Here is a 144179-nt window from a genome sequence, read left to right on the forward strand (position 1 = left end):
TCTGTCTTGACTTCTGCTACCCACTGAGTGTGGTGTCCTAGGCAAGTTTCTTAGGCCCTAAAATCTGTTTGGAATGATGAATGTTACCCAAATGTCTAGATTCATGTCCTGTTCTGCTGCCCTCAAAAACTTCAGGGTCTCATATGGGCTTTGCCCAGGTAGGGCTTGATGGTTGTAAGCAACAGAAACTGATACTGGCCACTGGAAGCAAAGAGCACATTTGCTGGGAGGGCATAGGGAGGACTCAGGATAAGCAAGGGAGGCTGGAGAACCTGCTTGGAATAAACCAGCTCTGGGGCAGAACAAAGTAATCATGGTAGCTGGGAGTAATGACAGACTCGCTGGAACTGCTTCTCTTAGCATCTAATAATTTCATCATTCAATTGAAGAGTCAAAGTCCTAGAAGAAAGAGCACTGTGCCCACCTGGGCTAAGTATTCTCCAGCCTCACCCCAACCCTCACCCATTCTCTGTCTGTCTCCACCCTATCCTGAGCCCTGGGAAGATGGCCTTTAAAAACTGCATCCATGATGTCCCTTGTCCTCTGACTTCTGATTAGGCTTGACCAAAATGAGCACTTGCAGCCAGGAGGATGAGAGGAGAGACAGGAGGTTATGTGTCCTTCTCCCCAGGTTGTCATGGCCTGCCCTCCAATGGCCACAGTTCCTATGGTGGTCGGGGACAAGGGGACCCAATCCTGGATCCAGCTCCTGCTGGGCTTCAGTGAGGCAGTTTCTGGCCTTTGCTGGCTATTGCTGGTCTTAGCTGCATTCCCTGCTGGATGGTCCTCTGTCCCTGCTTGCATCTCTGTACATGTTATGTCAAGCACTTCAGTTTTCTCTTGAGGCAAAGCTCACCTGTTCCTTCCCAGGGCCATGACTGGAACACCTCTTGGCTGGCCAGGGTGATGACTGGACCAGTCCACAGAGTCTGGGTAGAAACACATCAGTTACCCTGCAGGAGGGGCGAGAGAGCTGGGATACTGACATGCTAACTCCTGGCATTCATTGGTTGGGCATTGCTTTTCCTGGGCACCTTCAGCTTGCCTCATGTGTGGGTACAACAGGCATGAGCAGCCACTGAGGGCTCTCAGGCAAAGACACTCAGGGGCCGCCACTGGCACTAAAATGGTAATGGCCGAGCGGTTAATGGAGCACTGAGGAGCTGAATTTTTAATTGTATTTAATTCTAATTAATTTAAATTTAAAATGCCACATGTGACTAGGAATTCCTGTATTGGAGAGTGCAGGTCTCAAAGGGACTATAGGTTCAAAATAAATAAGCACACAAGCGATTATGTAATGACAGTCTCGCACCCCGTAACAACATTTTGGTTAACGATGAACCACGTGCACAATGGTGGTCACATAACATGATGACGGAGTTGCAAGATTCCTGTCACCTGGTGACATCACAGCCATCATAACTTCGGAGCACAACGCATTCCTCATGTGTTTGTTGTGATGCTGGTGCAAACAAACCTACCGTGCTGATAGTCATATAAAAGTCTAGCAAGTAAAATTATGTGTGGTACATAATACCTGATAATAAATGCCTCTGTTACTGGTTTATGTATTTACTATATTATACCTTTTGTCATTATTTGAGCATGGACTCCATATGTGTGTGTGTGTGTGTGTGTGTATACACATATATATGTATGTATACACATAAATATATGCATGTATACACATACATATATATATAAAGTTACCTGTAATACAGCCTTAGGCAGTCTTTCAGGAGGAATCTGGAAGAAGGCATTGCTATTATAGAAGATGGCAGCTCCATGCGCATTATTGCCCCTGAAGACCTTCCAGTGGAACAAGATGTGGAGGTGGAAGACAGTGATCCTAAGAATCCTGGCCCTGTCTAGGCCTAGGCTCATGTGTGTGCTTATGTCTTAGTTTTTAACAAAAAAGCTTAAAGAGTAAAAGTAAAACTTAAAAAAAATTAAAGTAGGAAAAAGATTATAGAATAAAGATATAAAGAAAGAAAACATAACTGCAAGCTTGTTTAGAAGAAAGAAAATATTTTTGTACATCTGTATAATGTGCTTGTTTTAAGCTAAGTGTTACTAGAAAAGCATCAAAAAGTTAAAAAATTAAAAAGTTAATAAAGTAAAAATTGACAGTAAGCTAAGGTTGATTTATTACTGAAGAAAGAAAAATATGTTTTTATACCTGTGGTGTTGCCAAAGTGTAGTGTTTATAAAGCGTGAAGCAGTGAGCAGTAATGTCCCAGGTCATCACATCACTCCGCACTCACTCACTGATTCGCCCACAGCAATGTCCAGTCCTACGAGCTTCATTCATGCAGGTATCCTACACAGGTGGAGCAGTTTAAAATTTTTTATACCATACTTTTACTGTACCTCATCTGTGTTGACATAGGTTTAGATACACAGACACTCACCATTGTGTTGCGACTGCCGGCAGTATTCAGTACAGCCATGGCTGCACAGGCTACACACATAGCTCGGTTTGTAGAAGGCTACACCATCTGGGTTTGTGCAGCAGGCTCTATGAGGTTTGCACAATGATGAGGTCACCTAACAACTCAATTCGCAGAACGCATCCTGTCATTAAGTGACGTATGATGGCATCGCTAAGATCACCATTTTTTTTTTTTTTTTTTGAGATGGAGTCTCGCTCTGTCGCCCAGGCTGGAGTGCAGTGGCCGGATCTCAGCTCACTGCAAGCTCCACCTCCCGGGTCTACGCCATTCTCCTGCCTCAGCCTCCCAAGTAGCTGGGACTACAGGCGCCCGCCACCTCGCCCGGCTAGTTTTTTGTATTTTTTAGTAGAGACGGGGTTTCACCGTGTTAGCCAGGATGGTCTTGATCTTCTGACCTCGTGATCCACCCGTCTCGGCCTCCCAAAGTGCTGGGATTACAGGCTTGAGCCACCGCACCTGGCCAAGATCACCATTTTGTGCTGTCACTGTGGCCTCTACAGTTTCCTTCTGAACAAGGTTACCAAGGAATGCCTAATTCAGCTGAGACCTGAAAGGCGGCTCTGAGGACGGAAAGGAGAGAGGTGGGGGAGGACCTTCCAGGCAGCGGAACGGCCTGTGCAAAGTCATGAGGCACATGGAAGAAATGGAGGGAAGATCAATTAGACTGCAGAGTAATGAGTGCAGAGAAAGGGGACCAGAGACGGATAGGTAAGTGAGACCTAGGGGCCTTTATACCATTAGTCCCATTTTACAGAGAGGGAAAAGCAGCCCATATATCAACAGCCTTTCAAGAAAATGGGAGGTTTCCCATGGTCCCGCAACTCCCATGGCTCGTGGGGCAAATGCTTAAACCAATCCCTCCCCCAAAAGGTGCCTGGGTGTTTAACGGAAGACTGATCCTGTCTGCATTTTAAAATTCACGATGAATCTCCCTGTTCCCACTGTCCGGAAGCCCTCGCTATAAACAAGCCTCAGCTCCCACTCCCCTTATCACCCCCGAATCATGCCAGTTTTTGCAGAAGGCCATGTGCACACTGCCTCCCCCGCAGCGGGAAATATTTCACTGGGTTTATTGGAGAAATTGCCTGTCAGATATGATTATTTGTTTGGAGTTCTGTATATCAAATTCTGCCAGAACCAGCGTACTGTCACGCAGAGTTTATAGGTATATGGCAGGCGCATTCCCATTAAACACTCCTTAAAAATATACTTGGTTAAAAACAACAACAGCAACAACTGCCACGTTGTTTACAGTTAATGTAAAGGATCACAAAATCTTCCTTCCCCGGGCACTGCCTGTGTTTGACTGTGTTTACTGTCTGTGCAGTGGAGCCGACGACTCTGCCCTCACCCGCTATGGCCGCCCCCGCCAGGACACCTCTCCATGAGTGAGGCCAGACGACAGACAGCCACGCTCTGTAATTCATTCCCACTTTGCTGTGATTGCTTAATCACAGCAGGTGAGATGGATCCAGACTGACTAACCCTGAAAAAGGAATCCATCTGGCTCAGCTCAAATGATGTTTTGGACAGGGATTTGATGGGCAGCATTAAAAGGTTGAAGAAATCCATCTATCCACAAGCCCTTGTGAGTCCAATTCTGTCGGTTGATGAGGATGCACAGGGGAAGGGCATTTCACTGGGGTTTTGCTACCTAGAAGACCCTTGGGTTGGGGCTGAGTCCTCCTGGCATGTCCTGCCTCTTCCCAGCCCTCCCCCATCCTGCCTGGCCTGGATCCCTCTCCTGCTGGCCACGCATCCCACCACGGCTGCAAGGATCCGATGCCCGTGTCTGGTTATAAGCAGCTGATAATACGCCAGTGCTCCCCTCCCTTGGTCCACATTTGCTTTGGGCATGAGCCCGTACAGGATGTTAGCACCTATTGGTCAGGGCAATGTTGGCTCACGTCTGCTCAAATAAGTTAATGTCCTTCTTTTGATGACTCATTTAGCCGGGACAAGGAGCCTACCTGATGATGGCAGGCTGCTTATCGGGCCCCTACTCCAGATACATAAAGCACCCTTTGTGCTTTCACTGTGCCAGGATTTGAGAAAGGGGCCGCTTTGCCTTTCCCTGTCGTTCCTGGTGATGGCAGCAGGTCTACGCTTGACATAACTGCAGCCCGTGTGTGGGCGTTTGCCCCTTCAGCAGAGGAGGAGTGTGGGTTCAGGCAGACAGCAATGCTGAGAGGGACCTTCCACAGTTTCTCAGGGCAGGAAACAGCTACTACACTCTTCAGAGGACAGAAACAGAAACTCTATTCATGAATCCGTGCATTTCTATTGAGGGCTCCCAAAGATACAAGACGCCAAGATACAAATCTGTGATGAAAAAGGGAAGATATTTAGGGAGCGGCCAGGGAGATCCTAAGAGCCCCAAACCACAGCACCCAGAACTGCCTACTTCGTTGACGTGCTTGAACACCACCAACTCTCATTCTCCAGTCTGCGCCTTTAGCCCCAAAATCCCAGGAAAGGGAGGGTGTGGTTCTCGCTCTCATTGCCATTGGCAAAAATCTCCCCTAATCCAGCCCACCAAATGCTGTTGAGAGATCGCTGGGCACCAGCCCTGCCCTGGGCTTTGGTGATGTGCAGATGGACACACGACGACCCTGGCCTTCAGGGAGCTCTTGGACAACTGGGGAGTCCAGGTACCCTCCCAGAGCAGCCCATAAGAGAGGCCCTTCCGAGAGTGGTGGGCTCTGGCTAATGGAGGCACTGAGCATGGGGAAGAGGTACCCAGTATTGTCCCCACCCCCTCACTCCTGTTTGCCAGTATCCTGGCTCCTTCTTCAGGGAACTACCCTTCCCCATTTCGTGAAGATGGTTAGGGGCCGAATGAATGTGTGTGCAAAGTGCTATCAATTAGAACCTCCAACTCCAAACCCCAAGCCAGACCCAATTCATGTCCTTTCCTGAGACTTCCATACCTAGACACTGAGAGACAGATGTTCTCTCTAGTGTTTAGAGCCCAAGGATAAGGGACGCACAACGTCTGTGCCCATGTGCCCCTGTACAGTGGGCTGGGACAACTCGCAGGGAATCAGAGCAGAGAGACAGAAAGAGCGTACCCTAATAGCATCCACTGAGCTCCTAGATCAAATCACGCCTGAAGGTCTCCCTCTGGATTCTTCAATTATGTGTGCCAATAAATTGTCCTGATTTTTATTTTTTAAAAAACCATGGTGAGTTGATTTTCTGTCTTTTGCAATGGAGAGACTCCTGATTGACATAGGGGACCTAAGTGAGCTTCACGGTGGACGTGTCATTTGGATGGGCCTTTAAAACAGTGGAGATTTGGGTAGGGATGAGAGCATCCAGACAGAGAGTGACTGAAGCCAAGATGTGGACATGGAAAGTGGAGAGAGAGTACAGGGGAGTCCCTGCCTTTGCTCGCTGTGGTATCCCTTGTGGCTCAATATAGCTGATGCACAAAATCAACGAATGACAAGGCTTTAGTTGAACATGGAATGTGATTTGATGACTACGTATAGACGAATCTGGAAAGGCAGGTTTAGAAACCTCAGGCATCTCAATCACTTCCAGTGAATTAGCTCAGAGAGCAAAATAGTTAATGGGTTCCAGGGCCAAAGGCATAAACACCAAGCTTTGGTTTCTCTCAGAAACTGCCTAGGATTTGGGATCTGCACAACAACACACCTGACCCCCTCCCACGCTCATGCATCTTCTTTTCAGGACAAAAATCTCACTTTCAATCAATAATTACATCATCACCTGATATGAATGCAAATGCAACTCTAAGTCAACTTTTTCGTGCCAGGAGCCACAGTGGGAAATTGTTTCTCTGCTCTGTTCATGGCTTTTGGAAGTGGCCCTGAGACAGAGACCGTTCCATCCATAAGGATATCAGGAAGGAGTTATTGTCTATGCACCGAAAGGCTGAAATTTCAGCAACTGCTCGATGATCTAATCTGTAGTGAAGCTCCTCTTTCCCCACCAGGATGGTGCTTGAGCACTTTTGAAATGCTAATGTTTTCAGATCCAGATTCTTCGTTTTCAATATCTCAGATGCCAGAGTGAATTCAGGTATCAGTGCCTACTGATTTTACAGTTTCCTTGTTTCCTTCCCTGAATCCCTGCAATGTGTATTTGATTTTATTTATGAAAGACTCAACCTCGGTAGACAGTGGATTCAAGGGCTGCCCGTTACTTACATCAGCCTGGAGCTGCAGGCCCAAACTTGCTGGTCTCCAGGGGCCTGGCCTCCCTCTCTGGACCGCGGGTGGGCATCGCTCCTCTCAGCCTGCATTCTCTCTGCAATCTCCAGGGGCCTGAAGGGATGCCAATCACAGGGACCCAAAATGAACAAGACTAGGTTCCCCTTGCAGGAACTCACTGTCCACTTGGAGAGAAACGTGCACGAACAGAAAGCAGTGGGGTCAGTTTCACAAAAGGGATGGTGAGATGTAGGGAGAAGGGACAACTGCCGGGGTGCTCAGAGAGGACCCTGGAAAGGCGGTGAGAACACATTCCCTCGATGAGCTCGTGTCCTCTGCCAGCTTCTGTGCAGGAGGCTGCACACGTATTCCCTCATTTGACCCCTGACACAACCCCACAGGGTAGATTCACCATACCCATTTTACAGATAAAGAAACTGAGGCTCAGAGAGGCAATGCAACAACAGAATTTGCACCCAGATCTCTTAGACTCCAAGGTCAATGTTCCAAGTAAGTACTTTATTCTTAAGCTTTACATTATTTTAAAAATCACCACTCAATCACCAATGTCACTCAGGCCTTCAGAGCCGCCTGGCAGGTCAGCCTCACCCTGGTTGGTTTCCTCTCCCACGCTCTTAGACCACTATTTCCTGCCGTCTTCTCTAAGTTGCCTCTCTGCTTCCCACTGTGGGCCTTGTTTCCCTTTTCACTGGGAAAACAGAGCCATGTGACAGAATTTCTGTGTCCTTCTGTTTCCAAAAGCCCCAACCCTGTTTCCACCTGGGTCCTACCTTCCCTTTGGCATCAGTTATTGTCCCTCTGCCTCTGGACCAATAGACTCAACCCCCACCCCACCCAGGCTGCTGGCTCATCTGAATTAACAACATAGATGATGTAAAGTTTTCTCTACTTTTCAAGAAAAACCCTCTTTCTTGACTCTTGTGGATGCCTGATTGTTGGCTCAATCCGCAGCCTAGACTGAGTCTCCTGATGCCCCCACAGAACCTCCCACGCCCCAGCCCCCCCCGAACCTCCCGTGCTCTAGCCCCACAGAACCTCCCATGCCCCAGCCCCACAGAACCTCCCGTGCCCCCACAATGCACATCCCATTCTTCCTGTTTCTCTTGCCTTGGGGTCCTCCTTGACCTCTCACACTTTCTCTTCCTCCCCCACGTCTGATCCATACACAAATCTGATCAGTTCCATCAACCACCTCTCACCCCCTCCACCTCTGCTAAATTGGTTCATGTCATCAAACTTCCCTGGGGTGACTGTCACTGTGCTCCGCTGGCCCCTCTGCCCACCCCGCTCACCAGGCTGTAGCCCATAGCAGCAAGAGGTCTGGAAAGTATAAGCCTCACCTTGTCACTGCTTTGTTCAAGATCTTCCCATTGTTTTTTTCTCACCAGAAATAAAAGCCTAAGTTTCTCCAAGGTCCACAAGCCTCTTTAGATCTTATCGAGTTATCTCACTTCCTCCACTCAAGTTCACTGGCTGAACTGTCCTTTGCCCTCAAAAGAATACACTTCTCTACAGCACTTTGAGAAAACTATGTCTGCATCAGCTTCAGCTTGTTCATTCAATTGTTGCTCATCTCCTGACACTACAATGTAACTAACTGCCTGGCATGAGGAACTGGGTTTTGTTTGCCTCTGTCTCCTTGGTGCCTAGGGCTGTGCCTGGCACAGAGTGGGCACCAGATAAATATTTGTGGAACGAGTGAATGAATATTTCTTGAAAGAGTCAAAGTTGCATGTGAACTATATAAATAAGCCATAAGCATATTTTTTTAAGTGGGAAAAAGAGGAAAGTCTGTGTTTGCAGGCTGGGACTTTGGCCCCTAGGGAGAGGCAGGGTTGGTCTCACTGTCTCTTAGGGTATTGGGCCCCACTCCAGGAGTCTGCTTTTGCAAACAAGTATAGCTAATGGTATATGCTCTTCCAAATGTGAACTGTTGCATTCTTGGGCATTTACCCCAGAGACATGAAAATGTATCTTCTCCCCAGAGCCTGTACATAAATGTTTATAGCAACTTTATTCATAATAGTCTCCAACTGGAAGCAATATAGATGCCCTTCAATGGCTGAATGGTTGAACAAAACTGAGGTATGCCCATGTCGTGGAATACTATGCAGCCTTTTAAAGGGCAAGTATTAGATGCAACAACTTGGATGGATATTCAGAGAATCGTGCAGAGTGGAAAAAAGGTAATCTCAAGATGTTATGTACTAAATTATTCCATTCATATAATATTTTTAAAAGACAACATAATAGAGGTGGAGAGCACATCGGCGGTTGCCAGTGATTGAGATGAAGTGGGAAGCGGAGGAGGTGGCTGTGGCTTTAAAAGGCCATCATGAGGGGTCCTTTCAGAGAACCATCTGTACCTTGACTGTGGTGGGATCACACTAATCAACAGAGGTGATAGCATCCCACAGAGCTAAATACACACACTCAAATAAACACAGGTCACTTTCCTAGAATCCACATAAGGTTCCTGGCTTGTATGAATGTCAATATTCTGGTTGCGGTATTGTACTGTAGTTGTGTAGGATGTGACCATTGGGGAAATGAGGGAAGGGTCCTTGAGATCTCTCTATATTCTTTCTTACAAGTGCATGTGGATCTATAATTACCTCAAAATACGAAGTTAAGTAAAGATAGTACTATGGTTTGAATATTTGCCCCCTTAAACAGAGTTTTATTGTTTCTCAAATCAACCTCCCTGAAAATTCAGAGGCGAGGGTTTTTCAAAGATAGTTTGTCAGGCAATGAAATGGGCACTGCTGATTAGCTGGGGGTGCAGTCATAGGGATGTGGAAAACGCTTCTCATAGGCACTGAGTCCGGTTCCAGGTGGGGCCATAGGACCACTCGGGTGGGTTGGCTAGTTGGGGTGGAGCCATTGGTCATCAGAAATAAAAATACCTGAAAAGACATCTCAAAAGGCTAATCTTAGGTTCTACAATGGTGATGTTATTTGCAGGAGTAATTGGGAAAGTTGCAAGCCTTGTGGCCTCTGGAATAATGGCTGGTAATCCTTCCCATCTACACCTTAGCAGAATTCAGGCTCCTCTCATCCTCCTAACCTGGTGGTTTCACTAACTTCACAAAGGCGGTTTAGTTTGGGGGAGGAGCCATTATGCCCAGGAATGACCAAGGTCTGTTTGGAGTTAAAGGCAAAATGGAGATTGGTTAGATCAGATCTCTTTCACTGTCATAATCTTTTCACCTCGCAATTTTTGCAAAGGCGGTTCCAATTCGATCATGAAAGCTCTGCCCTCACGAGTGGACTGATCCATTCATGGATTAATAGATTAATGGGTTAATGGATTATCATGCGAGGGAGACTGGTGGCTTTACAGGAAGAGGAAGAGAGGCCTGAGTGAGCTGTGCACAGCCTCCTCACTGTGTGATGATGTCCTGTCCTGCCTTGGGACTCTGCAAAGTGTCCCCACCAGCAACAAAGCCCTCATCAGACATAACCCATTGACTTCTCAGACTTCATAACTGTAAGAAATAAATTCCTTTTCTTTATAAATTACCCAGTTCAAGTGTTCTGTTATAAGCAATAGAAAACAAACTAAGACAGAAAGTAAACAGAGAAAGTCAACCATTCGATTTGATGGGGCCATTACTAGAGGAAGCGTTGGTGCTGTGAGAACACAGAAGGTGCAACCCACAACCCATGGAGAGCTGATGAATCGGGGAAGAGTGACTACCAAACAGAGACCTGCAATCACATAGAACAAGCCACTGAAAGAGGGGACAAGGTGTTGCTGGGCAGAAAGAACTTAGGAGCAAATACCTAGAGGCAAGCAGAATATTGATCCCTAAGGACAGGGTGAGAAGTTCACACTGGATTAGGTAAAGCCCGGAGAAGGGGTCATGTGAGAGAAGGGACTAGAGAGGTGTGCGGGGGCGAGATGCCGTCGACCTCACCTACCATGCTGAGCACTGAAGCCTTCTCTGGAGGGCATTGTGCCATTGATGGGATTCATAGAGGATGGAGATGTAAAGGTATGTGTTTGAGACCCTGCTGCAGACTTGCATGGGGGAAGGGACTGACCTTCTCCCTCCTGTCCCTGCTCTCCTAGGATGGCTCCATTCAGAGGCTGGCTCTTTGCCTCTCGGGGGCAGAGATGTTGGCAGAAACTCCCCATCCTTACAGCTCCAAAGCCAAGTGTACAGAGAAAGCCTCCTCTCCAGGGTCCAGGCATGTCTGAAGTTTGCTCTGACTGCACCAGCCTAAGCTGGCCACACACCCACCTCGTGCCCAGGAAGATGAAGACTGACAGATGTGTGCTGGCCAGGAATGGAGCTCCATCCAGATCTCATTGTCTGAGAAAAGAGCAGGGGGAGGTCCCCAAACAAAGCTTGAAGACTGTCATTCAAAGAAGTGGGGAGGGATGCTGGGCAGGGTTGCATCAACTCCTGTTCAAGTAAGGCTGGAGCAGGGACGGTGCTTCCCACGTAGCATCCACACTGGCCACGAGCTGGGGCTGTGGTGCCCTCAGGCTGTACTGGCCGGACTTGGCCCCTGGGATGCCCTACAGTGCCCCAGCTTTCCCCTAGGGGTCTGCTGAGTCACATCCAGGGGATGGAATATCCTCGCTTCTGAAGCCACTGATGCACAAAAGATGCCAAGAAAAAAATAATCCTTGTTGAAATAAATGAATAGCTACTGTGTCCCCTTCTAACAATGCCCCCCGTGACTGCCGTGTTTTCTCTGCAGTGTGGAGGGCTGGTAGACCCTGTTTCGCTCCCTCATTGCTCTGGATGAGGGCCATTCCCTCCACCTCTCCCGCTTCCAAGAAGGACAGGAAAAGCCAGCACCATTCCTGGGCAACTTCCTGGTAAACTTCAGGGAGTTACTTTACCTCCCTGAGCCTTAGTTTCCTTATCTATGAAATGGAGATGTTAATCATAGCACATAGAGTATAATTTCAAAAATGTCAGTTAGTACAATTACTACGATCAGTCTAATTACACTACTTGAAACAGGGCATTTAGCTTGATGTGCCCCAGGCTTGCTTCTGTGGACTCCACACCCCTGTTCCCACTAACCAGAGCTGAACTTGAAAGCTGTTTTCCCGGGAGTGAAATGGCCTCACTGAGTGGGATATTGGGACTGAGTGCTGCAAGCGGGTTTTAGATCAAGGGGCACAACAGGACAGCGACAGAGCCCCCACATTGGATTTTTAGAGGAACTTTCTCCTGAGATCTCAAGAAACCACCCAGGATCACCCAGAACTAACTCAGAAGAAGGGCCTGTAAGGGAGAGAGGTGAAGGCATGTGGCTACCTTAGCTGGGCATCTCTACTCCAAGTGCCCACATGCTGGCCAAAGCACAGGCCCACGGCCCTCTCCCAGTCAGTGAGGCTTTTGGAGACCAAGGGGCTCAGGTGCCCAGCACCCAAGGGGCCAGTAAGGCATCAGGCCCTGGAACTCCAGCACATTCTCTGTTAGTCGGATGATGAAAGAAGGAAAGAATATTCTTATGAAATTGTGAAATATATACGTCAACTCCATTTCCTGGAATATAACTCCTGACATCCTTAGGAACTCCAAAACGTTATCTTTTCATCTGCTAATGAGTTGACTGGTGACTGGCAGCCCCTAAGTAGCATCAGGATGGGGTTGGTCACCAGAAAGATAGCAGAGCAGGATGAGAGGAGTGGGACTTTCAGCTCACTCCCAGGCAGGGGAGAGGGGCTGAGGGCTAAGTGGCTCACCAGTGGCCAATGATTTCATCAATCATGCATATGTAATGAAGCATCCCTAAAAACCCAAAGGGACAGGGCTTGGGGAGCTTCTGGATAGCTGAGCATGTAGAGGTTTGCAGAAAGGTGGACAAGGGCGGTGGCGCCTCCCAACTCCCTGGAGACAGAAGGCCCTGCACTCAGGACCCTTTCAGCCCTTGCCCTGCGTGTCTTTTCGTCTGACTGTTCATTTGTATTCTTTAAATTATCCTTTGTCATCAACTGGTAAACATGCATTTCCCTGAGTTCTGTGAACCTGTCTAGGAAATAAATTAAACTTGAGGGGAAGGTTTTGAGAACCCCAATTTATAGGTCAAAAGTGCAGGGGCTTGCATTTCGTGCCGAAATGACGGAGGGCAGGCTCAGGGACAGAATCCTCCACCTGTGGGATCTGACACTATCTCTGCAGAATGGAATTAGGGGACACCCAGCTGGCACCGCTGCAGAATAGATTGCTTGCTTGCTGGTGGGAAGAAACCCTCACACATTTGCTCACGGAAGTTTTCTGTATTGCTTGTTGTGTGAGAGGAGAGGAAGATCAGTTTGTGGTTTTAATTTGTTTTTACTTACATCTGAATGGAAGGCTTGCATGGGACCACCGGCGCTACTATAGGACATGGTTTCATCATCATTCCTGTTTCACAGATGAGGAGACACAGCCTGTGCAGGCATTGCAGGTACTCTGCTCAAACCTGCTTCAAGCCCCTTGACCCCTCTGCTCATCCTACCTGGCATTCACGTGCCTTTGCCTCTAACTGCCTGCCCCTGTACCTCTTGAGAGATGCCCCGTTCCCCTGGAGCCTGAACAGAGTGGAGGATCTTACCCTGCCCCTGCTTCCCACAGAGGTTATGCCCAGTGACTGCCTGAGCTCCCTGGATTGGAGTGAGGACAAACTCGCAGGTGCAACTGATCCTAAAATTGAGAGAGAGCCTGGCAGCTTGAGAGGCTGTGGGCACTCCCTGGAGGGGTTGCCCTTGTTCCTGAGGGATGGTTTTGAGGACACTCAGCTTCTGTGCAGGCACATGCAGGAATGAGCACGTGGTGCAGGCTGCTCTTGTGGCAGGAGCACAGGGCAGGGGTCAGTAGGTGGGATTCCAGTCCTACCTTCACCTCTCAGCTTGTATGACCCTACAGAAGTCTCTTAACCAATCTCAACTTCACTTGGCAGTGGGGTGCTCTGCCATCGGGAAAGAAGGCACAAAACACCTGCTTCAGCTGGGCGTGGCGGCGAGCGCTTGCAGTCCCAGATACTGACGAAGCTGAGGCAGGAACATTGCTGGTACCTGGGAGGCGGAGGTTGCGGTGAGCAGAGATTGCGCCGCTGAACTCCAGCCTCGGTGACAGAACAAGACTCCATCTCAAACAAAACAAAAGAAACAAACAAAACAAAACAAAGCAAATGAACAAAAACCACCTGCTTCCTGTTAAGGTGAAAGCTCTGTCACCTCGTGGTGTGTACAGTCTAAGGAGTGAGGACAACCACATTGATTACAGGGTGGAGGTGCGGGCTGAGGTCTGCCCAGCTCATTCTGTGCTTGCTGTGGGTTGCGGGGAATGAGAAATTAAGCATTGAATGAAGACTTTCCATATTGTCCCAGGGTCATTTTTTTTCCACGGGACCCCAAAGTACCTGGGCCACTCTATATCCCCCAAGTTTGAATCCACTGAATTCGAACCCAAGTCACAACGTGCCCATTCCCAAGCAGGACACAGAGGACATGACCCATGTCTGGCATGACTTTGCTAACGCAGAAGCTGAGGACTCACGCACCAGGAGCCAGGGTCACATTTTACATTCATCTAATCGTTACAGAAACCGGAGAGGGCGGTACTTTTTTCTCCCTTTTCCAAATGAGAAAACCAAGATTCACAAACCATTATATAGCTATAGATAGATTCCACAGATATGGAGGGTAAAACCAAGGCTCACCAAGCACTATAGATACAGATATAGTCAGCTAGATTAGATAGACAGGAAAAAAAGAAGAAGGGATGAGGGAAGAAAGGAAGAAGGAAGGAAGGAAACAAGAAAGGAAGGAAGATAGGGATTTGTGTGGAATGCAGAAACTATTATATTTAGAACACAAATTCACGAATGAATTGGAGTTTGTTCTTGTTTTTATTTTTGTGTGTGTTTCATTTTGTCAGTTATTATGTTTCTTCTTCTAGGAGAAGCAGCACAGTATAATAATGTGTGGCCCAGGTACTGTGGCGGTCTCCATGGAAGTGAAAGGACAATATGGAAAGTCTTCATTCAATACTTAATTTCTCGATGCCCACATCCCAAAGCAGGCACAGAATGAGCTGGACAGACCTCAGCCTGCACCTCCACCCTATTTCTTCCAGAAAAATCACAGAAATAAATATTTCTTGGTAATAAAATAAAGGCAGACTCTGCCACCTTTCCTTCCTGCCTGTGCAGGCAGATGCGTTGTGTGGCGGATCTCAGTGTCAGAAGGACGGCTGGAGGGGAGAAGTGTGGCCGCCCTCAGTCAATTAATGATGGTAATTACACACTGCAAACAGTCTGGGGTATAATTAAGGCTGAAGGCCCAGGGCTGGGAGTGCACCCCATTGAGATGAGCACCATCAAACAATGGGGGTTGGAGACTCAGCTCTCTCCAGGAGACATCAACATGTCTGGTCCAGCCCTTGGGGCAAGATGCAGCCTCCTTCCTCCTGCACAATTATGAGTTCTCCCAGGACAAAGCTCGCCTTCCGGTGGGACCCACATTCTGGCCAAGTGCCTGGCTTAGCAGAGGAGGCTGGCCCTTAGCAGAGGCAGGCCCCAGAGAGAGCCACATCCTGGGAGGCAGGGAGGGAGGGATGGGTGTTCCATGGCAACTAGAAGCTCATGGGGTCTGGGACTGACTTTCATCCACCCCCTCTGCTTCCTGACAAGCTGCTGCACCTACAGTCTCCAAAATCCACTTTGGGACTCAAACCCCAACACCTGGAGCCACCTTGAAGTACCCCCTTCTTTCTCATCTCTGATGCTGCATCAATTCATTTGTTTGTTCACTTATTGCATAAATATTAATTGGGAGCCTCCCATAAACCATGTTTTTGTCATCACCAGGGACAGCCAATTCCACTTCCCGAATGTTCTCCATGTCCATAGCACCCGCTTGGAGCGAGCTCCTGTCACCTCATCAATTACAGCCAACTCCTCGTGGTCTCCTGATGTCCTCTCCAACCCCTCCAGGATAAGATTAGAAAACACAAGTCTGGCCAGGTCTTTTCTCTACTGAACACCTTCCAAGAGCTTACCATTGTCCCTATCATGAGACAAGGCCCTGATGAGCCCCTGCACAACCAGGCCCCACCTTGTTGCCCAGCCCTAGCTCCAGCCACCCTGGCCATCTCTCTTTCTGCTTACAATCCCAAACTGTTTCCTTGGTCAGGGACGCTCTCTCTTTCACTTCTCTCCTTGCTCATAAAACTTCAACTTATTTTATTTGTCCAGTTTAAACAGCCTTTCTTCAGAGGAACCTCTTCTGACCCTCCTTGTTGAGTCATGCGCCCCAATACCTGGTCTCATGGTTCCATGTTGTTGCCTTTTGAAAGTGAAATATGTTGTAATTATTTGTTTAGTGTCTTCTTCCTCTGACAGTTTTTTGCAAGTTACATGATAGCACTGTCTCATGTGGCTTGTTTATTGCTGTGTCTCCAGTGGCAGGAACTGTGCCTTGCACATAGTAGGTCTTCCCTTCATTGAATGAGTGAGTGAATAAGCAAACAAATCCATGAATGAATGCATGGCTTTTATCTTTCCCCTGGGACATATAGAGGCAGCATATTACCTTTTCTGCTTTTTGTTTTCTTGTGACCCACCTTGAGTGTTCTATTTATTTTGGTTTGATTCTTGTCATTTATCATTTCTGTCCTTCAGGTTCCCAAGTAATATGGGGTCCAGAGTTGTGGGAATTAAAGATGGCTACAAATTATTTGAGGTTCCTCCCATTGAGAGGTAAAGTTCATGTTGTCTCTGCTTGAATCATGGCTGGTGCCTGATCAATGGGTATGGTAGAAGAGATGCTCTGTCCATTCTAGGCTTTGTCTTCAAGGGGACTGCTAGCTTCCACTTTTTGCCTCTTGATACCCTGAGCCTTCATGAATGGATTCTGACTGCTTTGAGGCTGCCATGCTGTGAGGAAGCCCAAGCTAGCCACATTTGGCCATGTAGATAGAGGATAAGCAGGAGGAGAGAGAGAGGAAGAGGAGAAGGAGGAGAAGGAGAGGAGGGAGGAGGAGAAGAAGCAGGAGGAGGAGGGAGAGGAGAAGCAGGAGGAGGATGAGGAGAAGGGGCAGGAAGAACAAGGAAGCAGAAGGAGGATGTGGAAAAGGGAGAGAAAGGAGGAGGAAGATGGGGAGGAGGTGTACTGGGAGGAGGAGGAAAAATGGAGGAGGAGGAGGAAGAGGAGGAGAGTGAAGAAGAGGAGGGTGAGGAAGAGGAGGAGGAGGAGCAAGAGAAGGAGGAGGAGAAGGGTGAGGATGGGGGAAGGAAAATAAGCTGGAGGAGGAGGAGAAAAGGGAGGAGGAAGAGGGGGAGGAAGAGGAGAAAAGGGAGGAGGAAGCAGGGGAGGAGGAAAGATGCCTAGTCATCCCCCAATTGTTCAAGTTTTCTCAGCTGAGGGCCCAGACTTGTGCTGCCCCTGCTGTGTGTCATCGCCTGGCACATGGAGTTGTGATACAGCATAGTGATAAATAGCTGCATGAAGTTCTGATTTTTGGGGTGGTTTGTTAGGTAACAGTAGATAACAAGAGCAGGGACTCCTCAGTTTTGACAGAGAAGAAAAAATTTTGAGACAATTAAGTAATGCCATATCTGCCCCCACCCATCACACTTGCAAATCCTCCCATGAGAGAGCTTGCTCTCCTAGAATGCTTCTGTAATAAAAATAAACAGATAAATAGCATATCCATGGGTTTCTGACTTATGAGGCAGAAAGATTCCTTTGGTTTTGTGTTTCAGAGAGTCTTTCCTTGTGGTCTTTTATTTTTGCAAAACAGACTCTCTGTTGGTTTTCATTACTCTGTGACCACTGGAAAATTCTAATCCTTAATGCAAGACCTCTATTTTAAGACATTTTAAGAATCAAGAAAATTGGGAAGAAAACTATGTCCAGAAGAAATGGAGCATCCCAGAATGCTTTGAAGGTGGGAGTGGGGAGGGATCTGAGACCAAAAAACTCCTCATGTCTTCTTACTACATGGTCCCAGCCTGGAGCTCACCTGCAGCCTAAGTGCTGACTCCTAAGTCCTCAGCCTCCTTTTCTATGGGAGTATGGTGGAGGGCAGGTCAGCTGGGGGGTGTGGAATTATTTGAATATCTGTTATTTACCTCCTCTGCCAAAGCTGAGGTCCTCTGTTCTGGTCATCTGTTGCTATGATGTGTTTGTTGGATGAACAGAAGTGATCTTTCCTTTGAAGCTGGGCTGAGTGGATCTTGTTTATAGGTGGAAATGCACTTGGTACCCTTGGCGCGTGCCTCTTTCTGTGGAGATAGCTCCACGTTGCTGGTTAAGGGGCAGCTGCACATAGTCATGGCATCTAGTAACTTGCCAGCAGCTTCCAGGGGGACTGCCACTGACAACCTTCCTTGGATTGAGTGCCTGGGAGGATATATTTGGGCAACTTCATGAATGAGTAGAACAGGAGCACATCAGGGATTTGAACAGATGTCATCTAGAGGAGCAGGAACTCCATCTCCCTCCCAACACCCAAGAAATGGGTGTTTCTTTCAGTGAGGGGAGCCAGCTCCTAGGTCGGTAAAAACAATGAAGAGTGGAGGAAGGACTTTGTAGAGGGGGTGGTCTGGGTGAACCATAAACTACTGGCCTGAAAGGAAGAACTGGGACAGAACAGGCTGAGCCTACCTGGGATGGTGAAAGAGTAGAACCCATGGTCAGGGTGGCCTAGGAAGGCCCCAGGGTAAAGTGGAAAACCCGTGGCCAAACAAGACACTCAGGGCTGGCATGGTCATGAGTGCCAGGAGACTAGCCTGGAATGTGTGCAAATGTCCCAGACCCTACAGTTTTCAAGTTGCTCTCCACCCAGCAGCCCAGGCCGTCTTCTCTAAACCTTCTCTAAAATTAAGTCATGTCTTGCCTACTCTTCTTCAAATCCTGCAGTCCTCCTAACATTCTATCCTGCATGTCTTGGTTTCAGCCAACTTCCTTGGACTCCATGTACCCACAAGGCCTCCGGCGCACCAGGCTTCTTGTAGCCCCTGGTGCTCATTCTGCTCTCTCCAATCTCGGGACCTTTGCACATCCTGGTCCCTCCACTTGGAAAGCTTTTCTCTCCTCTCTTTACCTAATTAACAACTAGTCATCCTTTACGTCTTGATCAGTTATCTTTTGTTTGGGTAAACATCCCCAGAGCCCCCTAAGTAGGTTTGCTTCCTATTCTAAATTCTTCTAGCCTCATGTACTTTTCTCTTTGATCCCAAGTCAGAGCTTTTGTCATAAGAGCTGTCTCCCTCACAAAAGGGCTGGCTCTGTGAAGGCAAAGACCTTATCTCTTTTGGCCTATTGTTGTATCTTCAATTCTCAGCACACAGTAGGTGGTTAAGAAACCTCATTGAATGAATGGATAATGAGAATCATTCACTCAAGATGCATGAGTGAATCACTAGGGAGTCATTTGTCCTGGCTTGCTTCAGATTCACCTAGAAAAACCCCAGATATTTTCTCAAAAAAGGGTAAATCATGGTAGATGTGTCTTTCATGAGGGAAGAGAATAATTTATTTACTTTTATTTTATGGTGCTAACAGGGGAACAGGTTTCCAGGCCCTAGAACAAGCCTCTCCCCTGTCCTCTCACTCATTGTAAACCACACTGATTTGCTGCAAGCCCAGGTGGGCCACGGCTTATGTGACTCAGAGGAGCTTTCCCTGACCCCTACCTCACACCATGCACAGAAAGCAATTCTAAGAATGCTTATAAATTAAAATGTAGAAGATAAAACAATAAGGCTTCAATATGATGACACAGGAAATTATCTTTATTACTTTGGAGTAGGCAAAGAATTCTGAAGCAAGACACAAATAACATTGTCCAAAATGTGAAAGATTGCTAAATTGAACCACATTGCAGTTAAGAACTTTTATCCATCAAAGGAGACCATTATGAGAGTAAAAAAGGCCACAGAGCAAGAAAATATGTGCAATATATGTATTAGTCCATTCTCATGCTGTTATAAAGAAATACCTGAGACTGGGTAATTTATAAAGAAAAGCAGCTTAATTGACTCACAGTTCTACAGGGCTGGGGAGGCCTCAGGAAAGTTACAATCATGGTGGAAGGGGAAGCAAACGTGCCCTTCTTCACATGGTGGAAGGAAGGAGAAGTGCCAAGCAAAAGGGGGAAAAGCTCCTTATAAAACCATCAGATCTTGTGAGAACTCACTATCACAAGAACAGCATAGGGGGAACCACTGCCACGATTCAATTACTTCCCACTGGGTCCTTCCCATGACGTGTGGGGATTATGGGATTGCAATTCAAGATGAGATTTGGGTGGGGACACAAAGCCAAACCATATTATATAGACATCCAACAAAGGATTTGTCCATGCAGAATATATAAAGAGCTCCTGCAAATGATTAAGAGAAAGATAGATAAACCACAAGAAAGATGGGCAAACGACTTAAAAGGGCACTCCACATAAAGGACGTTCTGATGTCCACAAACACATCAAAGGACAGTCACCTCTGCAGTCATTAGAGCAATGCAAAGGAAAGCCACAGTAAGATGCCATGCATGCCCAACAGAATCTCTAAAATTTAAAACTCAGATAAGCCAGGTGCTGTAATCCCAGCACTTTGGGAGCCTGAGGTGGGTGGATCACGAGGTCAGGAGTTCAAGACCAGCCTGGCCAAGATGGTGAAACCCTGTCTCTGCTAAAAATACAAAAAAAAAAAATGGCTGGGCTTGGTAGCAGGTGCCTGTAATCCCAGCTACTCAGAAGGCTGAGGCAGAGAATTGCTTGAATCTGGGAGACGGAGGTTGCAGTGAGCCAAGATCATGCCACTGCACTCCAGCCTGGGTGACAGAGTGAGACTTGGTCTAAAAAAACAAAAACAAAAACAAAAAAACCTCAGGTAATACCAAGGGTAGGCTAAAATGTGGAACAACTACCTGCTGGTGTGAGGGTAAAATGGTTTGACTTGGGGAAACTCTGGCAGTAGCTAATAAAGCTGAACATGTTTATGGTTGAGGATCCATCAATTCCATCCCTGGGCAGAGACTCAACAGATATACAGATATGTGTCCACAAAAGACTTGTATGAGGACCTACATAGCAGCTGTGCATATTAGCCCCAAACTGGAAACAGCCTAAATGTTCACCAACTGTAAAAGGACACATATGGTGTATTTCATGCAGTGGAATAGTGCTCAGTACAAAAAGGAATAAACTAGCTCTACATTGCTTCACCCACACCCAACAACATGGACTTAAAGTTGTGCAAAAGAAGCCAGACACAGAAGAGCGCATACAACAGGTATGAGTTCAGTCATAGACAGCTGGAGAAGAGACACAACTCACCTGTCGGGACCTATGGGTCAGAGACTGGGATGGGGAGCTGCTTGGGACTGAAATTCTTCTTCTTCTGCGTGGAGGGTGAGGACACAGTGCAATCACTTTGTGGAGATTCCTAGAGCTGTATGCTAATGCTTTGTGCACTTATCTGAACATCACTTACACTTCTATTAATGTTTACCTAAAAAATAAATAGAAATAAATTAAACTCATGCTCCAGCCACTCACTCATTTTATTTATGGCACAGCACCTCTGAGGTAGAGTCATCTGGGGCCCAATTTTCTGAGTCCAAAGCAAGTTATGTAAATCGTCTGAGACTTAGTTTTCTCATCTATGAAAAGAAGGTAATGATGACAATGTTGCCCTCCCAGGGTTGTTGATTAGGTACCTGAAATCATACCTATGGAGAGAGAGGAAGCTGAGACAGGGCTTATGCTCATACACAGCTTTCTAGAGTCAGCAGGGCACCTCCCACTCTCTAATATCACCTTGTTAGCAGAAGTTGTCTCTCTGGCTAAAATGTACACTCCGAGTGAGCAGGGGGCTCGGCAGTCTTGCTCCCGTTGTGCCCAGTTCGGTGCTTACCACTGCAGGTGTTTAATAATTATTCATTAAATGGCTGAGCAGGGAGTCTGGGGACCTTTGAGACAGAATCCCCCCAATCCCCCGCCAGCCCAGGAACAGGCGAGAAAAGGAAGCATCTCTGGTACAAGAACAGAAGGGGAGGGAAGGTCAGCATGGCCACAGGGAGCCATCTGGGCACGCACTTGCTTGTCCATGCCTAGAATGGGCTGCTACTCAAACATCTAGCCCTCACAACTTACCTAAGCCTTGGGGAGGAAGGGGAAAGAAAGGAAGAACACAAATGGAAAAGGCAACTCTTCCTCCTGTTCACCAGGCAGAGAGGGATATGTTCCCAGCTGGCCTGGGACTCTTGGCTCCAGGACCAAAATGAACCTTCAGAGTTGCTTCCTGCCTGGGTAAACTTGGCACATTTTTAAAGTTATGCCAGGACCACCAAAGACCAGGAAGAACGTTCCCTGAAGGCACCAAAAGGATGATGAAGCCTCCTCACCAAGTTATGAGGCAGCCCTCAACCTCCTTTCCTGCTGGGGTCCCCAACTCGCAGTGAGCAGGGCTGGAAGGCAACACTTCCTAAGGGACTCCAGCCCAGCCCGGGGCAGGTGGTGGCAGCAGCACCAAGGCCCGGCCACTAAATTCTGCCCAAGAAGGCAGTTGGGGGATGATGAAAATGTGTCCCCACATTTTCCAGGAGCTCTGTCTGACAGGACGTCATAAAAAATCTTTTAATCTTTGTCACTGTGTGTAGGCGGGGAGGGCAAAAGTCTCAATGTTTTAAAGGGAAATTTTAATTAGTATGTAAATTCGACTTGCGGCATTAAAATGTCATTTGCTAAGTAAATGTTGCTGCACTCCAAGTTCAGGTATTTATTTGATCCTGTCCTGCCAAGGTGCCTTTGTGGGTTTCCTGAGTGTGTAATAACAGCATTTCAAAAACAAGATGAAATTCTCCCTCTGTTACAATGCACCCGGGTTACGGCTTCGCCGCCAGTGATGTGACTGGAATATTTTAAGGCAGCAGCCGCCGGCTCTGGCAGCCAAGCTCTAGCCCCTCCTTTCTGCCTGTCTGAGATGGCCTCTCTGGAATCCCTGAATCCCGAGCCCCGAGCAGCCCCACAGAGGAGCCAGTTACCTGCAAAGGGGGTTGGACATTTGAGTGACGGAGCATGGCACAGCCTCCAGAACACCCTCGTGGAAGCACCTGCAGGAGACAGGACAGATCACCAGGGGCTGTGTATTCCTTAATTCCAAGATACATGGTGATTTGATGACAGGGATCCAAAGCATGGGAGGTCACTGTCCCGCCCTTCCATGCGCTGGGATTTCCCCTCAGGTGTGATCGAGCACATTCTGCATGTTAATTAAACTTTACTAAACCATCCCAGTGTGCAAGTGTGCATGTGTGTGTACGTATGTGCACATGTGAGCGTGTGTTCATGTGTGAGTGCAGCCCCAGCTGCAGCTCAAAGCTGCCCACTCCCCCACAGTGGCACACCAGCTCTTAGCCATGTCTAGACAGCAAGTGTATCAGCTGCTGCCAGGTCTGAACCAACTGTGTATGTGTGGATGTGTTTGTGTGCGTATGCCCTGTGGGCACATGTGTGTATGTGTGTGTGCATTTGCATGTGGGCACATGTGTGTTCATGTGTGCATGTGTGTGGCTATGCATGTGTGCACATGTATGTATGTGTGTGGGTGTGCACATGAGTGTGCCTGTGCGTGTTGAGAGTAATTCTGCTAATTACCACACTCCCCAGATGTCCACATGCACAGATGGAGATGAGGAGACGACCCAATTGGTCTCCCTTCCCCTAAGCTTCCCCTGCTCCTGATCCCAGCTTCCCAACACAGTTCTTGGAGGAAGATGACTGGGAGGGCCTTCAGGATGTGGAGTGTCTTGACCGGAAGTACCCACAAGGGAGTTGGCTCTCACGCTGGTCCTGCCACTCCCCAGCTGAGACCTCTATCCTGAATCTCCATCCTCCAGTGCCAATCCCTGAGCCCCTCTTCTCCAACTCAGAAAATGGCACTATAGGCATCGAGGTGGCCAAGGCCCAAAGACAGGGCATCCTCCGGGGCTTGCCTGAGGGCACCATCTGCTGTGGAGGAGAGAAGAGGCCAGGAAAAGAGCAGAATGGGCCAGGCAGAAATGGGCTGTTTCTGCGCCATTTATAGGTGTTAAGTCAACACTCCAAGACCTCCAGCCCCGTCTGACAAGTTATATTTGCCCAGCCTGCCAGAGTGCTAATCGTCGCTGTAAAAACATCCCACCTTTGGCTACTGAATATTTATATTGTAAAATCCAAGTCGAATCACAACAAAGGGGCATCCTTTCCCCCACACTTTTGTTACACTGGAAGAAGAAAGATACTTGAATCAGAGGCCCAGGGGTTTAAACAGCAGTTTTCATTTCAACATTGCTGCATTCATTGAAAAACACTGGCTGAGGACCTACTAGGTGCAGGCCCATGCTCAGCACTGGGATTGAGCAGCAAAAGACAGACAGTTCTGCCAATTGAGAGCCCACGGTTTGGGAGGAAAGACAGAAGTCATATGGGAATTAGAAAAGGAGGCATGCCACCTCCATAGGCCTGAGCTCATGGGGCAGAGGCTGGGTGGATGGGGACATATAAGGAGATCATTTGACCTCTCTGGGCCTCTGTATATTGGTGAGCCCTGGTGAGGATGAGCAACCCTCGCACCAAGGTCTGGCTCTGGTGTCCACGTGCTTTGCCCTCTCCATGCACCTCTGACGTCAGCAGCAGTGGCTGGCTGTCACCAGTTCAGACTCCACGTGCCCCACCCTGAGTGCATGGGCATCCTCTCTGCTTCGGAGCCTTCTCAGAAGCCAGGAGAGCCTTGTCTGCCACACCCAGGTGTGGTCCAGAAACATTAGCCAGTCAATCAACGGGGGAAGCCAGCCAACAGATTGATGCTGTAAAAACATCCCACCTTTGGCTACTGAATATGTATATTGTAAAATCCAAGTAGAGTCACAATAAAGAGGCATCCTTTCCCCCACACTCCTCCTATCCTGGAAGAAGAAAGATACTTGAATCAGAGGCCCAGGAGCACACAGCCTCTGCATTCAGGTGGGTAACTTCCGTTTGCTTCTCTGGGGTCCCAGGGAACTGAGCCCTCAGTGCCTTGGTAACACAGCCTTGCATTGCTGTCTCCTCCTTCCTTGTCTCAATGGGGATTCCCTGCTCCCCGGGGTCACTTCAGGCTCTGCTTTTTGTAGAACCCAGACAGCTCCTGACCCACCACTGGTGTCTCCTGGCAGTTGGTGCCATAGTCTACATGTCTGTGCCCCCAACACACACTTTCCTATGTTGAAGCCCTAACCCTTAACATAAGGATACTTAGAGGTTGGGCCTTTGATTGGTATTTAGGTCATGAGCATGCAGTCTTCATGAACAGGATTACAAAAAGAGACGCGAGAATTTGCTTTCTCTCTCTCTGCCATGTAAGGACAGTGAGAAGGTGTATCTGCCAATTAGGAACCCTCCAGTCCTCACCAGACACTAGATCTGATGGCATCTTGATCGTGGACTTCTCAGCCCCCAGACCTGTGAGTAATTAATATTTGTCATTTAAGCCACCCAGTCTAGGGCGTGTTTGTTATAGAAACTGAACTAAGACATTTGGTAAAGAAAGAACCAAAATGGCAATGAGGAAGAACATTGTGTATCAAGGAAAAAGAAACGGACGGGAGCAGTGACAGGGGCTTATCTGACTGCAGTAGGATCAGCGCTGGGTCCAATTTTATTTGATATTTTCTTAAATCTCACTCCTCTCCTGTCATCATACAACTTAGGAAACCTTAATAGTCCTCATTAGCCAGGCCACCCTCTAATTAAAGAGCCAGGGCAAGCTCTCTAATTCTGTTTCATTGCAGGTAAAATTGGGAATTCCAGTTTTGAAATCCTTTGATGTCTCTTTTCAGCTCAAGATAGTGACCCGAACACATGCATTTAGGTCCCAATATCCCCCCCATAACCCCAGTAATGTAACAATATAGCAATATAGCAAAGATATCAATCAGCCATCAGCCAGCTCGGCTCCTGGGGCCACTAATGTGAGCATCCCAGCTGGAAAGGGAGTCTAGAGTCTCAAGATACATACTTTCCAACCATGAGTCTGTCAATACAAACCCATGCTGCATTTGGTGCTCAGCAGAAGACACTGTAAGTGGCAGGCAGGTTCAGTGTCTTCAAGGATCGTGGTGACTCTACTTGATTTTGCCTTTGGTGTCCATCTATAGAACTTAACAACTGGGCCATGTGCCCATCCACACTTGGGCAAGGAACCCCGCGGAGCCCAGCTCAGACCAGAGAGCATGAAGGGTATGAGGACAGCAGAATTTGGGGCAGTCACCTGTGGTGGAAGGTATGGGGCACCATTGTCCTCACTGAACAGGGACCTCAGTGGGTGTCATATAGCCGGGCTGGAAGGGAGCATCTACCCTGATTCCAGCTCAGTTATTGGGGGATGGTAGGCAGGAAGTGAGTCCAAGAAGGACATCTTCAGAAATGTGGACGAGGGATGGAGGAAGTTTCTGTTGACCCACATCAGCACTGGGGAATTCCTGTCTCCAGTGGTGTTTCTTCCCAGAGAACAGGGAAGGGCTGGCTCATTGGCTGACCCCGTGGACTTTCTCCCCACCAGCTGGCTCCTCCCTCCCACCTCTTCCCTGCTGGGAGAACCCACTTTCCCAGACTGAGACTGAAGCAGTCACTCTTTACAGCTGGGAGAAGCCCCATGACGCAGTACCATGCAAAGGGATGTGAGGGGGGTATGGCAGACTCCACCAGGTCCCTCCTACATTTATATGTCTCTATTGGTTTCCGAGTTAGTGTGGCCAGATAAAATACAGGATGCACAGTTTAATTTGAATTTCAGAGAAACAGTGAATACTTTTTTAGTATAAGTATGTCACAAATATTGTATGGGACATATTTATGCTAAAAATGACTTGTTAATGATTTTAAATTCAAATTTAACTGAGAATACTATATTATAAACTTGCTACATTTGACAACTCTTTTTGAATGCTTTTGACCTTTACCTGCAATTACCTTCCCTTGAGCTAGAAGTGTCTGGGAGTTTATAATCCCTGGGATGGCCCTTGGTCAATGACTAAATAGTGCAGGAGTTTGGGCCCCAAGAAGTGGCACAGGTTCCAAAGCATGATTCACGCTGCAGAGGTCCCACAGGATCAGGCTGAGCTGACTCTGCCTGGAATCCTGTGCTTGATTCCCTTCTTCCCCTCCATCATAGGAATACCTTCTTAATAATCCTGCAAGGAGCCCTCATCTCTGGATTCTCCTGGAGGAACTGACCTAAGACAGGGAGCTTCTGTGAAAAAATATTTTCCCTGACTAAAGGTAGGAGTCTTTGTGAGCAATCCATGCCTGCAGTCCTGCTCACACACTTTGTCAGGAGGAGGGATGTGTGGGTCCTGGCAGCCTTCTCATGGTCATGACCAAGGGCATCGCTGTCCCCGAGGGAACAGCAGGGAAGGAATGGAAGGTTTTGCATCCTTAATCAAGCTGCTGATCCCTGGGCCCATCCTGGAAGCACCCAGTTTCAGGTGTCTTCTGAAGGGAGAATAATAATCTTCTGTTACTTAGTCCAATTTCATCATATGTTCTGTTACTTGCTGCCAAAAGCACCCCCATCTGACTCCACTGGAATGTGGTGGCATCAAGCTCCAAGTTCAGGAGGACACAGGGTATACCTGGGTGCACTGAGCTGCAGACTCATGACAAGGGTGATGGACCCAGCCAGTCCCATCAGCACAGAGGGTTCTACTTGGTATAAGAATGTGATGCCCTGCCTCAGGCGGATGTTGCTTTCATCACTCCCAGATGCAACCAGACCTTCAGTCTGACCAAGTAAAGGCAAAATACATCAAAACGCCAACCCCTTCCCCTCAAATTTGGTCTGGAAAGCTCTGAAAGTTTACCATGAATGCAGCTCTTTTCTGAAAACTGGACAACTATAGACAGCATCCCTACTCCCTTCCTCCCCATCTGTCAGGATGAGCAAACAGAGAAAAAAATAGCCAGTTATACAACAAAACCCAGAAGTTCACAAGACAGGAACTGATCTGAGAACAGGAGAGAATATAGCTTGATGAAACAGGCTTGCTGCAAGAAACAGGAGAAAATGTTAGGAAAAAACCTTTCATTGTAATTCCCGTAAGATTCTCAACGTTATCAGGCTTATGAAAGGAGAGTGATGCTATGGACTGAATTTTGCCCCCTCCCCAAAATTCATATGGTGAAGCTCAGCGCAATGGTGTTTGAAGGCGGGGCCTTTGGAAGGTGATTGGGGTTGGATTAGGTCATCAGAATGGAGCCCTCGTGATGGGATTAGTGACCTTACCAAAGGAGGAAGAGAGAGCTCTCCACTGCATGCTCCCGGGAAAGCATACAGTGAGAAGGCGGCCATCTGCAACCCAGGAAGAGGGCCCTCACCAGAACTCGACCAGGCTGGTACCTTGAACTTGGACTTCCAGCCTCCAGAACTGTAAGAAAATACATTTTTGCTCTTTAAGCCACCCAGTTCACAGTATTTTGTTATGGCATCCCAAGCAGACTAACAAGCAGGTAGTCTTGAAAACAAGATAGGCTGAAGTCCAGAAAGACTGCTTGGAGAAGGGAGACACAGTTGTCCAGTGAGGAGAAAAGAAAGCCTCAGAAAAGACAGTGGACATCAGATTGACAACACACAGATGCTAACATCCTCAGTCTAAAAAGTAACTTGATACTGTTTCTAGAACTCACAGGGAAAGGAGAAAGGAATTAAAGTCATCAGATAAAGGCCGGGCACAGTGGCTCGCACCTGTAATCCCAGCACTTTGGGAGGCCAAGATGGGTGAATCGCTTGAGCCCAGGAGTTCAAGACGAGTCTGGGCAACACGGCGAAACACCATCTCTACAAAAAATAAAAAAATTAGCTGGTGTGGTGGCATGCACCTGTAGTCCAAGCTACTTGGACAGCTGAGGTGGAAGGATCACTTGAGTCCAGAGGATTGAGGCTGCAGTGAGCTGTGATTGCACCACTGCACTCCAGCCTGAGCAACAGGGAAAAAACTCTGTGTCAAAAGAAAAAAATCCAGAAAAAAGTGGGTAAAAGACATGAACTGGCAATTTAAGGATGAAAGATATACACATGCCAATATGCCTAAGAAGAAAGTTCAACTTTACCTATAATTAAAAATGTAAAATAAAACAACAGGACTCGTTGGTTTCTGAATATCAAATTTCAAAGCTAAGAGAAGAATGATACCCAGTGTTGAACAGAATGTGGGAAGCAGTCTCTCTCCTACACTAGTGATGGGGATAAATTGGTGCATTTCCACAAAGCAAGATGCATAACAAAGACTTTAGAATTTTGTGTAATTTTTGTCCCAGCAATTTCACTTCTAAGAATATTTTCTTTGGGTGGGCATAAAGAGTTACCTGTACAAGTTTTTTTTTTTTTTTTTCTTATGGGAGTGTTAATAATAAAGAAAAAACAAAATAACCCAAATGTCCCATGCTCTGAGCTAGGTATCATTAACCCTATCTTATGCAAGAGGAAGCAGAGTGGGAAGAAAGTGAGCCACTTCCCTAGATCACATTGAACATAAGTGGGTGTCCAGGTTAAGCCCAGGTATCCCCTCTGCCTGTGTTTGACCTCCACACCATCCCATCTCCCAGGGACACCATCTTGAAGGATGATAGCCACCAAAGGGGCCAGCACATCTGACCTCTCCCTCTGCAGTCCCAGAGAACAGAGGGGCTGGACCAAAATCAAGTGCTGATTCTTGCTGGGCCAGGACGTGAATATAGGTCATTAGGCCCTGGGCCAGGCCTCCTTATGGCTTTAGAAACTTTTAGCTAAAAGTAACAAAAAACCCTAAATTTGTTGGTTTAAATTACAAGATGTTTATTATCTTACCTAATGAGAAATCTTGAGGACCTCTTCCAAGATTGGTTAAAAAGAAAGACTCAGCAGTGTCACCAGGGACCCAGGGTATTTCCCTCTTTCTTTGGGAGGTGTCTTTGTCCCAGGCCTTGGCTCCTCGTGGCACCAAGATGGCTGCTTCTTGCCCATGCAACAGTGTCCAACAGAAGATGCCACAGTCTCTTCCTACGTGTCTTCTTTTAAGAAAAGAAATGCTTCCTGGAAACCCCCAGGACACTTGCTTTCAAGTTCCATTGACCAGAATCACATCATGGGTCTACCCCTAAACCAACCACTGGCAGTGGTTCTGAGACCCCATCTGGGATGGTGTTGAGCTCCACTAAAGCTCACAGTCAACTGAGAGGAAGGTAGACATCTGAAAAGAGGAGTAGAAAGAAGGAATGGAAGGGGGATGGAGGCCAGTCTTGATTTATTTAACCCTTAATCTCTCTACCTTGGAGTGAGTGAGACAGGAGAAGTGAGGAGGGCCTGATGCTATGCCTTGCTTGCAACTGGAGCCACTGACCCTGCCCTTCCCATGGCCTTTGGTGCTAGAGCCAAGCATGACCCGGGAGTTGCTAGGAATTAGACATGTCTTCCCCGACCCCCTCCACCAAATCTGCCGGCTGTAGTTTGAGTATTTGTCCCCTCCAAAACTTATGTTGAAACTGAATCCCCTATGCATGTCTTCCCCAACCCCCTCCACCAAATCTGCCGGCTGTGGTTTGAATATTTGTCCCCTCCAAAACTTATGTTGAATGCAGCCATATTGAAATGTGGTGCCTTTAAGAGGTGATTGAGTCAGGCGGGTTCAACCCTCATAAATGAAGTAATCCACTCGCGGATTAATGGGTTAATGGGTTATTACGGGAATGGAACTGGTGGCTTCATAAGAAGAAGTAGAGGAACCCTAGCTAGGACACTCAACCCCCTCACCATGGGATGCTCTGGGCCACCTCGGGAATCTGCAGAGAGCCCCACCAGCAAAAAGACCCTCAACAGATGGGGACCCCTTGACCTAAAACTTCTCAGCCTCCATAAGTGTAAGAAATAAGTTCCTTTCCTTTATTAATTATCCAGTTTCAGGTACTCTGTTACAAGCAACAGAAAACGGACTAAGACACTGGCCCTGTTGCTTTGGCCTTAAGGAAAGTAATTTCAAGAACAAAAGCTGGGGCATAAACCAGGCAATTGGAGAAAATCTCCTCTGGGTCAAGACCTCACAATTTGCTGCAAAACTCAGTTGGCCATCTCTCATTGCTTCATGGTGATGAAGACGTGGGAGGTGGGGGAATGACGTGGCATTTGAACAGGCACATTTCACATGGAATCTAGGACAGGAGGCTCCATTGAATAAGCACAGATCTTCACACACAGATGGCCCAGTGCATGCCAATTGGCCTCCAGGCTCCTACAGAGCCATCCATGTCCTCCCATGCAGACCCATGAGGTGGTGCTGTGATGATCCCATTTTGCTGATGAGGAAATTGAGACACAACGAGACTGAAGTGAGTCTTTCCGAAGGTCATGTGGCTGGGATTGAGGGCAGAACTTCTTGAATGAATCCAGGGCTTTTTGGAAACATCTGTGTTAAATAGAAAGCTGCCAAGGAGCTGAGAGGAATGCAGAATCCAGCCCATCTCCAGGCTCAGTCCCCTGGCTATGCTGGAGAGCCAAGGGCTGAGACCAGAATACGGCTGGATAAAGGCTCACAGATGCAGTCAGTTCACTGTGGCATCCCCAGCACGGGGACCCCTGCCTGGGACATAGTTGGTGCTCAGTTCACCTCTGCAGAGGGATGATGGCACATTCTTGAACGGCTGTGCACAGTGAGGTGGCAGAGGGACAGCCGCATCCATCCCTACCTGGAAGGCCATGAGGGAGAGGCTGAGAAGTAGTCCTCCCTCAGCGAGTCTAGAGGGGCAGAGGAAGGGCAGGGGTGTGGATGCCGGTGTTTTAACCTGGAAGGGCTCTTTTAAAGATGAATGGAGATGAAAAGCGACCTGACTTTGTAAGCAATGTCGAAAGGGGCGATCACAGGACCTGGTTCATCCACCAGGTGGGAGCTGCTGGGCCGTAGGGAGCATCCATCCCTGACCTATTGCTCTGGGTGAAGCAAGGAGAGCCTCACTTATGTCCCTGTGCTTCCCTCCTAGACAGAGAGGCTGGCTCATGGGCCCACCCTGGAACCACCCCTCCTATTCTGACCAGCTCTGCAGCTGCAAAGGAAAGCCTGGCCTCTGCCCGTCCACCCCACCCACGCACATGGTCTCCACTAACCAATTCCACGCTGCGTCGGCGTTCCAAGCTCACCTGAAAGCAGAAAAAGGTACTGGTCACTCCACTGTTCATGCCAGAGCCCAGGGTCCCTCCTGTCTGCCCCTCATCCCCCTCTCATTTACCTCCTGCAAGGCGACCTCCAAACTCTCTACAGTATCTGTCCACACAAGTCCATTTCACTGTCCCTGCCTGGTCTGGCCACTGTCTACCCACGGCCTCCCCGGTCTCTCAGCTGTGGTCCTGCACCGTACAACCTGTGCTCCCACAGCAACCAGAAAGTTCCCAGCACAAGGCGCGTCTGAGCATGCTGTGCCTGCTCCCACAGCCTCGCCAGCCCCTGCTGCTCTAGGATGGAGGGTAGCAGACTTCCACATCCACCCATGGCCCTGCACGAATGGGCTCTGCAAACGCCTTCACCTGGGATTTCCACGGGTCTCTCACTGGCTTGTCATTCCTGCCTGGAGTCTTGACAGAGCACCCACTTTCTCCAACCAGCCCAGCCTTCCAGCCTGGCTGACTCCAGGGCCTGTGCAGGCTTTTATCCCTTTTAGGAGATCCCCAACCTTCCCAACCAGGCCAGGCACCTGGATTCCTGCCTCCTCTTGCTGGAGTCTAAGATTCCTGAGGGCAGGAACCATATCTGCCTCTTCACTCCTGCACTGCTGGCATGGCCCTGAGTGTTGGTGTTTATAGCATCTATTTAAGTGGTATTAGTAGGCGCATAGGTACTGAGCGTTTATTTATATGCTGGGCTATTCTAAGTAATTTCCATATGTTTATTGTCTCATTGACTCTTTACAAGTCTGTGGAGGGCTATTTTTTATGCACATTTTACTGACAAGGAAATTGGGACAGAGGGGTTAACTTGCCAAGGATGCACAGCCAGGAGGCAGCGGATCGGGAATCACATCCAGGCAGATTGGCTCCAGAATCTATGCCTTTCAGTCCTTCGGCTACCCTGTTATCGCAGTGAATGGGCAAATGAGTGAATCAATGAGGTCAAGGGATAATCCTGTCAGGAGATGTGGGCAATGCCCAGCCTTGCCCTGGCTTCCTGAGTGAACTTGGGCAAGCTCCAGTGCTCCCTGGGCCTCCGTTTCTCCTCTAGGGTCTTCAGGCTCTTTCTGGGTTTCTGTCCTTTTCTGTTGTCCTTCCCTTGGGGACCACTCCTTTCTAGTCCAGGGCACCGGGGGGGCACTATTTCTAAATCCAGCCACCAACGCTAAGACCCCAACTAAGCAGATCACTTGTTTTTCTGGCCTTTTATGATTTCAAAGTGCCATGACCCTTGGAAGCAGATGGTGCTAGGAACCAGCCCCAGCCTTGGGAGAGGGAGGAAGTGGGTGGGGGAGGTTGGAGCTCTGCCTCCCAGGCCGCTTGGATCCTCAGTTCAGTTTCACTGTCAAGTCCAGGCATGGCATCCTTTCCACACAGCCCAGAGAGAGACATAAAGCATTCATGGTTATCAATTCATCAGCCAACTGAAATGAAATGCCTCTCTGGAATACATTTCGAATCTCCATCCTCCCAGTCCAGGGCCATGTATTCACTTGTCTGTAGACTGGTGTTGCCGCTCTTGCGTATTTTGATAGGCTGGCTGAGAGCACTTCTGTGGATCAGAGGGTACCACGGAAAAGTGCGGGGTCCTAGTGAGAGCACCCACAGTGAGTGTGGTATGTGCCACACCGGGTCTCCTTTCATGCCCATGGTAAAATGCCACGTAAAGTTAGCACCTTCTGAATGTTAGGTCACTAGTGGTAACAGGACAGTTCTCTGGGTGGCCTTGGAGACACCCAGTTTTCCATTCCTTCTCACTTGTCGTTCTCAAGAATAACTGTAGAAGGCTCTAGGACTGCCATATCCTGAGTGAGGCAGGAGCTGGCCAGAACAGCCCAGGTTCAGTTCCAGATTACCCCAGAAAAGGGATGTCCTTCAGTGCTGTAGCTCAGTGGGTCACATTCCCCAGGGTGTAAAACCAAGGGCAGACTTTCTGGATCCCTCTCCTGCAGAGCAAATGGGGCACGCACAGTCAAGACTCCATCTGCCCCAGGCAGCTTTCTGAGCCTTGGGGGCCTGTCTCACTATGAATCCCAGGCTCTGTGGCCCCTCTCTGCCCATCTGTGAGTTATAAACCCGCTTCCTAGAGCTGGTTGCCTACCCGTGTGTTCTTTGATACATGTATGTATCAAAATGTCACATATACCCAATAAATATATATCATTATTATGTATCAACAAAAAACTTTTAAAAAATAACAACAACAACAAGAAATCCCAACAAACTCATGGGCACTTAGCAGTCATATTTCACTACCAAGAAATAATAAAAATAAGATGACCCTAAATCCCTCTTCTTGTCACCTACCTTCCTTCTTTCCTTCCTTCCTTCCTTCCTTCCTTCCTTCCTTCCTTCCTTCCTTCCTTCCTTCCTTCCTTCCTTCCTCCCTCCCTCCCTTCCTCCCTCCCTTCCTTCCTTTCTTCCTTCCTTCTTTCCTTCTTTCCTCCCTCCCTCCCTCCCTCCCTCCCTCCCTCCCTCCCTCCCTCCCTCCCTCCCTCCCTCCTTCCTTCCTTCCTTCCTTCCTTCCTTCCTTCCTTCCTTCCTTCTTTCATTCCTTCCTCCCTTCCTTCCTTCTTTCCTTCCTCTTCCTCTCTCTCCACCTTCCCTTGTCTATTTAACAAGTATCTCCTGAGCATCCCCTGTTTGGGAGAGAATGCATGGAAAGAAAGATAAGACATAGCCCAGCTTTTCAGGTGCTATCAGAGTCCAGGTTTTCAGTGGAGTTCATGGAGGAAGGAAGGGAGAACCAACAGTTCACACTTCAGCTTCTTCATTCTTCAGCTAATAATTCCAAGAATCCTCTGCCTCCCCCTCTCCACAAAGTTCCAGGCCTTTGTAGAACTTATCAGATAGGCTGGTTTTAAATTCTGAGTCTGCTGCTTATCATGGGCCTTGGGCAAGTTACATAAGCCACACTTCAGTTTCCCCATCTGTGAAATCGGGATATAAACCAAATCTTTCTCATAAAACTGGTATGGGATTAAATGAGATAATGCACAGTGAGCTCAGAATGAGCGATGACCACGTGTTGTTTCGTGCCTGTTTTGTTATTATCCTCTGTTCTCCTCTCTGTTATTCACAGGCATCAGCGCTGAGCCCTTGGGCCATCTCACCATGGCCATGCCTTAAGTCAGTGGCTCTCACCTGGGCTACCCTCTGGCATCATTCGGGAGATCTGCAGCTTCCCACCAATCACAGAACAATTCAGAAAGAATCCCTGGGTTTGAAGCATCAGGAATTTTAGTATTTCCAAGTGATTCCAACATTCAGCCAAGGTGAGAAGCCCTGGCTGAGTCCTCCAATCCTAACTGCCCAAGAAGGAGACAGCATGCTTCTAGATGACACATCTGGCAACAGTTCCGTCTTCCAATGCGTGGTGAAAACCAATGCAAGGAGCCACATGTTAGCATCCTTGTCCACACCCATGGCCTCTCCCGCCCCAGACCTTGCTGCCCTCCTCTCTGTTTTGACCCTGGAGGCTGGTTGAAGTCCCTGCTGAGGGACTGTGGCCAAAACCTCCTAAGTCAGTTTCACAAAAAAATCTAATTTCCTTCCCTTTTTTGAGAAGCGAGGCTAATTGGGGTCTGCATTCAGCAGGCGCAATGCTGGTTTGGCTGTCCCTTAGCTGGGCACATTCCGTTGGCAAATTCTGCCAGCCCCACCCTGGAGACACCAGCCTTGCAACCCCTTGTAACCCAGAGCAGGCTTCAGTCCTGGCTGCGGGCCAGGCTCACCTTTGTTCATATTCAACTCAGGGCCTCCTCCATCCACTTTGTACTTCCCAGGTGCCAGGTGCTGACTGTGTGGAGAGATTTCCATCTCACATCGCTCTCACACCAGCACTGCAGTGAGGGAGGCGCCATTGTATACTCACTTCCCAGACAAGCTAACTCAGGTCCAGAGAGGTGGATAACCTCCCAGGACACACAGCCAACAAGTGACAGAGTGAGACTCAAGCCAAGGCCATCTGATCCCAGCAACAGAGCCCTGAACCCTTTCCCCATTTAATCATTCCCAATATGCAAAGGTTAAATAGGGGGCGAATACAGGAGTCAATGAATAAGGTGAGAACTGGAATTCTCAACAGAAGCCCTGGAAAGAATGTGGGCATTTCCTGCCCCAAAGGGCGCCATGAATGCAGGTGGCATTGCCCAGGTGGAAGTCCACTCAACCACTCAAGGGAACAAAGGGTTAAGGGGAAATGAATGCAGGGCTTATTTCTCTTCCCCCATTCATCCTTGGGGCCACCATTGATCACAGGATCTTGTTCAATACATAATTTATACATGTACAAATATCAATAGGGTGTTCCAGATGGGACAAAATAGTTCCACAGTCTTCGAGTTCTAATAATTTCTTTATGTTGTATAAAAGTTTCAGTCTCGCCAGTCATGAGCTGCACCTCGCAGGAGGCCGACAGCCCTTGAGCACTGGGTGAGCAAACGTGGGGGTTGGCTGGGAGACTCGTTATTATCTTGGGCTTTCAAGAACTTCCTTCAGATAATAACCTAGCAAGCCAGGGGAAAACTGCCAAATAAATTAGGAAGAGATGCCCGACAGGAGCCTTTTCAGATCCTTTTGAGAGCAAGGAGAAAACCAGCTCTCTTCCAAGAAGGTTACCTGTCCACGTATCCCCTGAATCGCTCTCGTTGTTGTGAAGGCCTCGGGAAAAGGCCCAGCGCTCCAGGAGCCAACGCTTTGAAGAAGAGACACAGTCACGTTCAAACCAATCTGACCTTGAAGGGCAGGATTCTTAGAGCCCAGCTGCTTGGCTGGGGTTTAAGAGAAGATTATTTCCAGAAAGAAATAAGGCAGCTCTTTCAGCCTCAGGCCTAAGGTGATTTTTTTTCCTCCCTGGATGTTTTATGCAGTGAAATAAGACTGAGCCTTTATTTATGAAGCCTCTTTCCTGTAAGAGCTCTGTGCCTTGTTTGCCCTGGAAACACTCCCCAGGGAGAAAGCTGTGAGGGAGATACCCTGTCTCATAGGTGGAGGAAGGGCAGGCAAGTGGCTTACCCTGGTCACAAAGCCAGGCAGTCTCCAGGTGATAGTAATTGCATCTGTGTTTCTGGAACATTCTGGTACATTCATCTTTCCACTGGAGTGGGTTTTCCAAACCTCGGCACTGTGGACATTTGAGCCCGTAATTTTCTGTTGTGGGGGTTGCCTGGTGCACTGCAGAGTGTTTAACAGCTTCCCTGGCTTCTCCCCACTGAGTGCCAGAAGCACCTCCCCTCCAAGTGATGACAACCGAAATGTCTCCAAATGTGTTGAGTGAGAACCGCTGGCCTAGAGGGCAGGGCAGGCCTCTCGTTTGAAGACGACAGGACCTCGGGGTCTCTTGATCTGCAGAGGCCCCTTCACGTCTCAGTCTCATGTGTCTTTCATCACTGAGGAGCACTCTAACTTGGATTCTTGCCCTGAGCCCAGCAGTCAAAGTCTAGCCTGCTGCCCAGCCCTGCTGCCCTCAGGCCTCTCTAAGATGGCCTTCTCTCTGTGCGTACTCCTGTCTGCCACCTCTCCTGCTTCCTGCACACCAGAAAGTGAGCTCCTGCAGGGCGGGAACCTTGCTCATGTGTTCACTGCACCATCCCCATCCAAAATAGCACTTGAAATGGTGGTGTTCAAAGGTGGCTTGTAGAAATAAGGAACGAATGAATAAGTGAATGGATGAATGAGAACATAGCCCTTGGATAAGCAGTGGATGAGGGGCTTGAAAAGGAAGCACCGATTTTCCCCGAGCTCCCAAGATTCCATCCAGCTGACATCGAGTATCCACAGGTGCCTGTACTAACCCTGGGGGTCCTGGTGTTCATGCCAGGCGAACACTGACAACAGCGGGTCAGGACACATTGGCAAAGACGGGGTGGCTGGCTTTCTGGCCCCTCCATGCACCCGGAGTCTGGCTCCCCTACCGTTCTCACTGCAGTAAAGGAGGCTGCCCTGGCTACTTGCAGGACACCAGTACTTGGCCTTGTTCCAAGATAGGAGATGGCCAGAGGGGAAAAGAAACCCAGCCCCACTGGGCAGCTGAGGCGCTATGCAAATGTATTTAAAATAGCGATTCTCGCAGCTGCCAGCAGATTACTTTTCTATGCAGACTGGATGGCTTTAATAAAAAATGAGAACTTCCCCATCTGTTCTTTAAAGATAAGCCCTGTTCCCCGATTCAGTGAGCGACAAAGGCCCAGGAGCTTGGGAGATGGTGGGGTGGGCGGGGGGTGGTGGAGATTCAGGCCAGCAATGGAGCCAATTAGCTCAGATCCCACAGCTCTTTGTGGGTGGTGGGACCAAGAGTGGAGGCCAAAGAGCAGGCCCCCAATAATGAAGATGTCATGTCATTTAGGTTCTGCCTCAGCCCCACTGCCCTCCCCGGGGCTACGGGCTAGCTTTTCTTACCTCTCAGTTGTCAGATGGAAAAGGAAGATTCTCCAAGAGCCTGGAAACCACTGGATTATGACTAGGTCCCAACAGTGATGGGGACGTGGCCTAGTAGACAGAGACCTCAGGTGAAGGCAGGTCACACTCACTCGAGCATGGCAAGCCACGGAAGGTGTGGCAATCAAGCCCGGGTGACATTGTGGCTGGAGAGGATACCCTAAATGCCTCCTATCATGTGAGATCTTTTAGCTTTACGATTGGGGAAGGAGTGGGGTGGATGCAAGTTCTAGGGGGTCCAAACATTATACAATTTTTTTTTTTTGAGATGGAGTTTCACTCTTGTCGCCCAGGCTGGAGTGAAATGGCGCAGTCTTGGCTCACTGCAACCTCTGCCTCCCGGGTTCAAATGATTCTCCTGCCTCAGCCTCCCAAGTAGCTGGGATTACAGGCACCCACCACCATGCCCGGCTAATTTTTGCATTTTTAGTAGAGATGGGGTTTTGCCATGTTGACCAGGGTGGTCTTGAACTCCTGACCTCAGGTGATCTGCCCCTCTCAGCCTCCCAAAGTGCTGGGATTACAGGCTTGAGCCACTGCGCCCGGCCCCAAAGGCTATACAATTTGAAAGCCTTCACTGAATAAATGAATACAAAATTATGAACACAAAATTGTTAGAGCCCTTCCCAGGGCCTTGGAAGAGGCTGTATAGGTGAGAGGTCCCAGATGTAAGATGCAGCAACTGCATAATAAATATGTGTGCAAAAGAGAGGGGGCGGGGGGGGGAGACAGAGAGAGAGAGAGAGAGAGAGAGAGAGATAGAGAGAGAGAGAATGCAGCTGGTCTCTTTGCACCTGAGCTCTCTTGGGCATGGTGTCCCAGACATGCCATGAAATAAGTCTGATTTACTAATGGGTGATAGTGCCGCCTCCAAACCCAGCTCCTGACCTGGCGCCCTGGGCAAGGACTACTCCTCACCAATCACTTCCCAGAATTTCGTGATGCAAAAATCGGATTAGAAAGCAGGAGGGAAGAGGGAAGGACTTGCCCAGAGAAGCCAAGTTTGTCTGTATAAAAATAACAAAGACTTGGTAGAAGGGAGGCCAGGAGGAAGAAGAAAACTTCACAGGCAGCAAGTTTGAGCACCTGGAGAGCTTGCAGAAGGTGGATGTAGTTTTGATAAGTGATGTTGTTGGTTAGGAACTGCATCTCCTGGTGTTCTTTGAAAGACACAAGCAAATGTCCAAATACTTTTCTTTTTATTGACTTTTGATTGAGCAACAAATTTGACTAGTGGAATCAGCTGGGCAACACAGCACCCAGGTAAAGAGGGACCCGGCTTTTAATAGGGTTAACCTTTAATCCAAAGAAGGATTTTCTACCAGATGCATGCATGCATTGCGTGTGTGTGTGTGCTTGAATGTACATGCATGTATGTGTATAAGCATGAAAATAAGATGTCAGGCCTCAAAGCTTGATAAGATACAGAGCACCACCTATGTATTTTCCCTCTGTGGTATTCAGAGAAATTATTCAAGCTTGGAAATAAGGGGAAAAGATTACCATGTGAAGGGCTTCCTGAATCATACTAGCACGTTGTCTAACAAGCCTGAATAAAAGTTATCTGACTTTCTGGTGTAACTTTGTTTTCTAACCGTTACTATTGATCAGAGCCCAGCTTCTGAAAACTTAAAGGCTAACTTGTGGGAGATTGGTCAGTAGGAAATGATGGTGTGTCAAGATGAGATGCAAATGATTAACATCCGATAGAAAAGATAACCTGAATTTACGAATTGTTTTGTGCCTTGAAGGACACAGGAGACAAACCAGCTTTGTATTGAACATTTCCTCAGTTCTCTCCATCCTCTTCTGAGTCAGCATTGTCTTCTGCTGGTTCCTTCATTAATGAATAAAGCAATCTTGGCATGTACTCACCGTGTGCTTAGATGAGAATTCTGTTTTCAACATTTTTGAATCTTATGCTTTGACATCAGCTGCATTCCCCAGTCCCTTTGGCGGTGAACTTGTTTGATCCTTTCTAGGTTATTCCAAATGAGAACTCCAGGCACGTAGCTATCATCACGTCAGCTTCTTTTGATTCTATCTCCTTTTTAATCTCTGATAATTTTCAGAACGCAAATTGCGATTGCAAGTGTTGCCCAGATCATTTCTATGCTCCATAAGGCTCAGCCTCTGCTCCTCAAAGAAACACAGCTAAATAATCAAAAGGAAATGAAATGTACTTCCAATTTCTACTTGCGTTTTCAAAAGAGATTAAAGGGATCCAAATCACAACACGCCCACCCCCGGGCACTTCTGAAAAATTCTTTTTGCCTCTTCTCCTAGCCTCTCTCTCGAACAACTACCTCAGAGCCCCTCGCTCAGCAAGGCTTCAGCGTTCTCTCTCTGCTCTAATTCTCATGAACCCACTCTTTGGGGGCCTGTGTGAGGAACGCTTTTGATTAAAAGCAACAGAAAACTGACAAACATTGGTTTTAGCCGTAAGAATACTTATTGCTCATGTAACCAGATGCCCAGAAATACATGGTCACAGGGCATGTTCAGACGGCAACAGTATCAAGAATCCAGACTTCCTCATTCTTCCACCCAGTGAAATCCTATTGTCATGCTTCTTGCCTCATGGTCACCACACGGATGCTTGAATTCTAGACATCAGGCCCTTGCATGCAGCATCTCCAGCAGGAGAGACAGGGCAGGGATCAAGGAGCCGTTCCTCAAAAGACTATCTTTCATCCAGAAAGAAATCCTTCCCAGATGCAACCCTTCTTCTCTTCTCACATCTAAAACTGGGTCCTATGGTCATACCGACTTACAAGGGAGGCTTGGAAGCCAAGTACAGTTGACCCTGAACAATGAGGGGTGAGGGTTGCTGACTCCCTGTGCAGTCAAAAAATTGCATGTAACTTTTGACTTTCCCAAAACTTAACTATTAATAGCTTACTGTTGGCCAGAAGCCATACCCGTAACATACACAGTTGATTAACACATTTTTGCACGTTATATGCATTCAACACCGTATTCTTACAATAAAATAAGCCAGAGAAAAGAAAATGTTGTTAAAAGACTCATAAGGAAGAGAAAATACATTTGCTATTGATGAAGTGGAAATGGATCATCCTAAAGGTCTTCATCCTACTCACAGAGAGTAAGCTGAGGAGGAGGGTGAGGAGGCATTGGCCTTGCTGTCCCAGAGGTGGCAGAGGAGAGAGAAACTTCACATGAAAGTGGACCTCCCCAGTTCAAATTGGTGTTGTTCAGGGGTCAGCTATATTTGATAAAGTAGAAAAGAATTGTCTTTCTGTCTTAGACCAATCAGGACTCATTCCCTGGGACTGGGAATATCACAGGCCCCTATGACGGGGTTTGTTTGCCTGGAAGCAGGAGGGGAGCTGGAGGGATGGGCTGCTGGGGAAGCAACTACAGGCTGTCAATCATAGGCTTTAGTTTAAAGCTGGGGAAACAACTATAAAACAAGTGGCAAGTTTACAGAAGCTGGACAGCAAAACAAAGCATGCAGTGTCTTTTCAGGAAAAATCACCGGGATTGGGGAGGAGGGGCTCAACTCGCCACCTGCTGCACCTCTCTGTGGCCTTTCAGTACCTTGGCTCAGCACTGTGCCACAGAAAGGCCCTGGATTAAGACATTGGAGGTGGGACCCCTCTGGATGCCATCACCTCTGTCCACCTGGGACAGACCAGGCAGGCACTAGGATGCGTCTGTACAGCCATGGAAGCCACTGTGCTTAACGCACTTGCCCTGCACCCAGCGCTGTGCCAACAGGCACGCACGTATCCATCTAGTTCTCAAAACAAATGCACGAAAAAGGTACCAAATTTCTCAGTTTTACGAATGAAGGGAGAAGGTTAGAGAAGTTAAGGGACATGCTCAAGGTTAGCTAGCAAGTAAGTGGCTGCACTGAGAGTTGGCCAAGGTCTACAGAACTTCAAAGCTTGTTTTGGGTTTCATTTTTTCTTGAAGCCTTAATACCTGTTCTTTCTCTTATTGAGGGGCCCACACACCAACTTAGCAAGGGGAAGGGTTGGACTGTAAGTGGGCATCGAGTATCAGGATGGACCAGGCCTTGTTCCTGGTGATGGGGGCCTCACGTAGCACACACCCCATCTCCTGCGGAGATTGCCAAGTCCCAAGGCTTCCTACCTTCCTCAGAGGCCCTGGAATCCATTCTATCACCAATCCAGAGGCCATCCATCCAGAGGGGAGGTTCATCCTAGGTGGTGGTCAGTCATCCAGGGTCAGCAACAAGGTCCCAGAGTGACGACGGAGGCCATGGGGTGGACGAGGTGTTTTAACATCAGGAGAATCCCTCCAGGCCCCATTTGGACTGAGTTCTGATGGTCTCTGAGGGGCCTGTATTTTGGGAGATCCCATCACTGTCAGGACAGGCCAAATGCCTTGGGACCTGGCAAGGCTGCGGTTCTGTGGAGCAAGAAGGGCTGTTCCGGCCCGGCTTGATTTCCTTCTGTTCTGGCCACCTAGGAAAGGCGGTTGTGTGCTAGTGAAGGGCATCAGCTTTGGACTCCTGGGTTCAAGACCCCAGTCTTCCCCTCCCCAGCCACATGACCTTGGGCAAATAATTTGACCTCTCAGCCTGTTTCTTTACCTGTAGACAGGGATGGTAACAACGTCATCATTGGGAAGCTGCAAATTTAAAAGAACCAGTGGGAAAAAAGCCCTTCATAGTACAGGGGTACAATTCAGAAACTGACCAGCATTACTGTTGGGGCTGAAATGCTTGCTTGTGGTTAATCTGTGGTTAGGTAAACCACGCAATCAATCACTCAGAGTTCTTCCCCACTCTGCCCTACCTTCTCTCCTTTCTGTGCCCTTAATCCTCTCTTTTAGCCACTCCTGTGGTGCTGGCATTTGTCTCCTGGGAGGATGTGTGCTGAGTATAGTGAGTAGAACCAACCCATATTCCAGAATCCTTTTCCAGAATCTTCTAGAATCTTCCAAAATCCTCTAGAACCCCAGCCCCTCTGCTCATTTGTGGTGACAACTTGGGCAAGTTTCTTTACTTCTCTACACATCAATGTTCTTTTAGGAGGGTGAAATGTCTCTGTTGGAGGAGCAGGAGGTTTGGAGAATGAAATGTGAGGACCCTCAAGCACCCTGCGGGCTTCCAGCCTCTCACTGAGACTCCAGCCAATCTCTCCAGAGCCTTCTGCCCAACTCACGCCTTGGTCAGAATGTAGGACTCAGGGACCCAGCTGTATAAGGAATTGTCAGATGGTTAGTTTGTCATAAATACGGGAGGGAGGAGAGGCCTGGGCATTTAGGAAGTTTTCCCATCACTGTGCTCTCCAGGAAGCGGATGCCCATGCTGAGGTCCCTATGCACTTGCTCTGACTGGGCCTGGATTTGGAGATGTCAGCAGAGGAAAGCAAGGGCTCCTCTTCCAGCAAAGCATCTCCCAGCATCTCTGCACCTGCCTGAGGGGCTGGCTCGAAACCTGCCCCAGTGCAGGCTGTGCAGGCAGATTTATTTGTGTGGAAAATTAAAACTTCATGTTGACCTCTGTATATTTTCCTGACTGTGTCATTCAAGGATTTGTAAAAGACCTTGAATTAAATCTGCTGTATTATGAGCTAGGGGAGGAAGACAAGAGGGAGTGATGGAGTGGGTGTGAGTTCCCTGCTCTCCACAAAGCCGGTCTGCCCTGAAGTCACCACATGCATCACAGCCCAGTAAGCCAGCCCAGGGACCCTTGGTCTGCCACCCTGAGTCCTCCAGACATTTATTCTGTGCTCTCCATTTCTTCTTCCCTCCCGCTCACCTTGTGCCCCTCACACAAGGCTGTACACAATGATAACCTGCTGAATGATGATTTGGGGGTAGGGGGATGTGTACAAGACACTTATACGGGAATGAAATTGCTGAAGAGAAATTCTAGGACATAGAGACAGTCTTTGTTAGTCCTGCTACAAGGGCTCCAGGAATCTCACCAGAGTCTAAAGCTGTAGTAGCTAGTACTTGTGGCTATTTAAATTTAAATGCATTGAAATGAAATAAAATTTAAAATTCAGTTTCTCCATCATATATGCTTCAAGCACTCCACAGCCGCTTGCACCTGGTGGCTACAGTCCTTGACAATATAGACAGAAAGAACAGTGTCATGAGCATAGAAAGTTCTATCAGGACTGGACACGGTAGGTCACACCTATAATCCCAGCACTTAGGGAGGCTGAGGCAGGAGGATCACTTGAAGCTAAGAGTTTGAGACCAGCCAGGGCAACAAAGTGAGAGCCCATCTCTACAAAAAAAAAAAAGAAAGGAAAATTAGCCGGGCGTGGTGACACATGCCTGTAGTCCCAGCTACTTGGGAGGCTGAGGTAGGAGGATCACTGGAGCCCAGGAGGTTGAGGCTGCAGTGAGTCAAGACTGCACTCCAGCTCCATCAAAAAAAGAGTCAAGATTTTTTTTTTTGAGACAGAGCATGACCCTGTTTCAAAAAAAAAAAAAAAAAAAAAAAAAAAGTTATATTGGATGGCACTGTGCTAGAGGAAAGCCTTGATTTTTTTTATTTTTTTGAATTAAAGATTTTATTGATGTTTCTCAGGTAACAACAGTGACACTATTTGTCAAACCATTTAGAAAACACAGAATAGCATAAAAGAGAGTAGAGAGGGACCCAGGTTTGGCTGCAGACTCAGCAGCTTGCTGGACCCCAGGGCCCTCAGCGCAGACCCAGGATGGGCAGAGGAGTAGACGCAGATGTTCTGCAGCTACTGACGTTGCCAAGGAGGGGCAGAGGATGCCAGGCAGGACGAGGACCAAGACCTGAAGCCCTTGCCCCAACACTTGAGGGACCCTGTGAAGGGCTCGAGGCCCTGTGGGTGAAGCGGGGAAGTCTTAGTCAAGACCCAGACAGAAAAATGGAGCCCAGTGATGGACGTGCATGCCAAGAGCTCCTTATAAAGGTGGCGGAAGAGCTGGAAAGTCAAGCCCCAGGACTGTGAGGGCAACACAGGTGAGCAACAGCAGAAAGTCCCCACTGTCCCTGGGCGAGCAGGATAAAGGGAGGAAGCTGTGTTGTCTGAGCCCCCAAAGCTGAGGCTGCCTATGGGGAGCTGGGGCCACAGAGGAGACTCACCCACTACCGACTGAAAGAGGGGGACACGCCTGGGTGTCTCCCCGCTCCGTCCCCTCATCCTCCCTCTGGGACTTCTCCTTGGCAGAGCACAGAGGGAAACCAGTGGGAGGAAGGATGGCCTGGGAAACGTGGTTCTCAGGGAAAGAGAAGGGGAGGGTGTGGGAGCCAGCAGTCTCCTGTGTTCTGTGCTCGGGACAGAACTGTGTCCCCCACAATTTCTATATTAATGCCCTAACCCAAATCTGACTGTGTGTGAAGACTGAAGTTTTTGGAGGTAAATTTCAGTGAGCTCATAAGGGTGGGGTCCTAATCCGATAGGACTGGTAGCCTAGGTGGTGGAGACTTTGCTCTCACTCTAAGCACAGATCCAGGAAAGGCCACATGAGCACACAGTGAGGGGCAGCCACATGCAAACCAGGACCCGACCATGCTGGCACCCTGATCTCAGGCTTCCAGCCTCCAGAACCAGGAAAAAATGCATTTCTGTGGTTTAAGCCACCCAGCCTATGGCATTCTTTTATGGCAGCCTGAGCCAACTAAGCCATGTTGCAATTCTGATAATACAACCCCACAAACTCGATGTGCCAGGGAGTCATGATCTAGCTGTGGTTTGGACATAGCTAGTTTGTCCCCAAGTCTCGTGTTGAAATCTGATCCCCGGTGTTGGAGGTGGGGCCTGGTGGGAGGTCTTTGGGTCATGGGGACAATGCCCTTCTTCGGGGAGTGAGTTCTGCTCTGTTAGTTCCCATGAGCACTAGTTGTTGAAAAGAGCGTAGGACCACCTCCACCCATTGCTACTGCTCACTGTCTCTCTCTGTCTATCTTGCTTTTCCGTTGATTAGGTGGAGAATTGCAATAATTCCTGGTGCATTCATTATTGTGTGATCTCTGCACACACCAGCTCTCCTTCCCGTTCTGCTATGAATAGAAGCAGCTTGTGGCCTCCCCAGAAGCAGATGCTGGTACCATGCTTCTTGTACAGCCTGCAGAACCATGAGCTCAATAAACCTCTTTTTTTTTTTGTAAATTACCTACCTTCAGGTATTCCTTTATAGCAAAGTGCACTAAGACCGTCCTCAAAGATGTTCACATTCTGATCCCTAAAACTGTAACTATGTAACCTTACAAGGCAATGGGGGACTTGCAGGTGTAATTAGGGTAAGGAGCGGGAGGGGGAGATTCTCCTGGATTATCTAGGTGAGTCCAGTGTAATCACAGGGGTCTTAATAATAGAAGTGGTGGGCCAGGTGGTCAATGTCAGAGAGAGATGTTGGAATGGCAGCAGAGGTTGCAATGATGAGCTTGCTGGGTTTGGAGATAGAGGAGGGGCCATGAGCCAAGTAGTGCAAGCAAACTCTAGAAGCTGGAAAAGACAAGGAAACGGATTTCTCCCTTAGAGCGTCAGAAGGAACACAGCCCTGCCAACAGGATTTTAGCCTGATGAGACTCCATTTCAGACTTCCAGCTTCCAGAACCGTAAAAGAGGAAATGTGTGTTGCTTTAAGCTAAGTCGTGGTCTGTTGTTACAATGGCAAGAAGAAACTCACACACAGGCAAATTCTGGAAGGCTTCAAGGCAGTGCTCTTCACCAGGTGTAGTGCTCCATCTCTACCCTGGAAGAGCCACAGACTAACAGAAAAAGCACGTCTTTCTAGTTCTGGGTCCCTAGGAATACCTTGTATTCCATGGGCGTTTGATGCTTGCTTGCTCAGCAGGTGCACAGTTCGGCATGTGAGCAGCTCAGCATGTGATCCTCCGGCAAACCTGGGAGGCAGTAGTGGCAGGGAAGAGTGGCTAAGACGACGTATCTGAAAGGCATGCAGTTCGGGGCTGCAAGTCCTAGCTCACCTACCTACTAGCTGTGTGACCTTGGGAAAGGCACTCACTCTCTCTGAGGCTTAGCTTTTCCATTGGTTAGAGGGGGTCACCGTCATTCCTGCCCCACGTGGCCGCCATGAGGTGAGGCCTCCTCTCGCTGATGGGCATTCCTTGGTTGTCTGCTATGTGCCCAGGTCTAGGTGCTGGGGAGACAGTGCTGTTCCAGAAACCAGACTCACTGCTGGCCTTTGGGGAGCCCATGCTCTGGCAGGTAAAATGAACACAGTCAAACACTAAGCACAGTACTAGGTACACAGTAGGTGCTCAGGCAATGCTGCCCTTGACCTCCTCAATAAAGAAGCAACAGAGGTTTCAGAGGCTTGCCAAAGTCAAAGCGAGCTGGTGCAAGTCGGCGTTTGAATTCAGGTTTTCTAACTGCAGTCCCTGGGGCTGCGGCCTGTCAGGGCAGAGTGGTAGCGGGTGGGAGGGGGTAAGGGAGATGGAGCCTGGAGAAAGGGCTTTGTTCACATTTTTAATGCACTTTGGCCCTTAGGCTCCTGTTGGATTTTAGCTCACTGGGGACTGGATTGACCCAGCAAGCCATGTGACAGCTTCTGTGTAAGGAGCTAAGGACTTGGTGTGAAGATTCCGCCAAAGTCTACAGGACACTGACAGCCCTCCTGGGGCCAGTGGGGAGGCCCAGCTCACAGCCACATTCCCGGATGCAGCCTGAGCTTCCCAGGACATGATTTTCCAACATTTCTCCAGCTCTCCATGCTCTAGGGTCACCAGGCCTCAGAGCTCTTGGGAGATCCCTGGAAATGCCCCAAGAAGAAGAAAGAGATTTGCCTGTCCCATGCCCCGACGGGCCTGGCTCCCTGAGAAAGAAAGGCCTGAGGCCAGAAGCCTGGGGTCAGAGTCCGGAGTTGGGCACTTGTAGTGGGGCAGGGCCCCCTGGGCTGAGGGCCAAAGCTGGTCCTCAGATGTGTGTGTGTGTGTGTGTGTGTGTGTGTGTTTGTGTGTGTGTGTGTGTGTGTGTTGTTTGCCAGCCCAGTTTTCAAAATCCGAAAAAAAAAATCACATTAACCCGCAGTCTCCGGCTTCTTCTGAAAATAGAATTCGGCTGGGGTGAGATCAGACAGCCCCGGGGCTATATCCCGGCAAGGCGGCAGCAGGCAGAGTGGTGGCTGCCCCTGGGGAGTGAGAGACTTGAGGTGTCCTCCCCGTTCCCCACAGTCCCCAACACTCCCTGGGCCTCCTGGCTTCTTCATGTGACTGCCTGGCCTTTGAGTTTCTGGTTCTTCTACGGTAGTGTTTCTCTACCACAGCGATTTTGCCCCCAGGAGGCATTTGCCAGTGTCTGGAGACATGTCGGTTGTCCCAAATAGTGGGAGCTGATACTGGCATCTGGGTGGGGGAGGCCAGGGTCCTGTAATGTACGGGGCAGCCGCCAACAGAGTTATCAACCCCAATGTCAATAGTTCTGCAGCTGAGAAACCCACTGTAAGGAGGCAGAGGTCTTAGTCTGAGTTCCCCTGAAAGCAGAGCTCGAGCCAAGGCTTGGGTGCAGATGGTTTTAGGAAGGTCACCCAGGAAGTGGAGAAAGATGCATAGAGAAAGGAGAGAGCTGAAGGAAGGGCGCTTCCTGGGCTGGTCAGCTGTGGGCCTGTGGGGCTCCCTCCGCCGGAGGCCTTTGGAGACCTGTGTTGGGCCATCTCCAGGTGGCCCAGAGGGGAACAGGTGGGGCACTTGCCACTGCTTCCTGACTGTCGGTGAAGGTGTCCGTTCCTGCCTGGCCGTGCTGCTGCTTGCCATGAGGCCCATCTCTGGCCCGCGGGTCTCTAGCCCGCGGACAATGGAGGCAAGTCAGAGGAGAGCTGGGTAAGGGGTCAGCCTTGGCACCGCTGCTCATTCCATGAACTCCGCAACCTGCCCTGTGTCTGCCCTGGCAGAATCTTAACTCAGAAATCAACTGTTCTTTCGTCTTCCAACCAAGAAAATGTCATTCAAAGGAGAGAACAATCCTCTTCAGCCTCCAGCTTTGCTGGAGCGGAGAGGGCTAGTGCCCCCTAGATCTCACTGTGGTCCTTTAACCACGAAACATGGCCTTTGCTGACCTTGAATGTGAGCAGATAGAGGAGAGCCAACCTCACGGATTCAGCTGGTTGGCACAAACAAAAGGAAGGCTTTGCAGGGGCTACGGCTGAACAAATCCAGAGCTTTCTTCTTGGAAATTCCAAAGGTGCTAAGGGAGCTGGGCAGTGTCCTGCCTGTACTGCCCATGCCAGTGTGAGCTGAAGGCCAGCATATGGGGCACAGCCAGCAGGATGTCACCATCCACCCATCATGGTGCCACAGGCCCTTGCACCAAACAGTGCCAGCCAGGGCTTCACTGTGACTCAGTAACAGGGCCTTCTGTAGCGCTCCACAGGGGCTGAATGAAGGGAAACCGGCATCAGGACTGGCCAGACTTGCCTGACAGTTCACCTTTTTACCCCAGGGTGTCCCTGGAGAACCCAGATCTTCTGAGGTGGGAAGGATGTATTGGCAGGAGGGGAACGCCTGGGGCCCCGAAGGAAGATTTAGGGACATGAAGAAAGATTTAGGGCCCCAGAGGAAGATTTAGGGCCCCAGAGGAAGATTTAGGGCCCCCAAAAAGATTTAGGGTCCTGAAGGAAGATTCTCTGGGTGGAGATGCTGACCCCCAGGGCTGGGGCAGGTGTCAGGAACATATTCAGGTGTGAGCCCACATTGGGTGTCCACAGTGAGGTTTCCAAGTTCACAGCTGGCAGCTGGGGCTGGAAGCCCACCCCTCGGGAAATCACACCCTCTCTGTCCAGCGGCCCACGATGTTAATGAAGATCCATGGGCTTGTGGATTCAAGGATCCCTCACTTTTCATGTGTCTTGTGGGCCTTTCCTGCCTGCCCAGGGGAAAAGGTAGCTCTAACCATCAGGCTGCTTTAGCTTGTGGATATCCCAGAAACAATTCAGGGTTGCTCTGTTCAACCGCCTTTGTCCTCAGACACCCAGGATACCAGGTGCTTCACTGCCAGGTTCCCCAGGGTCTGCACAACGTGATGTCCCCTATCCAGGAAGATTATAGGCAAGGAGTGGGCTTGTCCCTGGTTGTAAACAGTGGTAGCTATGCCTCTGGGTGTCGGGATCGCAGTGCACCTGGACTTGGGGACCCAGTGAGCCTGGCCGCGGGTGACCCTGGCAGGTGACTTAACCAGGCTGGGCCTCACTATGAAATGAAGGCAATACTAATAATACCTCCATTATAAGGTTGCTGAGAAGATTAAATAAAATAATGCACAAGAGTGCTAAGCATGGGCCCGGCATGGACTGAATCAATTATATCCATTGGTGATAAAATCATGCCTTTAAGAAGAATATTGAGACAGGCTGGAATCAGGCTTCCTGATGGTCTTAGCCCAACCTGCTGTCTGACACTTGAAAGCCTTCCCTAAAAACTCTTTGCTTGAATCTTTCCAGTGACAGGCTTTTTACTACCTCACAGGGAAGGCCTATCTATCATCTACCTACAGTTTCCTCTCCCTGCACCACTTCTTTCCTCCCTCATTTCCTTTCTCCTATATGTCCTTCCTCCTTCTCTCCCTCCTTCTTCCTTCCTTCCTTCCTTCTTTCCTTCCTTCCTTCCTTCCTTCCTTCCCTCCTCCTTCCCCCTCTTTCTTCCTTCCTTCCCTCCCTCCTTCTTTCTTCCTTCCTTCCTCCTTCCTTCCCTCCCTCTTTCCCTCCCTCCTCCGTCCTCCCTTCTTCCTTCCCTCCCTCCTTCATTCCTTCCTTCCTCCTTCCCTCCCTCCTCCTTCCTTCCTTCCTCCTTCCCTCCCTCCTCCTTCCTTCCTTCCTCCTTCCCCCTCCTTCTTCCTTTCTTCCTTTCTCCTTCCTTCCCTTCTTCTTCCTTCCTTCTTTCCTTCCTTCCTCCTTCCTTCCTCTCTCCCTCCCTCCTTCCTTCCTCCCTCCCTCCCTCCTTCCCCCTTCCTTCCTTCCTTCCTTCTTCCCTCCCCGCTCCTTCCTTCCTCCTTCCCTCCGTCACTTCTTCTTCCTTCCTTCCTTGTTTGCCTCTTCTTTCTCCCATACCTTGTTTCAGACCCAATCCAGGTGACTGAGTTTCCATAAGGATGGTTCTGTCCCCATGTGGGTTCCAGTCATATTCAACCATGGACCACACAGACCCAGGCTTTCTCCCTGTCAGCAGGACAGCTCTTGAGGGCTGCAAAGAAGGCTACCCCACAAGCTGCCACACTCTGTGCAGAGGTCCCCTCCAGGGATTTTCTGAAGCTCCGTCCTTTTCTGGTTGGGGGCCAGCTGCAAGTGGAACCCCCACCTCTCTCTACGAGCTTTCTCTCAGCTGACCCTTTTCCCCCACGTCTCCCCTAGGCCCCGACCACACGAATCAGGGTCTGCAAAGAGTTCCAATCCACTATCTCGCCATCCTAAAAGGTGCCAAGAGTGGCCCGGCTTCTTGTGGTTGGGGGACTGTTTTGTTAATTATCTCATCTCCATATTTCTCCAAACCCAAGCTGCAACCTGGATTTGAAAACCCCCCTCAGCCTCAGAATGGAAAGGAAATAAAATCGAGTAAGAGCCCCACCCCATTAAGGCTCATGGAACATTTCTCGTCCCAGCCTCTCCTTGGAAGGCACTTGGTCACCCCTATGGGTAGATGCAGCCCATCATTGTACAACCATCCTTTAGCTTACATTCGTGCCACATGCCTACCCACGGCACACCCTCAGTCATGCATGTGAATACTCATACGTGCAGGTGTGCACACACACAGACAGGGCACACCCACCTCTGGTCGTGCATACACATGCATGTACACACTGGAACAGACACGTGGATGTGTAGACACAGGTAACAGCCATTCACAGAGCTTGTATTTGGAATATCAGATTTAAAGACCCATGGTTTCTCTGCTGAACACCATGGGCTACAGCAGCTTCGGCCAACATGCTCTGGATTGCCTGCCCATGACAGATGGCAGCTGGGAACCAGCAGAGAGAGAAGCCTCCTCTGCTCCTGGATAATGAGCTAAGAGCCTCTCAGTGGGAGCCGCACTTACCTCTCAGCCCCTCTGTAATCCAGCAGAGGACAGAGGGCAAGTGGGGACAGTTGTTGGAACCTTTGGGGACCCTACTTCCCAGGGCAGATGGATGGCATGGGAGTGGATGGGGTAACTCCAGAGAGGAGGCAGCTGTGCTGGGCACAGGCCCACTGCCCTCAGGGTCTCAGAGGTAACCAGTGTCCTACCCTGGGGACTCTGGGGGCCACAGCCATTGCCCATCAGCTTTTGTAGGAGCATGTGCTGGGGAGACAGACACAGAGGCAAGACAAGGAACCAGGGTGCGATTTGCTTTTTATTTATTACACATTCCATGGGAAGAGAAGCCAGGGGAGCAAGTACGCAGGGCTAGGTGTGTCAGGCAGGGACCGGTGACAAAAATGCAGGCCCCCAGCTTCTCCCCAAAGGTGCTGGAGTGGACTCTTTTTCATTAAAATCCCCATTTCCATGTGTTTGTGACTCAGTCATAAAGAGTGGCTCCAGGCAGGATCCGGGCATGGGCAGAACTCCGTTGGGAAACAGGCTTCTTGCTTTTCATCCATAATTATTTTCTTTATGGTTTATTGGGTTTTATCATTCAGGAGGCAAAAATGTCCTGGTGGGTACTGGGAGGTGTTGTGGGTCAAGATGCCCCCAAAACACCAGCGGACGGAGGGTGTGCAGGGATGGAGGGTCCTGGCCTTGTTCTTGTGCCTTCCGCGTTGCTATGATATTTGGAGTCTCTTCCGTAACTGGAGGGAAAGAATCCCCTCCCTAGCACTGCCCATCCTCAGCCCCTCCCCTCCTCACTTCTGAGCATTGCTCGAAACTTGCTTCTCTCCCCTGACTGTGCAAAGGTGAGTGACCATGCGGCCTGCATTACCTGCTGCACCTCACATTTAAAGGCACCTGTGACACCCTGGACGCTCTGCCCGGCCCAGGGGAAGCCATGGTGAATGAACCCAGCAAGGGTCCTGTCCTCACAGAGCTCAAACAAGGCCCAGGAGGGATGCGATGCCATCTCCCTGGCTGCCAGGGTGATTATTTAATTATGGAGCTGATCACTGCCATAAGGGAGAATGTACCCTGGGGAACTCCATGCCCGCTGAGGGCTGCAATGGTTAATTTTATGTATCTACTTGACTCGGCCACCAGGTATCCAGATATTTGGTCAAACACTATTCCAGGCCAGGTGCAGTGGCTCATGCCTGCAATCCTAGTGCTTTGGGAGGCTGAAGTGGGCAGATTTCTTGAGTCTTGAAGTTCATGCCACTGCACTGCAGCCTGGGCGACAGTAAGACCTTGTCTCAAAAACAAAATAAAACAAAACATTCTTCCAGGTGTGTCTGTGAGGGTGTTTCTGGATGAGATTAACATTTGAATCTGCTGATGGAGTCAAGTTGTTGCCTCTCTTGTGTGGCTCAGCTTCTTTCAATCAGTTGAGGAATTGAATGGGGCAAAAAATCTGACTTGAGGGAATTTGACATGCCTGCCTGTTTGAGCTGGGACAGGGATTCTTCCTCTGCCCTCGGACTGGAACACCATGAGTGTTCCTGGGTCTCCAGCTTGCCAGTGGCAGATCCTGGGACGACTCAGCCTCTGTAATTGTGTGAGCCAATCTGGTATAATAAATAAATTTAGATGCATATACATAAATGTCTTCTGTTCCGTTTCTCTGCAGAATCTAATACAGGACCCAAAGAAAGTTGCGCTGAGCACAGGGCATTCAAACTAAGACATGAGGGTTGAGGAAGCATTGCTGTTACATGGGGTTAAGATAAGGCAAGGCATTGTCTTGCCTTGGTAAGGCAAGACAAGTCTCACCCAGTGACAGGGGGCCACTGCACCAGGTCACAGAGGAGATGCATCTTCTGCTGAGATGCCACCCATGGGAACACTTGGCCTCCCCCTCCCATACCCTCCTCCTCCCTTCCCGCCTCCCATCAGCCACAGCAGGAGCTCCCTGAGCTGCCACTCACTGGGGCCTCTTGCCATCCCTGTCAGTTTCGACCTCCTCCACTTCCGTGCCCTGGTTCCCTATGCTAAACTCCCTTTGTTGTGAATATCTGGAGCGGTTTTGGTTTCACTGGTGGGCTCCAACCTCCATGGGGATCAGGGCTCAGTAGGGTGGGCATGGGCTGAATAGCCAGCAAGAGCCTTGAAGTCTGGCAGGATTGTAGGGTTGGACCAAGAGGGGCAGAGTCTGGGAAGAAATGAGCAGGGAATAGTGAAGCAATTTGAGCAGGGCAGAGGTGGGACTGAGCTAAGGACTTTGCACTTGACCCAACTGGCAACAGGGAGTGAGCCAAACAGGGTCCCAGGAGGCCACCGACAATGCTGGACAGGAGCCATACATTTGTACACAACAAAAGGAACTCCAGATGCCTCTGCAACTTGGCTTCTGCCCAACTCACTGTCTTGCCTTGAGTTAGGGGTCTCAGTGATTAAGGAAGAGGCTTCTGTCCCTTCCAGGCCACCATAGAAGGAGACACTGGGGGTTGTGAGCCAGCAGGAAATGTCATGTGGCTTGATTTAAAAGGATCCCTCTGGCTGTCATGGGAAGGCCAGAGTGGGACAGGGGACCAGATGGAAACTACATTGGTCCCCTAGGTGGGAGATGACAGGTGTGAATCAGGGTGACAGCAGAACTTCGTGGGGTCCTGTACAAGGCCTGGGGCTGCAGGTGACCCAAGACTGACTCACGACATTCCTCCGTTGCCCCCCAATATCCTTCACTGTCTCTTTGCAGTAAAGCGATCAGAGCCCCCACTTCTAGGTCAGTGGGACCCCGGGCCTCAGGGAATGTCGGTGATGGAGCGTCTTGCCAGAAGCCAGTTTCAGCATACCACCCTCGGGGCGCACCTCTAGCATCCTCGGGTCTCAGAGGAGCCAACAGCAGACCTGGGAGGTAGAAGGATGAGGCCCTCAGGCTGGTGAAGGCCAGACCATTCTTCACTTGGAACTAACATTACAACCCTGCTCACATGAGGTGGGAGGTGGAGACTAGACTCTGGACCAGATTAAAGACTGACTGAAACAGGGACGAGGTGAAAGGCCCTCTCCATAAGACACGCCCACCCATGTGGCCATTTATCATCACCATAGCAACACTTGGAAGTTACCGCCCCTTTCCTTGGCAGCAACCCAGAAGCTACCACGCTCTTTCTAGAAAGTTCTGCATAACTCGCTCCTTAATTTGCATGTAATTAAAAGTGTGTATAAATGTGACTGCAAGACTGCCCCTAAGCTGCTACACTGGGCACACCGCCTGTGGGGGAGCCCTGCTCGGCAGGGAGCAGAACCTCTGCTGCTGCACACTGCCATTTCAGTAAAAGCTGTTGTCTAACACCACCAGTTCACCCTTGAATTATTTTCTGAGCAGAGTCAAAAACCTTCCCAGGCTAAGCCCCAACTTCAGGGCTCACCTGCCCTGTATACCAGTGCCCACTCCTCTACCCCCAGGGCCACTCATGAGGGAATTAAAACTGAGCCCAATGCTAAAGCGATCTGGGTAATAAATGTGTTGGGACATCAAGAAAGCCATTTGGAAAAAAGATAAAATTAATCCATTCCTCATCCCAAGCACAAGAATAAACCACACATAGATGAGAGATCCACACGTCATCGTTAAGCTATGGAGTGTTAGAGGTAATGGGTGAATTCCTCTACTCTGGGTAAAGAAGATTTTCTAACTGTGACTGAAAACCAAGATTGATAATTTGATACAAAAAAACTCAAACAAGATATTTTTGCATGGCAAAAACGCCATCAGCATATCAAAGGACAAATAGAAAACTGGAAGAAAATATTTGCAACATATATCACAGACAAAAGGCAAATATTCTGGCTGGACGCAGTGGCTCACACTTGTAATCCCAGCACTTTGGGAGGCAGAGGGCAGTGGATCATGAGGTCAGGAGTTCGAGACTAGCCTGGCCAATATGGTGAAACCCCATCTCTACTAAAAATACAAAAATTAATTGGGTGTGGTGGCCTGCACCTGTAGTCCCAGCTACTCGGGAGGCTGAGGCAGAAGAATTGCTAGAAGCTGGGAAGTGTAGGTTGCAGTGAGCCAAGATGGTGCCACTGCACTCCAGCCTGGGCAACAGGGTGAGACTCCATCTCAAAAAAAAGAAAAAAAGAAAAAAAGCCAGGCATGGTGGCTCACGCCTGTATTCCCAGCACTTTGGGAGGCTGAGGTGGGTGGATCACCTGAGGTCAGGAGTTCAAGACCAGCCTGGCCAACATGGTGAAACCCCATCTCTACTAAAAAATGCAAAAATCAGCCAGGTATGGTGGCACATGCCTGTAATTCCAGCTACCAGGGAAGCTGAAGCAGGAGAATCAGCTTGAACCCGGGAGGCAGAGGTTGCAGTGAGCCGAGATCATGCCACTGCACTACAGCCTGGGCGACAGAGCAAGACTCCACCTCAAAAAAAAGAAAAAAAAAGAAAGAAAAAAGAAAAAGAAGCCCATATTCTTTGAAATACACAGGACATCTTAAAACTAAGGAAAATGACGAAAGACGTAAACAGACAATTCACAATAAGGGCTATAAAATGGCCCCTAAACGTGAAACATGCCAAATAAGGGAAATGTGCGTTTAAACTACACTGTGGTACCACTTTTCAGCCATCACAGGGACAACATTCATATGCTGGATAACAGTTCCCACCAGCGAGGCCATGGAAAACCCTCACTGTCTTGAGCTGCTAGTGGGCATGAAGCATGGTGGTATCTCTGTGGTGGAAAATTGAGCAACTTCTTACAAAACAATGTGCAGTGTGCGTTCACACTTCAAACCTGCTGTCTCACTTCTAGGAATTTACCCTAAAGATCCACCTCCAATTATACGCAAATGTATAAGCACAGGCTTATTCATTGCACCATTGTTTGTAATAGCAGAATCCCGGAAATGACCCAAACACCCACACGCAGGAGAGACATGGAAGAATCTGAGGTACATCCACACTGTGGTATGTAGTAGTAAGTACTATGCAGCTATAAGAAAGAATGAAGAAGACCTCTACAAATGAATATAGAGTGATTTTCCAGAGATGTTGCTAACTGTAAAAAGCAAAGCGCAAGATAACACGTAATGTAGAATACGCTACCTTCTGTGTAAGAAAGAAGGCAAATTAAGAAACCATGCATAGAAAGAAAAACACAGAGGAGACAAAGTAGGAAAGAGCAGACATGATAATTTTGAGGTATGGGATAAGAGGACAGGGTGGAAGGACACAGAAGGGAGAGGACCTCTCCACGGCACCCTTTGATCTCGTCTGGACATTTGGGAGCATGTTAATGTTTTGAATATTCAGAAACATAAAACTTAATCAACAAGGTCAGAGAGAGGAAAAAGAACCAAGAGCGACAGGAAACTAACACATGAACTCAATGTTTTTCAAGTGAACACCATAATCACACTCAAAAAAACAGAAAAAATTTTAGCCAGAGCAACCGGACAAGATAAAGAAATAAAGGGCATCCAAATCAGTAAAGAGGAGATCAAACTGTCGCTGTTTGCTGATGATATGACTGTATACCTAGAAAACCCTAAAGACTCATCCAAAAAGCTCCTAGATCTGATAAATGAATTCAGTAAAGTTTCAGGGTACAAAATCAATGTACGCATATCAGTAGCACTGCTATACACTAACAATGACCAAGTTGAGAATCAAATCAAGAACTCAACCTTTTTTATAACAGTTGTGCAAAAAACAAAACAACAACAACAAAAACTTAGGAATAACCTAACCCAGGAGGTGAATGATCTCTAAAAGGAAAACTACAAAACACTGCTGAAAGAAATCATAGACAACACAAACAAATGGAAACACATCCCATGCTCATGGATGGATAGAATCAATATTGTGACAATGACCATACTGCCAAAGGCAATCTACAAATTCAATGTAATTGCCAGCAAAATACCATCATCATTCTTCACAGAACTAGAAAAAAAAATCCCAAAATTCATATGGAACCAAAAAAGTCCCCACATTGCAAAAGCAAGGCTAAGCAAAAAGAACAAATCTGGAGGCATTACATTACCTGACTTCAAACTACACTACAAGGCTATAGTTACTAAAACAGCATGGTACTAGTATAAAAATAGGCACATAGACTAATGGAACAGAATAGAGAACTCAGAAATACAGCAGAATATTTACAGCCAACTGATCTTCTACAAAACAAATAAAAAACATAAAGTGGGTAAAGGATGCCCTATTCAACAAATGGTGCTGGGATAATTGGCAAGGCACGTATAGAAGGATGAAACTGGATCCTCATCTCTCACCTTATACAAAAGTCAACTGAAGATGGCTCAAAGACTTAAATCTAAGACCTGAAACCATAAAAATTCTAGAAGATAACATCAAAAAAACTCTTCCAGACATTGGCTTAGACAAGGAGTTCATGACCAAGAATCCAAAGGCAAATGCGACGAAAACAAAGATAAATATGTGGGACCAAATTAAACTAAAAAGCTTCTCCAAAGCAAAAGAAATAATCAGCTGAGGAAACAAACAACCTACAGAGTGGGAGAAAATATTCTCAAACTACACATCTGACTAACTACTAATATCCCAAATCTACAAGGAACTCAAACAAATAAGCAAGAAAAAAAAAAAAAAAAAAAAACAAATGACCCCATCAAAAAGTGGGCTAAGGACATGAATGAACAATTCTCAAAAGAAGATATACAAATGGCCAGCAAACATATGAAAAAATGCTCAACAGCACTCATTATCAGGGAAATGCAAATTAAAACCACAATGACATACCACCTTATTCTTGCAAGAATGGCCATAATTTAAAAATAAAAAATAACAGATGTTGTGGATGTGGTGAAAAGGGAACACTTTTACACTGCTGGTGAGAATGTAAACTAGTATAACCTCTATGGAAAACAGTATGGAAATTCCTTAAAGAACTAAAAGTAGAACTACCATTTGATCCAGCAATCCCAGTACTGGGTATTTACCCAGGGGAAAAGAAGTCATTATATGAAAAAGATACTTGCACACACAGGTTTATAGCAGCACAATTCACAACTATAAAAATATACATCAGCCCAAATGTGCATCAACCAACTAGTGGATAGGGAAAATGTAGTGTGTGTGTGTGTGTACTCTGTGTGTGTGTATATATATAGCATATTGCATATATATATAGTATATATAGTACACACACATTATATATATACACACACACACACACAAACATACACACACACACTATGGAATACTACTCAGCCATAGAAAGGAATGGAATAATGGCATTCACTGCAACTCGGATGGAGTTGGAGACCATTATTCTAATTGAAGTAACTCAGGAATGGAAAATCAAACATCCTATATTCTCACTTATAAGTGGGAGCTAAACTATGAGGATGCTTAGACATAAGATGCGAAGATATAAGAATGCTATAATGGACTCTGGGGACTCGGGGGGGAGGAGGGAAGGGAGGTGAGGGATAAAAGTCTACACATTGGGTACAACATACACTGCTCAGGTGATGGGTCCACCAAAGTCTCGGAAATCACCACTAAAGAACGTATTCATGCAACCAAACACCTGTTTCCCCAAACTAGTAAAATAATAATAAAAAATAAAATAAATTACCTGTCTGCCACTTCTTAACTTGTGAGCTCAGAGAAGACATGTGCTCTCTGTAAGCCTCAGTGTCTTCACCTTGCAGAGTTTATGGAAGGATTAAAGACGAGGCAAGCTCCTTGTAGAATATCAGGTGCATGGTAAGCAATAAATACAGATGTGTTGCCTGGCTGTGACACATTTGAGCTGTATATTGTATTTATGTGCATCATGATGCTGTATGTGATCATTGTGATTGGAAATAAATGCCTATATGTTTTTGCAAAAATAAAGAAATTAAAGAAAGAACAAATAAAACAGAAACTAATCCTACAAACTGACAAATATGGTCTTGTGTAGGTCTGGGACAGAGGGTTTGGGAAAGAATTGGAAGCAAACACTGAACTCTGTTTCCTAGATGTTTTCGTGGTGCTGTGAAAGCACTTTTGCAATGATTTGGGCTGTATCGTAGAACTGGGCATTAGAATAAGGGTGATGTTTTCAGGTGCCAGGATTCTCACTGTGAAAGAAGGGACATCGAATACAGAGCAAGGAAAGCAAGAAAGATCCCTGGAGTGCAGGCTGGGACCAGGGTCGTAGGTACTGGGTGAGGTTAGAAGCATCCATGGCTTCTTGGAGAGCACTTTTGTGAGGGAAAGTGGAGGATGCAGGGTGGAACCGTGGGGGCTGCCAGACCACGTGCAGACTCACAACGTCTCTCATCCTGGCGGAGAGTTCTGGGGCAAGGACTGCCCACAGAGTGGTCCTGCACTGGGTAGGGATGGGCAGCCCTTGTACTGCTGCCTTGCTCAGACATTGGCTCAGAGCTTCCAAGAGGAGGACAACTTCAGATTGAAAGCTGAGGTGGGCCCCAGGTGAGCTAACAGCTGGAGACTGCACACTACACAGCTGGGGGATGAGAGAGGGCAACTCTGTGTTTGCACAGAGAAATTAGGTGAATGCATGGCTTCTGAGATATATGTATCCAAGATGTCAGTCTATGCATGCCCATGTTCACTTAGACATGTATGTGTCTGCGCGTATGTGTATATGCAACTTCATTTGTGTCCAGGCGCATATACATCACTAAATATTTCTTAACTCAGTCCAGTGACAAAGCCTAGAAGCAAAGTCAGCCCAGTTGCAAAAATCACAGCAGGCCCGGATTCTAATACCACCTGCCATGAAAAGAAACAGGATCCTCAGAGAAATGGCTTGTTCCAGGGCTAGGGTGAGGAAGGCACTAGATGAACCACACATAGCTTGTTATTTCCCAAAGTGAGGATGTGTTAAGAAAAAATGATGAAGACACGTCATAAGAATACAGGAGCCTACTTGAACAGGCTCTCACTGGCCAAATCTGGGACAACTTGGGCACCAAAATAATTAACAACAGTAATAAGTTATAAACCATTGGAAAAAATAGGTCTCCGTTAGTCCATATCAATAACAAATGGATGAATGAATGACTGGAGGGCGAGGAAAGAGCCTTTGCTTGCAGTAGAATGTGAGTGGGCTGGAGTTGGGAAACATCACCAGGGTCATGAAGATTGGTCCAGGCCAGAGTCATGGAGGAAGGATTTGGGAATTTGTGGAGGAGCTGACACTGTGTGGTCTTAGAGGTCTCCCCGGAGATTGGCTGTTAGCGCCAAGAGAAGAATCGTGTATTAGTCCATTCTCGCATTGCTGTCAAGAAGAACCTGAGACTGACTGGGTAATTTATAAAGAAAAGAGGTTGAACTGGCTCACAGTTCTGCAGGCTGTATAGGAAGAATAATGGCTTCTGCTTCTGGGGAAGTCTCAGGAAGTTTCTAATCATAGTGGAAGGCAAAGGGGGAGCAGGTGTCTTATATCATGGGAGCAGAAGCAAGAGACAGAGCAAGGTGGGAGGGGCCACACACTTTTAAACAACCAGATCTCTCGAGAATTCACTCATCACAAGGACAGCACCAAAGGGATGATGCTGAGCCATTCATGAGCAACCCATCCCTATGATGCGACCACCTCCCCCCAGGCCTTACCTCCAACACTGGGGACTACAGTTGAACATGAGACTTGGGTGGGGACACAGATCCAAACCATATCAAATAGTAATTACACAGACAGTATCTTGGCCAAGTGATCAAGATTAACATTGCCAGTGCAGGACAGATAAGATATCCTGAAACTAACACAACATCACATATTGGTGGGCCACCCAGGACGCCTAACCTCACTCTAACTATGTAGAAAACACTAGATTAACTCAGAAGGAGGAGCATTCTGTTGTTTAAAAGTAGGGATAGATGGGGATGGTCTAATTTCCAAAAAGGTTAATGGCATATAGACAAAGGAAGATAGACTGTGGAAAGGTTCCAGGTTAAAGGAAGTTAAAAAGACCCGACAAGTAAATACAAAATTTGGTCTTAGATCTCCTGGGCCCATGGTTGCACGTGGAGCATGCCAGTTATAAGGGGACAGCACTGTTAAGACGCAGCCATGGAACCTGAGGCCTCCTGAGTGCTCGGGTTGCCCCTGGGAGGCCCCACATCAGCTAATCCCAGGGCAGAGCTGGGTTAAGGAAAAGTGCAAGGTGAGTCTTGGTCGTACAGTGAAATGAGAGGAGGGCAGTGTTCCCAGAGCCCCGTGAGCCCCCAGGAGGGAGCTGTCGGTGGCAGCCAGCTCTCAGGTCCTCAGCCCTTGCCCCTGCCCTTCCTTCCAGTACCCGAGCCTGAGGATGAGTCAGACGTGGGTAGAGTCACCACGCGTCTCTGTCTCCAAAGCTGAATCTACCCCTGACTGCCCTCTGGGGGATCCAGTCCCGGCTCAATTCTCAAACCCCGAAGCACCACCCTCCCAAGGCTGGGTCTGCACCCATAAACCACACATGGCCGCCAGCCATCCCGCCCCACTTGCTCCTCCCAGTGCGGTCCCTGGGAACTGGTCAGACATGCAGGATTCTAGGCCTCAACCCAGACCTGCTGAATCAAAATCTGCATTTTAACACGACCCCCCCAGGTTGTGGGAGCATTAAAATCTAAGAGAGGCCCAGCACTAACCCACTTGACAACAACAACAACAAAGCCAGCCCCATCCAGAAAAGGGTCTAACAGAGCAGTGTCCTTAAGTGTGCGAATTTCAGGAGTTACAGACTTCTTGAGGTTGTTGCCTCTTTGGTCAGGTTCAGGGTCAGGCCCCTGCTGCTCCTGTCCAGTGGCGAATCTGGCAGTCCCCACACCTGCTGTGTCCCATCCACAGTCCCAAGCTGACTGCTACAAAATGTCTGGCTGTCTGTGCCTTGGCCACCTGGATTCTGGGAGAAGAGACTCTGGACAGGGGCTGGGGAAGGAACAAGCTCTCTCGAACTGAAGCCAAGAGCCCAGAGATGCTAGTTTACCACCAACAAAACAACCATCTGGAATTAGCAAAAAGCATCTGGAATCCAAGGGGCCCCCAGGCAAATTACATTGTTGATCTTGGTTGAATGTCTTTTATGATCAAGGTAATTTCTTATGGAAACTGACCATGTGGTCCTCTGTGGGGAGGGATAGGGGAGGGAGGAGGAGCACAGGTGGAAGCAGCGTCTGCCTGGCCTGGCCAACCAGGACTCAGCTCTAAGGGGCAGCCTGGTGCAGCGGGGTAAGGCTCAAAACCTAATTCTGGCCATGCCATTTGCTGACTGTGTGACCTTGGGTACGTTATGAAACTGTTGGGGCCCCAGTGTCACCACCTGTAAGATGAGGGTGTGGATGACAGCACCTCGCTTTGTAAGGACTGAGTTTGAGTGTCCAGAGTGCTTAGGACAGGACAGCGCCTGGCTCAGAGTAGGTATGGGGTTTGCTGTGGGTGGTCCGCGCTGCGTCCTGCCATGCGGAAAGAGGAGGCGGGGCTGCATTTGAGCTGTGTCCCCTCTGTCTCCATTCCTTCACCCACCAGCCCTGGGCCTCAAGGAGGTCACTTAATCAACTGCAGCCCCGCTTCTCCCAAGCATCAAATGAAAGCCACAGGACAGTGCCTCCGCATGGGGTTATCTCACCAAACCCAGCACGTTTATCGTCCCATTTCACAGATGAGAAAACATCTGCAGGAAAAAGCTTAGAAACCTTGAGAGAGCAGATCCCCATCCTCCTACCCCGGGGGTTCCGTGTGGAACACGGACTGACAGGAGGCAGAAGGTCATTTCTTGGGTTAAGGGAGATGAAAGGTGAGAGGGGACTCTAGGGAAGGCTCCACTGACAGTCATAAAGGACTGAATCTTTCGTGTTAATCTGCACCGTAAAGAACAGAGACCACAGATGACCAGGGACTCCAGACCTGGACCCCCAATGCACCCTGAGGACAGACCAGAGGTGACTGTGACAGAATGACTCCCCTCCCCGAATCTGCAGACACCAAGTAGAGAGTTGTGGATTTCCACCGTGCATGCAAATGGGGTTTGAAACAATCTTCTCTTAGGGCACAGGGAGGTGGCAGCTGATACCTGAATCCCATTTCTACCCTCACCCAGAAGCTGTTGGCGAAAGTTTGTGGACAAAGCAAATGAATAAACAAACGGCCAGGGCATGGTCCAGTTCCCTGGATGTCTGTTCTTGCAAGTTTTCTTCTTCATGTTCATGAAGAAAAAAGGGGAAAAGATCAGAATACTAAGAAAGACCCCCCCCCCCATTCAAGCTTCCAAAGCTAGGTTTAGTGTCCCAACATGGGCAGACTGGTTTGAAGTGAGATTTTGGCAAACAAAGTGCAGTTCCCTCTCTGTCTGGGTAGGGAGCTCCCAGAGAAAGAAAGCAGCAGGACCTAATGGCTTGAGGGAGGGGAGGTGCTTGCTGAAAGGCCTGTGTCAAGACAGACCAGGACCTTGGAGATAAGCAGCTCAGGGGAGAAGTGGACACTACAGGGTCACCCAAGCAGGGAGGGCCACCTTGCACCCCCGCAGACCAAAGAAGCAATTGGGAACTGCACCGGGAACCGGGGCTGCTGTTGGACTCCATTTTCTGGCAGTACTCAATTTGCACTTGGAAAAAAAAAATAAAAAGAAAGGGCCTAGGAATGAAGGGGATGGAATGAATTACCCAGCAGATCAGACACTTTGGTTTCAGCCCACGACCTTGCAGAGTCTTGCGTGAAATCTTACAAGCAACATAAACAGAGTGGTGGCCAACCCCACCACCAGAAATATTCAATAATAAAACACAGCTGTCGGTGCCGGCATTTCCCAAGCCGACTTTGTCATTCTTGCCATTAGAAATGCTGACAAAGTCAAAAACTGCCGAATGAAAGCCAGTTTTCTTTTCCCCCAAAGAGAAAGGTTTTTGTGAACTGCAGTCTAAATATTCACTTATAACTTGAACGATCCATAAGAATAATTTAAGACAGAACTTCTTCTTGGAAACTCATTTTGACCAAGTGTTTGTGAGAAACCGTGCCTGATCCTGGCTGGGATCATCACTTTGATTTGAAATCGGTGTCTTGATTATGAAAACGCCCTGGGGTCCCCCTCCTTGGCTCGTGGTGCGGGTAATTAAGCGGGAGCCTTCTTAGCCGACTCTGTGAGATGGAGTTGACACAGTGCTGGCAGTGGATGTTGGCAGGTCTTGTTGGGACTTTATAATAATAAAATCTTACAATCGTTACATCCAAAAAGAAAGACCCAGATGTGGGAGAAGAGAAACATCTGGAGCCGCAGCTCCATCCTCTGGTCTCAAAGCCTCCCACTCCCTGGGGTCCCAAAGATGACAGCAGAAACTTTGGTAATAAAAATAAAGCTTTACAAGGGTGGGGGCAGGGAGGGAAGGAAGGCAAAAGTCATGAGTTCTATGTGATTCTGTGTTCCTGGGTATTTTTCTCCTTGGGAAGAGAGTTAGGATTTGAGCACACGCATCAAATCCAGGGTGTGGGCTGTGCAGGGTGGGGAGACAGGCGTGGGAATGAGGGTAGGGATGGATGCAGAGAGGGAGTAAGAAGGAGAGTAAATGAAGCAAGGCAGGGGGTTTCCAGGGACCAGGGAAGATTAGGAGTTGTGAGCCCAGAAGATCAATTTATTCAAATCTCTGCCTCTGAAGTCCAAAAAAGTAAAATTAAAGAAACAAACCTCATTAAACAAAATAAGCACAAAAAGCAAAGGAACCTGGGAGAAGCACAGGGAGGGAAGTCCAGGGCATAGACTGAAGGACTCAGGAGACGTTTCCACAGAGGTGACATTGAGGCTGGGCCATTCAGGGATGTGTAGGAGTTTTCCAGGCAGACTGAACCACAGATGCGAAGTCTCGAAGGCCTCAGAGAGCCCAGCCTGAACGTCAGGCTGAATGTGGCCCTGAGCTCTGGGAACACAATGACATGAGGCATCACACCTGCTTCTCCGAGTTCGGCTCTCCTGACACAGTGTTGCCACAGTGCCCAGCCAGACCCTCCCCAGCAAGTGTTGCCCCAGCCCCCGGCGTCCTCTTCCTCCTCTACCTTGTGGTCATCACAACCCCATCTCTGTGGTGAGTCTAGGGGTGGCATTTGAAAGCATATTTGGGGTTTGGGGGTGAGCATGAGGGGCACTCACTGGGGTCCAGTATCATCACATGCCAATCAGCCCACCCTGCTTTGGGGTCAGCCACCTCCCCTTGCAGGTCAGAGCAATCTAGGTGTCATCGGCCCGTCAAAAATCAGAAGGAGGCCTCAGAACAGGGGCTGGGGACTCTGAGAAGGTGCTGGAACAGAGTGTAGGTGTTCTGGCTTCAGGATGCTGCAGCAACCTCTACCTTGCAGGGATTATAGTCTATCAGGGCCAGAGGTCCTTCTCCAGGAAGGAGACACCATGAGATTCTCCAGGACATGGAGTCAGTAGGACAGTGCCCCAACTGCCTTCCCACTTAGCCATGCCATAAAAATGTTCCTTTCTTTCCCTGAGAAAGGAATGATTCTCACTGCTGATAAGCTTTTATTTTGTGCAGAAAACAGTCTTGTTTTAAGCCGTGATAAGCCAGAAGTCCTCAAGCTGAAAAACTATGTTAAATTCACAAATAAATAAGAGAGTTTTTCATTCATTTTTTGTTTTTTTATTTGTCAAATGGCTTCTCTTGTTAAAATGATGCTCAGAACTTTCTGGTGTTTGAGGCGTGCTCTATATCTGGAATTAGATGGTGCTTACACAGGTGTACACATTTGTCAAAAGTCGTTGAACTGTAGACTTAAAATGTGCACATTTAATATATGTAAGCTACAACTATCTTATGCTGTCTTCTCCTTAGAGGATGACCTTCTAGTCCTAATAGACCACAAGCCCTGTGAGGCAGATGTTGCTGCCGCATCCTGAGGCTGGAACACCTGTGCCCTGTCTGGTGCCCTCCAAAAGTTCCCTCCATTAACAAAAAAAGTTTAATATCATGTCCTCTTGGTTAAATGTAGCAATGTCAGCTTTGAACAACTCTAGGCTGGGTCTCAAAGTGGTTCCTACCTTTGCCAGCTCTTCTTCCTACTGTTTACCATTTAAGTACGATTAAATTTCACCAAAGTGCTTAGAGAAACCAGACAAAACCTGGTCCTTTCGCTGGACACTCTTATGAGCAGGACGCATAGTGGCGAAAGGGTAATGAAGGGGAGGACGTGGTGACTTTGAAAGAGTGATTTTCATAGCAGTGAGGAAGAACTGCTAGCACTTCCCCCCCCTCCAAATTCCATATTTATTCCTGCTTTATCCTTAACTCAGAGGCACACGGTACAGAAATAATGAAACCGTTCCGATGACGATTTGCCCAGTGCTGCAAGCTCTGTCAGAGTGCATGGAGTGATGCTGTAATCAAATGCACGACATCTTATCTTCTTCAGATAAAGTAATCATCAACCAAGAAGAGGCTCAGGGCAGCAGTGTGCCAGGCAACCTGCAGCTTCAGCTGCCTCATTGCTGGAGCCTTTGCCCGAACAACTGAGACTGGCCTCTTTACTTTACCTCTTTCCCTTGCACTTTTTATGACAGAAGAAAGCTTGGCAGTGGAAAAGCTCTTGGAGCATGAAGTATTGCCGTCTTTTTCTTTGACTGCAGTATAACAGACATTCAGAAAAGTGCAGAGACCCTTGGCATGCACCAGGCAACCTGCACCCAGATCAGGCAATGCAGATCCAGACTCAGGGCCACCCTAACCCACACTCTGAGAGCATGTGATCTTCTAGTCACACGTTGGAAGGGTTAATAAAATGCAGACAGGCCCCCTCCCTCCCTTTCTACACCTCACGCAGTACAGGAGGGGATCCACTGACCAGACAGTTTCAGTTAAATTGATAAAATATTGTTTTTTTAAAAAAGGAAGTGTATTATTTTTCTGTTATATGGGTAGGGTTTACCCCAGGACACTGCCAGAGACAAAGGTTTCCTGAAGGTAAGCCATGCCTCTAGGTAAGCTGCTGCCAGGGCTCTTGCACTGCAGAATGATTCTGTCTATTGAAACAGCACCCTGGAAGGGGGTAGGGGGTGGAAGACAATTTTTTAAATGCCTTTTAAGTGCATTTTTGTCACACTGAAGAAAGGGAATGCAGAGTCCAGGATGGAAAATTTCCTTTCCCTCATGGACCTGCAATTGCATGTCACTAAGGCCATGTCCTCCCCACTGGCCATCCCTGAATTATTGGTGGCAGCTACCCAGGTCTCTCAGAGAACATCCCCTGTTAGAGACCCCTGCTTGTCTTTTAAGACTCCTTGAGTTGTGAAGTGGAGGACCAGTGACTTCTAAACATGTAGTGTGTACCTACCATGTGTCCAGCAATCAAAATAGCCAGGACTTACCCTGTGCCAGATACAGTTCTGAGGACCTCACGTGTACCCATTCATTTAATCTTTACAGAAACCCTGGGAGATGTGTACATGGCTATCCTCATTCAACAGCAGAGGAAACTGAGGCACAGAGAAATAAAGTAACTTGTCCCCCATCATGATAGCCATAAGTGGAGTAGACAGGAGAACCCCATTGACCTGGCCCCAGGGTCGAGGCTCTCACCCACTGAGATATGTGGAAGACAGGATGGAGGATGAGCCCAGACAGAGACAGCCCTGGAGACTCCTAAGCTCAGATGCAGGAGCTCAGTCTTCATCAGAGGCCTCATCCAGAGTAGAGAGTGGATAGATGCGGCCAACTGTAGATGCTCCAATTCTAGCCCAGGGCCACCCACCCTTCTGCTAAAGGACCACTTCTCAGAGGCACAGCCCTGGTACAGGAATTTTGTTATTCCATAAAAGGAAGCCATATTTGCAGAAAGAACCACATTTGGCTGGTGAAATTCATCCAATCCAAAGTTAAAACCAAGTTGTTGTAATTCAAACTCGGATGTCGATTTCAACCCCTATCTCACAACTATTTTGAGCCTAGGAAAGCCCACAAGTGTGTCTATTCTGAGACAACGACACAAAAAGATCCAGTTAGAAAAATGTTCAGAGAAACTTGGGAATTATAATTACTCCTACACCCGAGAGCGTTCAACTGCTCTCATTTTATAAAGTGGCTCTGCAGAAATTGCACTTTAATGTTCTGCCCCAAGGGGGATGGGGGGTGGCAATGTTTTTAATTGATGGAAGGCTCCCCCGGTGACAGGCTTGAGGGACAAATGGGCGCAGGAGCTTGCAGGTAAACAGATGTTCCTGGGAAGGTGTGGAAAAGGCCCCAGAGCAGGGCCAACCAGAGAGGAGCCAATCGCAGGCAAGAGGAAAGGAATTAGGTAAAGGACTGAGGCACGGTAGCATAAAATATCAACTTTATTTTTAAAATAACAATGTTGGCTACTATCATTTAGCGGCCATGTATCATACGGCCAGGACTATGCTAAGCCCTGGACAAGTATTAACTCATTTAATCATCCAAATAACCCCTTAAATATATTCTATTAGAATCCCCTCTTTGTAGCTTGAAAAATTAAGGCAGAGAGAAGTCTAAGATCTTCCCTTAGATCACAGCGCAGAGCCATGAAGCCACAACTTGAAGCCAGGACCTGGACTCCTGAGTCCAGCCCTCATATTGCAGGTCACAGCTCCCCAGAAACTGTGCAAGTGACCTCATTTAGAAAAGGGGTGTTTGTGAATGTAATTCACCAATTCATTCATTCTAGACCCATCTAGAATGAGATCATCCTGGTTTATTTGGGCTGGGCCCTAAATCCAATGACAAGTGTCTTTATAAGAGACACACAGAGGAGAGACACAGAGAGGGGAAAACCATGTGAAGGTGGAGGTAGATATCCATCTTCTGGATCTTGTGGCCAGAAGATGAATCTCTGCCTCAAGCCAAAGATGCCTCTTTCTTGCTTGGAAGACGGAAGAAAGGATCTTTCCCTGGAGCCTCCAGAGGTAGCACAGCCCTCCAACACTGTGATTTTGGATTTCTGGATTTTTTTTTTTTTTTTTGACAGGGTCTCACTCTGTCACCCAGGCTGGAGTGCAGTGGCGCAATCACAGCTCACTACAGCCTCAACTTCTCGGGTTCAGGTGATTCTTCCACCTCAGCTTCCATAGTAGCTGGGATTACAGGTATACACCACCATGCCCAGCTGAATTTTTTTGTATTTTTTATAGACACAGGTTTTTGCCATTTGCCCAGGCTGGTATCAGAACTCCTGGGCTCAAGGGATCCACCCTCCTCAGTCTCCCAAAGGAGCCACCATATCCAGAAGATTTCTGGATTTCTTAATTTTGGACTTCAGAGAATACCTTTCTGTTTCTCTAAGCCACCACATTTGTGGTCATTTGCTATGGCAGACCCCAGGAAACGAATACACGAACCCTCCAATGTTGGTACTTTAGCATTAGAGACAATGATGCTGAGGCTTGAGGGATTAGGCTTGAGGGATCTCCAACCACAGATGACAAGTGACCCACAAGTCCTCGAACCCTGATCTGTCTGTGCTCTGAACACAGCTCTTGCCTCCAGCCTGTGAAGTGTCCCGGGAAGCAGTGCTTCTAGGGAGCCTCTTGGGGTCAGGGAGAAGAGAAAGGCTCAGGCACTAAATAACAGTCAGCACCAGGAAGGGTCAGTGAACTGGGGTTCTCAGGGCTCATGATGGAACAAGGGCCCGACAGAGGGACACCTGGGCCACCACAGGATCTGAGGACGCCAAGGCAGCCCACGCCATCTTCAAGGTACTCTATTTGAAACCTCTTCATCGTATTGGACTCAAGGGCTCTATTTATTCTCCTGGAGTTTTTCTGAACAAGTCGGAGGGGAAGAACTTGAGTGGGCTTTGGATATCTGTTGCCTCCCTCAAAGAGCTTGAGGTCAGCACTTGAGTCCACTCGACGAGATCCAATGTCGAGCTGTGATCGGGGAGGGGGACAGTTCAAGACTCAGGAAAACAGAAGTTTCCCCTCATCTCTTAAGTCATCTCAACTTGCACTGGGGTTGCCCTTAGGAGCCAGAGGAATAATCCTGACAATAGCAATAAAACAATAATATAATATATTTCTCCCATGTGCTGTGTGTTGCCTCCGGGCCAGGCGTGGCTCTAAAACCCTTACACATATGGCCTTGTCTCCTGCTCACGTCGACACTCGAAGCTGGCTGCCATCCTCATTCCCATCTTCTGGAAAAAGGGAAGAAGTGAGGCCCAGCCTGGTTAGGCCCTGCTAACCAGGGGCCGGATCACCTAAAGTGAGGAACTTTTCTCAGGCTACATGGCCAGTAGATTTCAGGGCAAAGATTCCAGCTTAATTCTGCAAGTGCAGAGGGACTTCTGGCCTCTTTTTCACTAAGCTGTCCCCCTACGGCTTAAGCACTTTGTACCACACCTGTCCTCTAGATTCTGAAGTTCTAAGACAGACCCACATGACTTGCCTTGGGAACCCTACCAGTGCCTTCTACAGCACCACCCTCAACCCCCTCAATAAATAGCTGATTGGGATGGAAAAGAGTGGAGTGCAGTGGACTTCAACTGCGCTGGGTTGACGTGATCTGATCTGATCTGCACAGACTTAAATGGACATAATCTGAGTTGACTTGTCTTGAGATGACTTGATGTGAGTTAAATAAAAAACCCATTTAGGACTATTTCTGGGAAATGAAAGAAAGCTCATTTTACTCCTTTTTACAGAGACCTGCCTGCCCCCATCCCTCCGACTGTGTTGGGCTCAGATGGAAAGGGAAGGTCTCAGAAACGACAGCTCTCTGCATTCAATCCAGCCCAGCCAGGACCACAGACATCAGGGCAGGGCAAGGGCAGCCAGAGTGCTGTGAGGAGCCAGGTTTTCATCTTGGAGCTATGGCTGGCACAGAAGCCCCTGTGCCCACGGTGAGAGGAATGAAGGTGGGGAGGAGTGAACCTCACTCAGACCCAGCCATGCCCGTGAGTCACAGAGCGTGGCCTGCCTGGTGCAGAGTATTGCCCTGTGGAGTAACGAGCATTGCCCTGCAGAGGAGGAATGCAGGGAGGCCCAAGACAGGGCTGAAGCTGTCTTCCCACTGCCACTCCAGCTGCCAGGGCACCACTCCCTTTCTTTCCATTGTTGGCTAACTGTGAGAATGACCCTGCCTTGAGCTCCACCTGGCTATGTGCATCTTGCTTGCATGACCTCATTAAGTCTCCATGACAACCTATTACTATCCCCACTCTATTGATGATGAAGCCAAGGCCCAGTGGCCCACCATCTTGGCTTACCTGGGACTACAGGGATTCCTGTGATGTGGGACTTCCAGTGCTAACGCTGTAATCGTCCTGAACCAAGAGGGAAAAGTTGGTTACCTGGATTAGAGGACCTTACACCAGTCACATGGCTAGCCCTTAGTAGGTGATAAGGTTTGGCTGTGTCTCTACCCAAATCTCATCTTGAATTGTAGCTCCCATAATTCCCACGTGTCGTGGGAGGGACCAAGTGGGAGGTAGTTGAATCATGGGAGCAGGTTTTTCCCATGCTGTTCTTGTGATAGTGAATAAGTCTCGTAAGATCTGATGGTTTTATAAAGGGCAGTTCCCCTGCACACGGTCTCTGTCGCCTGCTGCCATGTACGATGTCTTGCTTCCCCTTCACTTTCGGCCATGATCGTGAGGCCTCCCCAGCCATGTGGAACTCTGAGTCAAGTAAACCTCTTTATATAAATTACCCAGTCCTGGGTACGTCTTTATTAGCAGCACGAGAATAAACTAATACAGTAGGGCCGTACGCAACCCTGCAATCAGATCCAGCTCTCTTGGTGTCTCTGCAGGAACCATCCTTGAACGGAAGTAACTCAGGCAGACATGAAATTTCTCTGCCCCACCTCCCCCTTCCTGCAAATCCCTTGAGAAGGAACAGCCAGACTCACCCAGAGAGTCAAGGCAGCAAAAATCTGTCATGCTTCCTGGCAGCCCTGTTTCACAGCATAGGTAAACTGAGGCCTCCCAAGGTCAAATCAGTCCCTTGAGGCCTGTGACCACATGTGTCTGGACCCACATGTTCCTGGGGTCTGGAACCTACTTTGGAATATTTGGAAGTATTTGTGGGAAAAAGGAACACTGTTGCTCAGGTTTCATCTGGGGCACAAACATGGATGCAACCTACACAGTCATTTTGTAAAATTCCTAAGCTCAAAACAAACAGTGAAGCAAACATGGCTCTGTGTCCAGGTACAGGAGGCCCGTCTCAGTGAACCTCACTCATGTGAAACGGCCAGTCCCCCGTGGGAGGTGGAGTGGCAAAAGGAAGTTGACAAGGCGGGTAGGGCCCAGCAGAGACACCAAAAGAAGGGACAGCTCAGGCCACAGGGCTGCTTCTAGTGGACAGCACCCAGCAACTCACAGACACCGCATCAAAGCCTTGAAAAATGATCATCGCCAGCATCCTGTCCACAGACAGGATGACACTGTCAGCTCTTCTGTGGGGCTCGCCAGACCCCTGCCCATCACTGGCAGACACAGCACCTTGTTCATCTGTACCTGAAAGCACATAAATTAGATAAAAACTATTGATGGGTGGACATCAGCTCAGTGTCAGTGCCTGTAAACTGCTGTGTCTGGAGCAACAGGGACTGGGACCTGGGGCTGGGAAGAGGCTGCTCCACAGGGCAGAGGAAGCCCCTGTTGTCAGCGAGGGGAACCTGGAGCTGGGACCTGAGGGAGGTTGTTTGCCAGCTGGTTGCAGGGAAGGTGGGGTGCAGGCTTCAGAACATTTGGGGACTCTGAGAAAGGTAGGTTCAATGTCCACTGGTACCCAAGTCTTTGTGGGGTATTAAAACGGAAGAATGGAGTTTTCCAACAGGCCAGCACCAGACAAGGCTTTCCAGTCCTTTTATTCCCTGCCATTCCTCCAGGGAAGAGCAGTTTTTGGCCAGTGTTCCCAGCTCAGAGGTGACTGAGCCCCTGGCCCCGAGGCCTCTGTTTCAGCCCCTTGCTCTGGTGACCTGGAAGTTGGGGGTTGGTGTTGGGGAACTTGTCTGAGTGACCTGAAAGTCCCATCACTGCCCTGAGCCTCCTGTCTTCCTCTGCAAATGGGCTCCTGAGCCCACGGCCTGCGAGTCCTCAGCCCTCCATGCCCAGGGCTGCCCCCTCAAGCACAGGTTGGTGGTAGTGAACTTAATTTCAGCTTTGGACCCCAAGTGGCTGAAGTACCCCCAGGGAAAGCTCTGGGAAGCCTGGAATTTCAGCAGATATTCCTGACTGTGCCATTTTCCCAAGATACTGAGTCCTTCGGGAAGGAGCTTGGGCTCCCTGGATGGCCCCTGGGGTGTAGGGCTGCCAGTGGGGAAAATCTTCCAGGCCTCCCCTGCTTTGCCGGGGCAGCTCCTGCCGCTATTCCACGTATCGGGGCTCCCAGCGCAAGTCCACCTGAAGAATAGCATCTGCTGATTTCTCAGGTTTGAGCGCTCAGAGTCAAAATGAAGCAGCATGGGCTTTGGAATCGGGCAGATCCTGCTCTGCCACCACCAGGCACCGGGGAGACCTGGAGCTTCTCTGAGACCATGTTCCTCTATAAAATGGAGATGCAAGGGCATCTCTGAAGGGTGCAGGGGATTAAGCCAGTGTGTGGAGAGCATGTAGCAGGCAACCTCTTGTGCCAGCCTCTGGGCACATGGATGCCAGCTTATCATGGAGATCGGAGGGACCAGCAGGGACCAAGGTGAGGCAGGAGCGGCGTCTTAGCCAAGCCCCCAGGAGCAGCAGCGGAATGACCTGGGTGGCTCATTTGAGAGGTGGTCCCGGGGGGCTAGAGTGCAGCGGGTGGGAGGAGTGAGGCAGGAATGGAGGGAGGGGAGCCCACCGAGGGACAGGACTTCAAGGTCACACAGAACTGATTTCAAATCCCATCCCTGCCATTTGCCAGTGTTGTACACACTTGCACACGTTCCCTGGAAAACCCAGATCCCCTGGAGTAGAAGGGATGTGTTGGCGGGAGGGGACAGCCCAGGGTGCTGAAGGAAGATTCTCTGGGTGGAGACACTGACCCCCAGGGCTGGGACAGTTCTCAGGAACGTGTTCAGGAGTGAGCCCATGTCAGGTGTGCAGAGGGAGGTATCCAAGCTCACAGCTGACAGCTGCGACCAGAGAGAATCCTTTGGTGGGGGAATTGGAGATTCTTTTAAAAGACAGAGGGGAGGGAGAGGGGAGTGTCAGGAAGGCCTCAGGCGAGCAAATGTGGCTGGAGAATTAGAAATGATTGGTTTGGAGGGAGAGAATAAGGGATGGGAATAGACCCAGGTGAGACAGAGCCAGTGAGAGAGGAGGCACGGAGGAGGCCCACGTAGGCTGCTATGCAACTCGAGGAAGGAGAAGGCAAGGGGAAATTTTCCACTTTCTTCCCCTGAAACCTCCTCACCAGACAGACTTCTCCACTGCTAAGAAGACATGTTTCATTTCATATTTTTTTCTTTCATCAGTGAATTGTCAAAATCACAGAGACTTGCCATGAAAGAGAAGTCAGATTCCTCAATCCCTTTTAATTTTTTTGTGTGTGTAATAAAATTTCCTGGCTGTGTCTCTCTGTCACATCCTTAAGAAAAAGTTAATTTTACTGGGGGCAAAAGCATCAGCTTTGATGAATCTTCAACAAGACGTCATCATCATGATTCGCTGGATGAGAATAAGGAAATGTCTTTTGGGGGTTCTGTGGGCAAATCTTCCCTGCGGTTCTGTGGCTTTTCTCTCTCCTAAAGGGAAAGCAGTTTTGTTTGGGTTTTTTTGGTAGGGGTGGAGGTAATTTTCTATTTATATAGATAATATACAATTCATCCAGTTCCACCACCATGAACCAGGAAGTGGAGGGAAGAACGGACCTTGTTACATTTCATATTGAACTGGAAATCTCCACTGACAAGTGAGTGGGCTTCAGCGTGCAGCGGGGTGGATTCCACAAGGTGAGGTTGGGTATATGACCCAGCCCCCAGAACAAGAAGCAAGACATTGCCAGCTCCACAGAACTCCCTTGGTGCCCTCAGGAATGGGCTCCCATTGCTTTCAACCCCTTTAGTTCTGCTTTTCTTTTCTCCTCACCGGATTCCAACAGAGCAAATGAGCTCAGGCATGAAGGGCTCAGCCTTTCCTGAGTGTCACCTCTTCCCACGGGTCCCAGATGAGCAAACTGAGGCTCAGCGGTTAGCCACTAGCTGGAGGTCTCATGGCTGTCATGAGGAGGAGCCAAGGTCCAGTCCCGCAGGTAGAGTCCAGAGCTCACACCCTTCCGCACTGACCAGCCACCACCTCTGACCAGTGTTGGCCACAAAGGGGGCATGACATGTCCCACCACAGGCAGCCCCAAGCGCTGGATAAGAGCTTGACCCAGTGGTTACCAGCTGGTGCCTCACCACACAGTAGGTGCACAGGACGTGTTTTTGAACGAAGGACACACTGGCTGCCCGGATGGAACACCGCATGCATGCACATGGGATGAAAGCTCTGGGAAATAAAACAGAGAGGGCTTTTCCATAGAGGAAAACCACCACTGAGAAGATGCCTTGTTTGAGTTTCCCCACCAAGCAGCCCTTGAGAAAAATGCACGGGGGGATGTAGTTAATTAGGGATGAGATTCTGGGGAGAAGGAGTGACAGGATGAGGAAGGTGAGAGGGGAAGGGGGCAGGTCAAGAAAGATGCGGTTATGAGTATTTTCCCTCTGCAGAATGCTGCAGAAGTCACCCCAGAATTGTGCCACTGAGGCCTGGAAAGTGGAGTCTTCACCCCAATTCCTGCTGCTCGTGGCTGGGGCCCACCAGGAGCACTAAGCCCTGGTACTTCCAGGCGGCCCCTGCTAAGCAGGCTCCTGAACTCAGCAGGCTCCTGGGGCTCAGGAAGAAGCCATCGGGCAGCCAAATAGAGAAGGAAGGATGGCCGAGGTGGGCAGAGGTGGGCGGGCCAAGGTGCAGGCCAACTTAGGGACTTAGGGGATCTGAGTGGGCCAGCAGCTTCTGCTACACAGGGCAAGAGAGGACAGTGAAACAGGTTAACACTTTGGAGGCTTAGGATTGGCCAGGCTCCAATTCATTTAATCTGCATAACAATCCTGCTAGTAAGCACTATCCTTATGTCTACAAGTGAAGAAACAGGGCCAGAGAGGTTACTTTCTCACCCAAAGTTGTGTGGCTAGCAGGTGGCAGATGGAGATGAGCTCAGGCAGACCAGATTCTGAACCTGTGATTATAACCAGGGCTGGAACCAGGGCGAGGTGAGAAGGCACAAAGATGCAAATTTTACGGGAGCATCATTCTCAGGGTCCTGCCTCATGGTAATGTTGGCCCTACTCATGACTCTGCACAAACTACCACCTGGGATGAGCCTTCCCCGCAGGTGCTGCCTGAGATGGCCATGCATTATCTGCCAATCCCAGCTGAGAACATGCGCTGTCCCGGCTCTAACGCTGACTTAGGGCCACATGCCTCCACATGCAAAAGGCTCTTGGAGTAATGGAGGCAATTATGCAGCTAGCTTACCTAGGAGATCATTTCTGCCTTTGATCTGAGTTTTTCAAGAGCCTTTAAATAACTGGCAATAAAATACATTACAACTCGACTTAAAAATGTATTCAGGAAGCCTTCCAGTTACTGCTCCAAAATACGAAGACTTTAGAAGTGGTCGTTCTCATCCTCACAACAAGAAAAAAGCTGAACAAACTGAAAATCAACAATTCTTGGATCCATTAGAGAATTGAGATCATGGTGTAGACCATTACCCCAAAATCTGGGAGACAGACGGGTGGCTAGAACCACAGCACACAGGGATCAGAAGCTGCTGAGGCCAATGGCAGGTAGGAACGCAAATGGTAACTGATGGGTCACTGCACAGCTGGAGGCTGTGTGGACTTAGCTGGAGATGGAAAACTCCTCGGGGGCCAGTCTCAAAATGGGCCCCCACACGTTCATGAGTTTTCTCTCCAGGAGCCCCACCAAGTTCTCAGAAAAATCCCCTCATGCTTTCAGCAGAGGGGAAGGAAAAGTGAGCATTTTGAAATACATCCAGAACATTCTGTTCTCCTCAACAAAGATTTGTACTCAAGGGAAAATCTTTTACCGCAGCCTTATCTGCCCTAGAAGATAGACAATTAGACAGCTGGATCTCCCTCTAGCCTTCTTGTCTCACTTCTGGGGAGAGCAAAAAAAAAAAAAAAAAAAAAAAAAAAAAGGCTAAAAAACTCTCTGGAGGTCACAGCTTAGGAAGTCTGGCCTCTCCTTTTTAAGAAACCCAGAGATGTAATTATAAGATTATAGAACACTTCCTCCCCAGGTTACCATTACTTCCTTACCATTACATCAGCAGGGCTCTACCATAACAGCCGGTCACAACCAAGAGAGTTGCAAGACACAGACTTCATTTCAAAGGAGTTTCCCTTGAAACTCAAAGACAAAAGGGGAGGAAAAGGGACACTAGAGGGAGGTGAAGCCTCTGACACCTACATTTACAACAAACATTAAATATATCCCAACTCCAAGCCAGATTTGCAAAATCTTCACACCAAAGCCTCAGCTTCTATTACCCAATACATATTGTCCAACTCCCAGTAAAAAGTTACAAGGCATACTAAAAGTAAAATAAATGAAACAAGCAAACAAAAAAACTCAGAACCACACTCAAATATGGCAGAGATTTTTATATAATCAGACTGGGAGTTTATAATAACTATGATTAATATGCTAAGGACTGTAATGGAAGAAGTGGGCAACCTGCAAGGACAGGTAGATAATGTAAATGGAGGGATGGAAACTCTAAGAAAGAGTCAAGGAGCAATGTTAGAGATTAAAAACACTGTAACAGAAAGCAAGACAGTCTTTGATGACCATCAGTAGACTGGACATGGTTCAGGAAAAACTCAGTGGCTTTGAATATATGACAGTAGAAACTCTCTAAACTGAAAAGCAAGAAGAATGAAAACAGCAACACACAACAGAATATTTAAGAACCATGGGACAATTAAAAAAGGTATAACTATGTGTAATGGGAATTCCAGAAGGAGAAGAAGCAAAAGAAGGAGAGAAGCAAAAGAAATACTTGAAGTGATAAGAGCTGAGATTTTTCCAGAATTAATAACAGACAACAGGAAACCCAGAGAATAAAGCAGGATAAATGCCAAAAGAACTCCCACACCTAAGCATATTTTTTGCCAAAAAATTCATACCTAAGCTTTTTTTGTGAAGTATTTAAAGGAAAGGAAAAGAGAAGAGAAGAGAGGAAAGGAGAAGACAGGGGAGAGGAGGAGAGGAGAGGAGAGGAGAGGAGAGGAGAGGGAAAGGAAGAAAGGAAGACCATTTTGAAAAAAGCCAGAAGTGAGGTCTCAGGGAGACAACAGATCTTACTTACTGAGGAACAAGGATCTTCAGAAATCATTCAAACAAGAAGGGACTTGAATGAAGTACTTAAATGTTAGAAGAAAGCGGGCAGGGGTGGGGGGAAACCAATCTAGAATTCTATATTCAATAAAATTATTCTTCAGAGGTGAAGGAAAACATAGGACTTTCTCAAACAAACAAAAACTGAGGGAATTTGCCACCAGTAGATCTGCCTTACAAGAAATAGATTTAAAAGTTATTCAAACAAAAGGAAATCTCAAATCTGCAAAAAGAAAGGAAGAACATTTGATAATGCATAAATGAGGGAAAAATAAAATCTTTTATTTTTCTTATAACTGATCTAATAGAAAATTGTTCAAAATAATAATAGTAAAAATGCATTGGGTTATTATGGTTTATGGATAAATGAAATGAATGAAAACAATGTTACAAAGGACAGATGGAGAATTGGATTGCGAATGCTGAGGTGCTTCTACTACTCATCACATAGTATCCACCACCTGATGGATGGATAGACAAAATGTAGTATATCCATGCAAGGGAATATTATTCAGCAACAAAAAGGAATGAAGTACTGATACATACTACAATATGAATGAACCTTGAGATCATTATGCTAAATTAAAGAAGTCAGACACAAGAGAACACATATGATATAATCCCATTTATTTGAAATGTTCAGAATAGGCAAATCCAGACAGACAGAAAGGAGATCAGTGGTTGACTAGAACTTGGGGAAGGGAGAGGAATGGGGAGTGACTGCTGATATGAACAGGACTTTTGGAGGTGATGAGAATGTTCCAAAACTAGATAGTGGTGATAGTAGCACAACTCTGAATGATACACATTAACAGAGAAAATTTTGTAAAATGAGAATTATATCTCAATATAGTTATTATTTAAAAGTTTTCTGAAGAGCTGCATTCTGTCAAAGGACTGTTCTCAGGTGTGTGTCCACCCCTCACCCACACTGGTGAGCCTCAGCATCTCCTTGTATGATAAGAGCTGACTGCCTTTGGTACAGATGGCTGGACCAAGGACAGACACTGGGTTCAAACTGGGACAACTGGTGTCACTTCTGTGAGCACTTGCAATGAGGACTGAGAGGGTTTAACCCATCCCTGTGTTGTATAAACAGAGGAGATAGAAAGCTGTGAGCTGAAGGGTAGCCAAATTTGACTCTGTGCTTTTCAAGTAAGTGGAAATAAGCCTGGAGAGAATGAATAGATGGGTGGATAGACAGATGGATAGACAGCAGATGGATAGATGGACAGATAGATGATAGATAGATAGATGAGCAGATAGGTAGATGATAGATAGAAAGATAGATAGATAGATAGATAGATAGATGGATAGATAGATAGATAATAGATAAGAAATATAGATGATGGATAGATGGATGGATGGATAGATAGATGGAATGATGGATGGATGGATAGATAGATACACAGGTAGATGATACATAGATCAAATAGATAGATGATAGATGGATAGATGGATGGAATGATGGATGGATGGATGAATAGATAGATAGATAAATAGATACACAGATGAAAAGATGAAGATTTAAGGTCAACTTACAGAGAGAAATTGAGATAAGGTCAGTGAGCCCTCAGAACAAAGAAAGATGGAGGTACTGTCTTGTCCTAGGCTGGTTTACATATTTACTGGTCACAGACACTTGTAAGGAACAGCTCAACTTCCAACCCTATGGTTTTTGTTACCTTATTTTTTAAACTCACCTTGTCTCACTTCAATGGTGTAAGTGATTTCCTGTCACTTACTACCTACACTTCTTTGACTAAGTCAGCTATGTTTGCAAACCACAAGCTAAACCTACATGGAGTGCAATAAAAATGTGCACGCTGGTGAGGTGGGTGCCCTCCTCAGGAAGGGGTCACTCCCCACTCTGCCAGGATTGCCTTTTCTCACACCAGCTGTGACTGCTTTAGAGGCTTTCACAGAGTGTCCACCCAGAAAACCACTTCTTCCTCTGAAATCCCAAAACTTGACTCACACGCTCAAAGCTGAGCAAAGCCTTCTTGGGTTGATTTGTTTTTTAAATGTCAGCATCCTGGGAAAACTATCTGAAGGTGGCGTTGAGTTTTGTCACACATTGGATCCCTTGACAGAAGACAAACTCCTAAAGAAAGACCTTTAGCCCCTTTGCTTACTGCTGTGTCCCTAGGTCCTTGAGTGAAAACTGGTAAGCAGTAGGTGCTCAATAAATGTGTGCAGCGGACATGGGGCCTGGCACAGGCTCTACCTCCATATGGAGTACTCTGATGAGCAGTGGTAATAATAATAATTATCATCACAGCACATACTGTGGGTCAGGAACTTGCTGAGATCTTTGCATCTTCTCTTTTATAACCCAAATAAATTCTGGAGCTCCAAACAGCTCAGCTTCCACATGGAGTTGCATTCAAAGAACTGCATACCCAGCAATAAGTAATTGAATTGAAATCTCCATCTTTATTTGAATCTCTTCAAGAACTTTGCAAGTATCTACAGTCATGTACCATATAACAACATTTTAGTCAATGGCAGATTGCGTATATGACAGTGGTTCCATAAGATTATACTATATTTTTACTGTATCTTTTCTATGTTTAGAACCACAAATACTCACCATTATGTTACCATTGCCTATAGTATTCCACACAGTCACATGCTGTACAGGTTTGTAATCTATGAGCAATAGGTTATATCACATAGCCCAGGTATGTAGAAGGCTGTACCATCTAGGTTTGTATAAATACACTCCATGATGTTCCCACAATGACTGCATTGCCTAACAATACACTTCTTAGAATGTATCTCCACGGTTAAGTGGAGACATGACTATCTTTCATAACCCACAGCAACATCACAACACCCTAGAATCCCCCTTCTCTCCTCTACGGCTTCAGAGCCTGCTGCTCATGACCCCCCGGAAATCTTTATTCCGCTCAGTTTTCTGTCTCTTTCCTCTTTCATCTCATTTATCCCCTAAATCTAGTTAGCTTCTCTCAGTGCTTTAGTTTCCTTTTATGTGGCTCACTACCTTGGCTTTCCATAAAAGTTACAAATGTGAATATAAAGGACATTTCCTCAGAAGGTGTGGAGGGATGCGAACCCTGAGGGGCAAAAGGAAAATTCTCTCCAGTGGGTGAGGAGGAAGGCTTGGGATGCCCCCGGGTGAAAAGGCCCTGTCCTTGGTGCACAGCGAAGGTCCTTAGCAACTGCATTAGGTGGGTGTTGCTATTATCCCCATTTCACAGACGAAGAAATCAAGGCTCACAGAGGCTAAACAACTTGTCCCAAAAAACACTGCTAGAAACAGAATTCAAATCCAGGTCTCTCTGATTTCAGAGTTCACACTCTTAATTATGACTACAAGTTGCTTCTCACAGTATCTGTTTATTTTATTTAAAAAGCATTTATTGAGTCTCTACCACAAACAAGGAATTCTTCTAGCTGCAACAGCGGTACAGACAGATCAAGAAGCTCAGCAAACCCCCGGCAGAATAAGTGTGAGTAAAAGCAAAACTAGCTATATGACGATCAAACTTTTTAAAAGCAAAAATAAAAAATATTAAAGGCAGCCAGAACAAAAAAATATACATTGCTTTCGGGAGAATAAAGTAAGTATAATGGCTGACTACTCATCAGGAATGATGGAAGCTAAGATATTTAAGGGAATAATGTATTTAAAGAGCTGAAGAAAAGAGAAATTGCCAACTTAAAGTGCTTTGCCCAGTGAAAAAACCCTTCAGAACTGAAGGTGAAATGATGACATTTTCTGACAAATGAAAGCTAAGAGAATTAATCAGCAGCACACCTGGGCTATGAGAAATACTCAGGAAGTTCTTCAGGATTAATAGAAGTGATTCTGGATCTGGCAGAAAAAAAATCAAATTTAAAAACAGGATAAAATATATAGATAAATATGGGACTACCTTTTTAAATTTTCTCTAAAAAACTATTGACTATTGAAAACAAATAAGATAACAAGGTATTGCCACATTTATAACATATATACAAGGAAAATGTATGATAAAAATAGCACAAAAAAAACCACTAAGCGGTTAATGAAATTATACTGAAATTATCCACGTCCGGTGCAATCCCCTCCCCCTGAGTACGGGTGAGACCTGGGAATACGATGGGATGTTACTCCCAGGATTAGGTCACATTATATGTCAACCAGAAAGAGATTTTTATAGATGTAATTGAAGTTTCTAATCACGTTGACTTTGAGTTTAATCAAAAGGGAAATATTCCTGGGTGAGCTGAACCTCATCGGGCAAGCTTTTAAGAGACACTCTTGCTATCTTTGAAAAAGTGAACAGCCATGTTTTTGACTGCCTATGGAAAGGAGTGGCCTAGGAGATGGGGATGGGAAGAGTCTTAGTTATCCAGTCCCAAGGAAATGAATTCTGTCAAGAAACATGTGAGCTTGGAAAGAAGACCCTGAGACTTGGATAAAACTACAACACTAGCTGACACCTCACTTGCAGTCTTGTGAGACCCTGAGGACCTTAACATAGGACCCACTTAAGCCCTGCTGGGACTTCTGACCCATAGAAACAAAACGGTGGGTAATAAATAGTTGTTGTTTAAAGCCACTACATTTGTGGTCATTTGTTATGTAACAATAGAAAACTAGTGTGTGTTGCTTTTAGGTTCCAATTTTGCATATGAAATTGCATAATATTAATTTAATGTGGACTGGGATAAGCTATGAATGCACCCTGAAATTTAGAGAACCACAGAAAAGCAATACAATAGAGGAGATACAATAAAATACTAAGAAATACTCAATCCAAAAAAAGGCAGGGAAAGAGGAACAAAGGGAACAAAAATATAAGAGACAAATACAAAACAAATCACAACATGCTATACTTAAACCCACCCATGTCAATAATGACATCAAATGTAAGTGAGCCAAACACTTCATGTAAAAGACACCAATTATCAGACTAGATAAAAATAAACAGTACCTGACTACTTGCTGTTTATAAGAGTCACTTTGACAGTCACTCTTTAAGGACACTGATGAGTTGAAAGTAAGATGATGGGGAAAGATACATTATGCAAACACCAATCATGAAAGAAACTAGAGTATTACCTGAGATAAAGAGAGACTCCTCATAGTGACAAAAAGGTGAACGCATCGAGAAGATAAAACAATGCGAAAGGTGAATACATCTAATAACAGAGTTTCAAGATACTTGAAACAAAATCTGACAGAATTAAAATGAGAAATAGACAAATCCACAATCACAGCTGAGCACTTAAAACAGCCCTGTGAATAATTGATTTTTAAAAACCAGTGATTGATAGAAAAATTAGTACGGCTATAGAAGATTTGAACAACATTATTAATCGACTTGGCCAATTGACATTTTTGGAACATCCCACCCCATAACCACAGAATATATTCTTTTCAAGTGACATGAAACATTCACTGCAATATATCATATGCTGAACCATAGAATGAATCTCAATATATTTCAAAGGACTGGAATCACACAGATAACGTTCTCTGACTACAATGGAATTTAACTAGAAATTAATTACAAAAATATAACTATTCCCAAATATTTTGAATATTAAGCCATACATTTCTAAATAACTGGATCATGGAAGAAATCACAAAGAATATTTTTAAATGTTTTGAAATAAATGTAATGAAAATAAAACACATCAAAATCTGTGGGACAAGCTAAAGCAAAAAACTTAGAGGGAGACTTAGAGATTTAACTGCACACATTCAAAAAAAGCAAAGGTATAAAATCAATACTCTAAACTTCTGTCTTAAGAAGCTATGAAAAGAGAGCAAATTAAACTCAATGTAAGTAGAAGAATGGAACTAATAAAGACAAGGGCAGAAAACAAAATAGAAAATAGATACACAATAAAGAAAGGAACAAAGTGAAAACTCGATTCTTTGAAAATATTAATCAAGTCAGCCAACTCCTAGGAAGATCTGTCAACAAAACTACAACCTTTGGTGCCAGCCAAACCTGGGTGTGAATCCCACCTGGGATATTTCCCACTCAACTGGGGACCAATGGGATGTGACTTAGTCCTCAATTTCCCAACCTGAAGAGTGGGGATACTTATATCTGTTTACAGAGACTGCAGATTTAGGAAGATCATGTATGGCAAGGGCTGGCACAGGCCCTGGGATGTAGGAGCACCAAGAATGGTGGCATTAAAGTAAAGATCCTAAGGATGTAGAATGTAAAGCTTTGCTGCAGAACCTCGACCTCAGTTTGTCATTATACGCTCATTAGTGTGCTGCATTGATTAACATCTCTCTTCCCCCATAAGACTGTAAGATACACAAGGGCATGGGTCTGTATCAATAAGGTTAAGCAACGGGTTCTCTATTTGAAGCCTACCGCAAGTTCATTTCCATCTCTTTTCCTTTTGCCATCTCCCGCCTCCCTTGCAGCTAGAGTCAGCCATGTAACCCAGTCTGTTGGCTTGGGCTTGTAGGAAAGATGTGGCTGACTCAGAATTCTACCCTCCTTTCTTCTTCCAGTCTTAAATGTAGATGTGATAGCTGAGTTATAGTGGCTATCTTGCATCCATACTGTAAAGAGCAAGAGAAGCAGAGAAATCATCCCTGACACTATTGAATTGCTGAATCAACTCAGTTGCTTACTTTTGAACTTCTCTCCATGTAGGAAAAATAACTCCTCATTGCCGGGGTCATTTTAGGTCAGATATTACTCAGCCTACAGGGTAATGCCTTCCTAACCAATGTGACACCATTCCAGGGTGTAGGAAGAAAAGCGTGCAAGGATGTTCATTGCACGATTGTTTTAAACAACACATGCCCCCACAAAGGGACTTGGCTGGATGATGGTACACATTACCACAGAGGCTCTACATCTCTTAAACAGATTAAGCTACTGTTACAAAAAGAGACAAAAAACAGTACATTTTAAAAGAACAGAGAAAAAAAATTGTATATTATATGTATATATAACTAAAATAAAAAGCGTATACATGTATGAACTCATATATTTGTGGAGAATTGGGAAGTCACCATTGCTACAGCTGTCCTATCCAGGGGGCAGGAATCCAAGAGACAATGAGTGGGGGTGACCCTAGCCTCCACCTAGAGCCTTGCTGCTGTCATCCCAGTGCTGAGGCCAGCCATGGGGGAGGCGGAGGAAAGAAGAAGAGAGAATTCCTGGGAGTCTCTTCCCAGAAGCAGAAGTCAGGGTCCCCCTGGGGTTTCCTCTTGAGCCCTCTGGACCTGCCTCCCTGCTCTCTAAATGACCTCTCTGACTGTCTTGTCCCTCAGGAGAAAGTGTTCTCTCCCAGGCCTGGGCCAGAATGTCTTCTTTCCTAACATGTTACGGGAAACATTGGTCCTAAAATAGTCTACATCTGCAGAACATTTCCCAGCACACAGAGCCACTTCACATCCCAGCCCCATACCCCAATTCCGTGACTCAGATGCTGAGGAGCCCATTGTTCAGATGAGAAGACTGAGACTCAGGGTCATACGATTCACCTTACAGTCTTCCTCCCCCACCATGGCTGGGTATTGAACCCAGGTCTGCAGACTTCAGACCCTGAGCTCTGCCAGTTTTAGATTCAGGGAACACTGGAGCAGGAAGTAGGTCCTCGACATGCTCCAACTCTACCAGCATCTTGGTCTTTGGCTCTCAGCTTCCAGAACCATGAGAAATAAGTTTGTTGTTGAAGCCACTCAGTCTGTGATAAGTTTGCAGTAACAGTCCAAACGGACCAAGGCCTCCCTCCCTCCCTCCCTCCTTCCTTCCTGTCTTCCCTCAACTCATCCTTTCTCCCCTTTTTTCCTTCCTCTCCCAGGCCCCTGTGGGAGTTTGGAGTTGCAGATTCTGAGGCCTGGGGAGGCGTCCTGGCTACAAGGCTCACCAGAGGGGACTTTTGGGTGCTTTTCCTCTCTGGCCCTCAGGTAACTCCTCTACAGACAGGGATAATGGCAGCCCCTGACTGGTGCCATTGCTCGATGGGAGCAGGTAAGTGAGATCATACATGCGGTACCAGAATGACTGAGCTGCCTGAATTTACAGGCACATATTACACCCCAGGAAGAGCCACTGCAACCACCAAGAATAATTGAAACGAGGCTGGGGCAGTGGCTCACACCTGTAATCCCAGCACTTTGGGAGGCCGAGGCAGGTGGATCACCTGAGGCCAGGAGTTAGAGACCAGCCTGGCCAACTTGGCGAAACCCTGTCTCCACTAAAAACACAAAAATAAGCTGGGCATGGTGGTGGGCACCTCCTGTAATCTCAGCTACTCAGGAGGCTGAGGCAGGAGAATTGCTTGAAGCCAGGAGGCGGAGGTTGCAGTGAGCGGAGATTGCACCACTGCATTCCAGCCTAGGCAACCGAATGAGACTCCATCTCAAAAAAAAAAAAAAAAAAAAAAAAAAAAAAAAAAAAAAAAAAAAAGAATAATTGGAATGAAATAAATTAGGCCTCCGGGATGAGAATGGCAGGTTGAAACTTTCTCATAGAATTCCTTTCCTCCTGTGCTTGACATCATGGGCAAAAAGTAGCAAAAGAAAAAAATAGCCAACAGCATCACCCAAGCATGTATAGGATCAAACTTAAATAACTGACAGCCAAGAGAAGAATTGGAAAACTCAGGGCATGGCACGCAGGCTTCCTAATCCTGCCGACCTCCTAACCCTGACAGCCTGATTCCCAGGACCTGGCGCTGGGAGCTGACAAAGTCTGGAGAAGACCCGAGGAAGGCCACTTGAGTGGGTTTTCTTATCATTACCTTTTCTGACCAAGGCCTGCGAGGAACCAGGGCTGGGCAAACAGGATGGCTGATCCTCTAACTCACTGGTCCCCAAACTTTATGGCACCAGGGACTGGTTTTATGGAAGACAATTTTTCCACGGGACTGGGCGAGGGTGAGGGAGGGTTTTGGGATGAAGTTGATCCACCCCAGATCATCAGGCATTAGATTCTCATAAGGAGCATGCAACCTAGACCCTTTCATGCACAATTCACAATAGGGTTTGGCTCCCATGAAAATCTAATGCCGCCACTGATCTGACAGGAGAGGGAGCTTAGACGGTCATGCTCACTCACCTGCCACTCAGCTCCTGCTGTGCAGCCCAGTTCCTAACAGGTCACAAACCATGGCCTGGAGGTTAGGGACCCCTGCTCTGACTGCAGTAAATGCTTCAGGATTGCAGGTTAACCCAAAAAACCAGCCTTGATCTGAGGGTCACTCTTGTGTGTGCACACACATACACCCAACCAGAAGGGAAAACAGCCTGGCATAGCAAGTCAGCAAAGCCCAGGCAGCCACATGGCCACACATGTTCTTCCCTAAGCTCTCCTGATGCTGCAACCATTCCTGGGCTTCCAAGTAAGTGGTAGAATATGAAACACCCAGATCTCAGTGCCTAGTGCCAAGCGGGAAATTCTGTGTTCTCATACATAGCACAAGGGAAACAAAAGACGGTCTTCGATGAGCTACTTAAGGCCAAGATCAATGAAATAAATGCAATGGTTTTCTAGGGCTGACATATCAAAATGCCACCAATGGGGTGGCTTACACAACTCTGGAGGTTGGAAGTCCAAGATGGAGGTGTTGGCAAGTTTTGGTGTCTTCCAAGGACTTGCAGGCAGCCATCTTCTTGCTGGGTCTTCACATGGTCTTCTCTCTATCTAAACATCCCTAATGCCTCTTTGAGAGTCCAAATTTCCTCTTCTTATAAGGACACTAGTCAGATAGTGCCCACTCAGCCTTATTTTAACTTAATCACCTCTTCAAGGCTACACCTCCAAATACTGTCACATTCTGAAGTACTGAGGGTTAGCACTTCAACGTATGACTCTGGAGGGGGAGACTAGTTCAATCCATAACAGATGGAAACCGAACAAACACACATATTAGAAGAAAAAAGAGAAAGAGAGGAAGAAAGGAAGGGAGGGAGGAAGAATAGGAGGGAGGGAGGAAGGAAATGAGGAAGGAAGGCAGAGAGGGAATAAAGGAGGGAGAGAAAGAAGAAATACTTCAAAGAGAGCACAACCAAGAAGAAAGACTGTCTCCAGAAACAGAAGACAATACCTCCCAATTGCTTAACCTTATAGAAAACTGAACAAAAATTATACATTCAATAAAATGAGAGCTCAAAGACAAAATGATAAAAACAGAAAATCCTATTTAGGATATAAACTGACTTAAAGAAACAGATTAATAACAAAAATGACATCATTATATACCTAAGAAATAAATTTTAAATGACAGAAAGCAGATTAGATACAAGTAGAAGTCAAAATACTGACAAGGAGAAGGGGCTTGGGATAAAATGAATAAACATGAAAAAAAAAAAAAAAAAGAAAACTGAGCAATGCTTTCAGGCATGGAGACCATTGCAGGGGAAGCAGTAGCAGGGCTTTTGGGTGTCCCTGAAGGGAAAAGCCCAACAATGACAATATATTCAAAAATATGAAGCAGGATATTTTTCCTAAAATAAAGAAAAACCTCTGAAACCTTATATTTTAGAAAAACAAATACATGTTACGTTCCATGAAAATGTTATTTAAAATGTTCTGCATTGAGACATATCCTAATCGAATTATTGAATTTCAAAGATAGAGAAAGACTTCTCAAGCATTCAGGCAGGAACACAACTCATGGAAAAGCGGGGAATATCAGGCTGGTCCCAGATTTTCTACAGCAATATCCAATGCCAGAAAACAACAAAACAGCTTCCATAAAACCGGAGGAAATGTGAGTGCCACTATAGACACTATGTCCCGTCAATATCCAATGCCAGAAAACAACAAGACAACTTCCATAAAGCCGGAGGTTATGTGAGTGCCACTGTGAACACCATGTCCCGTCAAGACAGCAGGGAGATGCTCCCACACGTGAGAAAACTCAGGGAGTTCAGCCCATGAAGAAACTTCCCTGAGCACAAATCTTCTGAAGAAAGTTGTAGACTGGGCGTGGTGGCTCATGCCTGTAATCCCAGCACTTTGGAAGGCTGAGGCAGGCAGATCATTTGAGGCCAGAAGTTTGAGACCAGCCTGGCCAACATGGTGAAGCCCCATCTCTACTAAAAATACAAAAATCAGCCAGACGTGGTGGCGGGTGCCTGTAATCCCAGCTACTCGGGAGCCCGAGGCAGGAGAATTGCTTGAACCCCAGAGGCAGAGGTTGCAGTGAGCAGAAATGACACCACTGCACTCCAGCCTGGGGGACAGAGTGGGACTCCATCTCAAAAGAAAAAAAAAAAAAAGAAAAGAAAATTGCAGTAAACTTTTTGACAATGAATGCTATGGTTGGGAAGTTTGTGACCTCCAAACCACAAGTTGAAATGTGATTCCCAATGTTGGAGGTGGTGCCTAATTGGAGGTGTTTGGGACATGGGGGTGGATCCCTCATGAATAGGTGAATGCCCTCCCTTAAGTGGGGTGAGTGAATTCACACTCTATTAGTTCCAGAGAGAGCTGGTGGCTAAAATGAACCTAGCACCTCCCCGTTCTCTCTCTGGCTTCCTGTCTCTCCATGTGTTCTCTGACATGCCAGCTCCCCTTCACCCTCCATCATGAGTGGAAGCAGCCTGAGGCCCTCACCAGATGCAGATGCTCAGTCATGAACTTTCCAACCCCCAGAATCATGAGCCAAATATACCTTTTTTTCTTCATAAATTACCCAGCCTCAGGTAATTCCTTATTGCAACACAAAACTAAGACATTGAAATTCAATCAGTAAGAGATTAATCAGAGAAAGGACTCAGACCATGTGTGCACATACCCTATGCCCCAGCAGTTCTACTCCTAGGATTTCCATGATAGCAGTGAGGGCATCTGTCCAGGCAAAGAGCTGTACACAAATATTCAGAGCAGCTTTATTTGTAATAGCCAAAAATTGGAAACAACCCAAATGTGCATCAACAGGAGAATGGATAAACAAGCTGTGATACAGCCAAACAACAGGACATTACTCAGCAATGAGGTGAGTGAACTACTACGCACACAATTGCATGGACGAAACTCCAGGTGACAAAAGTCAGAACAAAAGGACACATACGGAAGAATTCTATTTACATGAGGATCAAGAACAGGCCAAACCGAGCAATGGGGATGGAAGTCAGTATATACAGGGCACCTGTCAGCTCCAAGGGGTAATGCAGAAGCCTGCTGGGGAGCTGGGGATGGTCAGTGTTTGATCTAGGTGGTGGCTACACACGTGTGTGCCCATGCAAATTTCACCAAGATGCACTTTATATGTGGGACACAGGGAGAAGGAAGCAGGGAGGAGGGTCATGACCATGTCACAGCCATCTGTCAAAAAAGAGAGATCCCATGGACAGTACAGTCAGAATAATGGCTGATTCCAAGCCTGGAGAAGCTTCAAACACTGTGGACAGGAAACTCAAGCCTAATGCAACAGTGGCCATCAGTTATTTAGAGAGAGAGAAAGAGTATGGCACGAGGACCTCTGTGGCTGTGGGAGAGTAACCTGGTACTGGAGAATCAGGCAGTATAGACACCTGACTGCAGGGGAACCCAAAAACCAGGAACCAGCCCAGAAGGCATCAAGCCTCAAATTCCTGCAAGCAATACTAACCCCCAGGTCTCCGATGAGGAGAAGATGATGTTATTCTGAAACGAAGAAGCTCCTGACAGCAAGAGCTGATGTGCCCTGTGCACTTGGTTCCTTTTGCTGCTCTAACAAGTTACCATGGCTTAAATCCATGGCTTACAACAATGCACATGTATTATTTTACAATTCTGGAGGTCAGAGGTCCGAAATGGGTCTTATTGGACCAAAATCAAGGAGTAAATCAGGCTGCCTTCCTTCTGGCAGCTCTAGGGGACAATCTTGTCCTTGCCATTTCCAGCTTCTAGAGGCCGTGGCATTCCTTGCCTTGTGGTTCCTTCCTCCATCTTCAAAGCCAGTAACTGCATCACTCCAACCTCTGCTTCCACCATCTTCCCTCCCTCTCTCTCTCTCCCCGCTCCTTCTCTCTCTTGAACCCTCCTCCTTCTCTCTTCTAAGAACTCTTGTGATTACATTGGACCTACCGAGAAAATCCAAAATGATTTTCCCATCTCAGGATCCATCACTTATTCATGTCTGCAAAGTCCTTTTTGCTTTGTGAGGTGACATCACAGGCTCCAGAGATTAGGACTTTAGGAGGCCACTCTTTTGCCTGTCACACCCGGAGACTGAGCTAGTTTGGACCAGCCAGGGCCTCCTTATTGATTCATTCATTTACACAACATCGTGGAGCCTTATCTTTGACTTCTGATTGGTCCAGTTTGGGTCACATGCTCATGCCTGAGCCAATCACTGGGGCTTGAGGAGTGGGCCACTCTGATTGGCTAGATCAGAGTCATGGGTCCAGCCTATGGTCAGCCGGGTCATGGCCCCAGGGGACAAGTCTCATGGCCAGCTTGGACCAATCACTGTCAAGTGGAGCTGTGCTTAACCGACACCAACCTGGAACAGTATGGCAGGAAAAGACTTTCCAAGACCCACTCAACCCACTCCCCAGGTCCCCCTTCCACAGGCTGACTCAGCCTCACCTCAGGGGTTTTCCTCAGCCAGAGAGATGATCAGAGAGGCCCTGGCGAGGACAGTACAGCCAGCCGTCCTTGGACACCACCCTGTTTTCCCTTCTTGCTCTGATACTGGGTCAGCAGCAGGCAAGGCTGCCAGCTTCAGGCACAGAGCCGATGTCCCCTGTGGTCAGCAAGGTGTGAGGGTGATGCGTTATGACTCTAGCAGGAAAGACAGGACTTTCTCACCTCTAGTGTCTGGAGAGAGTGGCTGGCTAGTGGCTGGCTCTAAAATTTCCCTGGGCTCCAGCCCAGAAGGAAGGAGAGAGGAAAGAGAGAAAGTGAAAAAAGAGAGAATGAGATTGCCACGTTGAGAGCCATGAGCCAGCCTGGGTGCTTAGAGGGGAGCCCCTCACTGCCCTAGGAACTCAGTCCAATCTTCTCTCCATGCTGGTGAGGCCCTGCATGTCTGGGCTCTTGCACCTCCCTGCTGCAGCTCACCCCAGACCCCTCCTGTTCTCTCCAGCCATGGTGAGCTCAGCCTTCCCACACTCCCCAGCTCTCTTCTGCCTCCCAGTCTTGGCCTAGCTGTGCCTGCGGCCTGGAGCACTCTCCCCATCCCTTTCCTCCTCTGGCCAAATTCAGTTCATCTGCTGGGTGTGAGATGCACGCTCCTTCCTCCTGGAAGGTGGTCCGTCCATGCCCCACAAACTGTGTGAGATGCCTCCATGCTCTCTCGGCAATGCTTGTGGTCCCTCCTGACTTATACCCCTGCCTCTTCACCAGCATGTCTGCTCGTATCAAGGCAAAAACTTCTTCACCTTCGCAGGTTCCCTAGGTGTTCCTTCCTTCCCTTTCTTGGACAGCACCTGCTGTACCACCCGAGTCCTCACTTTCACACATAGAGACACCACAGAGCAAAGCATGGTCTCTGGCTTCCTGAGCAGCCTCAGAGGGCCTGGATGAAGCAACCTGGAGGGCGTGGGACGTCACTCCCAGTGGCATAGAATCCCTTCTGATTCTCTGTCCTATGGATTGCTTTGAGGTGTGCCCCCCACCCCCTTTCAGCTTTCCACGGAAGCCCGTGTGCCCGGTGAACGCATGGCTGGGCCCCCCAATGGGTTTCAACCCCTCTCCAAGCTCACTTGGTGCTGAAAACCTCAGTGTCTCACAGCATGAGCATCTGCAAGAAAAGCAACCAGAAGATGCCTGCATGGAGACCGCATGAGTCCAAGTTCCAATTGGGTTTATCTTCTGACAGCCGAGAAAGCTGTGAGGCCTGGGGAGGAAAACTCTACAGTCACCACCACTTGCATCACCCCAGGCTGCACCTTCCCACACCGCCTCACCTCCCTTTTCTTTCACCTCCATTGCCCTGGACTTGCACCCCCCAATAAATCATCAGTAGCTTAATCCTTGCCTCAGGCCCTGCTTTCTAAAGATTCCCTGCTCCCTGAAGGCAGGAACATGTCTTCACTCATTATTTTAAATCTCCAGTGACTGGAGATAAAATATTCAAGGAATGAATTAATCAATTCGTTGAATTTTCACAGATCCATTTTGCAGATGGGAAGTAAAGACACAGGGGAAGGAAATCCAGTGACCCTCTCTTTGCACTCTCAGTCCAGAAATTGATCTAATGTCTAAACCAGAGTCCTCATTCTCATATAAACAGGTGGGTCACTGAGATACTCTTCGTACTTCTATGAAGATCTTTATTGCCCCAGGAACAGCCTCATTGGAACTCAGATAGCTGGAGATAGCGGCCTTTTCCTCCCCAGGTCTCACAGCTTTCTCAGCTGTCAGAAAATGAACTCGGTTTGAACTCGGACTCACACAGTCTCTATGCAGACATCTTTTGGTTGCTTTCTTACAGAGGTTTATGCTGTGAGATGGAGGTTTTCAGCACCAGGTGAGCTTGGAGAGGGGTTGAAACCGTGGGTTTCAGCTGCCGGGGCTGTCCTTGAACCATATGCCCTAAGAAAAAGCAGCAGGGACATATCTGCCCCAAAGTGTGGTGCCCAGGTGCAGGAGACTTCTCCAGACAACTGCCTGAAGTCAGGTCACCTCCATACTGAGAGGGGTGGCCCTGAGGCCTGCTCAAGCCTAGACACAACTAAACACAGCAGCTTAAAGAAGGGACAAGCCTCAGAACCTCTCCAGGTGGAAGCAAATCAAATCACTCAAATGTAATGCAGATGACTTTTGCTCTTCTCGCTGGTAATAACTGTGTGTTTTGTGATATTGCTTTTGTAAGTTTCTCGAGTATGCAACACAATCTTCCATTTGCTCAACTGTTCCCTAATAATACAGCCTAATTAAACCTGATTAGTTTCCAAATTGCATTAAGCTGGAGCCCCACATATAGAGAACCCTGAATCTAATTAAAGGCCACTGCAAGTGTCACAGAAGCCCGCAGACATGGCACCACTCCATGAGGCCTAATTGTCTACTGGATTTTGGACTTCAATTTTCTTGGTGATGATGAGAGAAAAAAACATAAATGGCAAAAATAAAAAATCGTGTTTTTCAGTTGCAGTTTGACGACTTTAACAAATAGCTTTGCATCTTAATATAACGTGTTTCTGATAGACATTCCATAAAGAATGTGATTATAAAGTGCTTTGTCGGGCTTGAGAAAGGAGATGGGCCTCTACATCTTTTCCCCACAGTAATTCAAAGTGACTTCATAACATTTAGCATGTTAAAATGAAGCAGCCACCACATTTGTGCAGAGAACAAATCAAACTAACCTTAGTCCCGTACCTCCCAGGAGCGCATGCTCAAGAATGTCTTCTGTTGGCCGGGCACAGTGGCTCACGACTGTAATCCCAGCACTTTGGGAGGCCAAGGCGGGAGGATCACAAGGTCAGGAGATCGAGACTATCTTGGCTAACACGGTGAAAACCCATCTCTACTAAAAATACAAAAAATTAGCCGGGTGTGGCAGCGGGCGCCTGTAGTCCCAGCTCCTCGGGAGGCTGAGGCAGGAGAATGGCGTCAACCTGGGAGGCGGAAATTGTAGTAAGCTGAGATTGTGCCATTGCACTCCAGCCTGGGTGACAGAGCAAGACTCCATCTCAAAAAATAAATAAATAAAAATAAAAATAAATAATAATAAAAGCATGTCTTCTGTTGCTGAAACAGGGACGAAGATGGTGCAAGCGAAGGAGGTTCAGGAAGCCCCAAACCCAAGGGCACCCCAATTTGTTCTAGGAGATGAACACTGAGTGCCTGAGAACACAAAACATGACTGGAGTTGTTCTCACAGCAAAAACAAACCTGAAGAGATTGAATCCATATTGGGAGCTGAGCATGGGAAAAGTTTAATGATTGTTCTGGGAAGAGAAAGAAAATGAGGCAGGGGGCAAATCCCTGCTTTTCCCGCCTAAAGTAGGATAGAATGTGCTTTATTTTCTCATTTCTCTGCTCCACTGGGCTTCAATTAGATCACTTTCCTGGCTGTCTCTTCTGTCCAGGAGTGCTGCTGCCACCTGGCTCAGAGGAAGGGGCAGCGGAGACTGGCTGAGCTGGGCAGGTGCCCTGATCCACCATGCCCACCATGGAGAGCTGTGTTAGCCTTGGGTCCCTCCTGGGAGAGGGCCATGGTGATGCGAGGCCCAGCCTGGAGAGAAAGCACAGGAGTGTGGGGGCACAGGCACACTGGGGTGGGCAGCTGCTTCCAGGCCAGAAGCTGTGAGAGTTGCTGGAGACTTGCAGGCTGGACCCATGGCAGCAGAGCTGCAGCACTGAGCTCATGAAGGTCAGCAGCGGTTTGAGAACGGAAGCTCAGCACTCAGACCACTCAGGGTTTGAACCAATGACTGGGGCTTTGGAGGCATTTGGGGACACACCCTCCATCTGCATGCTCTTGTTTGTATGATGATGTCAGTGAGACATGCCAGGGGCCCCTCAGGCAGGCAGAGGGGACCTGTGTGGCCGGGCTCTAGGAGACAAATGGATGGATGCTGCGTGGCCACTCAGCCACAAAGCTGAGTGCTTCCTGTGGCATGAGGCCTTTCTGTGGCCCATCCATGATGAGACAAGCACAGACACTGGGGGTGCTTTTAAAAGCATGATGATGACAGTGCCACGACCCCCAAGCACGTGGTCTGAGCTCAGCCCAGTCTGGGTGATGTCAGACTCACATAGTGGGTCGTGTGTGGCGTGAGCTGCAGGGGATCCCATATGGGTGTCTGATTAGCAACACAAATCCAGCCCTTTGGCTCAGATAGCTTGGGAAGCTGTAGCTGCCTGACTTCCCCATGAGCCGACTCAAGGCTCCCCTGAGGACACCCAGAAATGGTGGGGGAATGTGGCACAGGGTGGGGGAGTCTGCTTTCTGTCAGCCAGGCTGCTAGTGCCCAGGGTTGCCATCCTTTGGCGTTAGATATGCACAGGATGTTCACTTGGAGCCACAGGAAATGGTGAGTATGAAGGGAAGGACTGTGTATAGCCCAGGGGTTATGTGTTTGAGCCCTGGAGCCGGGGGCTTGGCTTTGAAGCCTGCCTATGCTGCTTCTTAGCACGAGGACTCTGGGCAAGTTGCCTAGCTTCCCTGTGCCTCAGTTTCCTACCTATGAAATGGGCCTCAGTGAGTGCATGTGGCCAGAGCCAACAGACAGCAGGGAATCGGTGCATAAGGCCCTCCATGCCCTCTGTCATCATGTCCTTCCCTGAGGGTCTCTCTCTCCACTCAGTTGTCCCCACAAAGACCACTTCCTGTGAGCGATCTTCCTGGACCCCCACCATCCCTCGTCACTCCTCTGCGTTATGTTTTTATTTGTGACTCTTCTGGTAAAACATGAGCTTGCGGAGAAAAGGCTTCACCAGCCCTGCCTGGGGCCACGTCCTGGTGCCCGAGATTGTGGGTATCAAGGAGGAATTTTGTGTGAATGAGTGAACAGACCCCTTCACGTACCGCCCTGACTTACCCGCAGGTATAAGCTCCCAAGCAGGGGTATCTGGGCCCAGCACACAAGTGGGAGGGTCAGTTGGAGCAAACGCAGAGCGGCACCCAGAGTCTCCAGTACAAGCACAGACACAGCCTCCAAGGACGCCCTCTGTGGCTCCCTTCCCCAGCATCCCGGAAGCCGGGGATCCATACACACAGCCAGAACAGTGCCCGCTGTCAGGTCCAGCTCTCAGGAGCAGCCCCTCAGAGCCCATGGGAGGAAAGTTCGGCAGAGGCAACTCCCGCCAGCTACGCACAAGCAGACACTGTGGCTGGTGCCTCTGGAGGCGGTATGGACTGACACTGCCAAGAGTCTCCAAAACATTTGGCTGGAAATAAGGAAAGTGGAGCCACATTGTCATCCAGTGAAAGCCAAAGAGCGGGCAGGTTTCCTCTCCTGGTTTTCATGTTTAGCCGAGCCCACCTCCCTCAGCTCACAAGCCCCAGTGGGGACTGCCTTGGTAGCAGTGGCTTCCTCTACCTGGTCACTTCCTAGAGCCTCTGGCTCCTCCTGCTAACTGGGGATAATAAGATCGCATGCATCCTCCTGTTTTCACAAGTGTGGCATGGACACTGTATGTGACATGTGGTTCACTTGCCTTAACCAGTGGCAGTTGGATGTTTGGGTTACAGATCAGGCCGCCAACAGGTTCCTTCCTCTATTTAAGAAGGTGTCTCTTTGACCTCATCTCCCACCACCCTCCTGCTCATTCACCGGCCTTAAAGGCTTCCAGGCCAGGGAGGGTTTCCAACCACCTTGACCTGGGGCAGGATCCAGGCCAGGGAGGGTTTCCAACCACCTTGACCTGGGGCAGGATCCAGAAGGAACATGTCCCGTGGTCAAGGTCGTCTGCCCACTGTACAGAATCTAGAGCTCATGGCTCAGTGGGGTCCCTGTAGGAGAAAGGAAACCAGAAGGAAGTCAGAAACGGAGGCTGGCCTCATCTTGGTGGCTCATCTGCTGTGTGTCTCTGAGCGAGTCACATGGCTGTGCCGGGCTTCAGTTTCCTCAACAGTAAAACGGGCATAATAAGATCCATGTCACCATGGCCCCTGTTTTTACCTCTTCCCAGCTGTGTGGGCCTCAGATGGTCACTCCACAGCTCTGGGTGCCTTCCCTGGCACTGAAATGGGGTCAGAATCATACCTGTCTCAGGTTGTTACAGAACGAATACTGTCTGCACCACTTAGTAGGTGCTCAGTAAACATCCAGTTCATCATGAGAGATAGGGAGTCACTCAGACAAGCTGGCAGTAAGAGGAGAACAGTCCTCTGGAATAAACTCCAGGTGGGGGTGTGTATAAAAAAAAGGTCTTTGAAAATGGTGGCAAGGCTGAAAAACACAAAGAAGAGAGAACTGGGAAGAAGGGAGAAACAAAGCATGTGTTCCCAGCTGGGACTGAGTGGATGGGAGCCTGTCCTGCATCTGACGCTCTGGTGTTTGGTATCACCAGCCTGGGGTCCAGGACCTCCTGGCTCCAAGCCACACATTAAGTGGAGCCATCTGTCTCCTGGAAGCATGGCAGGTAACCAGGAGAGAGACGGGCGTGGACTGGGGACCCGCCTGTAGCACATTCCTCTCTCTGCCGCACTTTGAGGGGGCCGGAGAGTCTGGGGGACCAGGAAGGAGCCTAGTCTGTGAAATATTAACCACACAGCCACAGCTCACCAGATGGCAGACCCCACAAACGGCTTCCAGACGAGTCCTGGGCTGGAGAGTGGCCCAGCCAGAATGCCAGCTTCTGAAAGCTCTACCGCAAGAAAATGTGGGCTGTGTTATGAGCGTGGCAAAAACAAGGCTGGGCAAGCTCAGGTCTCTCCTGAGTTCTGTCAGCAAAAATCCCGCCAGAAATTATAGACCCGAAGCCCTTTCTTGTGGCACTGTAGAGGGCCAGCAGGGGCGGAGCAGGCTGAGAAGCAGATTTTAATTCCAACTGTCTCTTACCAGCTGGGTGACCTTGGGCAAGTTACCTCCCTTCTCTGCACCTCAGTGTAAAAAGTGTTAAACAAAGCCAGGTGCAGTGGCTCACACCTGTAACCCCAGCACTTTGGGAGGCTGAGGCAGGAGGATTGCTTGAACCCAGGAGTTCGAGACCAGCCTGGGCAACGTAGCAAAATCCTGTCTATACAAAAAATAGCCGGATGTAGTGGCACACATCTGTGGTCCTAGCTCCTCGGGAGGCTGCGGTGGGAGGGTCACTTGAGCTGGGGAGGTCAAGGCTGCAGTGAGCTGTGATTGCACCACTGTACTCAGCCTGAGCAAGTATGAGACTCTGAGTGAGACCCTGTCTCAAAAAAAAACAAAAAACAAAAAAAAAAGACTGAAAGGCTTCTCCAAGGGTCCCTTTCCGCAATCTTTCCACAATTATGAGTCTAAGCTTCCCTGATGTCTGACTTTCTGTTCTCTGCCTCTGAAACTCTGCAAGGGAGAGTGTACATAAGGAACAGCCAGGTCAGGTTCGAATCCTACAGGCTTTCAAAAGCCAGGCTTGGATCCTGGGATGGCCCGGAGTCTATCAGGTGCAGGTGATGAGAAGCACAGTTCAGAGCAGCCTGAGCACAGAGGGACAGTTACTGGTTTTTGGAACATAAAGGCCAGTCGGCTTCAGGCGTGGTCTACCCAGGAGCTCGTACAACGTCACTGTCCTGCTTCCCTCTCACTCGGTTTTTTCATTCAGATGAACACGCACCTCGTGGTCGCAAATCGACCCCCCGGCAGCTCCAGCGTAACGCCTGCTACATCCCCTCAACAGCCCTAATGGAAAGACAGCGTTCCACCCCTGTTGGTTCCAGCGGAGCCCAAGGATTGCTTTGTATTTCCCAGCCTTGTCCATGTGGCCATCCCTGAATCAATGGCTGAGGTTGGGCATGGATGCGGCCCTCATCGCGGGCGTAGATGAGAACCCCGCTGTGTGGGCTTCCCACAGCTGCAGAACCACACGACCACACACTTAGTGGCTGAAAACAAAACATGCTTATGATTTTGCAGACCTAGAGGCCAGTCTAGAAATCTGCAATGGGTCTCTGAAATCAAGACGTCGAGCAGGCTGTGTTCCTTCTGGACACTCCAGAGAAGAATTCATGTCTTGTGCTCCCCACTGGGAGAGGCCCTGACGCTCCTTGCCCTGTGGCCCTTCGTCCACATTCAGAGCCTGGCCGGGCCTCTCTCACATCACATCCCTCTGCGCCGATTCTCCTGCCTCCTCTTCTATTTTGTGATTCCAAAACCACAAAGGTGTGAGGGCCCCTGTGTTTCCATTGGGCCAATCTGCTAATCCCGGATAATCTCCCTTCTCAGGGTTGACTGTTAAGCAGCGTGAATTCCATCTGCAGCCTTCATCCCCCTTGGGCCTGTAACATAACGTAGCACAGATTCTGGGGCTTAGGACATGGACATCTTTGAGAGGCCATCCTGCTGTTGACCACACGAGCTTTGCCAGTTCTCATTCTTTTTCTCTGTAGAATGGGACAAAGGTATGACTTGTTGACAGGGTCATTGTAAGGCTGTAGGCAGACGGTGCACAGACAGTCCTAAGCACACAGGCCAGTACACAGTGAGTGCTTAACAAGCAGGGGGAGCACCCGCCAGCCTCCAAAGTTTTCTGCAGGCTTGCTCGGCAAGCATTTCTGAGATGCTGCAAGGTTTTGTTGGAAGGGAAGCAACACACAGTTTATTTCAGTAATTAAATCATGTAAAGTAGCAGCTCAACTCTGGGCCTCAAAGCCTGAGATCCCCAACATTCCTGGTGCTATTTATGCTACCGCTGCTTAGACGGGTGGAGAGTACACGTTTCTATCAGACACCACTGCATGCAAGGGCTCAAGAGAGAAGGAAAAAGTCCACAGCCACCCTGGGAGGGTAGGGACTGCTCTGTTCCAAGGACATCAGGGTTCCTGACACCTTCCCCTCCACTAACTCGCCCCTTTCTCCACCATCCACCATAGCAGCTTGAGTGTTCAGAGGTGCCTGGCATACAGCAGCTACTCAATAAATGCTCTTCATCTTAATGACAATGAGATGAGTAGGGAGGTTTAGTCAGGGATGGTGCGGGTCCCACCTGCCCTGCTCAGGCTCGGAAGTCCTGTTGGTTTTACCATGCGAGACCAGGACCCTGCAGCACCCAGCCCGGGACCCAGCTGCTGCTCGGTACTCGGGAAATGCTGGAGAACAAAGATGCAGCTGGGAGAGACCCCCGAGGGCAGGAAGACTAGAGTCCTAGCCCTGGCTCTGAGCCTCAGTTTCCTCACCTCCAAGTGGGAGAGATCCTTGGTGCTGGCCACGCAGGACTCCCCTTGGATGGGAAGAACCAAGAGCAGCCTTTGAGCCTAGAAGACTGATCTCACCCTCGGCTGTCTACCAGCCTTGCCTCTCCAGCCTGGGTCCCATTGGAAGACTGATCTCGCCCTCGGCTGTCTCCTAGCCTTGCCTCTGCTGGTCTCCAGCCTGGATCCCATGGGAACTGTTAGGGGTCAAGAGACCAGTTTTGCCAACTCCGCAAGCCCCCAGGAGCCTGAGCTCATTGTATCACTGAGGAATCTGAGGCACAGAGAGGGACAGGAACCAGCTAAAGGGCCCACAGCACAGAAGACATCCGGGACTAGAGCACCAGTCCCCGTCTTCATCACCCATCGGAGTGAGCGACGGAGGGCCTGCCTGCTCACCATCCCAGAAGGCAGACAAGAGAGACAGAAAGCAAAGCAGAAAGTGCCAGCCCGACCCTCAGCCCTCACGCCTTCTCCTCGAAAGCTAATTAGGGAGTTTATGATCCCATGTGCACAGTCACAGCGTCTGACAGCTGTGTGCACCTCAGTGTGATCAAGCCGCCATTCCCGTCAACATTGGTGTTATTGATTTGTAAGCAGCTCAATTGTCTGGGAAAAGACAACGTGGCCGCTGGCATCTCTGGGGTCCACGGCAACGTTGCAACCCGCGGCGGTCTGGGCCTCCCAGCAGCAATCAGGCCTCTGTGGTGTCTGCTCACAAATGCAAAGTAAATGACACCCCTCATCTAGGGGAATGCGGGGGACGCCACTGTGTTGGCTGGAGCTTGGAAATAATTCTGTGTCTGAACATTTCTCAATGTCTAGACAAGAAGTATTGCCTGCCTGCCTAAAATATTAAAATGTTATATACCACACTCTCCGGAGAAAGTCTTTGGTTATAAACAGACAGAGCCCATTTGAGTTTTCTTTTTTTTTTTTTTCCTTCTTTAATGTTTCTGTTTACCACCAATTTTGCGGGCTGTACAGCTGGAGAGGCAGCGTGAATTTCGGGACCCGTGCACTCCCTGCCCTCACTGGGTTCTAGAAGGCTTTGGGTACAAGTCCTGAATTTACCAGTTAGCAGCTCTTGGGGCCCTCAGTCCCTCCAGTCTGTTTTCACATCTGATAAATGGGTGTGATGATACCTCACAGGCTCGCTGAAGCAAGTAAACAAAATTGCCACTGTCCTGGGGTGAATTGTGTCTGCCCCAAAATTAATCCACCTGGACCTCAGAAGGTGATGTTACTTGGAGATAGAGTCATTCCAGATGTAATCAAGTGAAGATGAGGTCATGCTGAATCAGGACAGGCCCTAATCCAATCTGACTGCTGTCCTTAGAAGAAGAGGAGAAACAGAGGAAAGAAGCCATGTAAGGACAGAGGCTGAGGCTGGGACAAGGTGATTGCAGGCCAGGACATGTGGCGTGCGGCCTGCAGCCAGCAGAGCCTCCAGAGGGAGCACGGCCCTGCCTACTCCTCGATTTCAGACTTCCAGCCTCCAGAAGTGTCAAGTATCATGTTTGTTGTGGAGCACACAGCTGTGGACTTTGGTTCCGGCAGCCTTAGGAAACTAATGCCATCTCAGAAAAATCACAGTAATGTGCTGGGCACTCACATAGGCAGGCGCCAATCCTCACGACAGCGCTTTGAGATGGAGAAGTGGCTGTGAGCCCATTTTACAGATGGGGAAACTGAGTGTCCAACAACCCCAAGTGACTTTCCCGACTTCAGGCTCAGGAAGGCAATGGAACTGGGAGGTAGGAGAAAAGCTCAGAGGGGCAAATAGACCCCATTGGGTGGGGCCAAAGTGGTGGAACTCTGTTCTGAAGACCTGACACGCTGCGGAAGGGCACAGGGAAAGAGCGACGATGGCATGGGTGCGATTTGGAGGGTCCCTTCTCCCAGCGAGGGTCCCTTCTCCCAGCGAGGGTCCCTTCTCCCACCGAGGGCTCCTTCTCCCAGTGAGGGCTCCTTCTCCCACCGAGGGCTCCTTCTCCTACCGAGGGTCCCTTCTCCCAGCGAGGGCTCCTTCCTGACAGGCTCTCTCCTCTCTGTAGGCTGGTGGGAGAGGGGAGACACCCTAGCTCCTCCCTCAACAGCTGGGCCCCAGCGCCTTCCTCAGAGGCCCCCAACCCTGAAGGGAGAAGCTCAGGGCTGGTACCTGCAGGGAGCCCTGAAGACCACATGGATGGGTAGAGGGGCAAGCAGGAGGGCACTGCGCAGAAACCTGAAGAGGCCTCCTTAGGAAGCTTGGGGACACCCGGTCCCCAGCCACCTGCAAAGGACCTCCCAAATTGCCTGCAAAGGCCCTGCCTATCACAATAGCCCCTGCTGGGCACAGAGCTGCTCCAAGAGCCATGCACGCTGTGGAGTGGATTCACCCCAAGACCTACTCTGAACAGGACGTCCCAGCCCTCCTCACCAGTAGGAGTCACAGTGGGGTACTGGGGACCTGCAGCCAAAGACCCCGCATATCCAGTTGAACCTTCCAAATCCTCTACAGCCCCACATCCAACCCCACTGAGCCCCTGCTTGGAGATTGTGCCATAGTCCTTGGCACTGTTATTTACTTCATATTCTTAGTTCAATCACCACTCCCCTCTCTCTTTAACTTAAATATACCCCTTTCAAGGAAACTCTGTCGACTGGGCTTGAAATGCCAGGGGTATGTTTTTTTCCTGGTTCATATTAAAACAAATGATAACAGGCCAAGCTCAGTAGCTCATGCCTGTAATCTCAGCACTTTGAGAGGTGAAAGTGAGTGGACCACTTAAGGTCAGGAGTTCGAGACCAGCCTGGCCAACATGGTGAAACCCTGTCTCTACTAAAAATACAAAAAATTAGCCGAGTGTGGTGGCACGCACCTGTAATCCCAGCTACTCAGGAGGCTGAGGTAGGAGAATCACTTGAACCCGGGAGGCGGGGGTTGCAGTGAGCCAAGATCATGCCACTGCACTCCAGCCTGAGCGACGTGGGTGACAGAGTGAGACTCCATCTCACACAAAAAAAGATAACAACACAAAAATGATTGGTTCTTTCACTGCTCAAAGACACCCCCATTCACCATCTTTTGGAAGCTGCAGATACCAGCACCCCAAAATGTCTTACAGGTGTGGAAACTGAGGCCAGCAAAGCTGGGGGCTTGCCCTTCATCACAGAACACCCAGCGGTAGAGCCAGTGTCCCTGGGCTCACCTCAGCCTCCTTCCTGCTTCACCACGTGGTGGCCTTTTCCTCGCCTCGCACTGTGAGTGAGGCCAGGAGCAGCCTGAGCAGGGCTGAGCCACGCAGTCCCTCTACCGTCACCCATCACCACTGCACATAGCAGGTACTGTGTCAAAGTTTATTCATTTCAATGGCTGAATAGACTGAGAGTTTTGCAAAGACAGGGACTGATCTGTCCTGTTCCCAGATGTCTACCAGGGAAGCCTGCCTAAAATACTGCCTGGCACACAGTAGGTGCTTTGCCAGTGGTCAATTATTCACTCACATCGAGGGTGAGCTGTGTGGGAATGGGGCTGGCCTGTCTCTTTTGCTCGTGTCTCCACGGTGCCGAGATACTGCCTGGCACACTGTCATTGCCCCAGAAAGATTCATTGAACAATGCAATGAATGATTGAAGAGGGAAAGTCATCTAAATGGCCATTTGACATAGTTTGGACTAAAAATCTGCTTGTCTGAATCCATCTGGCCATTAAGCAAAATTCAGTTCAACCCACACAGGCAGAGTAACCATAGACGGGCAGGAATTGCTATAAATAGTCCTGTGCTGACATCTCCTCCACAGGCCGATTGTCAAGCTAAAATTAAGTTGCACTGTTGTTCCAGAGCCTCTTCAGGTCTCCCACAGGGAATTAGGCCCTGGGCAGGACTGGGGCCATCTTGCATCCCCAGGGATGCTAGCCTTCTCTCCTGAATCAGGTTGAGAATCCTTGGGGCCGAGAGAAACCCTGGGGCTCCCACCATCTCACCAGCAAAGAAAACCCCAGTGTATACTGGAGGTGAAAATGCATGCCCTGAGGAACTCCCACACCAAAGGCCCCGTGCCAAGCTGTCCAGGTGACCCACAAAGGTGACATGGATCCAAGGAGCCCACTGCAAGGCCACCTGCTCCTCAGCTGGGCTGGGGTGGTAGGGGCCAGCCATCCACCCTCTATAGAGAGCACGCAGCTTAGTCACTGCAGCCTCGACTGTCACGGCTTCTGGGTTCAGAGCTCCTCATCATTGGCCTCCTTCTGGGCTCTTGCAGCGTCCTGTCCGGACCTCAAAATCCCCATCCTTCTTTGACAGGTGTGGAAACTGAGGTCTAGGATGGTTTAAGAATTCAGTGCCTTCAACAAGCTTTCACCCAATACAGATCTCGCCCTCACTGCCACCTTACAGGTTAGGTTAGATTCACAGGACGGGAAACCGGCTCAGAAAGGTTGGGGAAGCGGCTCAGGGTCACACAGCTTGGATTCAAACCCACAGTTGCCTGGTACCAAAACCCACACTCAGAACAGGGCATCCCTCCCTCTTCCAGCCCAGTGTGATTCTGAACCACATTTGCTTGTCTGGAGTGAGCACCTACGGTGTGCAGGCCCAGGACTTTGTGCCCTCTACGACTCTCATGCCGGCTTTCCTGCAGCCAGTTAAGACATCTGTCCCTTCCTGTTACAGGTTGGACTGTGTCCCCCAAACATGTTTACATCTGTACCCCCAGTGCCCCAGAAGGAACCCTACATGGAAATAGGGTGTCTGTCAGGGTTTCCCGGTGAGAGTCGCGTTTAAGTTGGTGGGCAGAGTCACACGGATGGCCCTCCCCAGGGTGGGTGGGCCTCCTCCTACCCAGCGAGGGTCTGAATGGAACGGAAGGCAGAGGAAGGAGGAATCCGCCCTCTCTGCCTGACCACTGGGATAAGACGTTGTTTTCTGCCCTCAGTGCTCCTGGTCCTCTGGCCCTCGGACCGGGGCTGGAATCCACACCATCACCTCTTCAGCTCTCAGGCCTTCCAGCTGGGCCACCAGCTTCCCTGGGTCTCCTGTGCAGACGGCTCCATCGTCAGGTGAGCCAGACAAGTAAATGCACAAATCCCACTTGTTTCTCTGAAGAACCCTGACAAAGACAGAGGCCCTTGAGCTCCGTTAGTCAGAAGCCGAATGCAATCCCGGTGCTGCTCCTCACCAGCAGAGTCTATGGGGCAGCAGGTGTGAGCCAAGCCCTGCCCTGGCCCCACCAGTACCAGGCCCCAGCTGTGTGCAGTTGGCTGTGGCTGGAATCCCGAGTCTGCGGGTCAGCTGGGTGGTTCAGCTGGGTGGTTCTTCTCATTGCAGCGGGGCCACTCAGCAGCTGCAGCCAGCGGATTGACAGGTAGCAGGGGTGCCCTGCAGTGCCTTTGGATGGGTGGGTCTCTGCTCCCTCCCCTCTTCCCTTAACAAGCACTTACTGAGCCATCAGCCTGATACAGCAGGTGCACAATAAGTGCTTGTTAAAGGAAGAGGGGAGGGAGCAGAGATCTGCATCTGTATCAGACACAGACAGGGTTCTTCAGAGAAACAGAAGCGACAGGATGTGTACACAAAAGAGATTCATCCTAAAGGGTGGGTTCACATGATTGTGGAGGCTCCATCCTGAGAGCTGCTGTTGGTGAGCCAGAGACCCACGAGAGCCAAGAGCGTGGTTCCTGTCAAAGGCTAGCAGGCTCACAAATCAGAAAGAGCCACTGTTTCAGTTTCAGTCTCCAGGCAGGAAAAAGCTGGTGACAGTGGGAGGAATTTGCTCTTATTTGGGAAAGGGTCGGCATTTTTGCTCCATTCAGGTTTCAGGTCACTGGATGACACCCACCCACATTAGGGAAGGTAGCCAGCTCCACACGGTCTATTCAAATGTTAGACTCATCCAGAAACACTCTCACAGAAACATCCAGAATGCTTAACCAAATACCTGGGTATCCTGTGGCCCAGTCAAGTTGACACATAACATTAACCATCACACTCGCTGCGTGCAGAGCGTCGGCCTGGGTGGAGGAGGAACGGGATGGGGGTACTGGATCCATGGCCGTGAGACCCTGAGGGCAGAGGCTCAACCGCCTCATCTGACGCCGGCCCCAGCATCCAGCCCGGAGCCCGACACCCGCAGCCTCTCAGTAAATACTTCTTACATGAAACTCTCAAAGACTTAAAAGAATATGCTCCAAAATAGTAACAGTATTTAAGGTATTGGAATTATAAGCAACTTACATAAGCAATTTATTCTACTTTTGGCTTATATGTATCTCTTGACTTTTTACAAGGAATATATTTCACTCGTCTAGTTTGAAATGTAATTTTAAAAAAAAATTTCAAGTAAGGAAAACCTCATGTAAATTGTCAATCTACAGTCTGAAGACTTGGGAGCCGGGGCCACACTGGAGAGGAATTTGTGAAAATAGCAGCTGGGAACCTACCCTGCCCTGCCCCTCAGGACCACTTGCACCAGGAACCCATAGGGACTGCCTCCTCCTGAACCTCAGAGCTGCACTCACCCCTTCTCTTCTCCGGATCTCAGTTCTCTCCTGCTGAACTGATGGAGCAGAGGTCCTGCCTGGATGCTCCGCCTTCATCTTTCCGGCAGTTCCCATGCCTGGGGCTCTCCAGTGGCCCTTTTGCTGCCCTACAGGAGCAACTGTCAGTTTCCTTTGGGTTGGGGGTTTCTCAAGACGTTGCTATGAATCTGAGTAACATACCCCCGCCCACTCCCCAGCCCAAACAGGGGCTACAGAGGGACCTCAGCCCCCAGCACTGTCCCTGGTGGGTGGCAGGCACTTGGCAACTCTGTTGAACATTGGGCAACCGAGAGGGAACTGCCATGTCTCCCGGTCTCACCGTCATTTTCACACCAATCCCATGTCATTGCATCACAGCTCTGGGAGTTGACATTACCATCTCCACTATCTAGACAAGGAGGCCAAAGCCACCAAGGTTAAAAAAACTTGCTCAAGCTCAGAATGCTTGTAAGATCAAGGCCAGGACTCAGTCCCAAGTCCATATGACTCCAGGCAGAGCTGGGTGGGGTGAATTTCATGAATCACTTGTATGTTCCAATGCCATGCTCTTGCTGCTTCACAGGGCCGGGCCTGTATTCCTTGAGTAAAACCACTTCTAGGGAGAAAGTAGGAAAACACGGAGGGAGAGAGGAAGACACCAGTCATTCCTATTTTCTCAACAGATTGTAACTAAAACATTTCATTCTTGATTAACTGGGTCTTCACAACCCGTGAAAAACAACAGAAGTTTTTTTGGCACACCCCAAAACCAACTTTTAAAAGTTGGTGGAAAGTATGTTGTCAGGCAAAAGGAAGTTGCAAAAAAGAATGATACAATGTGATACTTCATGGCAAAACTAACCATTTCTAGAATACCTAGGACTTGATGGTCTGTATGAAGAACTTCCTGGAAAACATGTTACAAACTTTTAATGGCGATTAATTTGTGGGGACTAAGGAGGCAGGATGTTTTTGCTTTCTAAATGATACATTCTGTTGTCCCTGAATTTTGTATGATAAGCCCCAAAAAAGCAATCAATCAACAAATGAATAAAGTCACAGCCTGGTAGAGGCCCTGCTTGGAAAAACATCCTCTTGTCCGCCTTCCTGCTGTTATAAGCCCAACCAAATCTGAGCTCAGGCAGAAGCTTTTTCATGGTCCACAGCGGACATCCCTGGCTGCCCACTCTCCATCCTCTTCTCCATCCTCCAGCCTGTCAGGGCCTCAAATTTCCTGTGTGTGTGTATTTCCCAGACAAAATATAGAACATCCAGTTAAATTTGAATTTAAATAAGCAATTAATTTAAATATATTTAGACTGATAGCTATCTTTACATATAGCTGAACTGATGGAGCAGAGGTCCTGCCTGGGTGCCTGGCAATTCATTCTCAGTATACATAAATGTAAATATTTTTATATTTTTCTTGTTTTTTTTTATTTCTTGGTTTTTTTTTTTTTTTTTTTTTTTTTTTTGAGACAGAGTCTCGCTCTGTCACTCAGGTTGGAGTGCGATCTCTGCTCACTGCAACCTCTGCCTCCCGGGTTCAAACAATTCTCCTGCCTCAGCCTCCCAAGTAGCTGGGATTACAGGCACCTGCCACCACACCTGGCTAATTTTTTGTATTTTTAGTAGAAATGGGGTTTCACCATGTTGGCCAGGCTGATCTCGAACTCCTGACCTCAGGTGATCTGCCCACCTCGACCTCCCAAAGTGCTGGGATTACAGGTGTGAGCCACCGTGCCCGGTCCTATTTTTCATTTATATTCGGGAAATACTAAAAACTCTCATGCTAAAAATGCTCTTCATTATTTATCTAAAATCTGAAGTTTAACTGGGGACCCTGCCCTTGTATTTGCTAAACCTGGCCACCCTAGTTGAGTGAGGCCCAAGCACTCTTCAGGGATGCCCTGACCAACCCAGCCATGCAGCCTACCTGTCCTAGACACAGGCACGGCTTCCAGAGTGGGCCCATGGCCCTTGTCAGCAGGACTCAGTTCTGGGACCTTGATTTCAGCTCTCTGGGGAGTGAAGTTTCTTTTTTATACCAATTTGAGATCTGGAAGCAGACAGCTGACAAGGGGCATTTGCTGACATCTTGGGGCCAAGAGAGGAGGCAATCAGAGGATGAAATCAACACAGTGGAAACAGAATGGAGAGGTGGTGGGGAGCTTTCTGGCCAGATGGCTGGGGCTGCTAAATCCAGCCTTATCTGAAACCACATACGCTTTTCGCTTTCCAGTTACAGCAGGCTCCAACTCCCTTCATGATTAAAGCCAGTTCGAGCTGAGTTTTCTGTTGCAACCAAGCTGGCCAGCCTACCTCGTGCATGGAGCAGTGAATCCCAGGCTTCCTAATGAAGACGCGTCCCGGGCATACAACCATTGAGTGCTCAGGTGCGCAGCAGGCTTCTTCAGCAACAAGGCATCTACTCCAGAGGCCTCTGTGATTTGAGCTTTCTTGTTTGGGCTTGACTGACCTTGGAGGTCTGCACTTGGGAACACATGTAGCCACATTCAGCCCAGGAGCCCTGCCAAGATATGGTCTTTGCTATCTCTGCGGTGATTTATCTTCTCGAGGAATTTCCTCACCTGAACACGGTTCAGGGCATAAACTCCAGGGCAGACAGCATGAGAAACACATTGTGGAGCCTGATAAAACATCAGAAGCGGGGAGCAAGAGGAAACATGCCTTATTGGTTCAGACACACAGAGCCAGGAGGCTGCTGGCCAGGGAAGGCATTCTCATTTCTGGAATTATTTGGGAGGTGAACAATGAAACAGAAATTAGGAGGAACTCAACTCACACAAATGAAAAGCAGACCAGAGAGGAGCCCCCGCCCTGAACTGAAACTGCCATAAATCCAACCAGCGATGCAGCTCCACGTGGGCCATGAATCTAACCAGCGCTGCAGCTCGACCTGGTTGTTCTTGTGTTTTCTTTCTTTTCTGGTTCCATGTCTTGGCAGGATCCCTGACAAGATCGAGGGGAGTTAGACTTGGTGCAAGATGAGAATCAGTCTCCTGCCTGGAGAGGCCATGCACATTCTTTTGCATGCAAAAGATGTTTATTTCCAGGGTTGGAAGAAGCAGTGGCCACCTGAGTGGAGCTTGATTTTCTGAAGCAGAGGTCTAGAACAGGGTCATCTGTCTTTTCCACAGCATGCTGGGGCACGCCTCTCTTTCACAAGGGGCCACCGAACCAACAGATGAAGAACATCCATGTTTTCTTATATTCTCCTATTTTAAAAATATAAATGCATTGCACACTTGTCAGATAACCAAAATACGTCAAATAGCCAAAAATAAATGTCAAATAACCAAAAACTGCACAAACAGTGGATATAGCCCATCCCACTACCAGTCTCGCACACCCTTATTCATGCCTGTTTTCTGCTCCTACAAACAGACCTGCAGACCTCACAAAGTGTAATTATACAGTAGCACTACTGAAAACTTGCTGCTTTCCACCAAAACCCACAGTGGCATCTCTCCAGATCTATTCTGTGGCTCCAACTTGTGATTTTTCATAGCAGCAAATATTCCTCAATACAGACGGACCAACATGTTCCTTATCAATCACACTTACGTTGTTTCTCATTTTGTTTTTTGACCACAGACAACCCTGCAATCGACATCTGTGTATGCAGGTGTGAGTCTAAATATTTAACAACTGTACTTGGCTCAGGTCCAACCATCAGACAGAGGCTGGCCTTCAACATCTGGGTGGCAGAACAGTAAGCATTAAGAGAATCCTGGTCCTCAACAGAGGAACTTGGATTAAGTGCCACGCTTTGATCCTTTTAAGATGGATTTTTACGAATGGGATTGCTGGGTTAATGTAATGGATGTGCACTTTTAATATGAATTCCCAGAAAAAAAAAATATATATATATATATACACATCAAATGAGGATACAAAAATCTTACACTGATCTCTGCATGAAAGAACTTTGGGCTGAGTTGGCCGAATGCCTCAGCATGTGTCAGGTGCCTTGGGCTGGGTACACGAATCAAGAAGAAACTTTCTTTGCAAAGACAGATGGCATATTCAACGTACAGAAAACAGCAAGGCCTTTGAAGTAGAGTCCTACCTAGTAGCCGCCCACATGCCACCAACCAGGGGGAGCCCCAGGGACTGAGGAGGCCCTCAGATACCCTGTGTGACTCAACTGTACCAGCCCAGGAAGCACACTAAGGGCAATGCTGAGTTTGTCATAGTTAAAACTGCTTATGGTCTTTTGATCCTTTCTGGTAAAAGGCTAAAAACTCCGGTACACAGTCACGTGTCACTTAACGATGGGGATATGTTCTGAGAAATGCATCGTTAGGTGATTTTGTTATGCGAACATCATAGGGTATACTTACCCAAACCTAGATGCTGTATATATTTTTCTTTATGTATGGTCATGTGCTGCTAAACAATGTTTTGTTAACAATGGACCGCATGCATATATGGTGGTGGTCCCATCAGATTACAAGGAAGTTGAAAAATTCCTGTTCTAGAGATGATTCCTGAGAAATTGACTTTTGAGGAGTTGTTGAAACTAGAACAAGAACGCACAGCTGAAGAAGAGGCAAAAGAAAGAAGGAAAAGAAGAGCCAGATGCAGTGGCTTACGCCTGTAATCCCAACACTTTGGGAGGCCAAGTTAGGAGGACTGCTTGAGCGCAGCAGTCGAGACCAAACTGGACAGCATAGTGAGACCTTGTCTCTACAAAATAAAAAGAAAATAAAAATTACCTGGGCATGGTGGAAACTGTATCCCTGACTATTTGGGAGGCTAAGGTGGGAGGATCACTTGAGCCCGGGAGGTCAAGTTTGCAGTGAGCCATGATTGCACCACTGTACTCCAGCCTGGACAACAGAATAAAACACTGTTTCAAAAAAAAGAGAAAGAAAACGAAGAGGATCCCCAAGAAAATTCACAGTGAAGGGTTTAGCAGCAGCTTTCACAGTCTTCTAAAGTTCCTTACAAAGTCTGAAAACATAGACCCCAGCATCAAAAAGTTTTCAGTAATAGAGAGGAATATTCATGACACATTACCTGCTTATGAGTAGATCTATGATGAAAAAAAGAGATAAACTAAGAAAACCATCATGGACTTATTTCTGAAAAGAGTGACACCTCCCTAGAAGAGGCTCAGGCAGGTCCTTCAGCAGGTATCCAGAAGAAGGCATTGTTTTCATAGCAGATGACAGCTCCATGGGCATTATTGCCCCAGAAAACCTTCCAGTGGGACAAATATGGAGGTGGAATACAGTGCTATTGACAATGCTGACCCTGTGTAAGGCCTAACTTAGTGTTTCTGTGCCTTCATTTTCAACAAAAATGTTAACAGTAAATAAGTAAATTTTAAAATAAAAAAAAGCTTATGGAATAGGGTATAAAGAAAGAAAATATTTGTTACAGCTCTATAATATGTGTTTCAAGCTAAGTGCTATTAAAACGGTGTCAAAAAGTTTATAAAATTCAAAAGTTTGTAACGTAAGAAAGTTACAGTAAACTAAGGTTAATTTATTATTGAAGAAACAAGAATGTTAGAAGTAAATTTAGGCCGGGCACTGGTGGCTCACACTTGTAATCCCAGCACTTTGGGAGGCCAAGGTGAGGGTATCACCTAAGGTCAGGAGTTCAAGACCAGCCTAGCCAACACAGCAAAACCCCATCTGTACTAGGAATACAAAAATTAGCTGGGCATGGTGGCACCCGCCTGTAATCCTAGATATTCAGGAGGCTGAGGCAGGAGAATCGCTTGAACCCGGGAGGCGGAGGTTGCAGTGAGCCAAGATTGCACCACTGCACTTCAGCCTGGGCAAAAAGAGCGAAACTCTGTCTTAAAAAAAAAAAAAAAAAAGTAAATTTAGTGTAGCCTAAGTGTATGATGTTCATCAAGTCTAGAGCAGTGCACAGTCATGTCCTGGGCCTTTGCATTCACTCACCTCAGCCTCACTCACTGACTCACCCAGAGCAACTTCCAGTCCTGCAAGCTCTGTTCATGGGAGGTGCGCTATACAGGTGGACCATATCTTATCTTTTATATCTCTCTTTTTTCTGTACCTTGTCTATATGGAAGTATGCCTAGATACACAAGTACTCACCCTTGTGTTATAATGACTTAGAGTATTTAGTCCAGTCACATACTGTACAGGTTTGTAGCCTATGAACCACAGGCTACACAAAATAGCCTAGGTGCAGAGTAGGCTGTGCCATCTGGGGCTGTGTCAGTAACTCTACGATGTTGCCACAAGGTTGGAATCACCTAAGGACACATTTCTCAGAACAGATCCCTGTCATTAAACAACATGTAACTGGTTTTTTTTTTTTTTTTTTTTTTTTTTTTTTTTTTTTTTTCCATTTGGAAAACCAAATACCCAAGCACCGTTACGAATATCAATCTTTTCCCTTATTTGATCTGCAATGCCAGTAGCAAGTGCTATATACTAGGTTTCTATATCCGCTCTGCTATAATCCTACAGAACCACCATCACATGCAGCTGTCATTAACTGAAATGTCCTTACACAGTGCAGGACTGACTGGATGTAAGAGCGTACAGTAAACCCAAGAAAGGTAGGAAGCACTATTCTAGACCAGCCCTCTATGATAGAAATACAATGCTAGCCATATTTTAAATTATCTAGCAATCGCCTTAAAAAACAAAATAAGAACTATGAAACAGGTGAAATTAATTTTAATAATATATGTAATTTAACCCAATATATTCAAAATATTATCATTTCAACATATAAGCAAATTATCAACATTTTCATTTCTTTTTTTATATTAAGTCTTCAACATCTATTGTGTATTTTACACTGGCCGTACAGCTCCATTCCGACCCAGCTGTATTTCAGACCCATTTCAGCTCCATTCAGACCCAACTGTAGCCAGAGGTGATGAGCGGCTGCCAGGCAGGAAAGTGCGGGTTTAGAAGATTCCAGGGGCGGAGACGACCACATCCCCCTTTTCAGGGCATACAGACTGAGCAACTCTGCAGCATGCATAAGCCACACAGACTCTGGGCACAAGAAGAAGAAAAAGATGCCATCCCTGCCTCCCAGATGTTCATTGTGTAGTGGGAAGATGGGCAAGTGACCCACCCAGCACCTACTTAAAAATTTCCACAGTGGGATGAAAGTTCTGCACCATCCCAAAGTGTCAGTTATTGGAGAGGCTTTTTCCTACAGGGAATAAAAATTAGCCTCGCGGTACTTTTCAGCCATTGAAACTGGTTCTGCCTGTTGGAGGCCAGAAGGAATAAACCTACTCCTCCCTCCCCATGGATATTCATTCGCTCGTATTCATTCAGCGTTCATTTGCTCACCCAGTTTTAACTGAGCACCTCCAATGTGCCAAGCTCTGTCCAAGGTGCCGGGGATACTACAGCCATGAACAAGAGACCCAGTCCCTGCCCCAGGGAGCTCCCAGGTGAATGGGGCAAATATGCAAATCAACATGCAAATAAAGAGGGCTGGGGAGCCTTAAGGAGGGGCACCTAACGTGATCTTGGGGTCTGGAGGCTTGCCAGAGCAAACGCTTGAGGTAAGACTAGGGAGAGAACTTTGGGTAAGGGGAGGCCTGTCGTGTTGGAAAGTGGTGGCAGAAGGGTGGGACCAGGCATAGGGGACAGCAGGTGCCAAGACCCCAGGATGAAAGACGGCCTCTGGTGGACCTGTGAGTTCTTCCAGATGACAACTGTGGAACTACAGAAGGAAGAGAGTCAGGATGAGGTGGAGGGTATTGACAGATCTCAAGGTGGGGGCCACGTGCTAAGGAATCTGGATGCTCTCGATTGTACCCCAAGAGCACTGAGGAATGCTTCCAGTGAGCGCCAAACCCTTATAGAGCCTACCCCCAGGCTTCTCCTTCTCCAACCCCATTCTCTCCTTTGTCCTGCAAATACCAAGAAGTCTGGACCCCTGGGCTTCTGGTGCTTTGGTTGGCACAGAGCAGCCTCCCAGCCCCAGGCTCCTCAACCAGGGTCTGGGGGAGACACTGGGCTGTGCAGATCACACAGAAGGAGGCCCCCACATGCTCCAGCAGCTCCTTCCCAGGCTCCTCCTTCCACCCCTGCCCCTGCAATCCATCCCTACAGACCCACTCCCTCCCACCCTGGGGATCTTCTTAACAGCAAATGGCTGTTCCCTTCCCCTGACCCTCCCCTGTCCCCTTCCCCTTCCCATCACCCTTGGAGTAAATTCCAAGTCCCCTTTTCCTCCCGGCTTCTGAGATGTTTCCTATACCAACGTCTCTGAAGGCACTGTTCCCTCAACCTAAGATGCTCTTCCCGACCCCTACCCTTGCAGGCTGGTCCTGGAGAGCCTTCTGACATCACTGAGCTGGCACCTCCTTGGGAGGACTTTCCCGGCCACTCTAAACAAAGGAAGCCTTGGTGGGACAGATTGTAATCTGTCATTACTCTGTATTTGTTTGTCTGTTCCTACACACACATGCACATGAACACACATGTCCGTGTACACACACAGGCACATGCACACGCTCAACAGGCCATGAGTCTCTTGCCCACGCTTGCAGCCCCAGCATCCGGACCAACACCTCGCACAGGAAAGGCATCTAGCAGAGCCTCAAACCTCTCAGAGCCAAACGTTCTTCATCTGTAAAACAGGAATCATGGGATCTCCCTCCCTCCTCAGGGTTTTCCAGAGAACTAACTGGGATACTTTATGTGAAGCTTCTGGAGTCACACATGGACTATAGCCATGGGCAGGTGACCACCAGCCTCTGACTCTAGCATGACACTTGAGAGCAGATATTCTGGATCCAAACTGCCTGGAATCACATCCTATTTACTCCTAGTTCCTGGTTCCTGGTGATCCTGGGCACGCTGCTCACCTGATGGCCTCGGGCAAACTGCAGCTTCTTTATCTCTACAAAGGGCCTCGTAGCACCAGCCTCCCAGACCTCCCATAGGATGCAGGCAGTGAATCCAAGCAAAGTGCTCCACGTGGGACTCGGGGAGGGCAGGGCTGTAGAAATGGTGGCTGCCCTGATGAAGCCTCCTTCTACATAGTTCAGCAGCAATTCCCTGAAGAGTAGAGCTGGACGCAAAGCTACATACTTCATCCAGGAGTGCAGCCCAAGGGAAGCCAGCCTGAGGGGTGAGGGGACGTGAAGCAAGGAAGGAGGGAGAGCAGACTAGGGGCACATGTCCCAGCTGGCCACAGCTGGTCAAGGAAACCCAGCTGGCTGCTCAGTGAGGCAGGATGTCCTGTGACATGCTGTGCAGAGCCACTGCATCCTAGACCGGCCTGCCCAGCAAGGAGACGGAGTGACCTGTCTGCTGGTTCCTTCTTGTCTCCTGTCTTGCTTTGCTTGATGTTCTGCCTGGAGGGTATTGACTTCTCTCCCCACACTCTCAGGGTGTGCTGTGCTGCCCCTTGGGATGGCCCCGGGATGGCCACCAGAGCATCTAAGGGTCCCCTCTAGGTAAACTCGTGCACCACAGCAGCCGTGATCACACACGAGGGAGTGATGTGGGCTGTGTGGAAGCCCTACCCTCATCTGAATGGAGGCTGGGGTATGGGGCTGAGAAGACAGCAGAGGCAGCCGATGCTTGACGACCTCAGGGACAGGGCGATCCACTGCTGGGGAAGGCAGCTGAGCAAAAGTGGGGCCATGCACAGCCTGGGAGGGCACGTGGGCTGGCACACATGCCCTTCTACCAGATGTCCTGTGGCTGGGTGCATGCCCCATCCCACCACCACACCATCTTTGTGGCAGGCAAAGTGACGGAGCCTTCTGCAATAATGTGCTGTAATAAATAAATAAATTAGCACTCCAAAAGCTCTTAAAACAGTAAGAGACACATAAGAAGCACCACAGAAATACTTGTAAATAAGTCAATAAGTCTAGACATTTTATGAGAAAATGGCACCACGCATGGTTTCTGCATTATGTCTTGTCATTTGGTTCATTTAAATTTTCTTTGGCCAGAGACACACAGATAACTGCTCCCTTTCCCTCCCGTAACCCTCGGCTGGGGAGAGAAGTGTGGGAGGGGAATGGTGTAGAGAGAGCAGGGCCAGCCCCTGGGGTCCCCCTGCCCTACTTAAGGGTCGGTCTCCTGCCTCACTTGATTGCGTCTGCTCCCATCCTCTCTCTCTGACTGTGGCCACAGCAGTGACTGCTTCATTCTTCCAGAGTCAGAAGTAGTGCTGAAAGCGTCATTTAAAAATAAAATAAAACAGGGGAACTCATTTATGCTGAGACTATGCTATTTTCCCAAGTTGCCTACAGGACAGAGCAATAAAAAATTTATCCTTAATAGCATTTTGCAGGATTTTGCCCCAGGAGATGTTCTCCCCACCGGAATTTGGAACGATTCCTGTCTGCGTTACATCCCCAGCCCTCAGTCATGCCAGCCCCCAACCTCCCCTCTCCCTCATCGGAGACTTTGCAGCCAGCCTGCCTTCTCCTCATCCTGCCCCCACCCAGAGAGCTGTCTGGACACTGGTCACTCCACCCATGAAACTCATCTCCGGGAAGGGGAAGAGGAAAACCAGGCAGCCCTGTCACCAACTTCCCCTCCCTCTCTCCGTGTCTCCTCTGTAGATAAAAAGCTTGTGTCAGAAGACAGAACAATAAGAGAAAAGAAAACCCAAGCAGCCAGTAACTTAATTTCATCAAAACCAACATGATAAGAGATGCTAAAAATTGGAGGGAGCACAGGGGGTAGCAAAGCAAGCTCCGGACGATATATAATACAGTGATCACATTTATGCATTTAAAAATCAATATATAATTATTAATTTATGTTATGTAAATGCAGAGAGAAATCTCGAAGAAACACTTCCAACTTTTAACAGTGGTTCCTCCAGAGAGGGGCACGAAATCAGAAATTGAAAAAAGCAGATAGGAGACTTGGGCTTTTTTCTCTATACATTTCCATTGTTTAATTTTTCAGAAGTAACAGTTATTAAAGTTTTTTAAAATTAAGAGGGGATCTCTCATCAGATTAAAAATAAATGTGTGTTATAAGCAAGGAGGTCTTCAAAAAGTTCATAGAAAATGTGTATTATAAAAAACTATGCATAGATCTTAAAATTTTTTGCACCAAAATTAACTTGCACTAACGTGTTATGTCTGAACAGAATCTACTTTGAGGCACTAAGAAGGATAAGAAAGCAGTTTGAAAAGAGCTCATATCAGGGTAATGTGAATTCTGCTAAAACTGAAAAACATCAAATTTATGGCAAAATCGGGTGGAAGAAATACTGAAATCATTGATGGTTTACAAAAAGTTTGTGGGGACAATGCCCCAAAGAAAGCAGCAGTTTACAAAAGAATAACCCATTTTAAGAAGGGACAAGATGATCCTGAACATGAAACCCACAGAAGCAGAATGTCCACATCAATTTGTGAGAAAAAAATTCAGCTTGTTCATGCTCTGATTGATGAGGACCAACGATTAACAGCAAAAATGCTAGCCAACACCATGGACATCTCAGCTGGTTCAATCTACACAATTCTAACTGAAAAATTAAAGGTGAGCAAACTTTTCATTCACTCGGTGCCGAAACCGTCACACCCAGATCAGCTGCAGACAAGAGCAGAGCTTTCAATGGAAATTTTAAACAAGTAGGGGGATCAAGTTCCTGAAACATTTTTTTCAAAGAATTATTAACAGGAGATGAAACATGGTTTTACTAGAACAATCCTGAAGACAAAGCATAATCAGAGCAATGGCTACCAAGAGGTGGCAGTGGTCCAGTCAAAGCAAAAGTGGACCAGTCAGGAAGTCATGGCAACAGTTTTTGGGGGATGCTCAAGATATTTTACTGTTGACTTTCTATAAGGCCAAAGAATGATAACATCAGCTTATTATGAAAGTGTTTTGAGAAAGTTAGCCAAAACTTCAGCAGAAAAATGCCCAGAAACCTTCACCAGAGAATCCATCTCCACCATGACAATACTCCTGTTCACTCCTCTTGTCAAACAATGGCAATTTTGGGGGAGTTCTGATGAGAAATCATTAGGTATCCACCTTAAAGTCCTGATTTGGCTCCTTCTGACTTTGTAAAAAATTTGTTTGCTACTCTTTAAAAATTGTTAAAGAGCACTTATTTTTCTTCAGTTAATAATGTAAAAAAAGACTCCCAGGACCCTCAGTAATTTAGGGATGGACTAAATAGCTGGTACCACTGCTTACAGAAGTGTTTTGACCTTGCTAGACCTTATAAAGTTTATGTTTTTTATTTTTATCTTTTAATTTCATTCTTCCATCAACTTTTTGAAGTTCACTCATATTAGTTGTTAGAGAATAAGTGAGTAGTTGCCATATACCGCCAGTGGGAGTATATATTAGTATAGCCATTTTGGAGGATAATTTTTTAGTATCAAATGTTTAATATGCAAGCCAGCACCCAGCACTTTCCATTTTTCTGAGGAATGTGCACTAAAGAGCACAGGTTAGAACATCTATTTTAGGATTTCTCATAGCAGCAAAAACTGACAACACCTCCACAGAGGACTGGCAAAATAAACTATCAAGTGTCCAAATCATGACATCATTTGCATCCTTTAAAAGGATGAAGCCAAGGTACACATCCTGACATGGAAAATTCTCTAAGGTACTTCTTAGGGAAAAAAAAGGAGTTGCAGAATGGTCTTTATAATATAATACATTACAGATTTTCTACCTAGGTATGCAAATGCATACAAAGAGGCCGCAAAAGGAACACACAAACCGATCCCAGTGTGTGGAGGTCACCGTCTGGTTTCCGAGTATTTCTGACCAACTGCACTACTGGAGCATCTTGAAGTTCAGTGGGAACTTGTCACTATTTCTGGCCAAGGAGTTATGAGCAAAAGTATCACAGGGCCACTGCCGGGCATTTAATTGCTGATGTGCAATTCCTCAGAGTTCTTTTTGCCCTGGCATGACAATCAGTCATCTCCAAGAGGGCAGCTCCCTGCCAACCTTGTGCCAACGAGCAGAGCCCCTTCCCAACCCAGATGTACATGTAGCTCTGAAGCTTGGAGATATGGGTCGTAGGTTGTTATTGTGATTACAGAATAACCTAGCCTTCCCTGACAGACGCCCTGTGTCATCCCCCAAGGAAAAGCTCGGGGATTAGGCACAATGAACAAAGGGCACTGGACTGTAATGTTTTACTCTTTACAAATTGAACATGGTTATGCACTACTTTTGCAATGAATGGTACAATCTATACACATGAATTGTGTATAGTTAAAATTAATAATTTCAAAGAATGATAAAGCTAGCAAAGAAAAGTAGTAAAAATCAGCATCCAAGAGTCTTGGCTTTTGGAGCAAGAAGTGGATTGTGAAAGTCAATTTTGTGTCAATTTTGCTGGGTCACAGTGCCCAGATATTTGGTCTAACATTATTCTGGGTGTTTCTGTGAGGGTGTTTTGGATAATATTAACATTTAAATGAGTGGACTTTGAGTAAAACAGATTGCCCTCCATAACGTGTCTGGGCCTCATCCAATCAGTTGAAAGCCTGAATAAGACAAAAAGATGGGCCTCCTACAAGCAAGAGAGAATTCTCTCACAAACTACCTCGAACTTCGTAAAGAAAATCAGCTTTTCCTGGTTCTTTGGCAAACCATTTTTGGATTTCAACTGGAGCATCAGCTGTCCTAGGTCTCCAGCCTGCTAGCTCACCCTGCAGGTTTTGGACTTGCCAGCCTCCACAATCACATGAGCCAATTCCTTTGAGGGAGTTTTGGGTCACATCAGCCTGGGTTCAAGCCTCAGCTCTACCCCTTCCTAGTATGGAACCCTGAACATGAGGCATAGACCCTTGGAGCCTCAATTTCCTCGTCTCCAAATCGGGGATAATAATAATCACCCCTTCCCCCTCCCCCACCTACTCAAACATAGGGCTGTTTGAGAAGTTACTGATCTGGACAATATGAAAGTCCTTCATGAGTCTGACACAGGGAGTGGCAGCTCATACTGTTATCATCTTGACCACAATGCCCCCAGTCCTTCCTATGGCGCTCACAAGACCCCCTGCTGATTCTCTTGTCACCCCTTTGGGTGTAGCAAGGGATTCTGACTGTTAAGGGGAAATCTTTAATATGTCTGGGCAGTCAGATATGCAATGATGAAAAACACCACTCAAAGCAAATCACTTCACCCTCCCAGCTGCCTCCTCTTTGGCTGCAGCCTTTTCCCTACAGTTTCCTGCATGGTTCCATCTCTCCCCTTTCCCAGTGGGGGATGCAGGTTGACTTCTCAAGTAGTCAACTCCACCTCCGGCTCTTGTTAGGAGTATGTGGCCTCAGGTAAGCCAATCACTAAAGTCCATCTCTCTGGCAGAAGGAATTGGATCCCACGTGGTCGTGTGACCCAATGCAGTCCAATCAAAGTGAAGGTCGGGACTTGGGCTGAGAATTCTGGGACACAGACCCACTCTCTTTCCTGGGAGCCATCTTGGAGCCTCAGAGTGAAACCAACAATGCAGAAGACAGAGTGAAGAGATGGGAATTTGGGGACATTGACTTCCTGTGGGACCAAGCCTGGTCTGGAGTCTTTATGGACTTTCAAGGTACTTGAGGCATTAAATTCCCTGATTACCTAAGCAGGTGGTGTTGGGTTATCCATAGGTTATGAGTGAACCCCTGGAACTGATTTAAGTGGAAACAGTTGTCTTTCCCAGGAGGGCATGGGAGGAGGGCATGTGCTGAGGAAGTGTGGGAGCAGGCGAGTGTCTGGGACACTGCACGTGTTCAACCACTACTGCTTCTCTTCATGTGCACCAAGGCCCTTTGTGGCTACTGCGAGGAAGCCGGGTTCACACAACCTGGAGCACCAAGCATGCCCTGGAGACTGGGCCTGCCTCATCCTTGGTCCTGTTTTTCTGTGATGACTGTTACCTGCATGACCTCTGGCAGTTTTCAGAACCAGGAGAAGGAGAACTCTGCCTTCCCAGTTGGGTGACGCTGTCCTGGTTGGGTCACTTGCCTTCAGAACCACTCTCTGTGGCCAGAGGATGATGTTTTGATTGACTGGGCCTAGTCATTTGAGCAGCTCACGATTGAGATGGGCGCAGGTTGGTGCCCCAGTGGTACTTGTGGAAGGGGGAGTGTTTGATGGGAGTAGAGAGGACACAACAGAGGCCTCCTGTAAACGGCTGTGTAATGAGATGATCTTGTTCAGATGGTTAGTGCTGTACAGGAGTTACATGTAGCACAGGGCTCCTCAACCCACCACCATCTGGGGCTGGAGATTTCTCTGTTGAGGGGTGCCTTGTTCACTGGAGCATGACTGGCAGTATCTCCGGCCCCCACCTGCCAGATGCTAGTAGCACCACCCCCATGTTGTGACAACCAGAAGTTCTCTAGACATTGCCAAATGTACCCTCGGGGGAAAAAAATTCAGCCCTGGTTGAGAATTACAGACACAGCATCTTCAGGAAATGTTCAAGCTTGTTCATCCATCACTTGGTGGCCAGAGCTTCTGCACTGAGCTGTTTCCCCCACAGTCACTGAAATCTTCACTTATTCATTCACCCAGTAAGTCTGTGTTGAATACCCCCATAAACTTTCCATAAGCCAGGCGCTGGGTTACATTCAGGACTGGGACCCAGCCGCTGCCTCAGTTTACTAATGTGTAAAATGAGGGGAAGTCACTGGAGTTTCTGGGCTTGTATGAGTCAGGCTTCTCCAGAGAAATGGAACCAATAGGATTAGACACATCCTCCCAGAACCCTCGGAGGGGCGCAGAGAATGGTCCAGGGCAGATGGCAGGGAAACCACATGCAGGAGCCCCAGTTCCCTGGGGGCTGCTTCCCCAGCTTTTCTTGAAAATGGGCCCCCTGCAACTCTCCTCCCTGACTTCCCCTGGCCACTCATGGCTCTCTGTCGCACAGACTGCCCTGCTAAAATTGAAGAACAAACATCAAATTTATGGCAAAGCGTGCGAGGAAGAATAATAGAATAACTATTGGGAACTATTGGGTACCTGGGGACAAAATAATCTGTACAACAAACCCCATGACATGAATTTACCCTCCATGCAGCAGCAAAAGACAACATGCAGCCCCTGCTTCAAATCTCCAGCACATAATATCAAAAAATCAAAAAAGAACAGTTGCTGGTGAGGTTGTGGAGAAAAGGGAACACTTACACACTGCTGATGGGAGTGTAAATCAATTCAACCACGGTGGAAAGCAGTGTAACGATTCCTCAAAGGGCTGAAAATAGAACTACCATTAGGCCCAGCAATCCCATTACACCCAGAGGAATGTAAGTCATTCTGCCACAAAGACACGTACATGCAAATGTTCGTCATAGCACTGTTCACAATAGCAGACATAGAATCAACCTAAATGCCTATCAATGACAGACAGACAAAGAAAATGTGGTACATATACACCATGGAATACTATAAAGCCATAAAAAAGAATGAGATCATGTCTTTTGCAGGAGCATGGAAGGAGCTAGAGGCCATTATCCTCAGCAAACCAGGCCAGGAACAGAAAACCAAATACCACATGTTCTCACTTACAGGTGGGAGCTAAATGATGAGAACACATGGACACATAGAGGGGAACAACACACACTGGGACCCGTTTGAGGGTGGAGGGTGGGAGGAGGGAGAAGAGCAGAAAAAATAACTATTGGGTACTAGGTTTAGTACCTGGGTGACAAAATACTCTGCACAACAAACCCCTGTGACATGAGTTTACCCATATAACGAACCTGTACATGCACCACTGAACCTAAAATAAAAGTTAAAAAAATAGGCCAGGCACAGTGGCTCACACCTTTAATACCAGCACTTTGGGAGGCTGAGGCAGGTGGATCACCTGAGGTCAGGAGTTCGAGACCAGGCTGGCCAACATGATGAAATTCCATCTCTACTAGAAATACAAAAAATTAGTTGAGCATGGTGACAGATGCCTATAATCCCAGCTACTCAGGAGGCTGAGGCAGGAGAATCGCTTGAACCTGGGAGGCAGAGGTTGAAGTGAGCCGAGATCAGGCCACTGCACTCCAGCCCGGGCAACAAGAATGAAACTCCATCTCAAAAACGATAAATAAAATAAAATAAAACAATTCTCCAGGACACTCTCCCTTTGCTCCCACAATGAGGCTCAAACTCCTCTGTGGTCCACACGGCCTGGGAGGTCTGGGGACTGTGGAGCCCTGCCTCATCTCCCATCATTAGCCCCTTCCTCTGCCTCCAGCCTCAGCTGCCTCCCCTCCTTCCTGTTCCTCATAAGCACCATGAGATCAAGAGCCGTGGCTCATTCTTGATGGGACCCCAGGGCCAAGCACTCTGTAGGTGCTCACTAAATGTCTGTTGACTGACATGAAGGAACAAGTTTCTCAGGAAGCTTCAAGGGGCCAAGGGAGTTAGCACTTCCTTGTCAGATCTGGCTTGATATGAAGACAGAAACTTTTCGTAATTATTCCTTCTTTAGCAGTGGCAGAGAATGCTGGCTTAGCCGGGCTCCTTGTTCCTGAGTGAGAGAACCCCCAGCTGACTGCGTTTCCCAGCCGCCCTGCAGCTAGGGCACAGTGAGAGGGACATGCTGTTTGGAACTACTAGCAGGAGGAGCTCCTTAAGAGGTGGACAGACAGCTGCTCCTTTTGCCTTGCCCCCTGTCTTTCACTGGGTTCCCCCAGCAGCTGACTGGAAGTCAAGTATTCAAGTGCAAATGGAATGTTTCCAAGCTGGAGGGAAGTGAGCAAAGGGAGAAAGTCAGCAAAGAGCATAGGAATGGCAACCAGAACAACTGGAGGCCAATCATGTGGTCATCTTAGGGGAAATGTATAGAACGTGCCTCTCAGAGTTATCGCACCCCAGAAGCAAGGAAGCTGAGGCACTTATCCACCAACTCCCTGTCATCATCGATGGCTTCTCCCATCCCTCCTACTAGCTCACCCCGCAGGGGCCAAGGGTAAACGTTCTGCCAGGGCTTGAGGTGGGACACTCCTGGCGTGAGTACACAAGACCAGTGAGTCAGAGGCGGCTGGTAACTCGCCCAGCCCTCCCTCCTCCTGCCTGGAATGCAGAGGCGTCAGATGGAATTCCAGCAATCATATTAGACCACGATGCAGTCTGGAGGATGGAAGCCCGGTGCTCAGATGGAGGAGTCAACAAGCAGAAACACCTGGGTCCTTGCCGACACCATGGAGCTGCCACCACAGCTATGGACAGCCTACCTGCAGTCCAGGAGAATCCATGCTGAGATTAATCCACAGCTACTCTTGGTGTTTATTACCAGCAGCTGAATGCTCCTAACCGCTGCATCACGCGATGGCCATGTTCCTCGTGCCTATTACGGCTCAACCGCTGCTGCTGCCAGCAGTCGTGGTAGTGAGCGCAGTAACAGTGCCTGACACGCACAGCTTCTTTTGCATTTACGCACTATATGTGCCTTCACTTATTTAGTCTATGTCATAACAATCCCACGAGGCAGATACTGTTATTCCATTTCACAGATAAGGAAACTGAGGCACAGAGATGTTAAGCCACTTGCCTAAGGTGACAGCTGTCTGGCTCTGGCTGGCTGGCCCACACCTCCCCACTGTAACACATTACCTTCTACCTCAGGCTAAGCACCTTCCTGACATCTTTGAGAAAGTCATTCCATTCCCCACCCGCTCTTTAGACTTTCTAGAATGACAACTTTGAGATTTCATTTTGTATGTGAAATAAGCGTATCAGGCTTGACAAAGAAAAGAATATGATTTCCCAATAAGCCTGTCTCAGGACAAAGTGCCTCTGTGCAACTTAACGAAGCCTTTCATTAGAAGATGGGACGGAAGATGGGAAGCAATTCCTCGGAACCTGAGAGAAGGCTCTGGATTCCATACAGCCTGACAGCTGAGTGGCACAGAGACTGTCCTGCATGCTGTTCTACAAGAGCTAAGTCAGGGCAGGCACTTCTGGGATAAGACGCAAAGCTCATGCTATGGTGGTGACAGTTCAGTGAGGGCTGGCAAGCACTTCCCACACATGGTAGATGCTCCAGGAAAGGCACGGTGGGGATGGGAGGCGCAGGCAGGGAGACAGCGCCACGTAGGGAACCTGTCATCTTTGGAGCCAGAGAAGGCTGAGTGCAGTTCCCCCTTCACCTGGTGCCTCAGAGTGGATTGTTCAAATCCACTCTGAAATGGAGTGCTCCCATTTCGTCATCGGTGAGATGGGCTGCTGGCAGCTACAACTGTCAGTGGATAAGGGACACAGTGAAACAAATGTGGGCCATGAGATTGCATTCTGGTGCTCCATGATGAAATCAAAGCACAGAGACCCAGGCAGAGGTGCACAGAGGCTCCTCCCACCAGGGACAGATCTGGGTTCTGCCACTTAGCAGCGGAGCCACTGGAGCCTGTGACTCCAGCTCTCTGAGTCTTGGTTCCCTCATCTGTAAAAGGATCAGATCATTATAGAGCCTCCCTTATCAGGGTCTTTATCCACTCATTCAATACATCTTTATCAAGCATCTACTATGTGCAGGGCCGTATGCGAGGCCTGGGAGATACAGCAGTGAACAGGGTTAATGAGACTTCACCCTCATAGTCCAGGGCAAAAGTACGGTTGTGATAAATGCTACAAAGATAAGGGACTGTGGTAGGAGGGCTTGACCTTGTCACATGCAAAGGTCCTGTGGTTGAAATGATTAAACAAGATAAAACATGTAAACCTTTCAGACTCAGTGGCAGGTGTATATTGCAGGGGAGTGCTGTTAGTATTGTCTTGGGCCAGTGCTTGGAGCGTTCACAGCAGCTGACCAACTCGCCCTGTGATTCCTCTAAAAGCCACCTTCTGCATACAAATAGAAATGGGCTGGACACTCATCCCCAGGATAGATTAAGCAAATCCAGTGGCCTTCTGGTTGGATGTATGAACTTGGTTAAGGCGTGACATGGGCCAAGCTAAGCAAGCTGGCACCCTCAAGTTTCTCAGCCTGCAAGCATTGGTCCCTGACTTATACCGAATTCACCCAGGCACTCAACCCCACCCTGGTGGTGGTCACTCAGCATTTTGCAAGGGGACATTTTCTCCCCAACTGGAGTAATTCCAAGGATGAGAAATGAGGGACTCAGGACACAGAACAGTCCTTTTTGTCGCTTCCCAGACCCCAGACAAGTCTCTTGGCCTGGCCTCAGGCAAGCTGGGTGCTCCAGGAAGCTCACAGCCCTGTGCTCTCCAGACATCGGCCAAGGGGACTGAAACATCCGCAGAGCAAATGTCAACTTTGCATTCCATGTCCCCACATGAGACAGGAGCCCAGCCAGCCCCCACTGCAGACAGAGGCGGCATTCGCATGTCACCCCTGCAAGCTCATTTCCAAATTCAAACAAGCTGATGTCTCCCACAATGGGCCTCCATGCCTGAGAACGCATATTTTAACATTGTCTTGTTAGAGTTGGATTCTGAAAAGACTGATTGGCGGCGATCTGACAAAGCATGAAGGCAGCCCTGGAAAGGTTATTGCCAGGTGTGAGCCATAGCGGTGGGTTTGTGGGGACCAGGACAGACACCGGTCCATCTGCCCACAGCCCTGGTTCCAGCCTCAGGCCCATCCTAGGGTTGACCCCGTGTTTACAAGGCCCACTCCAGACACTCAGTGCAGCTGGGCCAGGGCCAGTGGGAAGACAGCCAATGGCTATTCCCATTCCAGAAACTGACTCCACTGCCAGGGCCCCTCAGATGTCAGAAGGCACAGCTGGTCCTCCTGGAACTTTACTAGTGGGGACACTGAGGCTAGAGAGGGAAAGGATGCAGCTAGAGCCACAAAGCCACCAGAGCACAGCTGAGAAAAGCAAATCCTCACCTCCTCTCAGCCCCAGCCAGCTCAGGCGTGCCCGGCTGGTCCCCGCAACACCTCACCCTGACAGCTCGCCTTGTGGGAGTTGGCTCAGCTACTTCTGGACCTTTCCTAACCCTTCAGGCAGGCATCACTTACCCCATGTTGCTGCCTGCACCCTTATCTATCTCCCCACAGCATAAACCCCACGGTGGTATGGGGCATGGTGTACACACTGTGTCTCCTTAGTAGGGCAGGCACCCACCCACACATGCACACTCACACATGTTCACACACATACACACATGCTCACACACATGCACAACAGGGTGGATGAAGGGAGCTCTCAGTTATTCCCAAAGGCCTAGGTCTGGCATGACTGTCCTGGAAGAAGTGGGCTGGCTAACGAGCGGAGAATCCTCTCCTCCTAGCTGTGCTCTGATGTGCCTGCGACCGTGACCACACTCATTCCCCCATCTGGGTCCATTTCCCCTTTAGTCTTAGAGTTGGCCCACATGCCAGTCTTTTGTGCATGCATTTATAACTCAGCATCGCAGAGTGGTGAGGAGCCCAGACACCAGGGACAGGCGGACTGCACTGAGTCCTGAGCTAGCTCCTGTCAGCAGTGTGACCCTGGCTGCGGAATTACTCACCCTCCCCAAGCCTCTGTCCTGCTCTACTATAAATGAGATGCTAACTTCCGCATGGGTCCATATGATGCTTAAATAAACGTTCCAGAAGAAACAGCATCATGGCACTTAGCACTGGGCAAGCATTTGGTTTGCTGTTTTCTCAGTTTGGGGTTCCCCACATGCAGAGCCTGAGACAAGGATTTTGGTGCAGGCAGTTTTCAGGAGGTGATCCACGCAGGGTGCGAGTGGGGAAGTGAGGCGCTAGGGAGGGCAAATCAACACAAGCTGTGCTCTTGAGGGGTCAGCCTGTGGTCAGGGACCTGCTTAGACAGTGCATGGGACATGCCTCAGCATGGACGCAGCAAGGGCTGAGGGATCTTCACCCAACTCCGGGCTGCCATTGGCTGAGGGCTGCTCCTGGGGAGGGAAACAGGGAGGCTTTAACACCCCAACAGTTGTGCTCTCCACTTCTACATGTGGGTCCAGAATATTCCTCCTGTGCCAGGAGGAACCCTGATGTGGGAGATGAAGGAAGCCATTGGCACCCTGCAGGTTGGGTGCAGTGGGGACAGGATGGGTCCCTGCCAGTATCTGCTATAACCGCTATTATTGTCCCTACCATGATCATCATGTCACTAGATGACAGGCACACGGATGAGGGGAGGGACCACAGCAGAGGGGAGGGAAGGAGAGAAAGATGTCCACACACACCAGAGATACTCTGTGAGTCCTTGCAGGAAAAGGAGGAGTGGCAACAGGCCGATAGCACCAGGAGGCCTTGCGGTGGCTTGGCTGCTGGGGCTGACTGCCCTGGAGGCTGGGGAGAGGATCTGGAAGAATCAGTCATGTTGCAGAAATGGAGAGGTGGACTGACCGGTCATTCCAGGACTTCTGTGGCAAACGGGCAGTGACGGTGGGGCTGGTGGGCTCAGGGCAGGCACCCAGGGCTGGGTCATGCGTCGTCATATTGGGGGATGCAGCTGGGAGGCTGACTGGAGTTGGCTCTTGGGAGCCAAGGCAGAGCCCAAGCTTTAGGTATTTGAGGCCAGAAAGGAACAAGTTTTAGAAAGATGACTCTGGGTTCCTAGACAGCCTGTAGCATGGAGCAATGTTTGCAGTGGTATCTGGACATGAAATGATGACCCAATGTACGCTGCTCCACAAAAGCCACTGGGACACGTTCCGCCAGCAGGTTTTAGCCAGCTCCCTGGAGGGACTTTTCCAAATGATTTTCCAGAGGTTGATGTAAGTTGCTATTGCCACCCAGCATCCACCACACCTTGCCCTGGCAAAGGGACCCTGGATATGCCTTGCAAACTGCCCTTCCCTCACTCCTAGGTGGAACAGGTGACCTGCCTGACCACGTCCTCCTGGTTCAAGCCAAGTGAATCCTAGCACTTGTTCTGGAGCCAACAGGTAGAGAGTTCTTCCTTCTTCTGAATTGGAAGATAGAGGTTTGGGGCTGTTGGCAGGCACATTGCCACCACTGGATCCTGGGAATGAAGAAAATGTGGAGAAGAACAGGACCAAGCAACAGAATGAGAAACCCAGTGTTGAATCCACCCCTTCCTGAAGCCAGAACTACTCCCTGATGGTTTGGGATCACATGATCTAATGAATTTCCTTTTTACTTAAGCCGGTATGAGTCAGGTGTTCTCAGCAAGAAGGAATGTTTGAGATTTTCTGCAAAGCTTTAGGAATCGGTGTTGAGTTTGTCAGTTCTTATTGGAAATGACCCTGGTCATTTGCCAACATGAAGATTATCTGTAAGTAAAATCCTCACAAAATGAACTTGCTTATTCTACGAACATGCATCCAGTCGTCCCTGCGTACAAACCCAACTCTATCCAGAATCCCCCGCATTCCACAGTGAGCCCCTGTATCTGTTCATTCATTAACAAGTATTTTATCAAACACCGACTAGTCCAGGCTCTGTGGATGCAACAGAGAAAAAAGTAGCCAGAGTTTTGCCCTTGTGCAAAAGGAGACAGACAATGAACAAAAGCATGATAAATAAAGAAACTACTATTTGTAAAGACCATGAGCACTATGGAAAGAAAGAGCAAGATGGACAGATACTAAGGATGGGGGGTGGGTGGGAACAAGTTGCACTGCAAGATAGAGTGGCCAGGGAAGAATTCAAGATAGAGTGTCCAGGGAAGAATTCAAGACAGAGTGGCCAGGGAAGAATGCAAGATAGAGTGGCCAGGGAAGAATGCAAGATAGAGTGGCCAGGGAAGAATTCAAGATAGAGTGGCCAGGGAAGAATTCAAGATAGAGTGGCCAGGGAAGAATGCAAGACAGAGTGGCCAGGGAAGAATTCAAGATAGAGTGGCCAGGGAAGAATTCAAGACAGAGTGGCCAGGGAAGAATTCAAGATAGAGTGGCCAGGGAAGAATTCAAGATAGAGTGGCCAGGGAAGAATTCAAGATAGAGTGGCCAGGGAAGAATGCAAGACAGAGTGGCCAGGGAAGAATTCATTGAGAAGGTGGCATTTGATGGAAGATGAAGGGATGATGTGAGCTGTGCCAGTGTCTGGGGGGAAGAGCGTTCCAGGCAGAGGGAATAGCCAGTGCAAAGGCCCTGAGGCCACAATGTGCCTGGAGTATTCGAGGCACTGCCAGGAGGCCTGCAGTACCACGTACAGTACAGGGGGTGGGGTGGGAGGAGGAAAAGTGGGGCAGGGGGCAGGTTTGGGGGCGTGTGAAATGGGAACATGGCAGGGTTTTGAACAGAGGAGTGATCTGCTGTAACCGGTTACTTGGAGCACAGTAGGGTGAGGACAGAGCAGGGAGACCAGGGAAGAGAGGCAGGAGAGGCTGGTGGCCTGGCCCTGGGTGGTGACTGTGGAAGTGGGCAGGAGTGGTATAACCCACACAGGTTTTGAAAGGGGCTTTCTGCCCCTGTGGAGAGGGACTTTGGGTGGGGCGCATCTTGGGGAACCTGCACTTCCCTGCAGGGTGTCGGTCCCCTCTAGACATCAGTCTCCAAGGTCCAGCCTGTCAGACTCAGCACCTTCGGAATGGAAGCGCAGATGATCCAGCCATAGGGGGCTCCCGTGGAAGGAGGAATGAGGCTCCCCTCATGGGAATCCCTGACCCAGAGAAAGGTTTACAGGAAAGGAGGGACATGGATGTGCTTTTTTACTGAGAAGCACCCTCCATGGCTGTCCCTAACGTGCCAAACCTTCCCCCGCCACCCCAGCAGTCCATCTGTTAGCAAGACGTGTGAATGTCCAGACAGGCTTTGGGGGTCAGAGACTGGAGTCCCACGGTAGTTCTCAAAGTGGACATGTGGCTGTTTCTGCAGAGAACAATGAAGCCAAAAGACAGAAGCCTGCCCCCATCCGCATAGTTCATCAAATAGGAATATGCTTAATTCTTTCCTTTTTGATCAGCTGACAGCTTCCAACAGATAAAGCTTATTTTATTTAAGCTTTTGCAGGCCCAGCAAGATAAATATCCCTGAATTCCAGTCTTCACAAGGAAAAAAAAATGTAAAATGGATGAAGTCAGAATCTTGAGTAGTTTTCTCAAAACCAGAGCAAGGATGGGCCCCCATGATTGGGTGTAAATGAAATGGTGACTGGTGGCGAACGTGGACAGAGCTGGGTCATAGGGATTAGGGGGCCCGAACTGGGAAAAGATGGGCTGGTCCTGGCGGAGGGCATAAATGAAGCTGCTGGCGGAGACTGTTCTGAGAAGGAACCTGCCCAGCTTCTGTCCCAGAGGACCCCAGAAGTCAGTGGGGTGTCGGGGGAACTGAGCTGCAGGAGTGGACTGTGTGGGTTTAATCCCCACCCTGCAGTATGTGGGCTGCTTTCCTGTGCCTCGATTTCCTTAACTAGAATTCAAGATCATGGGCAAAAGACTTCGAGCAAATCCCTGTGGCACAGCAGGCCCTGGTGGCTCAGGGGAAAGAGGCCTGATGGTGGGCTCATGCCTAAAAGCACCCCGGGCCCTGCTGCCTCCTGGGAGGGCCCTCTGAGATCTGAATGGAGTACCATACTGGCACTGGCTGGATACTGGCAGGGAGGTCACTCTGCAGACGTGGGAGGTGAGGCGCTGCCTGCCGGGGGTGGGGACTCTGAGCTGTAGGACAAATACTGACTCTGATCTCAGCCAAGAGGAGTTTATTGACAGGAAACCTGGCTACTCACAGAACTGCCCAGGGGGCAGGAGACTTGGGCTCCAAAAGGGAGTGGGACAAGCATGATCCGACCACGTGGGGACCCAGTGTGACTGCCAGTGCTGGGCAGGGACCTTTGCTCACACCCTGGGCCATCAGGACTGTGGGTTTAATCCCACAGCCCAGGACCCCTTAGCTGAGGCACAAAGCCTGAGACACCCCCGGGCTATCAGTGCTGGGCTGCCCCCCCCACCCCAGCTCATGTCCTGCCTCTAGCTCAGGTCCTAGGACCCCTGACTGACACCCAGGAAGGCAAGCAGTGGACCAGGACCTCCAGGGCTCGACACTGAGCTCCTTGGAGCTTCCCAGCCACCTCCATAGTGGATTCTGAGATCCTGGCTGTTCCTGATCCCAAGTCTGGGCCAGGGCTCCCAGAGTGGTGTCTGACGGGCACACAGAGCGAGGCGTGCGGCCGTTGCAGAACCAGCCAGCACCAGTATCCACCTGGCACTTCCTAACGGAGTTCTGCATGGAATTAATTGCAACAAAAACTGTATGGCTTTTCAAAATAGTATATGGGAGGGAGGTGGCTGTGGTTATATAGGAAGGACAGCTCAGAGCTCCTTGTGGTGTTGGAACTGCCCAGCATCTTGACTGTGGTGATGGAGACACAAACCTACATAGGCAATAAAAGAACATTAATCGACATACACAGATGACTGCAAGGACCACTGGGGATGTCGGACTGACGGTAATGGATTCTGTCACTGTCAGCAGCTTGGCTGTGATACTGCACCGTGGCTGTACAGAATGTTACCACCGGGGTAAACGGGTAAATGTACGAAGGATCTCTCTGCATTATTTCTTACAATGGCATTTGAATGTACAGTTACCACAATAAAAAATAGAAATATTTAAAAGACCGTATGAAGACTTCTGAATGCTCTTTACATGTTCATTAATTTATTCTAAAAATGCAATCAAATAAACTTATCTTATTCAAACTACATGCATTAAGACTGTTCTGTGCCAGGCACTGCTCTGGGGACCAAGACAGCCAGCCAGTGCTGATCTCTCTCTCTCTTTCTCTCTCTCTCTCCTCTTGTTACTTAAATCTTGCAGAAGAAACAAACTACAGCTAGGTAATCACCTGATTGCAGAGGATGCTGTCACATGATGATAAACGCTTTAAAAACATAAAACACAGGGCTACTTTGAAGGTTGCCAAATGACATGAGGTCCAGTTCACAAGTAGAACCCAATCCATGGGGATCTGGGGCTGGAGAGTTCCAAAAGAGGAACCTAGAGGGCACAGTCTGGGCGGGGAGTAAGCTCAGCCCTTCTGAGGATCAGAAACACTCCAGTGGGAATGACACTGGTCCACAAGGGGCAGGAGGGAAGAGGTGGTGGGGGGTTTGGTGAGGGCAGAGGTGGCAGGGCCTGCACAGCACAGTGAGAACCAGGGACTTTATCCTGAGGCCCAGGAGAAGTCCCCAAAGCATCTTACGCAGAGGTGCGACATGACGAGTTATGTTTTCAAAAGATCGTTCTGGGCGGGGCGTGGTGGCTGACGCCTGTAATCCCAACACTTTGGGAGGTCAAGGCAGGCAGATCGCTTGAGCCCAGGAGTTCAAGACCAGCTTGGGCAACATGGCAAAACTCCCATCTCTTCAAAAAGTACAAAAATTAGCTGGGTGTTGTGGTGTGTACCTGTAGTCCTAGCTACCAGCTCTGGAAGTTAAGGTGGGAGGATCAACTGAGCCTGGGTGACAGAGTGAGATCCTGTCTCAAAAAAAAATCATTCTGGCTCCAGGTCACTTCCAGCTCAGAGGCTGTGACTCTAATTGGCACTTGAAAAGCACCTACTGTGCATCCAGCCCAGGACCAGGCATTACCAGACTCAGCAGAGGCCCAGCCTGTGCCCTGTTTGACACCTGGCTGGTGATAATGGACATTGATCATGGTCAACGCCAACAAGTGGAGTGAGAGCTGAGGGCGCAGAGGTCTCTGGCAGAGGGTCTGCACTCTAGGCCACCTGGGTGGCACTAGAAAGGGCTGCAGATGGGCCGGGCACACTGGCTCATGTCTGTAATCCCAGCACTTTGGGAGGCCAAGGCAGGTGAATCACCTGAGGTCAGGAGTTGGAGACCAGCCTGCCCAACATGGCGAAACCCTGTCTCTACTAAAAATACAAAAAATTAGCTGGGCGTGGTGGCACATGCCTATAATCCTGGCTACTAAGGAGGCTGAGGCAGGAGAATCGCTTGAACCCAGAGGCAGAGATTGTAGTGAGCCGAGATCGTGACACTGCACTCCAGCCTGGGCGACAAGAGCAAAACTTTGTCTCAAAAAAAAAAAAAAAAGAGAAAAAGAAAGAAAGGGCTGCAGATGGTCTCCACCAACACCCAGGTCCTGCCCGCCCCCTGCTCTGTAAACAGTCCCACCTCCCAAGGGACAGGCACAATGACGGCATCTAGATTTGCACCCCCCCATGGGAGTGAGTCACTCCCAGGCTGAGCTGTGACAACAGGGCCAGGCAGAGGAAGGCAGGCCCCAGTCTTCCCCATCTATCAGGGACACGGAACGGGTGTATGGTGTTCTGCAGGGGCTACCTGCGAGGCCCAGGTGGTCACGGCTTGGTGGAGAATTCCCAAAGTCATCGGTTGGCAGCCAAATCAAAAGCAGAACAGAATTTAGACAGCTTCTCGTATACGGTTTATTTCTAATTAATTCCTCGCTGGCACATGCAGAATCTGCACTTTCTCTCCCTCCTGGCTCTTCCAATCCCATACATATTTAAGAGCTTGACAGCTTTCCTGGTGCTAAATATAAATCGCGGTTTAGGCTAGGAGTTCAGTGTGAGTCGGTGGTCCTCCTCCCAAGCACCACTGACGATTCTGTTCCTCCGCTTCTTGCTGGCCAGGCATGTGGGGACTCCCCCACCCAGCAAGCACCCCACACCCCCGCACCGCCGATCCACAGACCCAAAGTGCAAGGGACGTGTTATTTTTGTCTAGCTAGCATCTGTCCCATCTCCTCTGGGAACAGCACCCCAGTTTTCTTTTGAGGAATAGAGCTGACCCCACTTCCAACTCTAAGGGCGGTGTCTGACTCTGATTATGGCCAATCAGAAACTGGATCCCTCCAGCCACAGAGGTTGGTTCACGTATGTGCCCATCACTCAAAACAGGCCAGTCAGACTTCCGTGGAATTTCTGTTGGAGTCAGAGGGACAGAGACATTCTCTTCACCTAAACCAATAAAGCAAGTGAGAGAAAATCCGGAAGCATCTAGAGGCCGTCTAGGCACCAAGACGGGAGAAATGGACTGAGGCTGAGGCCAACACAGAGGAAAACAGTGTCCAGAAGCAAGGACAGTGAGAGGGACTGAGTCCCAGTGCTCGAGGCCCTTGATCAGCCTTATCTGAGGCTTAACCAGTTACATGAGCGACTGTACCTGAGGAAATACCCATTCTCACCTAAGCTAGTTTGAGATGGGCTTTTGTTGCTTACAACCAAAGAATCCTATTACTACAAAGAGCCACAGAATCATCCTGGCATGGTTGTTGTGAAGGAAAAAAAAAAAGAGCAGATAATAAGAAAATGACTGGCACACAGTGGCAGGCCCTTTCCCCTACATTATTTCATGGGAACAGCAGGTGCAGCCTCTGGGATAAGCCTTACCATCAGTGCCCACGATGAGGGCAGAGAAGCTGAGACCCGGAGAGGTTGTCATTCACCCAAAGCCACATAGCTAGTGGGGCAGGGATTGAAACTTCACTCCCTCAGTCCCCAAAATCCAGGCTATGCCTATTCCTAGGGTGATGTTGTCTCTCACTCAACCTGCCCAGCAAAGACCTGAGGCTGCCCAGACCTGAGCTGCTCCCAAGCCAAGGCACACACCTCTTAAGACCAGCCCCAGAGCAAACACTTCCAGCAGTTTGCTTGTTTGAGAGGTTGTGGGCAAAATGTCCAAAGACCTTTAAAGTGGTCGCCTCCTGGTCCAAGGAGGAGTGCAAGGGCATGATTTTGGAAGCTCGTTCAGAGCCTGGAGATGAAAGTTTGAAGTGTGCTGTGAGAGACAGGAGGGTGCAGAAGAGGGTAATTATGTCTGCTGTGGACCTGCGTGGAGGGACTTTTGTGCACACACTGGTCCCATTGACACAGGCATCTTAGAAGGGACTGGCTGATGCACTGGTTGAGAGAACGCTCTTCTCTGGAGCAGAATGCCTGCTTATCAATGCAAGAGGAAGAGCGCCTTAGCAAATTCACCATTTGCAACTCCCAGTGAAATAATCGATCCAGAAAAGAACCATCAATGGATCCGAAAGCCATTAGGTGAGAGACTATTGGGGGGATAAATTCTTTACAAGGGACCAAAATACCCTCCTACAGAATAATTTCCAAGAGAAAACGGCAGCTTTCACCACAGAATGGTTGGTGGCCATCATCTTTTCCAAGCAACCACACTCGGCATCACTGAGGGTCCTCTGCAACACAGCCAGTTTATTCACTCCAAAAAGTCAGTGTTCTGGGGAGAAAAAGTAAGGAGAGAACATTCTAGATTGCAAAAGACTCAAGAGATGTAAAAACTAAATGAAATGTGAGAAAGTTGTTAGATCCTGGTTCAAGAGCAAAACAACTCAAAGGATTTTGGAGCAATGGAACAAATGTGGAAATTTGATTGCAGACTAAATAAAAGATGATATTAGAGAGTTCTTGTTAATTTCCTTAGGTGAGAAGATGGTGATGAGGACATAAAGGACCTTTTCCTTAGGATGCATAACTGTCATGATGCCTGCAACATACATTCAAAGAGTGCACACACACACACACACACACACCCCAAATACGGCTGTCAAATGTAGGTGGTGAGCACACAGGCATTCATAGTGCTGTCCCTCCAACTCTTCTGTATATTTAATAATTTTCATATTAAGAAGTTGGAGTAAAAACCCAGCCCCATCCCTTACCATAGGGTCACCTTGAGAAAATCACCTTAAGGCTCTGATCTTCCTTACTCATTCATCAAATTGGGACGATGATTTAAAAAAAAAAAATAATCTTCCTAAAGTTCTTGGAAGTATTCCATGAGACAATCCATGTGGGAATCTCAGTTCTAGTGCTTGGTCCCCAGGAAGTACCCCATAAGTGCTCAATGTTGGCATTACTAGAAGACAGTGAACTGAATACCCCCAGCTCTAACCAGAGGATCCCAATCAGAATAAATTCAGAAAGCACAGAGAATCATCTTTCAGGATATTCAATGTTTGCCTTCGTCTCTCCCGGACCAGAGCATTGACCCAAATTCAGTACTCTGGGAAACAGGCTGCAGGGGTCCCACAGCAGGGCCAGGCCCCCTGGAACCCACCCGTTTCTTTTTCAGTGCCTCCTAGGATCTTGGTTTCTATTTCAGGAGACAAATGTAGGGTCATGCTCACTAAAATAATTAAACTGTTGTTCACCCGTTTAATCAGCAAAGATGGGGAAGATTTGCATACAAGGTTGATGCCCAGCAAAGAGGGGCCCCTGCATCTGCTCTTGGCGGGTGGTCGCCTGGCACAGCTTTTCCAGAGGGCAATTAGCAACATGTCACAAAAGCACCAGAGTCATGCGTGCCCTGTGATGTGATGAATTTGGTCTCCAGGAATCCATCTTAAGGAAAAATTGAGACAAGCGCATCAAAATGAAAAAGGACATTTGTTCCTGGTCCCACTTGTAAGAGCAAAAAGCAGAAATTATCTAAATGCCCATAGTAGGGAAATGGTAAAATAAATGAAGATTCATTCAAACAATGGAATAATGTGAAATCATTAAAAATGATGATGTCAACAAATATTGAGTGACAAGAAATGTTCACTGTAGATTGTTAACGCACGAAGAAGCAGTGAATAAAATTGTATGTGTAAGAAAACCTTAGTATTGTTTAAAACTGTGTGTGTTGGTATCTTTTTGCATGCATAAAAAAGTCTTGGGAAGATTAGTTAAATAAGTCACAGTACAGCCATAAGATGGAATACCATACATCTATATATAATATATAGATGTGTGTGTGTATGTAGTATATATATAATATATATATAGTGTGTGTGTATATATATATATAGTATATAATATATATAAAAGAGACAAGATCTCACTCTTTGCCCAGGCTGGAATGCAGTGGTGTCATCATAGCTTACTGCAGCATCAAACTCCTGGACTCAAGCTATCCTCCTGCCTCAACCTCCCAAGTAGCTGGGACTACAGGTGAGCACCACCACACTGAGCTATTTTTTATTTTCATTTTTATTTGTAGAGACGGGGTTTCACTATGTTGCTCAGGCTGGTCTCAAATTCCTGCCTCAAATGATATTCCTGCCTTGGCTTCCCAAAGAGCTGGGACCTGTGCCCAACCCAGCTATGTTTTTTAAACAGGGAACTCTTAAGTGTTGATGTGGAAAAATCTCTAATATGTATTGTTGCAAACAGCAAGATGTAGAAAAATATATATGATGTATCTTTTGAGTATAAAACACAGGATAAATACAATACATATATTGAGAGAAAGAGAGAGAGAGAGGGAGGGAGATCCTTGTCACTAAGAACTAGTGAAGGATGTCATCTGTGGGGTGCGAGGGGCAGGGTCAAAGGGCACAGGGATGCAAACGGGCTTTACTGGGTACCTTGTGTATTCCTGGCTTTTGAGCCATGTGAATATATTACCTATGCAAAACCTTTTCTATCATAAAATAATTCAGGAAAGACATAAACAAAAATTATACTAGAGGCTGTTTCCAATTAATGAGATTCCTACTAATTTTTATTTTCTTCCTTATGACTTTTTAAATTATCTGATTTTATTTTACAATGGGCATACATTATTTTCATATCTAAAATCAGGTTTCCATTCTGAAATAAAGTGATAAAAATATCTGCACTTGGCCGGATGCAGTGGCTCAAGCCTGTAATCCCAGCACTTCGGGATGCCAATCCCCAGGTGGATCACCTGGGGTCAGGAGTTCGAGACCAGCCTGGCCAACATGGTGAAACCCCGTGTCTACTAAAAATACAAAAATTGGCCAGGTGTGGTGGCGCATGCCTGTAATCCCAGCTACTCGGGAGGCTGAGGCAGGAGAATCACCTGAACCCGGCAGGTGGAGGTTGCAGTGAGCCGAGATGCCACCATTGTACTCCAGCCTGGGCAACAAGAGCAAAATTGTGTCTCAAAATAATAATAATAATAATAATAATAATAATAATAATAATAACTGTACTTGTGTTTCTTTCTTCCCCATTTCCCTGCTTTAATGTGCCTGTCCCCCACACACTGGCACAAGCTCACAGATACTCTCCCACACTCGCACACATGCACACACAGGTGTCCTCGCACACGTGTACACTCACAAATGCTCTCACACACACAAGTGCTCTCTCATACATACACACACACAAATACATACACACAAATGCTCTCATACACTCATATGTTCACACAGTCACACACTCATACACACTCACTCCCTCACGCGCTCACACACTCACCCACACACATGCACTCATACACACACTGATTTACTTCTTGACCCCCTCAACTCTGTTTCAGGTCTGTTGGTTTATTGGCTGGATTGGAACAGGACCTTCCTTCCCGAGTAAGTAGCCGAAGGCCCACACACCCAGGGACAACACCAGACCATTTCATAGCGGACACAGCAGAGAAGAGACCCAGCGCGGGTGGTCACAGGCCTGCAACAGACATAGGAAACGCTCTCCTCTAAACAGAAAGTAAGGTCAAGTCCAAGACCATGGCAGCGGGGTTCCGGAAACCAATCACAATGGTTGGGTACTTGAAAAAATCGAAAAACCATTTTTCTAGGTCAAAGTGAAGTGCAGTTTCCCCTGAACCCTGAAACTTGCTGACCCTTTTCCTGTACACCTTTTAGACGGAGCTAGAGAGACAAGTATAGCTACTTATCTAACCCCTACCACAAACAAATAATATTAGCATACTGATGAAAATACTAAGCGCTAATGTGAATGTGACACTTAATATGTGCTAAGCACTATTCTAGTGTTTTCCAATATAATAACTTTTCTCATCTGAACAGCTATCTTTATTCCTCATGTATAGATGAGAGAGCTGGACACAGAAAGCTTAAGGAACCTGCCCAGAGTCACAAAGCCCATGAACGGTGATGACAGGACTTGGCTCCTGGCCGTTGGCCCTACCCCTGCTGCCCATCACTGATCCACATTTTCATGGAGGAGGGAAATGGATGTGGAGGTTTAAAGAGCTTGCCCAAGGTCACATAGCTGGTGAGTCACGGGGCAAAGATTCGAACCCAGGCCCATCTCACTCAAACACCCAAGCACCTACCTGCCATGTTATCCAGGCACTCTGGCCCAAGTCTTCTCCTCTGTAAGACAGGGGTGATAAGACTCATCCACTTTGGAGGGCACACACAGTGGTTGTCCAGTAATGAGGCCTGATGGAACCTGGTCTCCGTGGGTGGCTTCTAGCTTTACCCCATACCCCCTGTGCTGCAAATCTCAGATCTTGTCCCTCCACTTCCCCCACAAAAATTCCAAGCTCAGAAGCCACAGTGAGTAAACACTCTGAGTAAAACAGATTTTACTGGAGGTTCCCAAGAAGCTGAAGAACAGGATGACACCTGTTCACACACCACTGCGGACAGCTGCATCGGGTCACCGCAGTCTCTCTCCTCCCCTCTCACATCCTGCTGTCTTTCATGCCCACTCTCCCCTCCCAAAGCCCCTCTATTTTCCAGAGCAATTTGGCAAAACAAACAGTGGGGAGTTGCTAACCACACTGTTCTAGCAGCACGGTGGGTCTGTAGGCTCATCTGGTCCGACTTTCCCCAGGCACGACTTTATTAGGGAGCGCCCTTGAGCTGGACGCCTTTGGGAGGGGACAGAGGCAGGATGGGGAGATGCAGCGTGGCCTCAACACGGGCCTTAGCCAACTCCACGGGCAGCTCTGGAGCTGGAGTGGCCCCTTAGACCTGTTCTGAGTTGGGGCAAAGGTCTAGGCCTTAACATCCGTGTACTGATCAGTCACTGGGCATGGGCCATCCTGAAAGGAGGCGTGAGCTTAGTGAGGCACTTTCCTTCAGCCAAAGCCACCCTTGAAAGGTGCTGACTGCTGAGGACCGATGACGCCTCTGTCCTTGACCACACTTCAGGCAGGATCCTCTGAGGCCTCTTTTCAGCCAGGCCTCAAGTGTGGGCCCTGCCGTCGCCTGCTCAGGCCAGCTTTAATGGAGAATGCTGAGAAGTCATTCCCCCTCCCGTGGCACCGGATCCAGCTCCTCATCCCCCACACTTTCCATCTGATCACCCTGGCCTGCCTTCAGCAGGGATCCCGTTAAGTCAGTTCAGCAAGAAATCCCCTAGGAGAGATGTCACCTCCCACTAATTTTCCATCCACTAACTGTCCCCCTGTTCTGCTCACCGGTGATGAATCCCCCACTATCATTGCTGTATTTGGAGCTGAGCTCTCCAAGGCTGTGAAGAATGACAGGGCATCAGGGCAGAGCCTCCTGACTGAGTGACCATCCCCACCCTTCTCACTCTCTCCTCCCCTACCTTGTAGGATTTCAGCTGCCAGCAGCAGGGAACCCAGCTCAAAGTGGCATACATGAAGAGGACCTGAATTTCTGGCCTGCCAAGAAACCCAGGGGCGAGGGAGCTTTAGGGTTGGTCAGTCGTGGCATGGTTACAAAGGAATCAGGTTCTTCCCAAACCCCCTGCTGCTTCATCACCTTGACACGTTGGCTTGGCTGTGACGCGTCTCCCATGGTTCCAAGATGGCTGCCATGGCCCCAGGAATCACATGCAGACAGGACTACACACAACAGGACGGGGACACGGCTACAGGCGCATCTTCTTTTCAGAACAAAGAAAATGTCCCCGAACCACC

The sequence above is a fragment of the Rhinopithecus roxellana genome, chromosome 13, assembly GCF_007565055.1.
Source record: "Rhinopithecus roxellana isolate Shanxi Qingling chromosome 13, ASM756505v1, whole genome shotgun sequence".
In the NCBI taxonomy this organism is placed as follows: domain Eukaryota; kingdom Metazoa; phylum Chordata; class Mammalia; order Primates; family Cercopithecidae; genus Rhinopithecus; species Rhinopithecus roxellana.